This window comes from Onychostoma macrolepis, chromosome 04 (genome assembly GCF_012432095.1).
Source record: "Onychostoma macrolepis isolate SWU-2019 chromosome 04, ASM1243209v1, whole genome shotgun sequence".
In the NCBI taxonomy this organism is placed as follows: Eukaryota; Metazoa; Chordata; class Actinopteri; order Cypriniformes; family Cyprinidae; genus Onychostoma; species Onychostoma macrolepis.
The window spans coordinates 29,784,105-29,890,852 of NC_081158.1; the positions used below are offsets into that span (position 1 = coordinate 29,784,105).

Here is a 106,748-nt window from a genome sequence, read left to right on the forward strand (position 1 = left end):
AATCCTCACTCATTGTCTCCTTTCATCTGCTGAGCGGAGGAAGGGGAGAGAGGATGTGTTTAACAGTTCCGAGAAATGATGGCCTCACTCATATTCCCAAATGTCTTTAGGAGTTCAGGTTATGAGAATGCTGAACAATCCTGCAGCATCTGGCAAGTCAAACGGACAGATGATCTGTAAAAATGACATTATGATTATTAATTAACAAAAACAGTCCTATTTCACTTATGAGAGGAGACAAATATATTTCCCATTAGGTGTATAAATAGCTGCTCTTGTGAAGTTTGATTAGGATTTCTTATTAAATGATTCAACATGATTCAGTTTGATTCGAATGGACTATTTTGGGTTTGTAATTATTTTCTAACTAAAATATGTAAAGAATTATACTTTGGACAAAACATCAGGAAAGCAAGGAATACACACAGTAAAAAATAGATATTGTTACCTTGAAGATTAATTTCTATTTGAAAAACAGAATAAAATAACCTTATATATATACTGTATATATATATATATATATATATATATATATATAATTTCACAACCCAAATAAATGTTAACTTTGAGCTAACTTGCATTTTCTGAAGTACTTTCTTCACAAACACAAACACACAGAGGAATGGCAGGAGTTTTCATCTGCACAACCCAGTTCTTCCGATAATGAAACTTTGCAGGCATCGTGCAGCTGAAATAAATGTTAAAAACATCCTGAATATTTCTCTTATTCCATATGAAAGAGACCCCGCAGAGTCATATCACACGTGTGATGTTAGAGCGTCTGCATCCTCTCTTTTAAGGAGACAGTAGCTTTGATTTCACTGGTTAGCTGTAGGCTTTCTAAAGCAACCAAAATGACTCACTGTGAGCTAATATTGAACTTTGCAGGACCGCTGCTACACAAAACATTATCACATCGGCATATCAGCATGCTGACAATGCAGAGCGTATAGATCTTAGACGGTTCAATCTCACTCCAACCCAAGCAAACATCATCCAGTCCTCTCATAAACATTAACCTCAGCTGATCCCTCTACAAAACATACCAGACTGACGTTTGTCCACTTTCAACACAGTCTGAGTCTGTTATCAAAGTCTTTGAGCTGCAGATGTGATCAAACAGCAGGAACTGAGAGGCTGGAGGCTGATAGCAGGAGCTGATGATGGACGCTGACTGTGAAGTTAAGAACCACAGAAATAGACTAAAAAAATGGCAATGTTATGGTTTTGGTCACTTGATAAGGGCTGGGAGCATTTCTATGTTAGATCACATTCTGTTGCATAAAGGCAACATCAGTTTGATTTTAAGAAAAGTTAAGAAAATAATAAACGGAACATTCTTAGAACATTCTAGCAAGGTTCTCTCAAAGTTATGAACACATTCTTCCAGTAATGTTAATAAAATATTCATTCAAAGTTATCTTGTTCTAAGAATGTTTGCACAAAAAACATTATTTATACATCATTCATGGATTTTTCTTTTTTCTTTTCTGAAACAGTTTAGTTGGACATTGTTATAACATGTTTTAGAATGTTCAGAGAACATTCAAAAGTAATGTTCCAACAATGTTTGCAGGGTTTCTGAAGGTCTTAAAGTCTTAATTTGCCCTTCTACAATCAATACCTTAAATCAGCGCAATCGTCCTCAGTATTTTTGTCTGATTTTTGATTTTTTTGAAGCCCATTGGCAGATATTTATTCTTTTTTAATCCTGAACTCACTTTATGAGTTTTATTCATTCAACTCATTTAACGTTTACCCAAGAATAAACATTTTAAAAATGTTTTAAAAAGGATGTTTTGAACATTTAGAGAGCATACAGAGTTTGCACAAAGAAAGCCTGTTGAGCATCTTTTGACATAAAGTGAACGTCATTGGTGAGTTAAGATGCTTTCATCCTAATTGAACTGTAAGATATTGTGTTTGAGCTATTGTTGATTTGAGAGAATCAAGACCAGGTAGGTTTGTTTGTGCACTCATGTGGGTCAAACAAAGAGCCAGAGATGCCATCTAATGGCTCAGGTTTTTATTTCTGTGTCTTAATAGCCTGGTGTGTGTATGTAAGTGCACATAATGCTCTGTTGTCTGTTATGTGTGCCACTATTATGGGAAAGTTTCTTCATTTGTACCCCCAGCATCTGCTGAAATGTCCTTCAGCATGATTCAAACAAAAAGATGAAGATTTTCGTGGCTTAGCAAACTATAACATTAGCATGACTCATAATTTCCCACTGTTAGGTTGGATAGAGAGCAGGTCACATGTTGCAGAGCACACTGACACTGGCTCTCGAGGCGATGCAGTTAGAAGTCACTTTTAAGAGGATAATGACAGGGAAACTCTGCTGCTCCCTGCGGCAGCATGGGGGGAAAACAATGTGTGCTGTCCTCCGGGGAAATCTCAGCATCTATTTTAAGATGTTTCGGATGTCGGCGTGTAAAATGAAAGTGGGTTTCTGCATGGTCAGGTCTGCAGAAGAACCTAAAGTGCAGCATTAAGGGTTTGACTGGATCTGGTGATGGTGAGCGGAGAGTGAAACTTCTTTATCTTCTTTGCATTTCTTCTTTTCTGTATGCTTGCTTCCTAATCTAGTTGTCTAATAAACATGGCATTGTATATTATGACTATTGTTGGCTCTTTGACAAAGAGAATAAAGGCGTCTGCTAAATGCATAAAATTAAATTTAACAATAATTTAGCTTTTCACATAATTCCATGTTGAAGTCCAGTTGTAACATCAAAACAAGAAAAATATCTTGGGCAAGAAAACTTATCTTGTTATGCCTTTGAATTGGCAGATATTTTACTTATTTTAAGCAAAAACGGACAAAATTGTGATTTTTTTTTTTTTTCTTTTCAGAAAACAAGACAAAAATATTAAGAAAGTCTTTTTTTTTGCAGTGTATTTTGAAAACATTGATGTCTTCAATTTAAATTTACCTTCATAAAACCTGCATAAATTCAAAAAAAGAAAATTAAGGAAAACTCAATATATCATAAATCACTGAGATGAATAGAAATAGAAATACACTAACCAGCAATTAAATGTATCAAGGGGTCAGATTTTTTTCAACTAAATGTTAGCTGTATATCGCTTTTATTTCATTATATAGACTGATCTAGTTGCTATTGTCAACAATAGGTAAAACATGTATGCATCCACATGTCATTTTGTCAGATATCTGATGAAGTTCCTGTTTACAACAACAAACAGTGCGAGCGAGCCCTGATACTTGATTCTCAAACAAATGACTCTTTTGAACCGGTTCTTTTTAAAATAGTTAGTCAAAGTGACTCAGGTAGCAGTTTGAATCAAATTTGCTGAGTCAGTACAGAGCTGTTAATGAGTGTGTGTATACAGCATATATAGCCTATTGAACATTATTTATCGTAGCAAGGTCCAGTTGTAACTGTGAATCAATTGTAAGAGAAACTGCAAAGGTGAGTGTTTTTTATTTTTATTTTTTCAATATTCTTAACATATAGTGAAGTTTATGTGGCATGCATATGGTAGTTTAAATGTTGCATTTATTTGTTGCAATTTTTTTCCCTCTCTCTCTGCTGGAAAAGCAAGTTTACTCAGGCAAGGCATATGTGTGTGTGTGTGTGTGTGTGTGTGCGTAATGTCTGCTAAGCCGGCAGACAACCTGTACTTTTTGAATATCGAGTAACTTGGCAAGCAAGCTGCAATTTCACTGTCGCCTCCTTGACACAGCTAATGTCTAACATGTTGGCCAGACACACACACAGATGCCAGGGGTCGTACGCGGTCACGCATGGCTGGATGGTTTTCACATGCTCTCTTTCCAGTCTGTTTTGAGTCCGTAACAGCAGGCATCGCCTGAAGCGCTGAGCTGGTGGGAGACCGGCAATGTCCAGCCCCACTGACCGCTAATGAAAGACCACATACACTGGATCCAAACCAAACAAACGACGGAAAACAGTGTTCAAAAGCTAAATAGGGGTCAGAGAGATACTGAGATCCTTATCAAGCCATAAAAGACAAATCATGATCATTCAGGATTTATTTAAGGAAAAAGGAAAGAAAAAGAAAGGAAAGAAAAACAATCATTCATTCCCCATTGCTTTACAGCATGGAATATAAACTCTGATATGTGCAGATGATTGTCAAAGGCATTGGATATACAAGCCCCATATCAACAGAAGATCACGTCACAGTAAAGTTAGTATTTGTATGCCACTCCCAAAATATGATCATCATTGTCACATGCATATGAGTATATAATTCACATTTCACTGGGCAACTTTTATTTCGGACAGGTTGTGTCAGAGATGCAGAGATCACAAGGCCTGCATTATCAGAGTTGCTTTTTTTTTTTTTTAAATATATATTCATATAGATATAGACATATTTCTTCATACACATAGTTACATGGTGAGGACTTTTGAAAATACGCAAACAATCGGTTGAATCGGAAAGCGCATTTAACATGCTCGCAGTTCTTTATAAAACCATTCAATGCGGTTGCAAGGTTTTTTCTTTCTTAATTTGCGAAGAAGTCGACATTCAAGGGACAAGTTTAAAACTGCACAGTCACTGGGTAGCACAGACACTTGTCAGTCACAGCTTTTTCATCGTAAGAGGCAAAAGTGACGCCTGAGTTGGTAAAAAAAAAAAAAAAAAGAAAATATCAGGAAACGATTCGTCCGGAGAAGGTGCATCACAACCGATCATCGTTAAATATTCACCATGTTGCGTGTGTGAAGTTTGTACAATAGAAACGTGATTTTTCTCGGAACGTACGACATTGAGCGAGAGACATATACATCTGTGTGTATTACAGTCAAGTGTGGCCGATAACTGCAGAGAAAGGCAGTGTTTAGAGAACGAGATGAGACACGCAACGGACACACTAACATCTCCTCAGGGACAACATGATAGACACGTCACAATCACAGTCTATTTACAAAGCCTTTGGACACACGGAGTGATTTGCTCTGGACGCAGACAGACCACAGTGATGCTGTAATCGAAGTGAACGGAAACATCGCTCCTCTCTGACCTTCACTGCACTCACTGATTGATCAGGGTGTGTTTGTGTGTGAGCCATGGCACGAGTGTGTGCATGTATTTACTGAATTTCATTACTGTAGTAAGTTAAAATGAGTTCATAGGTTTAATTGTTAGATTTCAAATACATTTATGTTTGGCTTGCAGTGGCAGTAACCATATATAGGTTTATTTATCTTCGTTCTAAACACCCCCATATCCTAATGAGGGTTTAAAAAATTCAAAACCAGCATATCGGACAGATTTCCTGCATTTTACATCCATAAATACACACAGAAGAAAGTGACACTTACAAACACAGAGTACATGAACACTGAAGCCAAAAATGTAATGCCCTCTTACCACAGAAAAACATTTCTAGTCGTCCCTCAAGCAAAAATGACAATTATAGTAATGCACTTACCATGAAAGTCTACAGGGGCAAGAAACGGCAATGAAATAAATGTTAACACTGTAATTTTATTATTTTTTTTCAAGATTACTGGAATATTACAAAAAAGAGAAAATTATAATTTCACACTTTCTACTTTTTAAAATTTTTAATTCAATGCCATTTCTTTACAATTTATTGTGAAATTTACTAGCAATTGTTTGTACATCAAATGTTTTTCATGCAGTTTTCAAAGAATGAGACTAGTTGGGAAAAATTGCTTACTAACCTTCAATTTCAAAAAAAAAAATATGGTAAATTTCATACAATATGCACAAAGGTACTGTTTACATGACAAAACTTGTTTATGTAGATAAAATCAAACTACAAGTCTAGGACAGTCGTCCCACTGTTATCTAGGTGATTAACTAGCTCAAATAACATATTTGTACAGAAAAATTAATAGAGGTGCTTTAAGAAAACCCTCTAGTGCTATTAAATCCTTTATGCCTTTCTGTACGGTTGACTTTTATTCTTACAAACTAAGTGACAAATTGAAATGATTTCCTGTGGTAATCAACATTATGTCACAGATACTATCAAAAGAGCTGAACATTCATTTAAACAACGGTTACTTATCAAACACCTCATGCTTACAGCATAAACGGCTCTGAATGAAACAGAAATGTGCAGTATGGTTCACTCTTTCGTGACATACAAAATCAAAACGTCGCCCCAGTTTCGTGAAAAGCTTTGCAGTGCATCTCTGTTGTGAGATTACAAACTCCTCTCGAGTGTGAAAATGAAGACAAAATGGTGCATGCATGACCTGACTGAAAAATAAACCCATTAGCTCAAACCCCTCACGGTGAAGCGCCCGCCCACACCGAAACAAACATTCAGGATGAAACTAATGGGAAATGCATGAAGATATTCGATGGCACTTTGGAAAATGTCACACACTCCTAAATCTTGTCCATAGACAAGGTTCCCTCCTGTGATATTAACAAACCATAAAGGGCAAAGAAGACATCAGTCACTTTAAAAAACCGACAGGACATAATAAGCAGAGCCGTTCGGGGACAGAAGACCGGTCACCCATCAATAAGGAAGTGTAAAAACCTTAACTTAGCCCTTAAACCAATGCTAGAAATTCAGACACTTTGAATCGTACTGGAAAGATGTTTACAGTCACTGAAAGTTATGCTGCGTTCGCGTTGAGTCAGAATTACGCAATGATGATGACTTTACTGCAAAATACTTAAAAGCCACATTAAATAGCCACTTTTTTTGCAAAATCAGGAAGAGCGAAGAAAGCACACCATGATATGCTGGCTATAATAAAATGACATATCAAATAGAAATATTTAGCTATATATATACAAAACTGCCTTTAAAGTGACGTTTCTATGCCACTAGCATCACAAAATGTTGCAGAAATAGTAACAGGTTTCGTAAAAACTCCTCCGTCTGCCATTGGTCGAATAAAACGGTCAGTCCCACCCTTGACTTGTTTCCAACATGTAATAGAGTGCAATAGTGGTCGCCCACTTTGTCAGCAGCCTTGGATCCGGAAGTATTTTTTCCATTCGTTTTCCTCGTTTAAGAGTTACAAGCCATTAACCAAACCAACCAGAGATGAGGTGACTCACAACATCATAAACAATGATTTGAAGCAAAAAGTATTTGAAAATGGAGAAAAATCTCTCTAATGAGGGAAAGAACTACGATCCCATGAAGCACTGCAAACAACAATCAAAAAAAAAAAAAGATCAAATAAATATAAAACTATTAATTTAAAGATGTGTATGATTGTGTGTGTGTGTGTGTGTATATATATATATATATAAAATAAATATTTAAGTAGTTTGAAATTGTAGGGAGATTACATCAGTCATTAGCATTAGTGGTTCATGGGAGTGTAGTTCTTTTTCAGAATCATGGGCAATGTAGTTTTTCACTAGGACTCCCAATGTTAAAAATTATTATGTTGAAATAATGCTATTGGACGTAAAAAAAATCATATACCATCGATAAACAACCTCGTAGCTCACAGTAGGTGATTAAAGGCTTATAAGTTATGGTTAAAAATCAAATCTTCAATGTAGAAAACTGATGGGATTTACTTCCAGAACCTGACTTTTGCTCTCTATCTGGAGTTTGTAATCATGGTAGGCTAATTCCGAAATGGCGTGAACGTAGCATAACATATCAGTTTTCCCGCATGGTCAAATTGTCATACAATCGTTGTGAGAGTTAAACAGCTGTCCATCATCCTAATTGACATTTTTGACATTATTCCAGCTGGATGAGACAATCTCAAACCATGGAGGCGTTACTAAAGATACCATCACTATGTTGCCCAGTGCAGCTGCGGAATTCCCTGAGAACTCGTACACTGGGCGTAGAAAGACGCTGCCATGGCTTTTTGGGAAATTTGTGTTGTGTATTAACAGTTATACTATATTCAAAAATTAACACTGACTGTCTGTGTGTATTTAAAGTCATGTTTGAAGCAGAGAGTAACAGGATCAAGCTGTTTTTCTCTCTGCTTTAAAAAAAAAAGAAACAAAAAAGTCCAGTAAAATAAGATAACAATCAAACATATTGCATGTTTTAACAGATATCTTGAACTTCCCGATGATAAAACCCGACAGCGAGGTCGCAAATCGGTAATCTCCCATCTCGTAAAACGTTAGCAATTGCGCTACCTGTTCTCGCGTATAAATGTGCAAACAGAAGTCTCGACTCGAAAAATGTCGCAAAACAGTCTAATGTGATTATTAAAAGCACTTCTGCAGGTCAGTGTGACACATCAGTGGAAAACCCCAAAAGATCAAAATGGTAGCTAACGAGAAATACAATAAATCGTGAGTAGATAGAGAAAGTAAACAGGGAAAAGAGGGAAGAGCTAGACATGTTACGATATAGTAAGAAGAATCATTTGACATTGGCGCCGTCCTCCTATAAGGGTGGACACGATCATGCACACGCTTTCGCACCTAAACCTCTGCGCTCTTCGTTTGGTTTTTTTTTCATGGCTGGCGAGGTTCGTAGCACATTCATAGCAAAGACATCACAGTTCTGTCCAGCCGCACAAATTCACTTCTCAAAATGGAAGCCTTCTGCTGTAAATCTCCGTCTCCTGCCGCTGCATGCATTGCACCCTCTAGTGGCCTGGAGGTTAAATGGCAGGAGTGCGTTAGGCGCGCGCAGTGTTGTGAGCCTCTCGGTGGTTGCTATGGCGATGGGTCAGTCCTCTGCCTTATTGGACGGCAGGGCGGGGAGTGGGCTGAGGGGCGGGGCTCACAGGGCAGTGGCCTCCCAGCTCTCTCCCCGCAGAACCTGGCGTCACTTGGTCCCAGTTAGCACTGTGCTCACCGACGCAACTGAGGGAGGGAGTGGCCTGCAGGGCTCTGCCCCTGAGGCAGAGGAGGAAGCAGCTGATGCCAGGGAACAGGAAGTGTGGGGAGGGGCAGTACCTACAAATGCAAATTCATCGGTTAGTGCATTTATGCATTTAAGTTAGAACTAGGGTTAGGCGACTATAGCAGAAAATATATCTAATTTAATAGTTATTCTACATCTGAATATTTATTATATTTGGTTTTAAATGGCTTAAAAATTGTTTTATTTTTTGAAAAGTTAGAAGAGGCATCATTTTGACAGTCATTGATAAAGTGCGATAAGGTAAATATGTTAAAACTTAGTTTTAAAAACATGGGTGTTTTACCACAACATTGAAAAGCCTTACAGCTATAAATATTTTTTTCCACATTTTGTGCAACATTTCTCCTTTTTAGTAAATCATACCATGCAACATGCAACATTTTTTGACAGGGTCAATGTAGTTAACTAAACTAAAAATAATACTATTCAAAACATTTTTGTTAAATAAAATGAAACTGAAATAAAATCAAATGTAAACTTCAACAAAACTTAAAATTTGCCTTTGCAAATTGAAGCACTAAAATAACGGAAATAAATAAATAACTAAACTGAAATAATAATAACAATTAATATATATTAATAATATAATATAATATAAATAAAACCTAATACTAGTAAAACAAAAACTGATAAAAAATACTAAAGCGCATATCAAAGGACTAAAAATTAATTTATTACAATTAAAATGCAACAAAATATAAAAATTAAAATCTCATTCTAAACATAAATTTTTTTTACTAATCTCAAAATAATACTAAACACTGGATGTGAACAAGTGATTAAAATGATTCACTGAAACAGGCATATGAAATGAACTCAAATGCAAAAATGAAACAAACAGCCCAATTTTTTGCCATTATACACACAGCACTCTTATACGTCCAATTCTTGATTGAGCGGGTCTAAATCTGGCCTATTGTTTAAGGAAATTTTAAATAAAATAATTTTTATTGAAATAATAAATTAGATTTTTAAAAGTGCATTAAGATGATTGCAATATTCATGTTGATTAATATGATTTATGACTAATACTTACAGTCTTTGCGTGGTATAGAGGTGGTTCCTGTGGCCATATCGTTAATGAGAACGGCATTTGCGTTGGGAGCAGGTTTGTGGTTTTGGGTAAGAGCCGCAGTGGAGTTTGGTGTGGTGTTCGGCGGTAGGTTTGGAGTCTGGTTGGCGTTCAGTATGCGGTTTTGGTTGGCGTTGTTTGATTGGTCCATGCTGCTCCCCATGCTACTTCCCAACTGCAGTCTTCTCATGTGGCGAACCACGGCCGTGGCGTTGAAGGCTTGCTGATATGTGGAGAGACGAGAGTTCATGGTCAAAAAGACAGCAAAAGGAGGCCAAAAACATACAGTACTCTAAGCTTCACAAGCTCGATTTTGTGTTTCAAAAGGTTACTGGCCTTATTCATAATGTCAATTCTACTTACTCTCCATTTGCTTTTTGCAAAGTTTTTGCGCATTTGTCGACTGACGGACTCATGGATGTTCTTGCAGAGCGCAGTGTCTCCTGCGATCCTGAAAAGCAAAACGACAAAGTCAAAACTTTGCACCCTTGTTCACCTCTTCACTTCGTCCTCTCCTCTCATCGCTCCTCTCCTCTTAAGAAGCACTTTGATTTACTCCAAAGTGTGTAAATTCCCTATGGTTTTCGATCCTTCTGCTCTGTTCTCCAGTTTTTCAGACTCCAGTGTTTGGTAAAGGCTTGTTAAAGGTGCCTGTAGAGGATGTGCTAATTACCGATTAGCGCTTTGGAATACATAATGTGAGATTAGGCGCAGTGTCTTAATTGGCTAGCGTTTATTCAGTAGCTTTCCTCCTGCCCTTGAGAGAGATCTTGCTGCATGATAATAGAGAGACCGAATTCAGCCTGATACTCAGAACATACACGCAATCCCCGGCTGACGCAGACGGCATCTCAATCTAATACCAATGAAACGCTGCACTAATAACAAGAAATAAAGCTCTGTAAGAAATAAAATGCTGTTTATGAGGTCACAGTTTAATTGTTCTGGTACAGATTAAGTGTCTTGGAGGACCCGAAAGACAGTCCAAGAAAATAAAAGTAAATCATAAAGAACAATGATCTGCAGAGACCTACTTGTTGCTGTCACAAAAGGATCTTTATTAACTTTATCATTTAAACAACATCACCTACAGCTCAACTAACGTACTATATTATTTGTAAGAACTGTTTATTATTATTGTCATCAATTTCAAATTTCATTTAATTTAAAATTACAATTGCAACTGTAACATTGCTATTATTATTATTATTATTAACAACAAAATTAACAAAAAAATACTGATTTATTATTTAAATATTACTTTTTACATTGTTGCTGTACAATAAAATGAAATTTCAACTATATTATTTAAATAATAATAATAAATTACTATCATTTTACTTAAATGATAGTTTCACTTTGAATTAAATATTATTATTACTACTATTAAAACATTATTTAAAATATATTTATTTATTATTAAAAAATATTAATAATAATAATAACAATAATAATAATTTATTGTTATTAATCAGGACAGTACAGACTTACCAGGGATGTCGAAGGGCCTGGTCACATGTGTATCGCTTTGTTGGGTCCTTTTCCATCAAACAACTGATGAAGTCTTTTGCTGCACATTAAATATAAAAAAATATAAAAGTTAAACATTACAAAATACAAAACATGAATGTTCTGTAGCTTAGAACCATTAAACTACATTGACATTTCAAGGCATCATATTTGCGTTCTACACTGTGAACCTACACTATGCCACATTTATCCTGTTGGTGAGATAAAACAGAGTTTGGGTTTATCAGTGGAAAGACTGACAACAAAATTTGGATTCATTCACAGTTCCCTTATTTGTAGGTTGGAAGGATTTCATAGAGCTAATGCCCGTGGTGTTTACTGAATGCCAGAGACGGCGCTCAGAGTTTCCTGTAAAAAAATTTTCCTCTCTTACTGGCAGCATGTGCAGTTACTGATAGATGAGTAAGTGAGTGTGTTATAGATTTAAACACCTATAAACCAGACTAATTGCACAATGTGCTTCTTTTCTACACTTCCCAGAGTGAATATACCTGAATCGGATATATCATCCCAGTACGGTGCATCAAACTCATAGTCCGCTTTCAGGATCTGCTCAAAGAGTTTGGAGTCATTCTCGTCATAAAAAGGAGGGTAACCACACAGTCTGTAAGAAAACATAAGTTTATTTTGCCATTTCCATACTTACAGCTCATTCATAGTGTGGAAGTATGTAAGCAAGTATGTGTGGTGGAATTGAACCCACAGCCTTATATATGTAATATCAGTAGTTCTTATATGCTACTTATATTTAAATGGACAGTTCACCTCAAAAATGGATATTTTGTTATTATTTACTCACTCCCATGACTATTTTCCTCTGTTTATGAAGAATGTGCTTGTTGCTTTTCTCCATACAGTGAAATGGGATCCACTTTGTCAAGCTCACAAATGTCAAAAATGAAAGCTTTATAAAAGTTGCCCACATGACTTGTACAAAAACACTAGTAATATAACATAATAATCATAAGGACTACTTTTATATACTTATTTTGTCATATTGCAGATTAGTCCTGAAAAAATAATGCCAGATTTTCATTTCTGAGTGAATGATCCCTTTAGATTATCACTGTAATCCTCTAAAAACACGTCAGCTCACACCTTGATTCAACAGTAAATGTTATGCTTCGTAAATAAACCCCATGGGCTGGAAATCTGAAAAGAAAGACAGCTGATTAAACCTGATCAACGTAAATCAAATTTCCTCAACACATCTCTTGGAATGTTTTTCTCCTCCCATCATCAAAGCCATTAAAATACCTTTCCTCATGGGGAACAGAGGCAGTGGGGGAGAAAGGGATGGTAATTTTCTGCCTGATTTCGACCCCATTAGCTTTGTGTTTTTCCCTCTTCTCGTTGGGTTAGCTAATCAGACGCTAAGAGAATTAGCTACGGTTTCGGCCGGTTGTCACTGCAATAATCACACCTGAGAGGAGGCCAACCATCCATGAGATCTGACTCCAAGCTCTAGCGGACAGCTGGCTCCGAGGAAGAGGTGGGCAGAGGCCCTTGTCGGTAAACACACACCAGAGTTGTTTTAGTATTATTTATATACTTTGATGCTTATTAATATTCTGAATTTGCTTTTATTTTTATATTTCATTTCATAGTATTTTTATGTGGTTTTGTCAACTTTCATTTAATTTTCAAAATATTTAGCTTTAATTGTTTCAGTTTTAGTCATTTTAGAACTTCAAAGTTGCCAGATAATTAAACTTAATTTTATGTTTAAGATCTTTAAGTTTTTAGTGTATTTCTGCTTTGCATCAATTAATGAAGTTCTTAACAGTCAATTCAAAGTTTTGGGTTTAGTTAACAAAAACAACGCTGACAGCTGATGTACAAACTTGGCTTTAGTCAATAAAATCAAAATTTACTTTCACACACATTTTTGGTCTTACTGTGAACAACTAATAAGATTCATTACACTAAAAGTGATCCAATCAGTTCCTAATGGATAAAGTCCGGCCTTATATTTTTCTTCTTGTTTAAAGAATAGTTCCTGAAAAATTTTATGAAAACAGCTATTAAAAACATCACAATAATCCATAACATGACTCCAGTCAATCAATTAATGTCATATGATGCGAAAGGCTGTTTGTAAGAAAGAAATTATCATTAAGGCATTTTAACTTTTAACCGTCACTTCCATAATGCTTCTTTCTGTTAAAAAGTCCATTCCCTGTTCTCCTCTCACATTAAAATCCACTGATATATTTGTTTAGAACTGTTATAGCTGTTTTCGTTTGTAAATGGTGCTTGATCTGTGCATATTTCTCTCCTGACTCAGACGAGATCAGGAGAAAGAACATTTGTATTTTAGCCAAAAGTAACAGTTTGAAGTTAAAATGTCTTAATGAGGGGATTTATTTCTTACAAACATGCAGCTTTTCACTTCACAAGATGTTATTTGATGGCCTGGAGTGGTGTGGATTACTTATGGATTTATTATTGTGATGTTTTTATCAGCTGTTCTTTCTGACGGCACCCATTCACTGCAGAGGAGCCATTAGTGAGCAAGTGATGTGATGCTAAATTTCTCCAAATCTGTTTCCATGAACAAAAAACAAACAAAAAAACTCAACTACATCTTGGATGGCCTGAGAGAGAGTAAATTTTCAGTAAATTTTCATTTTTGGGTGAACAATTTTTCTGAAGTCACATATAATACTTTATGGGAGTTAAAAATGCATTCTAAATTTCATAATTAAGTAAGTTAACGTTAACCTCTGCAAAAGTAAACACTGTAAACAAATTCAAGCATAAATATGTGAATATTTGGGATCAGGACAGCTGTGAGTGGGAGTGATGGGAAGCGCTATCTGAACGACAGCTTCAGCAGTTTGTTGACAGACAGTGTGAGTGTTTGTGTTGGCGCAGGAGTCGCCTCATTGCAGCCGGGATCGAAAGACCAAAACAAAAGACAATTGACTCAGATGTACACGGAGAACTGCAGCAGACTAAGATATGAGAAGGTGATGAGGCACTTGTTTTTATGTTGGTTTGTCTCCACTCAGTGAAATGCTAATTCACAGACAGAGAAGCACAGATGGCCACAGCACATGTGAAATGTACAGCTTTTATGACACACTCTCAGTCTCCTTATAAACATTCCCACACTAAGAAATAGAAGAAAACATACAGAGGGAGAAAAAGAAGGTGAAATCAAAATATCACAGTGGTATCTCAACGATTAGTTTTTTGGGACAATGTACTTTTAGTGTGAGGAATATTCAATTTATAGGCTATTTAACAGTTATGGTTACAATAATTTTGCTGGCAAAATTATATTAAGAAATGTCATAATATGACATTTCTTAAGACTCTTTAAGTTAGAGCCAGTAAGTTTGATTCTTCTTCCTGAATCAGTTTAAACTGTCTGTTCCAAATGAATCGATACAAAATTTTGATTCCGGGAGCGAGTCATTACTCAAAAATGTTCATGAGTCCACATGGTATTTTTTTTAATATAATAAAATGTTTTCTAAAAAAAGAATATATAATTTGGATACCATGTTTTTTAGATATTAAAGTGTATGTACTATAATATGGGCATATATATAGAAAATATGGAGAAAAATATGAGAAAATCCTGTTGTTTATCAATTGTTATATTGTTTCAAATAAATCAAAATATTTGTTGGTCATTTAGTGAAAAACTACAGAAAAGATAACTATTTTAATATAAGACCCTATATTAGGGTTATATTTTCAAAAAGAATCAACCTTTTTTTTGCCAAATCACCCTGCCCTGTAAGTAAAAAAACTTGTTATAAAGGAATTCATATCAGTACCATGGCATTAGCATCTCATACCATCATCATGTACCATGGTAACACCGCAGTGTTTATTGGTAAGAAAGCGTTCCCATCTGCTGAGGAACCAGAGAAAGTCCAGAAATCTTCCATTGATCAACATCTCAAATATTTGTGAGACACAAACTCTCTCTTTTCTGTTTTAATGACTCACTCAAACTGCACCATAACAATAAGCCCATATAAGGAGTCTGAGTAAAGTGGGGCACAACATCTGTAGCTCATCTGGAGAGATAGGTCATTTACTCAGTGGTCCAGTGACATTATGCAAACGTTTTCTTCTCCTGAAAGTTTCATTCAAACCTTAGCTTAGAAGGATTCCTCAGCTTATAAATGAAAGGATGAGTGTGGCATTGTGGGTACTCACAGGATGTAGGCAATGACCCCGATAGACCAGCAGTCCACAGCTTTACTGTACGGCTTCTGAGCGAGAACTTCTGGAGCTGAGAGGAGAGAAAGAATCAGATCAGATCACTCACTCAGACAAATCATATCACTCCTGTCTGCAACTGAGTTTCTGTCTTTTAAGACAGTCTTGCAACTATATCAAATTAATGACTTGAACATGTTTTTGTTAGTATATATATGAGTGCAGGTGTCTGGGAAAGCACAGACAACCATAGAAATCATGAAGGGCACTCAATTTACCATCTTTTTGAGACACACACCTTCACGCACACTCACATACTCATAATCCTGTTATTCTCCACAGGAGGTTGAGGCTCCTGGGTCCTTCTAAATTTATTCTATTATTCTCCATTTTCTGCCTCTAGACATTTTCTTCCTCCCTTCAGGAAACAAGCTTTCACTCACGACACAAAAGCTTTGGTTCTGTGGTTTTGGGCTTCAACTTATCCTCGAGTCGCCTATTGCTTGTGCGTGCCGGACTAGACTGTTGCTCATGAAAGCTGCGTTTCGAAAAGCCCTTGAAATGAAACAGGCACATTTCCATCAGAAATGATCGAAACTCTGTGACCTTTAAACAACAGCTCTTAAAAACACACAGGAAGCAGTGATGAGAAAGACACTTTTAACCTGTAGCTTGCTAGTCTACAAGCGATGCATAATTCATAAAGTACTTCAACTAAAACGAAGCTACTCTTTGAAAAAATGAGCTACATTGAAGCTATTTACCAGGGCAATATATTCGAAAAAAAGAAAAAACATCTGAAACAAAGTACAAGAATCTCAATTAGGGTTGTGTTACGTATTAAATATTTATAGTACATTTACTGTTATTTAGCTGGTATTTGATTCATTTCTGTGAATCAGTTCAAAATGTTTCACTGAATCAAAACTCTGATTCAGTCCACTGTGTGACTTAATATAATGTACTAGTCAAATATATCTGCTGTATAGCAGCTATATCTGATACTGTACCACTGAAAGGATGAACTCCCAATTAGGATGACTACAATAAACAAACACATAATGATAAAATAATGTACCAACTTGATAAAACAAACAAAACTGTGAAAACCTATTGATGGACAGAAATATTAAATATTTATCAATATTAATATCTCACAATTCTGACCCAAAAAAATATAAGGTAATTGCCTTTTTTTCTCGCAATTGTGAGTTCATGTCTCAAAATTCTGTCTTTTCTTAGATCTGCAAGTTTATATTTCACAATTCTGCCTTTATATTCTGAAGTCTGAATTGATAGAAAAAATTGTGAGAATTGTGAGATTAAAAATCTATTATTTTTTTGTTGTTGTTGTTGTTATTAATTTTATCCCGTGGCTATTATATTTCTTCCTATGAGGAAAAACTGTGACTGATCTGCTACTCATTACAAAATGTTGTTTGTAACGGTGAAAGTTACAGCTCAGTTTTAGTCCTGCTAATTAGAAAGTATCATGGCTACAAGCACACAAACACATGCATACCGCATTAGGTCATATGGGCGTCTTTTACAGTTTAATTGAGTATATTCAAACAAAACCTGCTTCAGTTCATCTCCCTATGAAAACTAAATAGTTCATTCCTGTCTCAGGACTGCAGGAATGGAAGTTTTCCAAGACAGGCTATTTTGAGGCTATGATCAATATAATCCCATCATCACATCTGAAGTGTCTACTAAAGAGATGTGTGTGCATGAGAGAGAGACGGTGAAGCAAAAATAGGGAGAAAGATGAGGAACGAAAGGATAGAAAAAGATGACAGCGGTTGATCCTTAAATTTGATTTGGAGAGCTTGGTGTGAGATTGTTACCATTTAAAGACAAAAAGAGGGCATTCCAGACGTACACACTCATACAAACACACACTGAATGCATGCCTGCGTACTGCTCTCATTGAGCTCGTGTTTCCATTGAGGAGAAAGCTCTCGCACAGCAGCGTCTGACCCCGGTCCAGGATGCAACTGGTTGAAGACTCGTTTTATTGCCGCCACAGTGCCGTTTAAACACAGTTACCATGGAAACTTGGCCACAAAGACTGCCTTAAACACACATGCATGAAGAGGCATGTAGGGAACTCAACACTACTGAGACTCAAACCCTGGTGACTTTATTCTGGTTTAGTTACGCTGTGTGATGGACCTACAAGAGGAGATATTTCGACCATATGACTCTTACATGATCTTATTCATTTTAATTTTACAGTTACTACACTTATAAGTTAAATAAATGAGTTTCTGCCATTTCTTAAGCTTGTTTAATGGTTTCATTTCTTAACATTACTATTATTATTGCATTAACAATGAACAATTCTTTTATGGCATTTATTAATCTTGGTTGTCCATTTTACAGAATTTCTTCAGTGTTTCACTAAATTAACACAGTTAATGTATTATGAACAAACATTAGTTTAACCCAGATTAACAAATCCTGTAAAATAGTTAACTAATGTTAACAAACTCCTTATTGTAAAATGTTACCGATATACTGTTATTATTATTATACTATATGTTATGTTTTTGTACATTTACCATGGTAATACTTGATATATGGATAGTCCTTTCATTCAGTCCTTTTGCATTAATTAAAATTCCATGGTATTACCATCTGATACCACCTATTGTTATTTTAGTATTAAGTATATTTTAGTATATTAATAAGAATAATATTTATTAATATTTTGCATTAGCTTTGACTTTGTTTTCATTTTTAGTGTTTGTTGTTTAGTAGTTAGTAATAATTAGTAGTTTAATGTTTTTGTCATTGTTTTCCATTAGTTTTTTTTATTTGTGTTCTATTAGGCTTTTTTTTATTTCAATTTTAGTTTTAGTAGTTTTAGTATTTAAACTTATTTAGTTTTTCATCAAATATTTATTTAATATGAATATTAATTATACTTTATTTTAATATAATATTTATATTTTTTCATTTCAATATTTATATTTTATTTTAGCTTCAATTTCAATGAACAAAAGCAATTTTAATAAGCAAAATTCCTGACCACATAATATGAAAGTTACTTTTCTAATTAAAAATTTTCTAAACTGAAATATTGCATCCAGCTGTGTGTTTATTTCGCATGCAGCATCACATACAGCCATGTTGGCTCAGAGTGTTGCGGTTGCTCTAATGACAGGGGAAAAGCAGGCAACTCTGGGGCAGTTCTGTCAGTATGAGATAAGAATAAGCTTCAAGTGCAGATATAGGCTGCACAATTGAGCCGACATATGCATCCCATGCAATCACTCTTCAATAGCTAAAATATACACATTTGTAAATACAGTATATGAACATGCACATCTACAATAGACAAAATCATACATCTCAATCTCTCTTTCATATCTAAACTCTTACCCACGTATCCTGGCGTTCCGCAGGCTGTGGACATGACATCACCTGTCCCCTCCATCTTAGACAAACCGAAATCACTAATCATGATCTTTGAGCCATCTTGAGGGTTGAAATAGAGCAGATTCTCTGGCTGAAGAGAGAAAACGCACTCATATTGAAATCAAACATATCAAACCAGAGCAGAACTGTGAATGTGGGTGTGTTTCGCTCACTTTTAGATCTCTGTGTACGATGCCCATACTGTGGAGGTAGTTCACAGCATCTAGTACTTGTCTGATAAGCGTACTGGCGTCTTTCTCCGTGTAGAAACCTTTCTCCACGATCCGGTCGAACAACTCGCCTCCAGACACACTGCAAATAGACAGAAAGTGAGAGAGAGACCACAACAAAGAGCAGAGAGACCACTAAAAAACAAATTCCGTATTAATATATAAATTTAAATGTTTAGTTACAAATCAAAATACTAGCAGAAATGTGTGTCCTAATATACAGCACAATTACAGGGCTGTAATTGATGTGAACTCCCCTGTAGGGGGTGCTGCATGTCGACTCAGATCAGACAAGCCACCACAGTGCAACTGATCTGAAAACAGGGGGGAAAAAGACTATGTCGTCCCTGTAAGTGCAGAGACCATGCCATCACACAAAGGAGCCTCGGCAAAGAACTCAATGACGTTTGGCCTCTTGATCTCCTAAGCCTGCATTAGCCAGTCATTTTTATGTAAATTCAAACTCTACTACATGCAATTAGGCAAATATGAGCTCAAAGCTGGGGAGTGCAGACATATGCAGCTTTTCAGAGCACATTAATGCTCATTAAAGTCAGAGGCTGGACTTGGTGTGGTCTGAGCAGGGGTTGTTTTCAAACTACTAAGACTATAGCGCCCCCTTTTGGATGGAGATGCAATCGCTTTCGTTCGTAGTCTTTATAATGATTCTCAAAAAATGGATGCATTGCCCATTGATGCATGTTCACACGCGAAATATGCATTAAATAACTCTTAAGAGTTTTGTGCAGCCTAATTTATCTTTTGTTTTGATCTATGTAGGCCACAGTTGAAGCAAACATTTATGTGCAAAATTGCCCATGAAAAGCAATTTCTGTTGAAAATCAAGTTGATCTACCCATAAGAAATGGATCCTTAAGGTAGCAAATGCACATTTGCACCTTTTCAAGTTTATACTGGATGAAGCAGCAGTTTTGTAAAACATTTTGAATACATTCTTAAAAATAAAAGTTCTTTATTGGCATTGATGGTTATATAAAGAACTTCCCATTGGACAAAAAGGTTCTTTATAATGACAAAAGGTTCTTCAGACTATTACAAATTTTTCCCTACTGGAACCTTTATTTTTTAAGAGTGTATGTAGGATCATTTCTTCTTTTTACAAAGTACTACTGCTGCCAATCTTACAATTTACAATATATACTCCTCCAACGCACACTGCTTATTTCATTTCCAAGCCTTATTGACTCCTGCCAGTGTAAGTTATGATTATATGGACCTTTGCAGGGAAGGAAACCATAGAGACCTTTTGGACATTAATTGAACACTCCTTCTCTACGTCCACATGGTGCACTATTTCAGTTGTAGTCAATGGATTTACAGTGCTCTCTGTTGCAGTGTGCAGACGCCCTTAGTCCGTCCCTTTCTCTCTGTCCTCATCTAGTCCTCATTTTTCTCGTTCCACTGCCATAAATCGTGTCATACTGCAGTAGTGCCTGAGGATCTAACATGCATGAAGAAAACAGTCCATATCTGATTGAATCACACTTGCACACACACTTGCGTGAAGAGTGAATTATGAAGAGTTTCTAAACGGCATCTGTGAGATCATACAGAAAGCAGATTGGTACTGTTTAAATATTCATCTCAACACCATATGCCAAAATGTTCTTCATGTTTCTCTCAGTAACACACACACACACACACACACACACACACACGGCACAACCTATTAACAGGGAAAAGAGGGGCAGGCTCCCGGCCAACTATCAAATTAACACTCAGGAATTCAAATTCTAATGCGGTTTCCAGGGGCGAAATGAGGACGGAAAATAAATGTTTGTTTCCTCTAATCTGCCTAACTTCCCTCTCGTCTCCGCATCATCAGCATTTAAAGTTGAAATGAAATCAGAATTGACCCCGTTTATGCTGTTGTCTTCGTAATCTCTCATGAAAATGTAATAACAGGCTCCATCCCTGAACCGAATTTCCTTTCGGCTGACGTCAGCAACCCCTCCCCTGCAACCACCTGTCATAGAAACCACTTTACACGATCATGTCAATTCCCAATGGATAAAGTACTGTTGTCCACGCACTCACTTTTCCCATCTACATATATGGACACAATCATTTGAGTTTTTGAATATACAACCCACAGGGAAGCAACATCATAAATGACCTCTATGTAAAGATTATTCCAGAATCAATACAAGTTACCGTAAGTTAATCTACATCTTAATGTTGATCAGCACAAGAAAATTATTTGGATATATGCCTCTTTTACTCAATAAAAAAAATCTATTATTAACCATTTCTGTGTCAAGTTATATCTAATTTAACTGTTACCATGACAATGTAACACCTAAAATGACTATAAAATAATTAAATAATGTTTTTACAGCTCAAATAGTTTCAACAACAATTAATTTATAACTTGGAAATATACTACTTTTCAAAAAAAGCTTATGTTCACCATGGCTTCATTTATTTAATCAGAAATACATTAAAAACAGTATTAATGCCAAATATTATTGTTATTATAATTTCAAATAACTGTTTTCTAATTGTATTTATTTTAAAATGTAATTTATTCCTGGGACACAGAACTGAATTTTCAGCATCATTACGCCAGTCTTCAGTGTTACATGATCCTTTAAAAATCATTCTAATATGCTGATTTGCTGCTCAAAAACCATTTCTGATTACTGTCAATGCTGAAAAAAGTTTTGCTTTAGTGCAGTTTTTGTGGAAACTGGTACTTTTTGGATTAAAATAAATCTCACAAGAGATCTTTTGCAACATTATACGTCTTTACTGACACTTTTGATGCATCCTTGGTGAATGAAAGTAATAATTTAAAAAAATCACATTATAGAAAACTGTCAATGCCATTTCACTGGCTAACACACATTGCTAATAACAAAATTTAACATGCTCTGAAAATACACACACTGCTCTGATGCAGTAAATCGTCTTTCAGGCCATATTTATTTAATAGCGAGAGAGGGCTTATTTTTCTCTTTAAATGCATATGATACACACACTACATGCTCCCCTTACATTAAGGTGTGTGTGTGTGTATGATTGCAGTGCTGGACAGACATGCACATTCTGCTACCCATCACCGATGTTACGCAACGCTTCTACGTCAGCATACAGCAGTGCTCAGCCAACTCACCAGACTGCCACCCTCTCTCTTCCTCTCTGTCCAGATCGACATTCTTCATCTTCCAGTTCGCCGTGATCTGGGTCGTGGCCCACCGTGCCATCCTTTTTTCTTATTGCTTTACAGATTAATTTTTGTGCATTCATGTGTCAGAACATTAAGCTCATCGAAACAGAGCTGAAGTCAAGGACGGTACAGAAGTCACTTTAATACTTGAGCAAGAGGTCAGACTGTCAACTGCTGTTTAATCAAAGAGTAAAAACACAAAATACAGCGTTTTTAAGCGCAGAAATGTCTGAGGATTACATAAAGATGAGCAACAGAACTGTTCTTATATGTCTGTCAAGGTTTCTTGTGGAAATTTAGTTTTACATGATCACTTTCCGCCCTCTCTCTGACCCTTAGAATCAAACAGGCCTTTTTCGTTGCTGTACTTTTAAGACTTCAATATGTAAATGACCTCTGTTATGATGGGCTAACCTCTTCGCATGTGAAATGAGCTAGCGACGCCCCCGCTGGGTTGCTGAATACTGATAAGGAGATGACGATGTGGGCGGTAATATGTTAAAGTCATAGTTCACTCAATTCTGAAATAGCTGAAAATCATGGACCACAGACACCATCAAAAGTGACAGTAAAGACATTTATGATATTTCAAAAGAGTTCTGTTCCAAATAAATGAAATATGTATTCATCAAAGAATCCTGAAAAAATAGTATCATGGTTTCCACAACATCTTACCAACCCCAAATGTTTGTACATACACAAGCAAATAACTGGGAATTTGTTTGTTAAAATGTCCACAGAATGAACAGGAAGACATGAGCGCAATGCATTGTGGGTAACTGTGTAAGCGTCGAACATACTCACAGCTGCATTATTAGATAGAGGTGATTGGAGCTTTCATAGATGTCCTCCAGCGCCACTATGTTCTCATGCTTAATTCTGCAAAACAAAATGCATAAAGCTCATTTAAATGCACAATTTTAATATCAGATATGTATTCATATCAGACACATATAACAATGTTTATCTTTTCATCTGAATGTAAACATGGCATAAAAATTGTGTTTTTGTGAATATTTATGTATACTGTATTCAGTACTGTATACTGTATACTGTAAAAGTTAAAATTGATGAATTGCAAAAAAAAAAAGCACATTCAAATATAAAAATTCATTAATTATTATTATAAAAGGAAGACAATTTTGTGTAAAACTGATAAAATTGGCAAAAATACATCTAACTTATATATGTACGTATATATTACAAAACTTTGTGAAGGCAGGATCAGCTGTAATTGCAACTTTAAGAATATTAACGTCTATTTTTTGTGCATATGTTTGCTGCAATCTGGCTTGCATTGCCTCGGGGTTTGTTTGGGAAGTTAATTTAAGGGAGTGGAACATTCTGGATCTTCTCATAAGCATATGAATACTTCAGTGGTGCACATTTCCATAAGCCCATAAAATGTACAATAAACACTGCCATGTTTTATGCTATGAACTTGCATGCACTAGCATGTACGCTTTTATCACTGAAATTAACATTCACTACACACATATTTGTACATGTATTTCAATTTAATTTACATTTGTATGTATATACAGTATATTGTCATATGCCAAAACAAATGACTAAATGGCTTTTGAAGATTCTAAAGCATTTAGATGCACAGCTAGTCTAATTGTTGTCATCTAATGGATGCTGTTAGGGTGCCTGCTTTAAAAAGTGGCTTTTTCATCTCTGTCATATCAACTGGCAATATTTTTTTGTTTTGTTTTTCTTCTCCTCTCCTTCCCTGCAGTTAACATCTCTCTCTCCTCTCGCCATGGTAACACAGTCACGGCGGCTGTGTGTATACACATTAGCGTTGCATTTTAAGTGAATTCTGATCAGCGAGTCCAACTGGCACATGATAACAGGCCAGGCAATGACGCAAGTGAGTGGACAATAACAAGACGCACGCGCGCACACAAGCTCATAATGGACATCGACAAGTACAGAAAATACATTTGTTTTTTTCTCCCCCCCCCCCCACCTCAGTTTCCTATAATTAACTCTCTTTGTTCATCCATATGTTCAGAAAGGTTGATCCCTACAGGTAAGGGGCAATCATCTCAAAAACGGTCCTTTCATTGGTGCTCACCGCTGTCTGAGCCCAGATAAAACAGAAAAAGGTTTCGGTTCACAGAAATGCACAATAAAAGACTGCAGTAAAACGCCTCCAAGCAGTCAGCAGGCATTTGATTTTTGTCAGAAATGCTCCTTGTATTGTAGTTTAATATATAAAAGGGTTACTGAGGTATGGATAAATCTGAGAGCAAGTGATTCATTTAGTGGTTTCGTCGAGTGGTTTCATATCGATTCACGATTCAATGAACTGGGAGTCACCTCTGAAGCAGCATATTAAAACGTTAGCTTTGGAAGCAAATGAATAAACAAAGAAAAGCTCTGCTTTTTCTTCTTAAACAAAACCTGTAGGTTGATTCGCCCTTTGACGTATTGATTTTTCAAAACTGATTATGGAAAACCCGTCTGCTGGAGGATTACAAAGCTATTCACTGGCTTAATATCCCTCTTTCATGCGTTCGCTGCTTCTTCCCTCTGTCTGTTTCTCTCTCTCTTTCTCCTTCAGCAGTGAGTGGGCAGAAGCTGTAGCACGACTCATTCGCTGCCTCTGAAACCATCTTCTCTTTTGATTCAAGAGGAAAAAGCACTAAGGAATAGGGGTGAAAGCAGAACGAGGAACAAAAAAAAAACACTCTCTTTTTCCATTATTTCACAAAAAACATTGCTGAGTGCCAATAAAAAGAAATCATTTAACAATAAAAAGGTAGAATGACTAGCTATTTACTGCTGAAAGCTGCGTCTGGCTTTCTTTTGTGCCAGGTGCTTTTAAGTAATAAGTGATTCACTTCAGCATTCACATTATCTGATGTGAAGTGAGATTCGTTCTCATTAAAGAAAATACACAAATGAGATCCATTCTTAAAGGCAAAGTTCACCCAAAAATGAAAATTCTGTCATCATTTACTCGCCCTCCACTTGTCATTTTTGGACAAACTATACTTTTAATGTCTCAATTGCTTCTCCAAGACAGAAATGAGATTAAATGGAGAGCAAATAGAGGTTTACATATGAAGATGTACTGTATATATACTATCAGTGCTACTCAAGTGGGTCAAAACGCACTCTAAAATTCAGCTAATTGCAATTAATGTAATTTTTTAAAACAATTTTCAATTAACATGCAATTAAGTGTCTGAAAACATTACATTGAGTTAGCAAATAAATATATTCTAAAGTATATTATTTAATATTAAATAATAAAAATCTTAATAAAAGAATGCTAAAGTGTACTTTTTCACAATGTTATATACTTTGTTATACAATGTCAGAAATTGTATGAAAATGATCTCTTTTGTTAAAAATTTTAGGAGAAACTTCTGAGACGAAGCTAATATTTAAAGAAAACAAGTAATAACAGCTATCTCTTCCATGTAAATCTTATTTTTTGTCCTGACCAATGACAAGTGATGCTGTGCTGGCTAGCCCCTCCCACCTTGAAATCGCATTCATCCATAATCCTAATATTTCTTGACTAAGACTATTGCCTTATGCAGCATTTTCACTTCTAGTGCGGACTAAAACATTTACGACTGGAAACTTCACATCATGCCTGATTAGAACTCAATTATGTCTCATGAGCTATGAAAGAGGAGCCTTTGAGCAATAAAATTTCCCTCTGGGTTAGCGAGTCCCATGTCTGGATAAATTATATTGATTTAAGTATTTAAACATAACATTAGTCTGTCGGGCAGCATGACTCTGAGGCATGCTGGGAGTGTACGTTAGCGATTCTCTGCGGGTATTGCGAAGATTAAACTCTAACCTATGAGGGCATCTCATTATCTCATTTGTAGATGTGAAGGAAATATCTTTAACATATGCAGGCAAGACAAACAGACAATGAAGAAACGAACACGCTCTCGTTCGTTGGCTCGTGTGTGTGCTCGCTCTATCTAATTACAGGCCTATGGCATCACCCAGGAGATGGCAGTCAAACTGTCAATCATTTGGTTACTATGATATGAGATGAGGGAGACCAAGACTTGAAGGACAAAACTGTGTGTCCGATCTCCAGGGTACGATCGCTGTGACAACAGAAGCCCATGTCAAAATCAGAGGCAGCCTTTCCTGATGAGTCTCAGGGGAAACGCCCGTCACACACCATATGTCACCAAACACCGAACACACCTGCTTTCATTTGCACCGACGGTGGGAAAATACCTGAGAAATGTGTTAAGCTTGTTGCTTGTATGTGAGAGGTTGGTTTGCTTTGCTTTCTTTGAGCTAGAGAGGGCAAATTAACAGTTGTGAAGTGATAAAATTAAGAAATAAAGAGAATATTATACGCAGAGACATCTAACGCTCGGACATACTCTCTAATGTATTTGTAATATGTACTTTTAATCGGCCATGCACTAATTTAGCTTATATCAAAATGTTCTTTTGGATTGCATTTTAAAAAAAGCATGTCAAGATAAAGTGAAGTGACTTTAACATAACATTAAAAACTATAAAATCATATTTACAAAAATAATTGGACTTTAGTTTTTAATTTATGTAAATATAACCAATTTAAATATCTGCACAAAGGTAAAGCTGATATTGTGTCCATTCCAAGTCAGCGAAGAACACTTCATGAATATCAATTAGGACGAGGGACTGAAAAGTGTAAAACTGCCTGGCAATGTCAACGCTAGCTCATTAATATTCATGAGCTCACTGATTCCCAAAAATGACATCACAACCAGAGCTGCTTAACATTTTTGTGGAAATACTTTGTGATACATTTTTTATGATTTCTGCATAGAAATATTATAATTGTATTTACTGTCACTTATGATCAATTTAATGCATCCTAGCTTTTTTAAATTTGTAATTTAAAAAAACATGCTGACGACAAACCTTTGAAAGGCAGTGTGTGATTGGACTAAAATTGGTTGAAATTATAATTTTTTTTTTTTTTTTTTTACGTAATATTGGATTTATTCCAAAAATTATATCAAAATATTAATAAATTTAATGCATCCTTGCTGAATAAAAGTACTAATTTCTTAAAAAAAAAAAAAATCTTACAGACCCCAAACCCTTGAAAGGCAGTGTGTGATTGCACTGAAATCGGTTGAAATTACAAAATCTATTTATTCCAAAAATATCTACTCTACTCATGTTTATCGTTGTGCAGACTATCTTTTAATACTAATAGGAAGCAAACAGTATATACTGTGCGTTCAGTATGCAGTAAGCACGCACTTATTTTCCATTCCAAATACAGTCAAAGCCTCTGTCCACACTCACGGACACGGTTCGCACGTGTGCGGCTTCATGGAGAGAGAACATCTGTGGGAGCTTCCCTGCAGTAATTGGACGAGGGCACCGGAGTTACCAAGGTAACCGGAGGTCAAACCTCAGGCAAACAAGCTCCTATCAACTGGCAAACTGAGAGAATGAGTGTGGAAGAGAAGGGTGATGCTGTTGCCATGGGTACAGGTGTGGTACGGGAAATGGAACTCACTTGCGTAGAACGGCAATCTCATTCTCGATGCTGCTCTCCTTCCCCTTCAGCGCTTTTTTAGGGATGCACTTCACAGCGAACATCTTTCCCGTGGACCTCTCCTCTGCCAGGACCACCTCTGAGAATGCACCCCTTTAAAAGAGAGAGAGCAAAGAGGATTTATGGCTTCATTTATGATAGAAGAGCTGGGAAATACTGACAGTGTTAGTTGGATGCTACTGGTTAATGCATGCAGCAGAATGGAAGCAATTGATACAGTCAAAAAATGAAATATTAGTATTAACGTGGTCCAAAAAACAAGACAACACTATGGTAATCTTTTAAATATCATGTAATATTATGTACTATACTGTGTTTTAGAATATGAGGTTACTATCCAAAACTTTAACAGTAATTTTATACAAATTTAGACAAATGCAGAATTTATTTTTACTGTTTTTAGTATTTTCATTGGTCCGAGACTTCTGGACCGCAGTGTTTTCATAATGAAGTCAAGTCACCTTAATTTATTTAGCGTTTCACACAATACAGATCTGAATTACAGGTGTTTCAAATCAGCATTACAGCATTAAACAGGAAAACGTGAAACAAATTCAAGTTCTGCTGTAAAGCAGCACTAAAAAAAAACTATAGTGTCATTATTTTATAAGTCAGTTCAGTGTTGGTTCAGTTCAATAACTGTGTAAAATTAATCAATTATGAAACAAGTTCAATTTAGCTATAAGCATCTCTCTAGAAGACAATAATGTCATTATTCTGCCTGAGTCATTTCAGTGTTGATTCAGTTCATTTTAATAATGTGTTAATGTTGTAAAATTAATTAATTATGAAATACATTCAATTCAGCTATTCTGATTCCTTCCTAATTGACATTTTGCAACATCAGCATGTTATAACTGAATTGAATCAACAATGAACAGACTCGCTGAGTGTTGCAAAATTGTGAAACAAATTCGATTCAGTGATAAACATCTGTACAGAAGACAACATTATCGCTATTCAGTGAGTCAGTTCAATGTTGATTCAGTGTTAATTTGTTCAAAACTGACAAATTATGCAACATTGACATGACAACTGGATTCAGCTGTAAGTAGCTCTACAGAAGACAGTAGTGTCGTTATTAAGCTTGAGTCAGTTTTATGTTGATTCAGTTCAATTCAGTAATTCAATTCCGTTCAATTCAGTAACAATGTTACAAAATTAGTTTATGAAAGAAATTTGATTTGGCTATAAAGCAGCTCTATAGAAGACAATAGCATAGTTATTCAGCTCAGTTCAAGTCAGTTAAATTTTTGTTCTTATGCAATAGTGTCACTGCAGTCAAAACAATAATATTGCTGAATATTAAGTGTCTTTTAAACCCCAACTAAGCAAGCCAAAAGAGATGCTGGCAAGGATCCCAAACAAAGGATCCTAATTTTTCTCTAAAAATTTGAGAAAAAAAACCTTGGGAGAAACCAGGCTCAGTAGGAAGGCCGGTTCCCTATCTGTCGGTCACTACGAGTTATGTCGTGACGACATAGGGGATTTACTTGAGAGCCCCAATCATCTCTGACTTAAGAGAAAACGCCAATAAATATTGGCTAGTGGATTTTGCATACCTGCGCCACTCCCCGTGCACACGGGTATAAATAGGCGGCAGGTGCATCCACTCATTAGATTTTTGCTTCGGAGCCGAGTGGATGAACGTGTTGATCTCCACAAAGAGCCATTCATCATCTGTCTGGAAGCTGTTCTGGTTGGCGTTATGATGCGAACAGCGGTGTCCCTGTCTGCAGTGATTCCCCTGGGCACTTCAACTAAAAGAGCAGATTTCCTAAAAGAGCAAATCATGGTCGGTTCGCGTCTTTTTAAAGACGCCGTTCCGGCCGTGTCCTCTTGGTTGCAGTCGTTTCCTATCCTCCGTCCACGGCCACGATCGTTGTCTTCAGTGTCTGGGCATCCAGCGCGCTGAAGCTGTGTTCATGGATGGTTTATGCGTTCGCTCTGAGCGTGTAACCATGGCAGCGCTGCGATCGCGCCTCTCTCTCCTCACGGGGATGGGAGGGGCTCCCTCTGTCACTACCCGTGCTGGCTTCTCTGCCACAAGCACAGAACCATCAGCTAGTGCTCTGGGCGATCTGAGGGTTACAGTGAGAGCCTTTCCGCCGGGCCAGTCCCCACGGACCTCTCACTCCTCCCGCAGCAGCTGTTCTGTGCGGCTCCCCGGTGATTCTGCTGTGCCGTCTCACGGCGTGCCCAGCGTTTCATTCGGTGCGCCGATAGAGGATCAGATGTCGATCGCAGCATCGGACCCAGAGTTGACGGCTGTGCTTTCCCGGGCCGCCGCGAGCATCGGGCTGGAGGCGTGCACACCTCCTAGTCCTGAACCTTCGCGGCAAGATGATTGGTTCCTCGGCACGGGCCCCTGCCCCGGTTCCTTTCTTCCCGGAAGTGCATGAGGAGCTGATGAAGTCGTGGATGGCCCCTTTTTACAGCCAGAAGCGGCTCGTCTGCCTCCCCCATCCTCGCTACCCTCGATGGCGGGGCAGCTAGGGGGTACGTTGACATTTCCCAGGGGGAGAGTGCGTTTGCGGTGCACTTGTGCCCGCAAAACGCCGCCACTTGGAGGAATCGTCTCGTCTCCCGTCCAAAGCCTGTAGGCTGACGGCCGCTCGTGGCCAAAGCTTACAGTGCTGCGGGCCAAGCTGCCTCTGCCCTCCATGCCATGGCTATCCTGCGCGTACACCAGCCAAGGCATTAAAATGCACGAGGGTAGTACCAACCCGAGGTTGATGCAGGAACTGCGCTCGGTGACTGACTGTGCCCTATGGGCGATGGCCGAGGGCCATCTATGGCTCAGCCTTGTTGAGAAGAGCGATGTCGACAGTGCGCTGCTCGCCGCTCTCGTCTCCCAGGCTGGACTGTTCGGCGACACTGTCGAGGACTGTGCCCAGCAGTTCTCGGCAGTACAGAAGCAGACTGAGGCCAATTGGGTAACAGGTAAGTAACACATCTTGCCCCGGCGTGATGCACCGCTCAGCCGCAGGGCAAGCCCCAGTCTGCTTGTCGCCGTGGGCGCCCTCCCGCATCCTCCAGAGCTGCTCCGCCCCGTGTTGAATCGTCCCATATGCCGGTGCGTCGAGCCTCTCGCAGGAGTGCGGCGCCCCCCGTGTCCCAGTCGGCCCCTAATCGCCCAGATAGGCGACAAAGCGGCCTTGACACGGGCAACCCAGTGATGTGGGAAGCTGCTCTTTCTCAGGAGATGGCAGGGACAGCACCGCTCCTTCCCCCGGAGGAGGGCCGGGTGGAAAATCTCTGGTTCTGTTCCCACATTGTCAAAAGAAAGAGCAATTTCCTTTTCCTCCGGGTTCACAGGGACCCAGTGCTTCAGCACTCAGCCAGTTGGGGCTTCGGGTCAACTGGGAAAAGAGCAAGCTCTCCCCTGTGCAGAGAATCTCTTTTCTCGGTGTGGAGTTAGACTCAGTGAGTATGACGGCGCGCCTCTCGGAGGACCGCACCCAGTCAGTGCTGAACTGCCTGAGTTCCTTCAGAGGCAGGACTGTGGTTCCGCTGAAACAGTTTCAGAGGCTCCTGGGGCATATGGCATCCGCAGCCGCAGTCACGCCGCTCGGGTTGCTTCATATGAGACCACTTCAGCACTGGTTGCACTCCCAAGTCACAAGGTGGGCATGGCGTCGCGGTACACTTTGTGTGAACATCACACAGTGTCGCCACTCATTCAGCCCTTCGGACCTTGCCTTTCTACGGGCCGGGGTGCCTCCAGTATGGGTTGGGGCGCTACATGCAACGGGCAGGCAGCCTCGGGGCCCTGGACAGGGCCTCGGCTGTTTTGACACATCAACTGCCTAGAGTTGTTGGCAGTGCATCTGGCCTTGCGGCAGTTCCGGCCACTGCTGCTCGGCAAGCACGTGTTGTTGGTCCGTACGGACAACACTGCGACTGTCTCGTACATCAACCGGTTGGGAGGTGTACGATCACGTCGCATGTCACAGCTCGCCCGCTATCTCCTCCTCTGGAGTCAGACGCAGCTCAAGTCGCTGTGTGCTGTCCATATTCCGGGGGAGCTCAATCGTGCAGCCGACACGCTCTCACGACAGCTCACGTTCCCCGGAGAATGGCGACTCCATCCCGAGATGATCCGGCTGATCTGTAGTCGATTCGGGGAAGCTCAGGTAGACCTGTTTGCTTCCTGCAAGTCCTCCCACTGCCAACTGTATTACTCCCTGACCGAGGCCCCCCTCGGCACGGATGCACTGGCACACAGGTGGCCTCGGGCTCCACGCAAGTATGCATTTCCCCCAGTGAGCCTGCTTGCACAGACACTCTGCAAGGTCAGGGAAGACGAGGAGCAGGTCCTGCTGGTTCCTGGTTTCCTGAACTCATACTCCTTGCGACAGCTCTTCCCTGGCGCATTCCTCTGAGGAAGGACCTCCTTTCACCCGCGGACAGACGCGGCAGACTTGAGCGGTCTCCCACGGACTGTGGTAGAGACCATCACTCAGGCTAGAGCTCCTTCAACAAGGCAAGCCTATGCACTGAAGTGGAGTCTGTTCGTGAACTGGTGTTCTTCTCGCCGAGAAGACCCCCGAAGATGCACGATTGGAGTAGTGCTTTCTTTCCTGCAAGAAAAGGGTGACAGCGTAGGCTGTCACCCTCCACCTTGAAGGTGTATGTGGCTGCTATTGCGGCCCATCACGATGCAGTGGACGGCCAGTCCCTGGGAAAGTACGATCTCGTCGTGAGGTTCCTGAGGGGTGCCAGGAGGTTGAATCCTCCTAGGCCACCCCTGATGCCCCCCTGGGATCTCTCTATTGTCCTGGCTGGGCTTCAGAGGGGTCCCTTTGAGCCGCTGGACTCAGTTGAGCTTAAGTTCCTGTCTGCTAAGACAGCGCTCCTGACCACTTCCATCAAGAGGGTCAGGGATCTCCAAGCATTTTCGGTGAGCGAAGAGTGCCTTGTGTTCGGGCCGGTCTACTCTCACGTTGTCCTGAGACCACGGCCTGGATACGTGCCTAAGGTTCCCACCACGCCCTTCCGCGATCAGGTGGTAAACCTGCAAGCACTGCCCTTGGAGGAGGCAGATCCAGCCTTGGCGTTGCTGTGTCCCGTAAGAGCATTGCGCATATACGTGGACCGCACCCAGAGCTTTAGAAGCTCTGAGCAGCTCTTTGTCTGCCACGGAGGTCAGCAGAAAGGGAAGGCTGTCTCCAAGCAGAGGTTGGCCCACTGGATAGTGGATGCCATCGCCTTGGTGTACCAATCCCAAGGCAAGCTGTGCCCCCTAGGGGTGAGGGCTCACTCCACACGTAGTGTTGTCTCCTCCTATGCGTTGGCGCACGGCGCCTCTCTGCCAGACATCTGTAGAGCTGCGGGCTGGGCGACACCGAACACCTTCGCGAGATTCTACAATCTCCGCATCGAGCCAGTTTCTTCCCGTGTGTTGGGTAACAGGTAAGTGGCGGGAAGAGCTGGCCGGTGTCACGCTTGCTGCGCCATTCCCCCTCACTCGGGGATACGAGCGCCGTTTTCCTCCTCCAGTTCAGTTCCCCGGACGGCGAACCCTGGTGGAGTTCCTCCAGCACCCCCGGCAGTCAGACTGGGCGGAGCAGTCTGACGCCAGGCCCAGTACTTGTGTTAGCTCGCCCGGGTCTCCGGTCAGCCCCTGTACTGGGCTAGGTGTCCGTATGGCTTGATTCCCTTCGGGTAATCCCATATGTGTATTCTACCACGGTAAGGTTTCCCTCACGGTAAACCCATGTCTTCCCTTTGACAGAGCCCTCTGTCAGGCCCTGCGGGCAGCTCTCCTCCCTACCCCTAGGTAGGATCTGCCCCAGGGTCCAGCCGTATGTAGTACTGCCCCAGGCCTGGGTCAGTCCATATCAGTGTCTCCACATGTTACCTCCCTTCGGGCAGGATGTGGCCTCCGTAGCGCCCTTCTCTGGAAGGCTCGCTTCCCCGTCGTTACTGCCAAGCTGTAACAACAAATAGGAAAGACTTGAAGCTATCTTTCATTGAAGGTCGAAATCCCTTCCGACTTCTGTGGGGAAAGGAACAGCGGCTTGGCTATCTCCAGCAGCGATGTACTCAGTGGTCCCTGCGGGCACCAAGGTTAGCGAATTTGCAATGGGGCGTTGGGAAGGTTGCGACCTTTCGCATGGCATTTGTCTCTCACGCGCTCGCTTGTCAGCATCTGCATGCCACAAGGTTGTGACGGGGTTCAGGTTGTGGCGCTTTCTATAGGACCCCTATGTCGTCACGACATAACTCGTAGTGACCGACAGATAGGGAACGTCTTGGTTACATACGTAACCCTCGTTCCCTGATGGAGGGAACGGAGACGTTATGTCCCCATGCCACAATCTCGAACCATCGCTGGTTGCCAGGGACTCGTTCTCGGCTCCTCAGCGTAAAACCTAATGAGTGGATGCACCTGCCGCCTATTTATACCCGTGTGCACGGGGAGTGGCGCAGGTATGCAAAATCCACTAGCCAATATTCATTGGCGTTTTCTCTTAAGTCAGAGATGATTGGGGCTCCCAGGTAAATCCCCTATGTCGTCACGACATAACGTCTCCGTTCCCTCCATCAGAGAACGAGGGTTACGTACGTAACCGAGACGTTCTCCTCTGGCCTAAGTGAACAAACATGATTTATAACTCCAGGCTGCATAGTGAAACTGTGTTTGTTGATTAAATCCTAACATTTAACATTTCCAAGTATATGTGCATGAGTGTGCATTTGAAGAGTTCATTTGCAAAAACAGATAACTCCGTTTTTAACAATTCTCAGAAATCATGTTTTTTCATTGTGCATTCCAATTAATCTCAATCAAACTGCAGTTGGGTTATTTTGACTAGGTTAAGAAATAACTAAAAAAAAACAGCTAACACAATAAAACATGATAGCATAATAAATATGTTTTTTGAAAATTAAAAAAAAAACCCAGAGTTATCTGTTTTTGCAAATAAACTCTTCATTTATTCATACATCATGTATATTTCAGATGATGGCATGTTTAATGTGCTGCACATGCTGTCATTTAGCAGGAGATGAATTAAGGCTACAGAACACACTCACTAACACAAATGAAAGTGGCTCACTGTCCAGTCAGTCTCTAAAGCACTGAGTGTGATTAAGTAGTTTACAGGCATCAGCATCTACACACGGGTGCTAAAAGCCTTCTGTTGTCCTCTCTGCTCTCATACACTATTCAACAGTGACTCCACAAACACACATATTTACGAACTAGATTTGCATTTCCCGAAGGAAACACCAGTGCTTGCAAGGCATAAGCAGAGTGGTGTTAAAGTTTTCTGTAAGTTCGGTAAAGTTATTGCCAGTGCCCTTGAGCAAGGAACTTAACCTCAGGTTACTCCAGGAGGCCTAAACCTGGAACAAGTGTACTGAATAATGATTACTTGCATAATCATTGCATATTTTTTATTTCAACTGAAGTTCAACAGAAATTTATTACTACTTAATATTAATATTGCAATGCGACAAAAGTAACAACAGATCTTTTTTTCTGCATTATCATAAGAGTGAAACGGATTACTGTAAAATAAAAATATGTAGTGTTAAAAATTTTCAAAGATGTAGTCTTTCTGCATCCATTTCTTTACAATTTTTTAACTTTTTTAGCATATTTTAATTAATTTAGTATAATACTGCCTTTTATTAATTAATTATGAAATTTACTAGCCATTTCTGTGTATTTTCAGAGCGATAAATTGAGCACAATAAAATCAATAACATGTATTTAGAAAATAGGTGAGTGAATTTTCATTTCATGCAGACTAACAGTTTCATGAAATCTGACATGATGATCATATTTGAAATGCTTGAATCAATTTAATAACAAGAAGTGCAAGAGCTGCATTGCAAGCACTGTAACGAGTCAGTCAAATCAATTTACTCAGCGACCATCTAACATATTTTAGCTATTTTCTAGGTAATGAACATATAAATAAAGCTCTATATTTGAATGAGGAAAAATCTTGAAACTGTTTGTCAAGAATGTTCTTCAATAACATTTCAATTCCGCATTAAAATCTGACAACAATAAGATCATAAATGTAGCTTCTTTAGCTCAAATCTCACTAAAACTGTATTTATCAGGCTGGTGCAGGACAGTTTTGTCTGCAGGGGAAATATTACAACATGGCCACAGTTCAAAAACCCAAACCTGTTTGCACCTGATCATTATATAAAAAAATTCAAGTTAACAACGTGATCTGCCTTTTTAACATAAAGGTGGGACTGACCGCTGTGATTTCTCCCATTCATTAATCTACGAGCGGTCAATCTTCTTCCCTTATACAGTCTCTGATAGAGCTCACATGTCTCACACACCTGGAGCTTTAATACTGTGCTTATTGAGAATGAGATCAGTATAAGGTCACTGACCTTTACTTTTTCATTTAAACTAAAACATGTCCATCAGATCTCAGAGTTCAGCTGAATTAAGTAATGATCCGCAGTGTGTGTGTGTGTGTGTGTGTGTAGAGGGGTGGCCTGAGATTTGAGAACACCCATTTGCTGATGAGGTCCCTGAGAAAATCTCCATCTCATCTGCCATCTGCCAGCACACGTAAAAGCTTTTAAAACACTGAACAAAGAATTAGGGAATATTTGCTTAGGCAATCTCACTCTGTTGCTATGCTGCTGCTGCTGCTGCTGCTGTATACACCAAACACACTCTTCAGCATGACTGGACATGTGGCCACAGAGGCTTCCTGTTACCAAGTCACACATATGTAAATGTATATGTGTGTGTATGTATGTGTGTGTGTGTGTGTGTGTGTGTGTGTGTACAATGAGGGAAAAATGATTTGATCCCCTGCTGATTTTGTACGTTTGCCCACTGACAAAGAAATGATCAGTCTATAATTTTAATGGTAGGTTTATTTGAACAGTGAGAGACAGAATAACAACAAAAAATGCATTTTGCATTTCAAAAAAGTTATGAATTGATTTGCATTTTAATGAGTGAAATACGTATTGGATTCCCTATCAATCAGCAAGATTTCTGGCTCCCAGGTGTCTTTTATACAGGTAAGGAGCTGAGTTTAGGAGCACTCGGGAGTGCTCCTAATCTCAGCTTGTTACCTGTATAAAAGACAACCTGTTCACAGAAGCAATCAATCAATCAGATTCCAAACTCTCCACCATGGCCAAGACCAAAGAGCTGTCCAAGGATGTCAGGGACAAGATTGTAGACCTACACAAGGCTGGAATGGGCTACAAGACCATCGCCAAGCAGCTTGGTGAGAAGGTGATAACAGTCGGTGCGATTATTCGCAAATGGAAGAAACACAAAATAACTGTCAATCTCCCTCGGACTGGGGCTCCATGCAAGATCTCACCTCGTGGATTTTCAATGATCATGAGAACGGTGAGGAATCAGCCCAGAACTACACGGGACGATCTTGTCAATGACCATAGTCACCCAGAAAACAATTGGTAACACACTACGCCGTGAAGGACTGAAATCCTGCAGCGCCCGCAGGGTCCCCCTGCTCAAGAAAGCACATGTACAGGCCGTCTGAAGTTTTCCAATGATTCAGAGGACAACTGGGTGAAAGTGTTGTGGTCAGATGAGACCAAAATCCAGCTCTTTGGCATCAACTCAACTCGCTGTGTCTGGAGGAGGACGAATGCTGCCTATGACCCCAAGAACACCATCCCCACCGTCAAACATGGAGGTGGAAACATTATGCTTTGGGGGTGTTTTTCTGCTAAGGGGACAGGACAACTGCACCGCATCAAAGGGGCGATGGACGGGGCCATGTACCGTCAGGGCCAGGGCATTGAAGCCAGCCAGGGCATTGAAAATGGGTCGTGGATGGGTATTCCAGCATGACAATGACCCAAAACACACAGCCAAGGCAACACAGGAGTGGCTCAAGAAGCAGCTCATTAAGGTCCTAGAGTGGCCTAGCCAGTATCCAGACCTTAGTCCCATAGAAAATCTGTGGAGGGAGCTGAAGGTTCGAGTTGCCAAACGTCAGCCTCGAAATCTTAATGACTTTGAGAGGATCTGCAAAGAGGAGTGGGACAAAATCCCTCCTGAGATGTGTGCAAACCTGGTGGCCAACTACAAGAAACGTCTGAACTCTGTGATTGCCAACAAGGGTTTTCCCACCAAGTACTAAGGCATGTTTTGCGAAGGGGTCAAATACTTATTTCACTCACTTATTTATAACTTTTTTGAAATGCATTTTTCTGGATTTTTTGTTGTTGTTGTTATTCTGTCTCTCACTGTTCAAATAAAACTACCATTAAAATTATAGACTGATCATTTCTTTGTCAGTGGGCTAACGTACAAAATCAGCAGGGGATCAAATAATGTTTTTCCCACTGTACAGTTATATTTAAAATAATACAATATTACCAATATTTATAGAATTTTATAATATTTTTAAAATATAGAATAGAATTATAAATTTTATTTCTATAAAATATTACAAAATTAGAATATTAATATTATAAATTCTCTCTTTCCCTCTTTCTATATATGTAAAATGATTTTTTGAAATTGTAAAAAAAAAAAAAAAAGAAATTTCATGTTTCATTTATTTGCTGTTTCTTTGTTATTGTTTGTAAAATTTACTAGCAATTTCTGAGTGAAAAGTTTCTACACCATTTTTTCAGTATAAATGCATACACACATGTATTTGCCTTTAATTAATGACTTAAAATTAACAAATTAGTCATTGTGCTTTTTATTCATTTATATCATTGAATTGATGATTCCGTTTAGTTACATTTAAAAAGAATGAAATTTGGGGGAGAAATGGCTGCCGCTTCTTAACTCTGTATTTTTAATTCTCTATTTACTTGCTACTTTAGTTAGTGAGTTTTTCCAGTTCAGGGGAAATCCTCTTTTAAATACTTAAATTTTTAGTTTTACTGTTGTTGGATTCTCAACTTTTATGCATTGCTATCTGGGTTGTGCTTCTACTCTTGTGGACTGGGATCGGACAACACTCTTTGTTCTGCCCTGTGTATTCTGGTGTGCCTGTAATTTCTGCCTTTTAATTTTGAGATGAAATATGACCCAGGTGTGATTTTGTGAGGTTGACGTACTTAGCGTTTTTCTTTTTCGCTTCTATATGAATGTGTGTGTTTGAAGAAAGAATACTCTAATATAGGATTAAATATACAGAAACGAGTATAGAATTAGTCTTTGCAACTGCCATCCACAACACACACACACACACACACACACTCTGCAGAATTAATCCCTGATTAAGTCTGTCATATTTTCTCAGCTCTGTTCAATGCAACATGAACATGAATCATAAGACATATTCAGGCTGGACTGCTAACAAGCATGCAATGCCGGAGTCAAAATCAACTCCTCTAAGCTCCTCAGCAACCATCACTGCCTTTCGCACAGCAAGGAAAGAGGTAGAACAAAGCAAAAGAGAGCAAATGATGAGGAGGACAGCATACTGTGATTGTACTGTTAATAAAACAGGTGAAATAAATGGCTGTACATTTGACGAGTTCTGGGTGGTTGCTAGGGTGCTGGTAGGCTGTTCCAGATGGTTGCTATGCAGTCAAAAAGCACCCACCTCCAAGACCTTGATGTTTAGGTCTCAAGATATGATTCAGGTCAGGCCTAGTTTGATTCTGAAAGGTGGGGGTCCTGATAAACCAATATGGCCAATTTTGTGAGATCACCAGTATTGAATTGTGCCTGATTAACACAAGAATTTCACCTAGAGTCAGTTCCTAAATGAATAACCTTAATAATGAATAATGCACACCTTTCAGTGAATTTTGAGTAAATTATAGTGTAAATTTAGTATTTATATTTATACACTTATGTATTTGAATTTAGCATTTTATTTGGTGTCATATAAATCACACTTTTTACTGTAAAATGGTGTTACTTTAGTATTTTAGCAAAGATACTTTGAATTAGTTTTTCTGATATTTTATTATCAAAACTCATCTGTTTAGCTGTGCATTTGTTGAATGAGCACTGTGCTACGTCCGAACTGATTGCACTATGTATAATCATTTTCTATTCTTAAATGTTTTAAATTCTTTTTAAATCAATTTTTAAATCACTTTGTTTTTTTTTTGTTGTGATTATTATTATTTTTAATTCCTTATTTTTATTTTTAATGACTATTTCACTTCCTTTTATGTAAAGCACTTTGAATTACCACTGTGTATGAAATGTGCTATATAAATAAACTTGCCTTGCCTTATATTATTACATTATATTTTTTTGTTTTATGTATTTATTTTTTTGTGCCTTGATATTGAATAATGCACATCTCCAAGAGAATTTTGATTACATATAGGATAAAACACATTTAAATTAAGCAGTTTTGTGTATATTGTATTTGCTGTCATAAAACATGTATTTTATATTGTTATCTTTTATTAATATTTTGAATTATTTTTTTTCTATTTTCCATTTTAATATTATTTAAAGTTTTAGTAATTTCGTTGTGTTTTTGTCATATTCATTAGTTTATTTTGTCTATTTACTTTTTATACATTTTTATTTCAGTTTTAGTTATTTTTGTACAAAAGTTAAACTACATCAAAATATATTTTTAAACATTTAATTTTAGTTTAAATTTAACAAAGTAATAAATTATTTTGTATGGTTTTAGTGTTAGTTTTGGTATAACCATATAATATGTAATATTATATATATATATATATATATATATATATATATATATATATAAAATATACATACACACTGTATATATATAGCCCTCCTGTAAACCACTTTGTTCTCAAATTATTAGCATCAACCACCAATTATGAGTTTATTCAATTCCTAACACAGCCGTAATAGTGATGCAGTGCCTTTGCAAAGCACCATAAATGAAACAGTCATGAAAATGACACATCTCAAATTTGATGAAAATGAAAAATGGAAATAGAGATGGAGATGGAGACAGGAAGCCAGGGAGGAAGAGAGGTGTGAGACGACAGGGAGCATGGCACGTAGCAGGACAGCAAATCATGATGAATGAACAGTGAAGAGAAAATGTGAATGAAGCCGCCAAGACGCATCGCCACTGCAGCCTAACACACACTCACCCACACGTCCACACACACGCACGCACTCACTTCATAATGACATTCATTTCAGGCCACAGGTGAGAGAGCGACACGAGGTAGATTTATATGATATGTGAGAGCCTCTACCTGTCAGATATAATCAAGCGTGTGTGTTTTTTAGTGCCTGTGCGCATGGCAGGCGTGTTGCGACAGGCTCGCCGAATCGTAATCAAACTAGATATAGCCAAACCAGCAAGACCACGAGCAAACACACAGACATACAAAACACCGGGCATATCATTTCTGTATCCACAAGTGCAGCTGCAGATGGAAACCCCAGCTGCGTCTGTGATGTAACTTCTATGCGAGAGAGAGAGGGCAGCAAACAAGCGAGAAGAAAAATGAGTTTGTGTGTTTGTAAATGTGCTTCAATTTGTGCTTCTAAAACGAGGGCAGCGGCCCGGCTTGTGCTGAATGACTGGAATTTTGTCAGCAAGGCTCCGCTGCCTCTGTGATTTGTGCGGAATTAATGCTATGGAGTTTCCTGGTGCTATTTGCGTATGTATGTGTGAGTTAGGCCGCTGCTGAGGAAACTGTATGTCAATATGCATCGACAAGTGCTCATACGGGAGGGAACGGAGCCGCTGTGATTGTCAGTCAATGACTCATGAGTACGCAAACGTCGCACATCCTCGCTGGAAGGGTTTCTGCGCTGCTGCGTTCTCCTCTAGGGAACAGTTGACAAATTATACACACAACATCCACTTATTACTGCCTAAACTGGAGAGAGAAATAGACAGACAATGAGAGCTGATTTAAAGAGGACAGGATTGAGTTACGATTAACACGGCCTCAGTGAATGTTAATTACACTATGCATCAAAAAAAAAAAAATCATGTTAAAACATCAAGCTCAAGTGAAAAGCTCAGCTGAGAGATATGTAATTGAAAAAGGGAACCATCTGTATGGGTTTTCATTGAAATGATATGGAGCAAAGTCCCAAATGTTCCCAAATGATATTGGTCCTCCTCCGAATCTACAAAAGGTTTGGGGTCAGCAAGTTTTTTGGAAATTAGAAATTCATAATTTTATTCAGCAGGGATGCATTAAATCGAACAAGAGTGAAAATAAAGCCATTTATAATCATTTCTATTTCAAATAAGTGTTGTTCTTTTTAACTTTCTATTTATCAAAGATAAAGAGGAAAAAAAAAACCTTAACAAAAACATTAAGCAGCACAACTCTTTTCAACATTAAAAGCACCAAATTATCATATTAGAATGATTTCTGAAGGATTGTGAGATGCTGAAGACTGGAGTAAAGATGCTGAAAACTCAGCTTTGCTATCAAAGGAATAAATTACATTTATTTTAAATAGATTTAAATTGTAATATTTCACAATATTACTGTTTAACAGAATGTTTTCAGATACTATTTATTGAATTAGTACATTTAGTGAATGTCATCCAAATATAAATTCATATTATTTTATATTGTTATTTTTTATTTTAGTCCAACTTTGTTTTAAAATGTCTTAATGCCTTGGTAGTCCAACTACATTATGAGATTTAAAAAAATGTTTGATATTACTTCCGATTCAGTCATTACACTCATCATGTCAAATTGGGTGTTTTGCATTGTGGGCAGGGCCGTACGCAGGTTTTTGTAAATACCATGGTCCCAAAATGGAGATAGGTAGGGGGGTAGGGGGGTTGGGGGGCATGCTCCCCCAAGAAAATTTAGATTTTCCTGACCTACATGTGTGCATTTTAAGATGTTTTAAGGCTCATAAATTGGATAATAATATAGGTTTAAAACCAAGTCAGTGGGCAGTAGTAGCATAAATTATTTTTCAAGATTTATCAACAGATTCTTAAGCATGAAAATCAGATTAAATGTTGCAATTTAATTAGTTTGTTTGTTTATGAATTTAATAAACTCAGTTATAATTATCCTGGTAGGCTTCAGTAAAATCAGGTGTCTAAAATGATTAAACATGAATATTATTTAAAAAAAATAATAATTATTCACACTGATAAAAATTAGTCTTTTCCAATAAATTTAAACTGATTTTTACATTTTATGGGCATTTTTACCTTTATATAGAGCTTTTTTTTTTTCTTCTAAAAGTGTCCATTATCTTTTGAGTCAAATTCTTACATTTAATCAGTTTAGAATAAGAATAAGACATTTGGACTGATACCAAGCAAATGAAATCAACACAAGAGTCATCTGAAGTGGCATTTAGATGTATTTACACACTGTTTAATGCAGGACATAAATGCATTTAACCTGCAATTACAAATGCATAAATAATGTTATGATATATTGATATTTGAAATTATTTATGACTTCCGAGAAAGTCGAAATGTGAAATTAAAACCGCCAGTAGGTGGTAGCAAGTCATGTTAATAAGTGAGTCATTGCGATTGAACCGAATGATTTAAACGGTTGATTCATTCAGGAACGAAACACCGTCATGTTGCTCAGAGATGCAAAACAGTGCTGTGGCTGTGTTTGGAATGAATTTTTTGGGGGGCGAAATAGAGCAAAAACAGGCAATATGGTGTCTAAAACGTAAGTCTCTTAATTAACTTATTGTTTATTGAGCTGTTGTAAAAAAATCTATATCACATTTGTAATCACTGTAATTTTTGGAGAAAAATGGCACTCTTATTATGAAATTGATTAACTATATGAAGTGGTATAAATATACATTTTCTGCCCCCATATCTTGAATTTGTGATCATTCTAAATGCATTTTAATAGACTGAATCATGCAGTAAAAGAACACACTCTAAATGTGCATGCGCACTAGTGTAGACTTCAGGTAATGTACGCGTGTACTCTAGGGGTGTTTTGAATGGTTTTTGCAAAATACTCGATAATGTCAAAATCGCACATTGTTAAAACAACAATTAAGGTATTATCTTACCCCTACCGCTGAGGCATCTCAGATGAGATGATCTGTTATCTTGGCTTTTTATCCTTGCAGCACCAAAGCATAATTAATATAAGGTAATTTTACAACTTCTGTTATTGGAAAAATACTGAGGTCTGGACCTCGGGGACCTCAATGGTGGGTACGGCCCTGATTGTGGGATACAATATTCTACCCAGTGTGGTTTGTACACTGCACTTATTTTTTTCTTCAAATGTAGTAGGACATATATATTGCATGCATACAGAAAATGTACATACTGTACCATGCACAGTGTGTACTAACAGTGTTAGTATACTATACTGCACACAGTTGACTTTATAAAAACACAAAGAATTGAATATTAGACTAATTACAATAAACAAGACATGAATAAACTAAACATAAATGAAAAATTAATTAATTAAAAAAAAAAAAGCTTCTTCAAAAGGACCCAATGTGGAAACGTGCTAACAAGTGTCATTTTCAGTAGTATAATCATTATATGCAGTAAAATCTCGATTTAAGATACAGGTGAATGATGACTTCCTCTTTACAGCAAAATATTTCCATTTCAGCACGTTTCCAGTCACTCATTAACCTGATGTCAATAAATGTTGCAACGAATGGTGAATTTGGTTATTCATGCATCGTAAACGCTTCCCTTTGTCTGACCCTTCAGTCCAAATCCGTTTTGTTACAGCACTCTTAAGAAGGGTACATGGAGAGAGTGATGATGTAATCAACTAGCAACTACTCAAGTGAACATAAAAAGCCTTCGAAATGAGAAACCGAGGGCATAAAAACAGTCCTCATTCTCCAAGGACTACATTATTTTGCAAATTCAAAAACTGATTTGTAAATCACCATTGGACATACAAAGGCTCGTTTCAATTATTTGCTGCTTTAAGTATTCGTAAGCGTTTTTCCACAGCGAATCGCCATTCCGTTTGATGTTAAAGGAATCACTCCCACTGCCAAAAGGAAATTAAAGCAAGGGCAGAAATCCAGTGCAATTGATTGCCTAAGCCTCGATCTCTTGTTTAGAGCTGTCCGATTTCCCATTAAAACAGAGGCCCAAACACACAACTTTGAATTAAGCAGAGGTTGTTTGTGCACAGCATTCTGTGAGTGTGTTAAAGCCACTTCTATACACTGCGTCCATAAAACCAACAGCTGCATATTGCCCTGAAAATACTGCTGAACGTGATTACAGTATGCATCTCTCTCCCCGAGTGTGTGTACGTGTCAAACTATAAGCCCAAGGGTTGGTTTGGAAGTGGTTCCAAAGTCTCACACAACCAGACAGAAAGATAATGCTCCGCTTCTCATGTTAAAAATAAGTTACGTTTGTACTTGATTAGCTGAACTTGCTGAGATAATCTCAGCACAGCTCCAAACCACTTCCTCTTTTCTATTTGACCCCCACTCAGATTAACAGATCAGCAGCTGAACCTGACAGAAACAATTTACTTGAAGTTTTTCTCATTAAGTAGACAGAATAGAGGAGGAAATGGGAAAGCCAATGTGTATTATACGCTACGACTGTACAATATATTTGTAAGCACTTTTTTTTAAATGATTGCTATAGCCTAATTTGGCCAATATGTGATGCAGATAATATCAGAGATCCTTTTCATTAAAAAAAACAGAAAAGTGTTTTTCTTTTTCATTGTCATACTAGTAATAAAATGTAATGTCATCAACAATTAAAAAAAATTCTTTACCTAGAATATTCTAGGATAGATTTGAAACAGAATTTTTGCATACTTCATATTGCATAATGTGCAGTATACACTATACTGGCTAATATTTGTTAAAAAAAATATATATATACAATGATAAACATTTCAAATTGCCACATGTCCTCTTGAAATACATTTAATTCAAAATTGTCTTTTCCTATCATATAACAAAAGTGATAAACTGTCATTTATCTTTTCCATCAACAATTTTACTAACATACATTTTACATAAAAAATATAAAACTCAAATCTCCATCCTAGAATTTCCTAAAGTTTAATTTCCCAGTGTAAATGATTGACTGAAACATTTTATTTTCATTTATTATGATTTTAATTGAAAAATTATGGAAAAGATAAATGATAGTTTATTACTTTGAATGGCAAAATCATGTTATACAACTATTTTTTTTTTTTTTTTTACAATAGACATAACAATATATAACTCTGCTCATCAAATTGAACAAATTGGCATCAAAACAATTTGCAAATCATTTGTATGATCAATTCAATCAATTGTTTGTTTTATGGAGAATATAATTTGTTGCATTGTGTATTGTGTGTGTGTGTGTGTGTATATATATATATATATATATGTGTGTGTGTGTGTGTGTGTGTGTATGTATATGTATGAAGCGTAAATGCCTTCAAATCACATTGCGTCTGCACAATAAGGAGCTGCACGCTGCACAGTTGACACAGGAATTGTCACTTGCACAATAGAGGCAGTGTTGCATCGTTACTAAAGTTTATAAATTGATTTTCTTGTTAATTCTTGCCAGTGTTGAACCATTCAGCACTCGCGCGCTCTCCTGGAGACTGTTTGCTCGAAGCGCACACACATAACGCCAGGGTCGCATTATTATACTCCGTTTGCAGTGCGTATGTGGTGTGTATTTTTTCCGCGCTCATGTTAACAGATAAGAGCGTTAACGGATCAGAACACTGCACGCGGTTGCGGTCCGGCAGTGCGTTCCAGGAGCGGTGCGTCTGCAGCAGTGCAGCGATCGTTTCCGCACAGAGTCTATCTTTGCTGTACTGCATGCGCTGAATTGAAGTGACACTGCATTGTTTGCGGTAAATATGAACATGGATTGACACGAAAATATAGTAATTACACTATAAATGCATATAATTAAAGTCTACTGTGTTTCAAAGTAGGGTTGTTCCGATTCCGATACTAGTATTGGAAATTCCACCGATACCACAAAAAATTCTGGCATCGGTATCGGCGAGTACTTAAACCCATGTACCGATCTGATACCATTTTTTTAAACAAGACCGTTATGCGCTAGCTCTGCTTAAGGCTGCAAATCGGAAATCAATTCTTCTTCTTCGAAGAAATACAAACATGTTAGCACATTGCCAGTAAGTTAAATCACTCGCATATGCGACTAAATCTTCACCCTGGGCGACTAAATGATGTCTAATATTAGCCACTGGCTAATAAATGATCAGACTTTACTGGGAGGCTATGTATAAGTTTAGCACAGATATATTGTCACTCGCTGTTTCTCTCTCCGTCAAGCAATATATTTTTCAGCTCATCTGAATGAATGCGCAGCGCACCTGTATTTGACGTACTGTAAGCTCTAGTGTGAAGCGCACGACTCGCCGTCGCTTTGCTTTTTTCCTCACACGCAGAGAGAGAGAGAGAGAGAGAGAGAGTGAGTCTTACATGTAGCACGTCAATTCCGAATGGTATGTAAACGATATTCTTTGTTGTATTTTCCTGTCAAAATAACGGAGTTCCTTTAGAATTCTTCAGCTCAACTGCCTGGTTCTCTGGTAGTGGGCGGAACTAATGCGCAAACGACAATCTCATTGGCTGGCGCTCACCTTTTATCGTCCCTGTTTTGATTTCAGCAAATCAGTTCGAGCCAATGCAGACAACGTGATTAATATTCATGAATCCAGCAGCTCGTTAATCCTTAGTGCGTTTTATATTGTTCTTAGTAGAAATCATAGTATGATTATTATCTTATCAGTATTATTGATAGTTTTCCCCCATTTTTATAGAAACACTGAATGACCAAAAAAGCACCACCAGCAGTCCTAAATTCAGTTAAAATGACTAATATGCATTCATACATGGTTACCAAGTTTTAATTCTAATTGCTAAAATTCTATCATTAAATAATACTTGATTTATCATAATATATTTATAATGCTTGACTGACAGATGTTAAGAGTGTACTTTTAGATATTTAAAAAGATGTGCCATTTTCCAAACATTATACATTATATTTTTTGTTTACTCGCCAGACTATCTATCTATCTATCTATCATGAAGCACACCATAAAATAATTGTATCAATTCATACAGGGTTAGTAGTACACACAGCTGTATAACCAGACACACACCCGGGTATCGGATCAGTACTCGGTATCGGCCGATACCCTGAGCCTAGGTATCGGAATCGGTATCGGGAAGGGAAAAAGGGTATCGGAACATCTCTATTTCAAAGTCGACACATATGGCTTTTTGGCTAGGTTTAAAGGAAAAGAGCACTTATATATATATATATATATATATATATATATATATATATATATATATATACATATATAAAAGGCAATAATAGCTGGCACTCGTGGAGGTATGGAAAGCAAAGTTCTTTATGAACCACAGGATTGTTTGTAATAAAGATTTAAATGCAAAATAAAACGCAGTAGAGCTGACTGTTTAAAGGGTTAGTTCGCCCATTTAAGACATGAAGTCGTATGCAATCCTTACCAGCACTATAGTGCATACACACTGACCCACCCTTTAGTCACCTCCCTGGTCAGAGTTCTGGCCGCTGGAAGTTTTCAAGATAGTACTCGGTTAGTTTCAGGGCCTCAAAACTGTGCGTTTTACGTGAAAAATTATTTGCGTTTCAAAGCTTGATTAATTTACATCACAAAAACACGCCTGACAAAATTCATACCTCAGTTTTAATCGGCACTATTTTCTTTCCATTTCTATCAATCCGGCGCTGCTGTCAACGTCAACAGTGCGCACGCGTTCAGATCAGCTGTTCCATAGTGTTTACACAATCGAATGACAACGACATAAAAAGTAGAAAATGAACAATGGTGCGAACTTGTAAATTCCCAGGCTGTGACCACAAGAATGTGCCGGGATCACCGTTCAGATTCCATCGTTTTCCAGTTTCGGATATAGCTACGAGACAGCTTTGGCTGGTTGCCATCGGCTACTCTGCGGGAGCTAAAATATCGAGAATCAAGGATTTCCGTGTGTGCAGTGCTCACTTCAGCGAAGACGATTACATCCCCAACCAAGCAGGAAAAAGAAAAAAAATGATTTTAAAGAGTTTTGCTGTACCAGTACCACGGGTAAGCTCTATTTACTAACTTTATGATCCAATGTCCAAACTGTACGGTAAACAAGCTGATGTTTAGACTCCAGTGGAAATCACGTATACTCCAGTTCATAAAGGTATCCCTTTGGCGTTGTGCTAAAATTACTTTCATCATCATCTGTTCTGTCTGACATTGTGCTAAAATTGGTTTCGTCATCAGAAGTTTCGTAGTCAGACATGTTGTCAGTGAGTCGCGCTATCAACAGCTGATCTGAACGTGCGCACTGTTGACGTTGACAGCAGCGCGGATTGATAGAAATGGAAAGAAAATAGTGCCGATTAAAACGGAGGTATGAATTTTGTCAGGCGTGTTTTTTGTGATGTAAATTATTCAAGCTTTGAAACGCAAATACTTTTTTCACGTAAAAACGCACAGTTTTGAGGCCCCGGAAACTAACCGGGAGTACTATCTTGAAAAACTTCCAGCGGCCAGAACTCTGACCAGGGAGGTGACTAAAGGGTGGGTCAGTGTGTATGCACTATAGTGCTGGTAAGGATTGCATACAACTTCATGTCTTAAATGGGCGAACTAACCCTTTAAGCCAGTCAAGTTAATTTAGAATGTTTATGATTAACATAAGAAAAATAGTTTAAATGTTTTGCCACTTTCTTGAGCAACTTAATATATAAATCTAGAAGTAAATGCAAAAGTAAAAAGCATTGAATAATGTGTTGCTTATATTTATTGCATTTAAAGTTCTATAAAGGTTGTATTACTGTTAAAAAAAAAAATCAGGCTTGTGCTGTGTGTAAGCTTTTCTGCAACAACTGCACGATTGTAAAAACAAAAATGCAATGGATGATCAAACATTTAGGTGAGATAAACGTATATTTTTGAAAAAAGTCTAAAAAAAAATGCCCCCCTCCACTCCTCAAATTAAAAAATCCTCTCTCACAAGAGTCACCTAAGAGGGGAATTCCCCCCATTTTCAAAACTGAAATTCAGGCACTGAATAAATGTCTAAAAATCCTGATTGGAGTGTCACTATAAATAATTCTACATGATAAAAAGATGGCTTTAAAAAGATCGGTATCTGTGATCGGTATCGGCAGATACCGCGTTCTGTGATCGGTGATCCTGATCGGAGCACCCCTAATATACACACACACACACACACATACATATATTTATGTACAATATAGTTTTATTCTCTTTTGTACGTAGTGTAGTACTGTAGTAAACATTTCAGCCTCTGTATGTATTGCTACAAGTGTGCAATTACAGTCCAGGTTGGAATATGTAGTAAAAATTATTACACACAATGTGTGGTGCCGAATTCTCACACTAGATGCCAAACAGACAAATGAACCCAGGGAAGATCTAATTTAAAACAACACAACCTGCAGGAAAACACTGTGTTTTGAGGGTACAGAAGCTACATCTTGAGACCTGAGACCATTTAAGTTATCTAACCCAACAATTCATCAACCAAAACCTGAAACTAACATGAACACATTAGGACAAACAGAACCCATAATTTCTCTTCTATATGTAGCGGGTTACTTTGTAGTATACATTTTAGCCACTCTATGTATTACTGCAATAATGCATTTTCACAAACATCCACTAAGTAGTGTATACTATACTACTATAAACTAAAAATAAATACTAAAAAGTATCAGTGTCTTAGTCTGCAGTGACAAGGTGATTATGGGGTTAATTTTCCAGACAGAAGATCATGTGAATTAGTGAATTAGTGAATGGGTTCGTGCACATTCGATTTCCCCCAGGAATGCATGCACTTCCTGTATAGAAAATGAGATATTGTAGCTGCGCCTGGGATCGCATAATCACATGACAGGTAGTAAATATTGGATATAGTTTAATCAGAGTCCCTCTGTGCAGAGGTTATGCTGACGCAGGAGCTGTGAAGATTTAGAGTCAATGATCATGTGAATGTGTACAAGCACACATACACACGCTAGAAGATTAGATGAACGTTTACATCAGCTCAAAGACACACATGCACACCCATCATAAATTCAATAGTGCTGTTGCCACGGCAGCAATTACAGCCTAGGTTAGAATATGTAGTTGAACTATTATACTGTGTGGTGTTGAATTCTCACACTAGATGCCAAATAAACAAATAAACCCAGGGAAGATCAAATTTAAAACAACATAACTTGCAGGAAAACGCTGTGTTTGAGGGTGTAGAAACTATGTCTGGAGACGATTTAAAGGAAAAGTTCACCCAAAAATGAAAATTACCTAGATGAGTTAGTTTCTTCATAGGAACAGATTTATAGAAATTTAGAATTACATCACTGGATCACCAATGGATGCTCTGCAGTGAATGGGTGCCGAAAGAACGAGAGTCCAAACAGCTGATGAAAAAAATGACAATATTCCACAAGTATTCCACATGACTACAGTCCATCAGTTAATGTCTTGAAGCAAAACATTTGTAAGAAACAAATCCATCATTAAGTATTTTAACCAAAATATGAGTCCATAATAATGGTTCCTCTAGTAAAAACGGTAAAGAACTGTTTTTGCTTGTAAACAGTGCCTGAATGTTTCTCTCCTGCTTCAGACAACATGACTTTCACTGGATAAAACAATATTATAGATAGAGGACTCTTATTTTAAGCAACAGTTTGAAGTTAAAAATGTTTTAATGATGGATTTCTTTCTTACAAACATGCAGCATTTTGCTTCAAAAGATGTTATTTGATCCACTGGATTACTTTTTATCAGCTCTTTGGACTCTCATTCTGACGACGGCACACATTCACTGCAGAGGATCCATTGGTGAGCAAGTGATACAATGCTAAATTTAAATCTGTTCCAATGAAGAAACAAACTCTTCTATATCTTGGATAGCCTGAGGGCGAGTAAATTTTCAGCAAAGTTTAATTATTGGGTGAACTGTTCCTTTAAATTGTCTAACCCAACAATTCATCAACTGAACCCTGAAACTAACACACACACACACAAAGGCACACTGAACCCATAATTTATTAACTTCCGACAATTAATCGTTGCAATTGGTTTCTTTGCCTGCAGCGATCAATAGTCTGCACTGCAAAAATAAATGATCTGTTGGAAGCGTCAACAGCTTCGATGCATGTGTGCAACATTTCAACCACTGATCCGTTCACATCTAGACATTCGTGAACATGTATCTGTAGTTGACATTAATTAGTTGTTCTGATATCTACAGAAAAATGTTTTTGGAATGTTTTGAAAACATTTATTAAAAACACATTTGGAATGTTCGGATCAGATCAAAGCACCCTGCACGCTTGTTGCTAGGAAACCTTGCAGCTGTAACAGTGAGATGCTTTATTGATCTAACTGTCCGAAATAATGTATCACCCTTCCTTTAGTAATGGCAGTGGATTTGACATCCATCTGTTCATAGCTAAAGAGAACGAGCCATAAAGTGTTTAACGAGAAAGCCTTTCTGCATACTGTATTTCATGCTCCCCGAGAAACTATAGCATATCATTTCTAGATTTAATCACAGTGAGTGCATTGAAATATGAGACTGGAGCTCTGATCCCAAACCTAGTGCACTGCCATGCTGCTAACGGCTTACATAAGAAGCTGCTTTCTTAAGCAGCATCCTAAAACTGTGGTAAGCATCTAAAGGATTTATTTCTACTCAGTCTAACCCTTAAGAATGACTTTTGCTGGTGTAACCTAATTTGTCAGATTGATTTAGACAGATTATCTACTAGTCTGACTTCAATAAAACCAGTTTTACGGTTGTTACCACATCAAACCGAGCTGAAACATGCACTCTACTTAGACAGCAACTCCACACCACACAATAATAATAACGATATTCAAACATTACGAGTGACACAATCACAGTTGATTCCAAAAGTTTGACGTTAGCATGTCGCTTAGCTACTGTATATATGCACTATACGAAGAAAATTGAAAATGCATAGCATACATGTAAATGTTGAACAACAACAGTCAATTCTGAAATTTGATTGGACTATTTTCACTATTTTGGAAATAAATATATCATTTAAAAGTTAAGATTTTTTAAATGTTTCTGAATGTCACTTTTGCATTTTGCAGGTTGCATTTATTTGATTAAAAAACAGTAATATAGTAAAATATTATTACATTTTTAAAATATGACGCTGTTTCGGTGATATAAGAAATATTTCTTATAATTATTATCAATCTTAAACAGCTGCTGCTTAATATTTTTGTGGAAACTGATACATTTTTTCAGAATAAGTTCAAAAGAATAACATTCATTTGAAATAGAAATCTTTCATAACATTATGCATAATGGCTGCACGATTAATCAGAATAAAACTGAAACTGCGATGTGACTTTACTTAAATGCATATGCACAACACTGTTCTTTTACAAAGTAAATGTTTGATGTTTTGACTTGAAAATAAAGAATTTAAGAGACAAATATTAGTATTGTAATTTTACAATTGTACAGTGTATATATATTTTTCTTAACTCAAGTCTGTTATTAAAAGTTTCTAAATTTTGGACAAATTGTGCAGCCCTATACAGACAAGCACAGCAACCCTGGATTAACTGTATTGTGAATTGTGAATATATATATATATATATAGCAAAATTTCTCTCAATTCATCAGCCATCTTGGTGCACTATACAGTACATTCTGGGATTACCTTCTCTCCAAAGGAAATATCTGATATTTTATGTTTAATGTACAGTCAAATGGAGCAAGATGAGGCCAATGAGATTTCACTGTGGGCGGAGATGCCCAGTCCAATAAAAAACCTATTGCTTGTTCCTTGTTGCTGATTAAGATAAAATCTGAGATTTACAATGGAAACATAGCTTTTATCTCTTTATCTTGTTACGCCGTGGGAAAACAAGGTATCTTAAAGATATTTTAACGTCTGAAGCAGACTTCACTTCAGGAGTGCACCTATGATGCCTTAAAAGTGCTGTCTAGGTAGGTAGCCCTCTAGGTGTGAGAAATTAGTTTGTGTGTGCGCATGTATATCAATCAGCCCCACGCTTCAAATAAGTTGCGCACACTAACAGTGAAAAAAGTTTATAATGGTGTGTGATTCATACTGACACTCATCTACGGCCGTTGGCACAAATACAAGTGAGTGGGTGCGATTGATGAGGTGTGATCAGAGATGTGTGTGTGTGTGTTTGTGTCTGCGTCTCCCTAAGGTCGTGACTCATATGACGACCAGTGGGTTGCAGAAGCCTGTAATTTCAGTAAAAAGCCCTGAGTCATAGAGCTACACACACACACACACACACACACAGCTAGATGAAAGTTTGGAGGGTTGTTCCATAAATCACTGAAATTTCAGCAAACACAATCGCACTCTATGCCCACCTGTTAATTGAAGTTTTTTGTAATGTAAGAGAGGATCATGGGTAATTACTGAAGCCAAGGTGTCACACTCCCTTAACTACATCCATTTGCAGTTACCATGGTTACGAAAGTGATGATCAGCCTATTGACAGCAAGTCTACAGAAGAGACAGATGTGAAACAGACAGATCTGTGAGGGCCAGGAAGACGAGAGGACACTCGGGGCACATGAGGGATGAGGGATGGAGCTAGAGCTGCACAAAATAGCACAAGAACATTCACGGTAAAAGAACATTCGCTCTGGCATTGCTTTCGCACTCTCTCTGAGATATTATCCAGGGCAGGCCCAAAGGACCATGGGTAATTACACGTCTTATTATCTTCTCATTCTGACTGCACGCTCCCTCCAATTCATCATTGCAAAATCCCACTTTTCTCTTTCCTACTGCCTCTTGTTCATTCTCTAAAATTAACTTATTTTAAATGACTGTCTGTTCTTACTCTATGCAGTACTAACAGAACTATGGAAAATGGAAGATAGTGTGTACAAACTGTATTAAATGACTAGAAAAAAAACTTACAGGGATCCTTCCTAGAATAGTTCTGTATCATGGTACACTGATTTTATAATACCACAGTAGTTTGTGATTTAACACAGATTTACATTAGGGCTGCACGATATATCGCATGCGATATTTAATGCGCATCTTGTCAGTAAAGCCAGTTCTGTAACCGCTGATTACAGAACCGGCTTTACTGACAAGATGCGCATTAAATATCGCATGCGATATATCGTGCGGCCCTAATTTACATGCGTCACTACCATTTTCATACAATGCAGAAAGGTGCTAGGGATTCTGTGAAAAATTTGATAGAGAAAGAAGAAATTTATTTTTAGGGCTCACCAAGTGTTACAAAAATAATACACATAATAAATACAAAATAAATTAAAATAAAATTAACCAAAAAGTATTTTTGATAAATAAATAAATAAATAAATAATAACAAATTTTAAAACTGTATTTTACAATAAAATAAAATATCATATTTAAGCATGAATGTGTGTAATATATATAATGTTTATACTATAAAATATAATTTAGATTTATTCAAATATTTATAAATACTATTTTTTATAGTATTTATATATTATAATAAAATAAACATATTATATATTATTATATAAAGCACTTTATTTACGAATGGGTTCATATTTAGTGGTCCTTGCCTTCAAAAAGCTTGAAAAATGACAATGACAATGAGAAATGAGCCATGGACAATGAGAAATTCCATGGTAATTAAAAAAAAAAAAAAAAAGGTTGATTGATGAAAAAATGTGCTATTGCTTCTCTAAATTATCAAATGTACAATTTTCGCTTGAAAATTCAAATTGACTTACAATGAAGGAAGGGCCGGAGCTATAACTAGAGACCAAAATGTTCAGAATAATTTAAAAAAACACCCTAGCAACCACCCAAACCACTCTCAACACCTTAGCAACCACCCACATGCAAGCAAGTGGCAAAATATCAAACCATGCTTGTCTTTGCTGTTTACCCAAGTCCGAAGGCTAAAAGCCCACGCCAGTGAAACCATTTCTTTTAATTTTCTTTTAGCTGTAAAGTGAAAGATGACTCAATGTGACCCGTGTGCTGTGCCACAAACATGTGTGATGAATTAAAAGGGCCAGTTTTGGGTCGCCGCATTTGATGAAGCAACACTAATACACTCATCTGCAGAAACCCAGCACCCTGTGCCCTCAAAACACACAAATCTCTCATAGAATAACACAGCTGAGATCTCACCCTCTTCCTAAAAGCCCCTATTATCAAACATCTGTTATCAAAACCTCTTGCTCCAAAATAAAAATGCGATTTTTCATTGAGCAACATTTATTCGGTGGATTGTATGTGTGTGCGTGTTTATTTGTGTGTTTCTGCACTGTGAATGGAGTAACAGCGCACACCGGTACAAACCACAGGAAGCCTGCATATTCTCTCTGTAGCTGCACCTGCAAACAGCAAGAGAGAGACAGGCAGTGCATGCAAGGGCACTGTGGGGGAACACAGATGAAGCTCCATGGTAACTCTATTAAGATATGTGATCAAATCACATCACAGGCAGAGTCGGATCTGAGCGTTCCTACCGCTTTGAGCCGGAGACACGCACAAGCCGCCCAATCTAGCCTCCTGTTTCTGCCGCTAACGAACTAGAGAGGATACAGCTATCGCAACCTCTTACCTGATTCTCTTTCTATCCTTTTTTCACAAGATAAATTTGCTTTGTCTGCGTCAAGGGAGCAGACAATCCCTTAAGCACATAAAACTCTAGACACACACACACACACACACACACATTATCCTGTTCTGTTCTATTGTCCCCACTGATCTGATAATACTGATCTGATACCCAACTAGGAAATACAGGGGAGGAGGTGATGCACATCAGGAATCACACACACTTGCACACACACATGGGCCTCCTAAGCTGAACCCAATGCTGTCGTCTCATAGGGCAGAAAATCAGTGAGCGTGCAACACAAACTCACAGATTCAGTACTGTCTGTCTGGTTCAAAAAAAAAGTGTCATTTACTCACCTTCATGTAGTTACAAACCTGTATGAATTTCTGTTGAACACAAAAGAAGATATTTTGAAGAATGTGAGTAACCATTGACTTGCATAGCATTTTTTCTCCTATTAAGGAAGTCAATGGCTACTGGCACTGTTTGGTACTGTACCTTACAAACATTCTTTAAAATATCTTCTTTTGTGTTTAGCCAAAAAGAGAAACTCCTACAGGTTTGAAACAACTTGAGGATGAGTAAATGATGACAGAATTTCAATTTTGTGGGTGAATGATCCCTTTAAGATTATATTGACCAATCTCCTTTAAGGTCCAAAAAGGACAAAAAAGCTGAACTGAACTATTAATATTAAGTCTTCAGAAGCCAAAATTTTCACATTAAACTGGATGTAAAAAGATGCACTGCACCAGATTTCCAATCAATGACACCAAACACCATTAGTTTCTGTGTGTATCATAAAGAAACGCGCGTGTCATGAACACGCAGAAGCATAAATTAGTCTTAAATTCTGGATACAAAGCTATCAAATGGTTTCAAATTATTTTTTCAATACACTGGTTACCAAATGCATTTGTTGTATAGAAAAGAGCAGCATGAACTTTTTTCAAAGCATCTCCTTTTCCTTTTGTATTCCACAGATTTGGAACAAATGTGAGTAAATCATTTTGGGTGAACCGTCCCTTTAAGCTGAAACATACAAAACATCATCCTTTTTCTTTTCCTCTGACACACACACACACAAACACATGCAAAGAGGAGTCAAAGAAAGGCCAGACATGTGTTAACAGCAGCAATAAAGCATCCGAAGAGCATGCACAGGATTATACTAGCAAGTATTATCAAAGCTTTGTCAGTAAATTAGGAACTCATTTAAATAATCATACATATTCAGAGATTTGTAAGCGCAGGATTTGAGTGAGTGAACTTTGGCTGGCTTCTGTTTCCTCTTAATAAAAACAACCTGCTTCAACTAACAGAACATTTTTGAGGTGAATATAACCTTGAAAATATATTTTATACAATTATATATAAATTACATAAGTGTATAAATTATATATAAAAATCATATAATTTTTTATAATTTTTGGATTATATATTTTTTATATATAATAGCCTATATGCAACCTCATTACATTTAAGTTACAGTGAAGAAAATCATTTTTAGGTTCAAATCAGGTAGAAATAACTAACAACTGTGCAGTCGATCACTACTGATCGTTTAAACACACATGCACTGATTGGTCCATTGACGTACACACTTGATTTACAGAAACTACTCCACACGAGAGTTTGCTCATCAAAGGAGGGGCTGCGCTTGAACGTTCTGTTCCATAAACTACAACAAAGAGCTTTCAATTAAACAGACATGATGAGCACTCTTGTACAACAACCGCACGCCATTATGCAAGTACCTCAATTAAAGATAGCGTTACGGGAAAGGGGGCTAAACTTGTACAGTAACAGCCACAAACATAAAAAAGTGTTTGCAGGCGTCATCCCCCAGTGGGATGACCCCTGCAGGCTGTGCTATGAAGGAGAACAGTTGCTCTGCAGATCAGAAAGAACCACAGAGTACACAGGTCTGCTCACACAAAGACAATAATGCTAACTACAAAGTCCACACCATAACTAAAACAAAAATGAAACAGGCAAACCATATCTTTAAAGGCACTTACAAAACATTTTTTTCCAGCTGATCAACACTAAAAACAATGACAGCCAATCAGAATCCATGCAGCTTTAAAGAGCGTTTCACTTATAATAAACAATGTAATGTGCGTTAGTTTGGACGCTACTATAGTTATCAGAATTTGATGTTAGCATGTTGCTATGCTAATGATTCAATACTCTGTTAAGCATAAACACACAGTGAGTGCACATAATTATTGGATAAAATAATCAGTTATTACCTGGATGTTTAGATTTATAATCAGCATTTTTGGATTGCATTCTGTGCAAAGGATTCAATCAATGCTGCTTTAGAATTTGACCAAAACGGGGTATCTTTTAAGGCAGCATAATGTTGCCGTCTATTTTTTGGTTCAACTTTCATGCCTATGACTCCTTATTATGCAGCTCACTAGATTTTGGGACTGAGTTTATGCATGTACAGTATGAATGAAAGAGCGATGCCTAAATGTATCTCGAGTTATCCTCTTCATGTCTCATATTCCATGGCACGGGAGAGAGATAGCTTTATCTGATGAACGTGAGCAATAGAGACAAAGAAGGAAATCAGTCAGTGTAATAGCCTGTCCGGGTGCACGTACACCCCTTTATGAGAGAGAGAGAGAGAGCGAACCAGTCCGAGATACCCTAGAGAAATCAAACAGGGAGCATGCTGGGATACTGTGGAGATGGATCAAACATGTTATTGTCGACTGTTTGAGCCAAGCAACTGCAATGCCCAAATTCTCTATGTTTATTAATCAGTCTTAATATTGTTCAAATTTGGATTAAGGATTAAACCAACCACCTATAGGCAAGTAATAAACTTTGGCTTCTAATCGCACAGAAAGCATGCTGGGATACCGTGAGGATGGCTCAACCTTGTTTTTGTCAGTGTTTTGAGCTGAGCAGCTGCAATGCCAATGCACAAATTTTCTCTAAATCATTATATATTAATCACACTTAATATTGTTAACATTTTGGATTCCTGATTAAAGCAACTGTCTATAGGCAAGTGTTAAACTTTGGCTTTTAACTCATGCCGCACAGACAGAATTGGTATCATAGCTGAGATTGCAAGAGAGTGAGTGTAAGAGAGTGAGTGTAAGAGAGTGGTGAAAGAGCGCTTTATATTTGACCTCGCTGCAGTCCAAGACCAACATTAAGACCAGCACATCTCAAGGACAACAACCTGCTGTGGATCCGGCTGCACAAATGGGACACACAAGACACTTACATTAAAAGTCACTTTATTTAGATCCCTTCTGAGGGGACAACCTGTAATGGAACTTTTTCAAAGTAGGTCTCTCATGAAACATGGCCAGAGAGAGAAAGAAAGAGAATGGGAGGGAGAAAGATGTGATGTGGAAAGAGAAGCTTAATGAAAAAGAAACCTTCGAAAGGACTGAGGCAAACTCCAGAGATGGACTGGGTGTTGCTAGAACATTTTTCAGAAGACAAACAAAACAAACATTCACATACAAAATCAGTTTCAAACGAGTCTTTCGCTGACATTTGCTATTCCTAGCTGGAGATTTCATACTCGCTAACTTAAGAACTTTCTAACTCTTTTATTAATTATTAACTGTCTACTATAATTATTAGACTATTATTCATCAGTTCTGTGAACATGAACCTCCAGTTAGAAATTATTCTAGAGTGTTTCCTTCTAAAATACTGAGGACATTCATATGTAGTAGCTCTAAAAAGTATTTGGACACTTAAGTCACATTTAAAAATGTGCAAACTGTCATTGCGTTAAATAACAACACAATATCAAACCAAGTGAGTTCTTTTGATGAAAAAGAGCAAACAGTAGTAAGCATACTTTCCATGCACAATATTTCTCAAAATGTTTGTTAGTTTTCCAATTATAAAACAATAGATTAACTATTCAAAGTTAAAGGAGACATCGGATGCAAAATGCACTTTTACATGATGTTTGCATATACTGTAAATACACAACCACCCTACAATGATAAAAATCTATTCACTCCTCTTTTTTTAATTCCCAAAAACCTAAAGTCTCAATTATCAAGCCGTTTTGATTTTCTGAGCAGTATGACGACATACTGAGCTGTTTTTGACAAGGTAAAAAGGATATTGTTTTACACGACCATTGAGGAATTTTAACCAAAGTATTTTGCAGACATTACATGAACACCCTAAAGAATCATATTTACCAGTGTAAATTTTTATATTTAATATATTACCTTGTTTTTAATAAATACCTAAATATCTTTTTAAAAAGACACATTCACATGAGAAGCAGATTGCGCAAAATATTATGCATATTTGTCTAGCTTCATTGGAAAGCTTTCCAACTATTTTTAACCATTTACCATGAAATGGCACCCACAACCTATAATAGGGCAATAGTTTTTATTGATTTTATTGATTGAGAATGGATTGATCGTGTAAATTCATCATTGCATACCAGAATGGAGTCATATATTTTGATGAAACATTATGAGGACAAGTAAAAAATCTTGATTCAAAACAAAGCTGTTGATTACGAGTAGGATTGTTTGCAGTTTTGGTTAGTTTATGCAAGGAGCTACAACATGATTTAGTGGTGGCAAGTTCTACAGTGTGTAGACCAACTGGCATTTAACACTGAGGTAATGACTGAGTTTTCAGATATCTGGGGTCGGTCTCCCCCTGAGGCCATGCTAACATCCCTCTCGCTCAGCAGGTCAGCTTGTGTTCTGACTGAATTGGGTGATGACCGCTGCTGCAGCTTGCATGCTCATCGTATAAGAGAATGTTCAGAGATGGGTAGTAACCCACATTTACTCTGGGTTAATGTCTCTTCCATCTAGGGCATAAACCATGCCCCATTCGTGAATGAATCACTCTTTTGAGTCGATTCTGTTCAAGGCCTTGTACAAACAAGCCTGCAAATCGGTCTGAATTGGTTCCCAAATCACTTTGAGTGATTTGTTCAGTTCCCTGCATGTTATGAATCGTCTGAAGCCTGAATCGTTTCTCATTCGTGCCGGAAAATTTAACAACACGGAGAACATAAAGACCTAATGTTAGAGTCAATTGATACTAAATCTGCAAATTCTACTGTTGGCATGCGATGAGTATCATTAGTTGAACACTGTGTGTGCCATCTGTGAGCGATTCCACGTGTATGCATTCGATTTATTCATTTAAGTAATAGCCCACTTTGTAGTGGTAAGCTAGATCGACTGTCCACATTAAATATGTAAAGTGAAATGAATGAAAAGTGTCAATCGCGGCATTTCATTTCACTTTACAAATTTCATTGCTTTTGAGTGCGTGTTGCGATGTTGAGCATGAACCAATCACACACGTTTCTGTTGAGCTTATGCAATATCCAGTCAGAGGTGTTTTGATTCGTCACGCAGAGAACTCCGGAGTTGTTCAGTGTGCACGCTAATTGACTGAATTCTGATGAATATACATTCGCAAATTCTCTCATCAGCATGAACAACAAACTGCAGAAAAGAGATTGATTGTAGACCGTTTCAATAATTATGATGAGAGATTTTGTGAAAAATGAATAACTCACAATTTTACACAAGTCATGGAGCACTTCTGTTTTTCTTTACATTTATTCCCAGTTGAACCGTTTTGTTTTCTACTGAAATTACAATATCTGAAGTCTTGATTGTTGATGTAAGAAAAAGGATTGGTAACAGTCTATAGTGCTGTGATTGAATCAAATTTGACATAAAAAAAATTAAAAAAAACAACAGATACCTCGGGTGTGCATTATTTTTCTAATAATTCAACGGACCGAAGTCAATTATTCCGCTTATACTACGTTGCCACACCTCAAGACATCGATCAGATGATATATTTCAAGGCATTCGTCCGGTATTTCTACTTAAATCGCTATTGTGAGTAGGATTATTTCTTCCGCATCTCATCCAACGCCTAACGGAGCCTAAGCTAACGGAGGCTTGAGCCGTTAATAACAGATTAATGCAGTTAATACAGATTACCTCTGTGCGTCTCTCAATAGTGTTCGGCAGCAATGTCTCTAGTTATAGTGAAATTTAGTTCCTTTTGTTCACGAACAGCGCCGTTGTTGTTACCTCGCTTGTGAGAAATCATGTAGTTTTTAAGTTGTTTACTGATAAAATCGTCAGAGTAGCGCGATGTATGTATGTTAGTGTGTGTGCAAACTATAACTGTTATGTATGTGCGGTCTGAGGGGAGAGAGCAGTAGAGATAGAGTATGTGCTTTCCGTACATAATAAAGTGTAATTTTGTGGCAAAACAATTTACATGATCTGTCGTTTTTATCATATTGTTTACTATATTTATTTGTTTAGCCAGTGTTGTTGTGGGTCTTGGTTATTTTGCTGTTGTAAGATCTTTGAAATAACAGAAATCATTTGGCGAAGTGATATGGTCATGTAATGCGGTCAAGAGCTGCCTGGAACTATGTTCGCCGTGCGTTTCCCTGAAAATAATTGCACACCTTAGAACGTTCGTCAGCCAATCAGATTCAAGCATTCAACAGCCCCGTAGTATAAAAAAAAATACATATACATACATACATATATATATATATATATATGAAGGGTTCATTTGCAAAAACCAATAACTCATGGGGATAGAAATCATGGGGGTTTTCATTGCGCATTCCAAGTAATAGCAATCAAACTGCAGTTGGGTTGTTTTGATTAAGTAATAATAACTTAAACAAATACAGGCAATTTATAAAAATAAAGTTCATTGAAAGTATGTTTTTTTTTTTTACATATTAAAAGTTTGTTTTATAGCAACAGACGTTTTTTGGCAAAAGCAGATAACTCCTCAGATGACAATGTGGATGCCTGACAAACGTTGTTGTTGTGATCATAGACTGTATGGATGTGATTACACGCAATACACGGAGCTTTTCCCTCACCATTGTAACGCGCTGCTTTTGCAAGGTTCCGTGAAAACGTTTCAGCTTTTATTTTCCTTTATACCCTGAAGAAGATATCACAGGTTCAAGTTCGTCGAAATTATCCATCCTCGATCACTTTTAGTGAGCTTTGACAAAACTCCTCTCAGCTAGCACATCTTTTCAAAGTGAAAGTAGCCTTGTCACCTGACCTGAACACAGCGCGCTGATTCGCTAAAATGGACTTATCGGCTTCTGTTCAAAAACAACAAGGGCGCTTGTCGGCTTCTGCAATAAAACGTGAACTCGTGATGCCTTGAAAGTGGACAATAACGGCTTTTTTGACAAAACATGTTAATAGAGTTCAGATCACGATATATGTGGAGAATAATGCACAGCAATCAGCTTACTTTTTTCGAAAGTGGCATTTATCGGTTTTTGCAAATGAACTCTTCATATATATATATATTTATTATATAAAGTAACTAGTAACTTGCTACTAGAGTAGATTTTTCATGGGATACTTTTTTACTCTTACTCAATTAACTATTAGGATTGTTACTTTTACTCTTACTTGAGTAATTAATTATAAAAGTACTTGTACTTTTACTCGAGTACAGTTTTTGGCTACTCTACCCACCTCTGGGAAAGTTTACAAAATGTTGCAAAGCGCTGCTAAACTCCAGCTACATTTCCTTGTGGGAAGGTATTGGGGTTGACGAACACAGTGGAGAAAATGAGAACTATGGCAACCGACGACCTCTGCACCTGCCACTAAACCATCCCTGGCACTCAAGCTCACACATTAGTGTACCACAAAATTCGCATAAATCAATGAAGTTTCTAATGTTCATAAATGGTTTTACGGCATAAATTTTGCTTGACTTTTCACTAAGTAGTCAGATGCATTACTAGACCCATCAACCAATTTTAGCTTCACTTCATACACGTTTGTCATCTCTAAGTTGTCTCTAATGCCACGTTAACTAGTGAATACACATTATTCAGTTCAAAATTTATATTTGCTTTTGTATAATGTTGAACTGTGGATTTAAACGGCTTTGTAATGGTGAAGCTGCTTTGCTAAAGATGACATTGCTGCAAAGTTACTGTGATGATAAAGAGGAGGCCTGTCACATGTTCTGCCATGTTCTCTGGGTTTCCACGTGGATCAGGCCACGCTCACAGTGGGGATCCTGCGCTGGAGAGAGTCTCTGCTGGGCTAGAGTCTTATCAAAGAGCAGGGAGAACTAAGATCAGATATGACAGAACAAAAAAGAGGGAAAGTGACAGCAGCTGAGAAGGCTGGGAACACATCATTTAACCTTTTTTAGCATTTCAAACAGCTGATTGTAATTTTTAGCATTTTATTTTTAATTTTGACAAAATAGTTTAGAATTGTAATAGTTTTTCTACATAAATTTAAAACAAAACAATGAAAACTAAAATCAAATGTTTAATGCTAAAGTGTGTTTAGGCATCATAACAATTAAAAAGCACATTATAAAAAAATATTTACAAATTTAACATTTTTTCAGTTGTCAAACAATCAGTGTTATTTTAATATCACTGATATACTATTATAGTTTTTATTGACATTTTAAATGTTTTTTCTTTTTTGTTAAAGTTTTGGTAATTTTGTTGTTGTTTTTTCTTTTTATTAGGTTTAGTTGTTTTTTTTTATATGTCTATAGTTTTTTATTATTCACTTTTTTTTATTTCAGAGTAGGTTTTAGTTATTTTAGTAGGCTACTTCATCACAATTACATAAAACATGTTTTAACATTAAATGATTAGTTCTTGTTCATAATATCAACTTAGTACCTTTTAAACATTGTTTGGTTTCCTGGTGGACACCTGACTCCCGTAAACTTGCTATTTTCACAAGTACTGTCCTGTGTTTTGCACAATAGACCATCAGTAAGCAAACTATGAGTGGTCTGTGAGGCTGAGACTACTCTAATCCCCCTTTTCTACTGCAATCTCTTGTAAGGATGCATTCAGAATCAGCGTGGGGCTTAGTTAAAGGCCAAGCAGATAATGAACAGGCTGTTCCAAAACAGTCTTTTTTATTTAGCCTAGTTCACTTCCAGTGCCCTTTCCAATATACTTCACACTAAGCTTCACCACTATCCTCCACGAAGACGGTCTGTTCCCCCGCAAGCAGTTCCAAATTATGACTTTATCCAATAGCTCCAATCTCGTTGTAGGCCAGTCCTGGCTTAGCAGAGATAGCGATCGAGGAAACAACTTGATGCTTGTGAAAGAACTTAAGGTTGACGTTGATACAGATTAATGTGGCTAACGTAATAGACTTAAACTGCTGCACTATTTGTCAGCAGGACTCACAGTGAATGCCAAAGCCCTGAGCCGCTAGTCTAAATAAAGAGCTATATTCAGACCGGATGGAAAACCTGGTCACTACTTATAAACTTACTATTTATATATTAAGTTGATCCTAAAATAATGGGCAGTGCTTGTTTCCGAGCTTTATGCTTATGAGTGTGTTAGAGCACGGAGAATGTGACGAGCGGAAGATTGTAGATAATCGCAGTAATGAACTCTAAAAGCTAATGTAGGGAAAGGAATCTTCATTCTGTCCCTCTATTTTTGGCATCAAGTATTCTAAAAGAGATACATCGAAATAGGAGGGGCCTCACAATACAAGAACTGATTCACAAGCATGGAAGCAACACTAACAACTATGCACTGTACACACACGTGCAAACCTTACAGGGCCGCCCACATGCAAATAACACAAAAATACACCTTTCACACTTCTGTACTGAATGCAGTCATTTATAATTTGGTAAAATGCACTTTTACACAAAAAAAATCTGTCATTTGGAAATCTATTTGATTTAGCTAAATGATAAGCTCTGGATAATCAGTGGAACAAATTGCATTAGAGGACAGGTCAAAAAATGGGACATAAAACATGTCTGTGGCTCTGTTTAGAATGCCATGTTGCTTACTGAATACTGCATACTGTGTAGTATATACTATATACTAGCGACTATTTAAAAAATAGTATGTGAAACAGTGTGCTGTATGTAACAAATATTATAAACACACTATAACGTGACCTCATTTTGCACTTTTAATTCAGCAAGTATAATCCAGTTATATTAATTTTATATAACAATGTCATTTAAAAAATTGCGAAAAATGAGATGGAATGTCAAGTCCAATGCACTGCATTTTCGGATACAGTCTCTCATGTATCATGCATGATTAGGAAAATGTGGACATTCTTTGCATACCGCACACCGCAGAAACAGTCAAAACATAGGATATCGCCTAATTCCTACTTTGCATAATGATAAACCCTACTAATAGAATATAAATAAGAAATCTGCTGCTACAGTATTTTAAACTGCAATCAAATTAGCCAGCCGTGCTGCTTCTTATGTCTTTTTCACTTGTCCATGATTGACCTCAATCAGGACAGTCCCAAGGAGGAAAACAACTTAACATTATTTTTGGTTGGTGATGGTGCACTAGTGTGACATTCATTTAGCCTGCCATTACAGCTTTACTCTCTTAAATACTCTAATTTGTCCCTGTAGAAGACAATAATTGCACTAGTGGAAACTATGTGCAGATGACTGCATCTTCATGGGTTAAAAAACTGTTGAAAACCACCCTGAATGCATCATGTTTCTAAAAGAAGTGCGACGATTTTGCATAAACAAAAACAATAGCATAAATGAATGTAACGCAGTACTTCTCAATTTGAAAAACAAGCATTTCCACCAACGGCCACACAGCACACATTCAATCCAACATTAGTGAGCCATGCTGAAATATAGGTCTTCATGAAGGCATCAAGTGAAACCCTTGCAGAGATGTAATACAAACCCACTAATCACAGGCATATTATACCTACTACACAACAAGCAGGGCATAATTAATGACTCACATATGTTTAAAGGGGCTGCAAAGTGTCAATAAAAACATTGCCAGGGAAATGCTTCCCTGCCTAATGGACTTGAAAGGTGTGTCAGTGAGTCTAATCCTACTTGAAATGAGCGGTGTGAAGCGCTGTGTGTGTGGGCAGGTGCTATATTCATTGTGGGCAGAAAATTTCAGAGCGGGGATGTCCCAAAAATGAGTACGGCGCTCATATAAAGGTCATTCAAGTTACTAAGTAATCCTAAATGTCTGTTATAGTTAGGGGTGGGCGATATGGCAAAAATATAATATCACGATATTTTTAAGGAAAATCACGATTCACGATTTTATCACGATTCTTTGTCATGTTGGTTTTACTATTTTGCAATTTGTCTGAGCATTACAGCCAAACTAATTTCCCTATTATAAAGACAAAACCTTTCAAGATAACAAAAATATTAAAAAAGAATGGCGGATATTTAGGCCAAAGTGGGCGAAGATAAAAATCTTTGTCATTATTTTATCTTTGTTATTAAAAAATGAGAACAAAGATACACATTACAAACACACATACTATACAAATAAAACAGTGTTTTATTTTCAGGTACAATAGGTGTATTTAGCAGGAGCATTCAATAAATTGAATCAACAAATATAAAAATAAAACACTATATAGATTGATTCCTATTAAATCAACTGTATTAACGTTTTTCAGTCAAGAGTAGTGAGTGATTTTTCTCTTTGTGTTTTGGTGTTTTATTAACATTGAAGGAATATTTAACCCCAAAATAAAAAGTGTTTTATATTTATACCATCATTTACTCACTCAAAAGTTTCTTTAATCCTGAATTAGTTTCTTCTGCTAAACATAAATGCTATTTTGAGGAACGTGGAAAACCAAACAGTTGCTGGTCCCCAGTGACTTATTCCATAGTATTTTTTTTTTCCTTCTATCAAAAGTCAATGTGGACCAGATACTATTTGGTTACCCACATTCTTCAAAATATCTTATTTTGTGTTCAGCACAAGAAAGAAATTAATACAGGTTTGGGACAACATGCGAGTTAGTAAATAATGACATAAATTAAATTTTAAGGTGAACTATCCCTTTAATGACAGTCGGCAGCATGTCCAATACTGCCCCTTTAAGACATGCACGCATCTAATATACAGAGGCACGCATCCGTTTCTCTCAGCTGTTTACTTACTCATTTTAGACATAAGCAATGGAGTCTATACATAAACCTTGTGTGTTTTGACAGTATTAGTGCACAAGATAACTTTAGCGGCTTTAGCACGCGCGCTTCGGGTGTACGGGCTCAGAAAAAGCGCACGTCAGACCGACGTGTGAATAAAACATTTAACCGGCAAGGCTTTAAAGCAGATCCGAATAATGTACAGTATATTGAGAAGGAGGAATAAGAACTGCAGCTGATATAATGTGCGCTGTTTATATCAGCGCACATTATATGTGCGCTGTAGCCTATATAGCACGATACTACGATATTTCTTCAAAAGCAGATCGTGGAGACATTTTTATCGTCCACGATCAAAAATCGTCATATCGCACACCCCTAGAGTCAGTATTTTAATTGCCAGAGTTAATCTTAAATGTTAAGAGAGAATCACAAACGGTTTGGTTTCCAACATTCTTCAAAATATCATCTTTTGTGTTCAACAGCAGAAAGAAACTCATATAGGTTTGGAAAAATTGAGTAAATGAGAATTTCTGGACAGAAAATGACAGAAAAACAGGAATCACAATGCAGCCTATTGTGATTTATTAAAATTCAAAAGTCTATGACCTGCGTTGCAGATTTATTGCATGCAGTTTCAGAGCAGATAACAATCAATGAATCATTGACTCATGTAAGCCAACAGATAGCATGATCCACTTGTGAATTATAACAATGTTTACTTTATGGTGTTTAATTTGTAATTTGTTGTAGAAGGGTCTAAGAGTGTTTTATATCTCCCTCAACTTTTTGAATGAGCAGTTGACAATAAAGAATGGACATTTTAAAATAAGAGTCCTGTATCTCGACTTCTTTATAATTAAAAGTCCCAAAATATGCTTTTTTTTTCTTCCCCTGCTTATTTTTCCTATTTTGGTTACACAATAAACTGATATGGTTGAAGCAGGAATATGTAAAAAATCTAGTGTAGTTTTTGTATACTATTAAATTAAATTTGACACATTTTCATTGCATCCCTAAAGTTTTGTAATGTGCTCCTGTGTTACTTGGGGAAAAAAGTAAGCATCAAGCCCTGGATCCTCAAAGTGACATATTTGTAGTACAGTTGCATTATAAGTACATCAAATGCAAAAAAGACAAGTTGAAGTCTATAAAAGCACATAAGACTGTTTGTGGGTGGCGTGTTGTTGTGCCCGTGTTGTCAGCAGCAGATGGGATTTGGGCATAATCTCATTCAGAATCTGCCCGCTCTTGTTAAGTGAACAAGCTTTGCTGATAAACATTGGTGACACGAGTACAGACGGTCGTCCCCTTGGCTGAAAGCGATGGCAGGAACCAGACCGTACACTCGGATGAACAGAAGAGCGAGTGAGCGAGCCAAAGACAGCAGAGCTTGAGGAGAGACGGAAGGGAGCGGATAATCTCCAGACGGGTTTCCTCCACCGTGAATCCCGTTTGCTTTGATCAGTGCAGATTAATCCGACACCAATGACCTCAAAGCCAAACAACTTATAGAGTTACTGTGAAACTTCCTGCAAACGGGCCTGTCAACATGTATTGCATGAGACAACTTTCATGAAGATCTTACAAGACCCAATCATGTAATTTCTCTGTTAATACCTGACGGATACTCGTGCCGCACACGTTGATGGGACATAACAGACGGTTGTGTGAGCTGCACACATGGGGGGGATCTATTAGAGTGGTCACAAGATGTTTGCATCAGAGGAAACTTGCAAAACTCTGCGTGTTTTTATTCTCTAAAACAGATTGTGCCACAGGGGCCTGTTTATGAGAGAAGGCGGTTTTAAAGGGATTTCTTGCAAAGCTGTCAACCTCTTCAGACCCGAAACTTTTCTAAACAGTGTTTAACACCGAAAAAATGACACACTTCACCTTTAAGCAATATGTGATATTTTCCCCTTTTTGAACGCAGACAGCGTTGAAGCTAAAGATTACACCCGGACAGCTGACTCAGGATCTCAGGCTTACCACATCACTGAACAGCCGTTGGGAACACTTTCACAGACATGAAGACACACTCTCTCGCAATAACAAAACCTTTTTCTTTCTCTGTATTTTTTTCTTGTATCCAGTATAGGTATCGCAACATCTTTGAAATAATGTAATACTTTTACGTTGTTACAAAATAAATCTATTTAAGCAAGTGCTGTCATTTTGAACTTTCCATTTAAGTATCCTAAAAAAAAAGTATTAAAAATATTAAGCAGCAACAACATTGATAATAACAGGAAATGTTTTTGTGCACTTAATCACAGTGGCGTGCACAGACCTCCGGAGGGGCAGGGGCAAGGGCAAAATTGGGGGGGGGGGGGGGATTGGGTTTGGTCCCCCTCAGCTATAGGGGTGGGCGATGTTTGAGCAGTACAGCCAAACTAATTTCCCTACTATAAAGACAAAGCCTTTCAAGGTAACAAAATATTAAAAAGTATGGCGGATATTTAGGCCAAAGTGGGTGAAGATAAAAATCGTTGTCATTGTTTTATCTTTGTTATTAAAAAATGAGAGCAAAGATACACATTACAAATACACATAATATACAAATAAAATAAACAGTGTTCTATTTTCAGGTACAATAGGTGTATTTAGCAGGAGCATTCAAGAAATTGAATGAACAAATATAAAAATAAAACACTATATAGATTGATTCCTATTAAAGCAACTGTATTAAAGTTTTTCAGTCAAGAGTAGTGAGTGATTTTTCTCTTTGTGTTTGGTGTTTTATTAACATTGAAGGAATAATTAACCCCAAAATTAAAATAGGCTAGTGTTTGATTTTTATACCTTCATTTACTCACTTAAAAGTTGGTTTAAACCTGAACTATTTTATTTCTGCTGAAAATAAATGCTATTTTGAAGAATGTGTAGAACAGTTGCTGGTCTACAGTGACTTCCATAGTATTTTTTTCCCTTCTGTTAAAGTCAATGTGAACCAGCAACTGTTTGGTTAGCCACATTCTTCAAAATATCTTCTTTTGTGTTCAGCACAAGAAATAAATTATTACAGGTTTGGGACAACATGTGAGAGTAAATAATGACAGAAATTAAATTTTAGGGTGAACTATCCCTTTAATTACAGTCGGCAGCATGTTTAGTACTGTCCCTTTAAGACCTGCACGCATCTAATATAAGCACGCATGCGTTTCTCTCGGATGTTTACTTTCATTTTAGACATAACCAACTGAGTCTATACATAAACATTGTGTGTTTTGACAGTATTAGCACAAAACATAACTTAGTTCAGTAATCAGGCACTGTTTGACGGGCTTTTTAGAGCACGCGCTTTGGGTGTATGTGCTCAGAAAAGGTGCTCGTCAGAACAGCACACGAATGAAACGTTTAACCAGATGCAAATAATGTACTTTTGTGACTGCGAATAAGTGCAGTGTCCCGTGAGAGTAACTCTACCGCTGAGTTAACACTGATCTGAATGTATGTGGTGTTGTACAGTATATAGAGACGGCGGCGCCAGAACTGCAGCTGATAGAATGCGCGCTGAAGTACCATACTACGATATTTCTTCAAAAAAGCAGATCGTGGAGACATTTTTATAGTTCACCATAAAAAATCGTCATATCGAACACCCCTACCCTCGGCAGAAATCGCATACCGGGAGCACCGGACCGCAAAGGGCACTTTACCGTCAGACCTCAAAGGGGCAGGGGCTTTAACTAAAAAAGGCAGCTTATGATGTAATTATTTCTAAATATGTTTCTTATATTGCAATTTAAACCAAGCATTAGACATAGAAAATCACCAAAGAAAATAGTTCTTGCATTTGGCCCTCGACTTCATTTCATGAAATGAAACAGCTGTAATAATTTGAAATACTAGCAGAGACCAACAAAAAAATTAGATGTCGGAAAAAGCCCTTGCTATATTTTGAAGCAACTGATATATAACAACAACCATGATAAACCAAGGAGAGAATTAGTGATGCATTTAAATTGTTTGTTTGTTTCACTAGCTAACATGACAGTAGTTTTGGTTATTAAATACAATTTACATAGACAAAAATGATTTAGTAGACCTTTAAGTGACTTTCCACTCAACAACTCAGGCTTTCCTCATCTGCAACCCAGCACAACGAGTATCTGTGACAAAGATTTTATAATAGAATCTCATTTTGAACTCTAGCTTGCCCTGCAAAAGTCACTTTAATAGAGTACAGTGAGGAGGGATGGAGAAACAGAGGGATATACGAGAGAGAGAGAGAGAGAGGGACAGAGAGACATTCTTAAATAGAGGACAAAGCCAGGAGCACAGGCCTGAAAATGGAGCAGGCAATTAAGGGCTTCATGGCCTCAATGTTTCCTCTCTCTTTTTTTTTATCTCTCCCCTGCCTTTCCTTTCTCTCCTCTGGAGTCACCTCACCTGGTGCAGGACGTGTGTGTTTTAGGTTGTGGCTTTGAGAGTTTTCTAACAGTAGCATGCTGTACCTGGCACACACACACACCTGTTGAGTGATCACATGACCTCCTGTGGCCTCTGGGTGCTTCATATACTGAATAATTCAGTTCAGGGAACAACACTGGGGGTGTTCACACACAGAGATGAAACACAACACTGAATTCTCATGTCCCTGAGCTACTAGGCAGAGTGGACAAGTTCTACATATTCATACTGTGGGAGTGTTATTATTGTCATTATTAATGGTCCTTGTTAAGGCAAGCATCACTATTACTAATGCTCCAAGGATTATGGATTTGAACAAATTCTTAATTTCTAAGTATTAAACTTAAGTGCCTAATATGTTACAGACATGAATGACTTAAAAACTAAAACAGTACTTATATAACACTTAGTTAGAAGGTGGCGCAAAACAGCACAAATTATTTTCATGCTTTTTAAATTGTTTAATAAATTATATATAATAAATCTATTTAAAATCTAAAAGTTCATATAGTTCATATTAAAAATCTAGTATCAAATCTACTTTATAAATTCATAAATATTGAGAGTTTCCAGTTTACATATGCACTTAACTTTTGCATGTGTAACATTTTTAATGTTTTTAAAAGAAGTCTCTTATGTTCACCAAGGCAACATTTATTTGACTAAAAATACAGTAAAAATTGGAATACTTTGAAATGTTATTACAATTTAACTTGTAATTATTACAATTTAATTTATAATTGCAATTTAAAAATAACAGTTCTCTGTTTTAATATATTTTAAAATGTATTAGGCAAATCTAAATTATTAGTGGCCAAAATAACTCTTACTGACTCCAAACTTTAAAGATATTTTCTATATTTATTCTAGAATTTTTATATTTTTTCTATCTTTTAGTTTAGAAACTTATTTTATAAATATTTCAAATGACTTAATATATTAAGTTAATATTGAAAACTCTTAAATATTAACATAATTAACAATAATATTAAAATATTATATTAATTTAAATAATATTAAATTCATATTAAAATATTACTATATTACTATACTCTTTATTATTTGGTGTTAATTTTACTGTATACCATCACAAAATGCGGATAATGTATAATAAAAATTATTTAACAGAACGCTTACTGAACTTACTGAGCAACATACAACAAGCCACCTCCATCTCAACAGTTAGTGTTAGGAGTTAGTGTCTTTGGTTTTTTACATCTGATGAAGAGGTTGCACAAGGTCTAAAAGTAGAATCTGAGAGATGAGAAAATGATCTAGCAGTTGAGTACACAAATACAGAGCGCAAAAGCTAGAAAAAGCAAGTGAAGTCAGTCCTGTTTGGTCATTCAGGGCCAAACAAGCTGGAACTGAATGATTCATGTGACTCCAAGTGTGAGATGGTGGGGAGAGGATATGAAATAGCCCAGGTCTAGGAGCGGAAACCGGTTCGTCTCTGAAAACACACGGTTTTAGAAAGCTGCCCCTGCAGAGCCCAACTGTTGAATTTGACACATCCATCAAGAATATGGGCAGAAATACCCTCCGCTCTGCCGGAACCGCCAACACAGCTGTCGTTCTTCTGAATAGAGCGAACGAACAGGGTTATAATGCTGCGGCTTTTCTTCGCCATTTTAGACCGAATCAATAATCAATGTTTCCAAAGGAAATAATAACACTAAACTGTGAATACAGTAAAGATCAGGCATGCTGTGTACTGGTTTATAATGGCCAGTTGGATGTCTGTAGGTGGATAAATAAAATCTGCGTGTGCCATGAGCGTGGGAGGAAAGAACCGTACGATGCCAGCAGCGTTTTTTATAAGGGGAAAATGAAGATTGGTGAGACCCTCTTAATGGTGTGCTTGAACGGGCCAGTCGGAGTTGCCATGACTCCTGTCTCTTGGGTTGCTATGACGGCAGCGTCTTCACATCGAGCCCAGATCCACCTAATCATAAGTTTAATAGATGTGTCCTCACAGACACGAAGCTATTCCATTACCAAACACTCCTCCAACTGAACGAACATGCTCAGAGCTCATCACTTCTTGATGCTTTAAAATAGTTTGAATGTGACTCTACACCCTTACCTCATTTAATATATGTGGATATGCATATGCAAATTTGGCCCCAATTCCACTCAATTTCACCAGCCTGCACTACCTGCTCCACTTTTACTCAGTTAACTTAAAGGGATAGTTTGGTTTTAATTTTTCTAAACTAGTTTTAATGATTAAATTCAATTTTATTCACCAAAACTATGTCTAGTTAACTGAAATCATGACGCTACCATGTTAAACAGCAATTTACTAAAAGTTTCTCATAAGTTACATTTTTAAGGCCCTATAAAATGTTTTATTAGTTTTATTTTTAACGAATTCTGTTTTTTTCCATACATTTTTCTGGATTCGATTTTAATAGTTTCATTAAATATTAATAATTAAAACATCTCTAATTAATTAATTTTATTTTTAAAAATCATTTATTATTATTATTATTATTTTTCCAGAAATACTTTGTTGCGTATTTACATTTTTCTGTTAAATTCTGGTAAATATTATTTTAAAAATGTTTTAATAATCATTTGTATTATTAGTAGTAGTACTATCATTGTATTAAGTAATATTTCTGTCACGGTTTCTTCAAGTTAAACTGAACTTTTATTTTGATGGGTTGCTGTGAAGACATTTATGATGATTTATTAAGACATTTATGAGGACTTTTTCTCAAAAGAAACTGTAAAATGCTCATGAAGTGACTAAAAGTGGTAGAGTGATATTTCTTCATTGATTTGTTTATTTTTTTATAATTTGATTAAATAAAAATAATAATGCATGAAAATATTAATAATAAAAAGAGCAATTTGTTCTGCCTGTTTTTAATGAAATAATGCACATACAGTTTCATGGCCAGTAAAAAAAAATAGTTATGGCCAATAAATTTCCTTAAATCAGCAGCCATTGGCAGGTATAAGACTGACCGTTAGTCTAACCGGGATTTGTCACAGCACTTATATATTGTTGCTCTTTTGATGATTTGATTGCTTCTATTGTCCTCATTTGTAAGTCGCTTTGGTTAAAAGCGTCTGCTAAATGCTTAAATGCAAATGTGTTGCAAAATTTCAGTTTTAGGCCCTGTGTGTAAAGTATCACCATGATCATTAAGTAAACCTCTCAGACATGCATTATGAAATTTGGACCCAATCTATTCAAGGCCTGTCTTCCTCTAGTGCAATAATCCGACCTGGTTAATCCGACTCTCCCCTGGTTAGCACACAGAGATTAAATTACTTCAGTCAAAGCGACCGGGCGACCCACCGCAGCACGTATAAACACTGTGCAGGCCTGTGAGGATGTACAACAAAAACATTGCATTGGTGCACTGTGTACTATACTGTATGTTACAGCAGATGACACATAGGTTCATCTTTATAGGTCCAGAATGCATTTAATAAACTAACAACCTGAGAGCAAATCACTTGTGTGGTAAATGAAAACATGCATGCATATTGATGCAAGTGGCTGCAGACTGCAAAGCAGTACCACCGTTTGTCATCAAACACACGTGCATGACCACAACCACTGCAAAAGCACTGTATGCGGGGTAACGGAAACTGCCATGTCCCTTCATGCATTAAACAAAAACCTAAGCATGAAATAACTCCACCCAAAACACCTTCTGGGCATCAAAAATACTGTGTTTGTGGTGCATTTTGACTTCCTGCTCTTAGAAATAGTGTGAATACTGAATAATAATGAAACCACCATCAGAACATTATTGCTCCTCTCGTGTAGATACAACAAAACCTTTATGCTTGGCAAGAAGATCTGTTAGAAAATCCAGTTTAAGGTGGCTGGTTGGTCCAAAACCAGTTTGACTGCCTCAAACTGGCATTTGTTATTGATCTAAGATGGTCAACCAGCAAGTGATCATATTGGACCATTTTAAGATGGATTTTCCAGCAGGGTTTTAGTTATTGTTTATAATTGATTGTTTACTAGTTCTTTGTTTACCAACAAAATAAGGAGGAAACTAATCTATTTGGATTACAAAGGAGCATTTACAGCATTAGAACCCACAATTTACTACGGTAACACTGTAAAATGTTTATAATTATTATAATACAACATCTTTGTTTCAGTTTAACTTGTCTCAATATTTTTGTTATTTATACTCAAATGTATGGGCTTCAAATAAATTATCTTTATTCATAATTCAATTCATGTTTTTGTGTGTGTGTGTGTGTGTGTGTGTGTGTTGTTGTTGTTTTACTTCGAGTTTACTTAAAAAGGCAGTACTGTTATTGTATTGTTATTAGCCACTGCTGCCATCAAAATAAACAAACAAGAAGAGACAGAAATATAATGAAGCTGTTTGAAAGTAATCACAAACTATGTCTGATTTTACAGAAGTCTTTGCTCAAACCAATAGTCTATCATAAACCAGTCTAAGACGATTTAGGCTATTGGTTTTAAATGGTTTTTAATTGGCCAAACTGGTGTTCAACTGAGGGAAACCAGCCAATAAGTCCCCAACACCTCTGTAAAACCAGACCAACCCAGGAGACCAGCGTATCCATTTAAGATGGTTATTTCAGTAGCGGTAATTAACTGCAGTAACAGTTAAGGTGAAACTATGGTAAATTCTCGTCAGTGTTTTAGGTTACAGCCGCGTGTCAAAGCCAAAACAAAAGTTACTCACGTCCCAAGCACCTCCTTGAAGTCAAACATCTCCTTGATATCATCGACCTGCTTCTTCCACGAGCAATCCCCGCCGGCCTCTCCGTTCTCCCGAGCCATAGCGGGAAAAAAAAAACCGTGGAGGACCGTAGATGGAGAAGTGTGCGCTGGAGATCCCCGGAGATTTTCCCCGCTTTCCCACGCTGCACTTCCTGCTCTCTGCTTCTTCCCTCGCCTTCCCCTGGTTGTACCGTTACCGAATAACCCCGGTGAGGATCTCCCGCGTGCGCTAGTATCCCTCAAGCAGCTTAAACGGTTTTACGTAAATAGTTCGAAGAGGCGCGTGCGTGCGTGTCACCCTTTGCGGAGTCTTAACGGCACCGGTGCGGGTTTATTCCGCCCCGCGCGGCTGCTGAACGTTGATCCCGCGCGGACTGATGCGCTGCATCCGTTGTTATGGCAATGAGGAGAGAGAGTGAGTGAATGAGGAGGAGGAAGATGCTCTGCTCCTCACCGCGCGACCTGACAAAGAGCAAATGCATGAGAAATATGGCAAGCTGTTTTAACATTCAACACGCATCTTTTTTTTTTTACGTGCACTTACTAGTATTTTTAATGAATAAATTTAACATAATTACCAGCTTCGCTACCAGCCACTATATCGTCCTACATATAATGTACTATAACAAAGTTTAAAATCTTTGAGTTTATATAGAAAGAAAAATTTATATAGCCTAGTACAGTGATGTAATCATATTATAATGCAACTGCAACTTGAGTTTTCCGATCATTATATGTTATCAGACTGTGCAGATAACTCTCTTACCTCTTAATAGTGTGTTTCTTGAATAAAGGATACCAATTGCTACTGGTACCTATTTCAGTTATACTAGTACTGATTCTTTAAAGGGATAGTTCACCCAAAAATGAAAATTCTGTCATTAATTACTCACCCTCATGTCGTTCCAAACCCGTAAGACCTTTTTTCCATCTTCGGAACATACAATTAAGATATTTTTGATGAAATCCGAGAGCTCTCTGACCCTGCATAGGCAACTATGCAACTGAAATGTTCCCAGGCTCGGAAACATAGTAAGGACATCGATAAAATCGGTAAAATGTGTCGGCGCCGATAGCCTTGTGCCAGTGTTTCGGGTGTTCGAATCCCAACTCGAGGACCTTTCCCGATCCCTCCCCCCTCTCTCTCTCTCTCTCTCCCCCACTTCACTTCCTGTCATGTCTGATCTGTCCTATCACAATAAAGGCAAAAACGCCAAAAATAAATCTTTAAAAAAAAAAAATCAAATCTCTTAGTTATCAGTATTCTGTAAGTGACTACTTGGGGGGCGGGAAAAAGTGTATTATGGAAAGAGCCAAAAAATAAAATTGACTTTGTTAAATTTAGTTAAATAGAGACCAGTCACTATTGAAATAAGTACTAGTATCTAAGTAGTTAATGAAACTGAAAAATATAGTATTGGAGTGTAAAATGTAAAAATATATTATAGTAACAACAAATAAATGTTAAAATGGCTTGCCATAGGAGTGAGTAGAGGAGAGGAGGAGGAGAGACCGTGTGGCTGTGTGGATTGTTCGCATTGCACCAAAAGCATGCTCAGGTCCAACTGAAAAAGACATGCATCTGTTCAGATCAATTATTTTTAATAAAGTCTGAACTCTCAGGGTACCCTGTAGGAAATGAAACAGTGGCCATTTCAATATAGATGCATTATTGGACACGGAAGAAGATGATATTAATCATTGTTAATAGTAAGTGCATTTTAAAGCAACAAAGTCAGTCAAAATAGTTTAGGCAAAATCAAGGTAAAACAACACTTTGGCTACATCTGGTGGTACCTATTAGCAGGCTAATGATGATAGTAGTGCACAAACCAGCTTTAGAGTTCTAAACGTGTCTGTGTTTATTGATAAAGTGCACTTAAAATAAATGTATTGCTATTAACCAACACATCAAAACTCAAATAATACAAATTAACATAATTGTACAGTCAAAATAACAACATTTACCTTGAGGTCAGCATGTGACTTGAAGATAAAGATGGTTACAATCTTTACAATTTCCCCCCCAAAATCAGGCCCATTCACCTAATGACCCTTAAATGTCTACATCCCACATAAAATAGCAACATTTAAGGGTTAAAAAGCATGTTTGAGAGCAGGTTTTAATAGTAGGGCCGAAGCTTGCTTGACACATGCCTGATGTGGATGTCAGATTGGCTGCAGGCCATTCACATATATCAATACAGTCAGCAGCGAGGACAAAGTAAGTGTGTGTGTGTGTGTGTGTCTGTGTGTGTGTATCAGTCAGCTCTGCTGTAGTCTACCGCTCATGAGTATTCCAGCTGCAAACCACTGCAGTTTCTCAGCTCTGGAAAATCTGTCCCTCCCTTTACATTCTGTCTCTCTCATGTCCTCTTTCTCTCTTTACCAGCTCTTGAGTCAGCAAATCTAAGCAGTTTGATCCGACAGTCAGGCACCACTAACCCCGCCTGCTTGTTTTTTTTCCCCCCAAGAAGATATTTCTACTCTGATTCCTGAGTCCACTTGTGCATTTGTGTTGTCAGTCATTAAGAAAAATTCCCAAAGAAATGCAACCCAGCAACCATGGAGAAAAAACAAAGTGCTAATGAAGACACCTTGATGTGCAGGGCTCACTGGTAGCTGTTCATTTGTTGCTAGTTGAATTCAAATGAACATCTTGTTTGTCCTATTACATTAATTTGAGTGCAAATACACCAAAGTGAGAGAACTTTTGGGGAGAAAGAATATTCGGTAACAATATTTACAACATGGTTTAATTGGTTAATTTTAGTAAATGCATTAAGAATCACACAAGTAACAACAATGAACATGTTTCAAACATGTTAACGTAATATATTTTCCCCTTACTATGTAAAGTGCTTCGAGTGCCTAGAAAAGCGCTATATAAATGTAACAAGTTATTATAATTATTATTATATATAATTATGCTACTGTTTATTGTAAAATTCATGTTAGTTCATGATTGATTTACTAATGTTAATTTATACAACTTTAAGTGTTAAAAATGTATTAGTATGTGTAATTTAACATTAATCAACAGCTATATATTGTATCAACTAACATGAATGTACAGAACCTTATTGTAAAGTGTTAAAAAATATTGTGTATTCCTGTATTTAAATCAAGACTGTAATTAACAGGGTTCCCAAATCTTTTGACCAATTCATTTTTAATCATTTGTGATTACCAGATAAGGATTTTAAAAATGATTTTATACAGGTGCCAATTAGCAATTTCTTGAGATTAAAGTATTTTAAAGCTGAGCAAAGAATTAGAAATGGGTGATATATGCCCTATACAGATTTATATGCTGTTTTAAGATTTTATTAAATTCCATTCGTTTTGAATGCCTAGGAATTAAAGTAAAATTTATTTTCCAATTAGATTGCTCCTGTACACAAAGTTTAGTATTTGGCGCCCCCACGTGGATGCTGAAAAAGCGGTTGAAAACTAAATTTAGTTTGGTGTTATTATGGAGATACTAAATTATAAGATGGTATAATTTACACAGAAAAAAAAAAAATTAAAACTTTATTACTTCATAACAGTTTTAAATCTGTTGCACTTTGAATTTACGTGTATGAGCACTACTCCAGATAGAAAGTATAAAAATGTCTTCTGCAACACAGAAGCTTGTATATTATCTGAGCATTTGACAGGGGCTTTATTGGTAAGTACACATCCCATTCTATACAGCAAGGAGAGCTTTCTACAAAGTTTGGTACCTCAATTTAATTTTAACCCTGAAGTAGCCAATCAACATTTTCCAATTTACTTGAAAAATACAGGCAGGTCTATTCAAGCAGGATTGGAAGTAAACTCCGGGAGGCAGTAGCAAACTACTAAGGTTCCTCCCCTTCTTCATCAGACTCCTCCTCTTCCTGCTGACCCTTCTTCTGCAATTACAGAGAATGGAAAGAAATAAGTTTAAAATCAGAAAAACTGGCCACAGTGAAAAATTCTTCAAAAAAGATTTAGAGAATTGTAGCATCAAATCACTTGCTCACCAATGGATGCTCTGTAGTGAATGGGTGCCATCAGAATGAGAGTCCAAACAGCTGATAAAAACATCACAATAATCCACACGACTCCAGTCCATCAGTTAACATCTTGTGAAGTGAAAACTTGTGGATTATTGTGATGTTTTTATCAGCTGTTTGGACTCTCATGCTGACGGCACCCATTCACTGCAGAGGATCCATTGGTGAGCAAGTGATGTGACGCTACATTTCTCATACATCTGTTCCAGTGAAAAACACTCTTCTACATCCTGGAAGGTCTGACTGGTGAGTACATTTTTGGATGAACTATTCCTTTAAGCGATTCACTTGGGTTACTAAATACAGAACTACAGTATGTGTGAAAATATTCATAGTTTACATTTTAAAACAGGGCTGACAACTGCATTCTGCTTTTTCTACAGAGGTCCTTGTCTCTGTTGTTTTCATCCCTATCTCACTCACCAGCTTAAGAAAATCAATGAGCTTATAGGCATCTTCCCCTGTGGTCAGGTCCAGGAAGTCTCGTGGGATTCTGTAGGACAGACATGGGCTGGGCTGCACAGTGACTTCACTGGTGGTGTAACGGAATGCAGGTCCGTCCTAATAAAATACAAGATGCGTGGCGTTAATACAGCAGCACATTTGTCTAAAATGCAGGCAGTGCAATGCGTATGAAAAGGGTTTGAAGAAAAATGTGTATCATTTACAAAGTATGAACTACCTGCAGTGTCGTGTCTTCTTGCGTTTGACTGGCTGTGAGATTTTTGCCAGATGTTAGCTCCTCCCACGTGAAAAGCAAAGAGTCTGTTACTTCACCAAACGGGTTGAAGTCAATCAACCACACACGCCCCTTTAGAAAGACAAACTTTCAATTATCTTCATACTTATTAAAGATTCAACTCAAACCTGTTTACAACAACAGGCTTGCATTGGAGATACATGTGCATTGCTATACAGTAAGTAAATGACACATTTAAATGTGAAATTTGCATTCATAAAAACTTACTGAGCAATCTCTGTACAAGTCCAGGACGACTAAAAAAAATAAAGAAAGAACATTATTAACGCACATATGTAACTTTTTAAAAACAAGACTTTTTTTGATACACATTGATACACTTACAGTCCTCATCTGGGAACTGGTATTGGATGTGATCTCCAAAGAATTCCAGTATAGAGGAGGAGATGCTGGCCTCTTGTTTGGCGACATGCTGGTAATGCTGTGTGTAATCTCTCTGACTGATCGCTAAAAAACAGACTTGATCTCAGTATGTAGAAATTGTTTGAAATGTTATACTTCCATGGCATTACACACATAATACAATACATTAATTTATTCACAAATCAGGTTAACAAATGCACAATTTTCATACCAATTACTTTGTTTTCTTTCACAAAACAGCGGAATTCCGCTCCTGGAATGAGCTCGCTCCATTTTCTCAACACCAACTGCACAAAGTAAGTCCCACAGAGTAACAACATATTATGCAGTAATATTTATTTATTTGGGAGATATTTAAGGGTTGTTCATCAGGTCTCATTATGACATAATAATATAATATACACACTATTGTTCAAAAGTTTGGGGTCAGTAAGATTTGTTTCATTTTATTTTATTTTTTTTAAAGAAGTCTTTACTCTTTTACATTTATTTGAAAAAATACAGCAAACCTGTAATATTGTGAAATATTATTACAGTTTTAAATAACCCTTTTCAATTTATATACGTTTTAAAATGCAATTTGTTCCTGTGATGCAAATCAGTTATTACTTCAGTATTCAGCGTCACATGATCATTCAGAAATCATTCTAATATGCTTATTTGCTGCTCAAGAAAAAAATCTTATTATCAATGTTAAACAATTTTTCTGCTTAAAATTTTTTGTGGAAATTGTAATAAATTTTTTCAGGATTCTCTGATTAACTGAAAGTCCAAAAGAACAGCACTTGTTTGGTAATACAGTCATGGACAAAAATATCGGCACCCTTGGTAAATATGATCAAAGAAGGCAGTTAAAATTAATCTGAATTGTTAATCCTTTTGATCATTTATTTAAAAAAAATCACAAAAATCTAACCTTTCATTGGATAATAAGAATTTAAAATGGGGGGAAATATCATTATGAAATAAATATTTTTCTCTAACACACATTGGCCACAATTAATGGCACCCTTTTATTCAATACTTTTTGAAACCTCCATTTGCCAGTTTAACAGCTCTACATTTTCTCCTATAATGCCTGATGAGGTTAGAGAACACCTGCCAAGAGATCAGAGACCATTCCTTCATCCAGAATCTCTCCAGACCCTTTAGATTCACAGCTCCATGATGGTGCTTCTTCTCTTCAGTTCATCTCTCTCATTTTTACAGGGTGCAGATCAGAGGACTGGAATGGCCAGCAGAAGCTTGGTTTTGTGCTCAGTGACCCATTTTTGTGTTGTTTTTGAGGTTTGTGTTTAGATTATTGTACGGTTGGAAGATCCAAACATGGCCCATTATAAGATTTCTAACAGAGTCAGTCACTTATTGATTTTTTATCTGTTGGTATTTGATAGAATCCATGATGCCATGTGTCTAAACAAGATGTCCAGGACCTCCAGCAGAAATATAGGCCCACAACATCAAAAATACAGCAGTATATTTCATTGTACACATGGGGTACTTTTTATCCCTGTGTTCACCAAACCCATCTTGAGTGCTTGCTGCTAAAAAGCTCATTTTTTAGTTTCATCTGACCATAGAAGTAAGTCCCATTTGAAGTTCCAGTCGTGTCTGATAACTGAATATGCTGGAGTTTGTTTTTGGATGAGCGAGGAGAATTTTTCTTGAAACCCTCCCAAACAACATGTGGTGATGTAGGTGCTGTTTGACAATTTTTTTTAGTTTTCTGACCCCGAGACTCAACTATTTTCGGCAATTCTCCAGCTGTGATCACCGGAGAGTCTTTAGCCACTCAAACTCTCCTTCTCACCGTGCATTAGGACGATATAGACACACGTCCTCTTCCAGGCAGTTTCATAACATTTTATGTTGATTGGAAATTCTTAATTATTGCCCTGATGGTGGAAATGGGAATTTTCACTGCTCTAGCTCTTTTCTTAAAGCCACTTCACTAATTTGTGAAGCTCAATTATCTTTTGCTTCACATCAGAAATATATTCTTTGGTTTTTCTCATTGTGATGGATGATTAAGGGAATTTGGGCTTTGTTTTCCCTCCTATTTATATTTCTGTGAAACAGGAAGCCATAGCTGGATAATTTCATGTTCATAATCACCCTGGAGTGCTCAAAATTGTGAATATGAAAGGGAATATACTTCAGAGATATTTTACTCATAAGAATTTCTAGGGGTGCCAATAATTGTGTCCAATGTGTATTTGAGAAAAACATTTATTTCATAATGATATTTCCCCCCATTTTAAATTCTTATTATCCAATGAAAGGTTAGATTTTTGAATTTTTTAAATAAAAGATCAAAAGGATTAACAATGCAGATTAATTTTCACAGCCTTCTTTGATCATATTTACCAAGGGTGCCGATATTTTTGGCCATGACTGTATACCATATTGTTTTATATTACAGTTATATTATCTTGAGTATGTATGAGTATGTTTAGCTGTTTTATTGTGATTCTGTACCTCATAGTTTATGGTTGGGTCTGGAGAATCATCACTACAATGGAGGAATCTGCCAAAGGAGGTACACAATTATTACTTCAACTTGAATTTCTTGAGAAGAAAACCCCCATCGCATAGGGCATGATGGGAACTGAGAATATCAGCATTCGTGCGGGATACTTACGGCTGTGTGAGGTCATGCGTGATGAAATCTGAACTTTTGAAAAGGAGGAAGATGTCGCTTAGACTCTGACACTGTAAGGAACTGTTCAGAGCAATCCAGTTAGCATCCTGAGAGGAACACAGAAAGATGAAGGATATTGTGAGTATTATATATATATTAATGTGAATGAAATGTGATCGTAAGTAAAATCTTCTCACCCGAGGGGCACTCCAGTTCAGTTTTGGGAAGACGCACCCACCTAGAACGTTTATTGCCTCTTGCACCTTTATGTTGAACTCCGGGAATTCTGGGGCCTGAAGAAGATTCACACAATTTAGTACCTGTACAAGTGTAAGACATCAGCTGTGCTTTGATTGGCTGAGAGGAAAGAGACACACCGTAACTGCTGTTGTAGTTTCATCATCAGTCCACTGGAAACCAAAAGCGTGAGATCAGGAAAATAGTTGAGTTGTTTAAGATATATCTCAATGTATTTCACACAGCCACACACATACCTGAACGTCCTCCTCATCCGAGTCACTGTTATTGATCTGTGTTTGCGAATTGTTGTTCTCACTATAAACAGAGACAATCAGATATTTATTCAATAACCAGGTAACAACAGAAATAATTATAATTTATTCAATACCAAATCTCACCTGCCAGAAACCACAAGTGTCCCGTCATCTAATAAATAATCGATTACATTTTGAGGTATAGGTAGAATCAAGCTGGTAAAAGAGAAAATAACCACACTTAATTACAACAGCACTGACATAACTATATTAACAGCACAGATAACTAATTAATCTCAAAATCAAATATTTTAATCTCATAGTGCTTAATTTTCCTATATATAATGTGCTATAACAAAGCTTACAATCCTTGAGTTTATATAGTAAGAAAAAATATAAATAGTACAGCAATGTAATCATATTTAATCTTATAGTGCATCATTTTCCTATATCGTCCTATATATAATGTACTATAACGAAGCTTAAAATCTTTGAGTTTGTATATTAAGAAAAATGTACATGGTACAGTGATGTAATCATATTAAAGCCATTGCTAACGCACGATTTTGTGGACTTCCTGAGTTTCCCCGATCATTATATATTATCAGACTGTGCAGATAACTCTCTTACCTCTTAATAGTGTGTTTCTTGAATAAAGGATACCAAACAGAAAACTGACAGTTTACAACCTGTTCTTTCTTCATGCTGCCTAAAACTTACACTGGTAATCTGCGCAACCTCAAAAACATTCCGGCATAACGAAAGTACCAATAACTACAGTTCCGGTTTACAACCGTGCTTTGTTTTGAAACGAAGCTGTATTTTAATACTTCAAGGGAAGTCTGGGTTCAATTATATTAGTTTTTATTGAATATTTGTGGTCAGGTTGACAATATAACGTATACAACGATAACCCGGAGGAACTATTTTAGCGGCACACAAGTAGGCAGATACTTACTGAACATGTGACTATTTGGATGAAAACTAACTAAACTGGATAGATCACTTGTGACTTTTTTTGACATTTGATTTCTCAGGTACGTTCTCCGCTGATTGAAACGACTTGGAATGATCTCCCGTTACTTTTTATGTATTAACTAAACTGAAACAGACTGTGGTCATTATAGAAACATCATGCGCCCTGTAACGTAATTTCTGTTGTACGTGCAGAATTACTGTAGCTGTTCCAGAGCTTAAACATCACTGATCGCCAGCACAACATGAGCTCTCCGAAGAAAGCGACTAGTGAACCTCATGTCATCAAAGAGGAGGTAAGAATCTGTCTTAAAGTGATAGTCCACAAATACTGTCATCCTTTGCTCACCCTCAGGTTGTTCCAAACCTGTGAGTTTCTTGCTATAGTGCATTATTCCATGAAGTGAATGATGCCTGAGACTGTCAAACTGCCATTGCATTGCTTGTTTTTCACAGAGAAAAATAAAATCATATGCAAAAGGCACAACATGAAGGTTAATTTTTTTGTGCAAACTGTCCCTTTGAAATAATGTAATTCTCATGTGTTGTGCTTAAAGTACAAATTTATGTAGTGTAAACTTATGAATAATGTGTTTTTAGCTGATAGCGAGTGGAAAATGGGTGAAGCTTGAGAAGACCACGTATGTGGATCCATCTGGAAGCACCAGGTATTGATCTGTGAATGATGTGTGACCTTTGACTTCTGAACTGAGTGGACATGATACCACTGATTGGAATGATCTTGTTTATTCTTGCTTTCTGCCAGTCAACCTAAAACATTGTTTGTGTGATTATTTATTAAAATCTTCAGGAAGTGATCTGTATGCATATTTTTGTGAAATTTTGTCTCCTTAGAACATGGGAAACGGCAAAGAGAACGACCCGAGTCGCCAACAGTGCAGCTGATGGTGTCTACAGTCTCATGCACTCTTATTTAAATCAATTTGTATGCTTTAATGCTCTAAAATTATTCATATGTTTGGATTTATCTGAAGGTGTAGCAATGATAGCCCTTCTGAAGAGGACTCTACATAAAGACTGTGTTGTAATGGTGAAGCAGTTTCGTCCACCCATGGGATGCAACACACTGGAGTTTCCTGCAGGTCTGATGATGATATAAAATATAACATATAATAGCACAGCCATGCATCTTGAAAAAAAAAATCTGCCGATTTGCAAAAATATTACGTAATTTTATGATGCGGAGTTTAAAAAAAAATCAATAAAAACCTTTTTTTTTTCACCAAATAAGAATGATTTTTAAATAAGAACTTTTTTTTAAATTATATATCAGCTTTAATGCACTTATAAAAATAAAAGAAGTGAAGAAGTCATAATTATTTAAAGTGTATAATTTAACTTGCAATCTGCAAAGGACTGGAAAAGTGGAAATCAGGATTAGGCATAAAATAATGTCTTCAGAATAATTCATACATGATAATCAACAGAGAATTAAAGAAACTGTAATCTGGCTCAGAGGAAGATGGGAATCATATCTCTGTACCAGTTTTTCTGGTGATTAAGGGATAATGTGAAACTTCTAAATATAAATGGTTGTCAAAAGTAAAAATGCTACAAAATGCATCATATTTTGTGAGAAAGTGTGATGAGCTTAAGCAAAACAGACACTTTTTGAATCGGTTACCCCACAATTTGTAAGAAACAATTAGCAAATATGATGCATGGTCGTGTAGTTGTTGATCATTCTCTGTGCATGAATATTTCAGGTCTGATTGATGACAATGAAACTGTTGAAACTGCTGCTTTGAGAGAACTAAAGGAGGAAACTGGTTACAAAGGGGAGGTAGTGGGCGTCACTCCAGGTACAGCTGCTGTAATGTGTGTGGATGCCTGACAAAATGTATATGTGACCCTGGACCACAAAACCAGTCTTAAGTGAGAAATTGAGATTTGTACATCATCTGAAAGCTGAATATTGATGTATGGTTTGTTAGGATATCGGACGATATTTGGCCGAGATACAACTATTTGAAAATCTGGAATCGTGAGGATGCAAACAAATCAAAATATTGAGAAAATCACCTTTAAAGTTGTCCAAATTAAGTTCTTAGCAAAGCATATTACTAATCAAAAATTAAGTTTTGATATATTTACAGTAAGAAATTTACAAAATATCTTCATGGAACATGATCTTTACTTAATATCCTAATGATTTTTGGCATAAAAGAAAAATGGATAATTTTGACCCATACAATGTATTTTTGGCTATTGCTACAAATATACCCCAGCGACTTGAGACTGGTTTTGTGGTCCAGGGTCACATATAAATGAAAATATTTTAATGTCTCATTCCCATGTCTTTTAGTCACATGTTTAGACCCGGGCTTGTCTAACTGCACCACACAGATGGTGATGGTACATATCAATGGAGATGACAGTGAAAATATAAACCCCACTCAGCAGCTGGGTAAGTGAAGAAGCATCAAGAAGCACTTTATTATTATTTTATCACAGAATAATTTATACATCCATGTTGTGTTTTAAATGAATGCTAAGCAAAACTTTCCTTTTCTTTTTTTTTCCCATTGTGCATGTCTAGGTGATGGAGGTATGTATATTTTTACATAAAGTCACCATTGTACTTTTTTCCCCCTAAAGGTATTTTAATGTTTGTCTTTTAGAATTTGTGGAGGTTATTCTTCTACCTCTGGATGAATTTCAGCAAAAAATTGATGGTGGGTGATCTTTTTGATCTAAATTTTTTTAGTATGATTTTTATTCAAAATGTTAGGTTTTGCTTTGATGTTATAAACTGTCATTGTTCCTCTTTGTTATATATATAGAGCTGCTGCAGAAAGAGAAAATAGTGGTGGACTCCAAGGTGTATATTTATGCTATGGGAATGTCGCAGGCCTTCTTTAAACCCAGAGAGTTGCCTGTGCTGAAGCAGTGAGGTGCACAAATCTGTCACCTGGAGTACACTAAAGACAGACTGTCGTGAGCTCAGCAAAGTGATGAAATCTACCAATACTTGACCATGGCCTTAGTGTTTTATAACAGTTGCCTGAACATTCCTAATAAACTAACAGTACTTAATTTAGAGGTACTCAGTGTTTGCACAGTTTTACAATTCATTATTAATTATATGAATATATAGGAACTCACCAAACTAAAAGTGTAGGTCTATTCTGTGAATTTTTTTGAGTATGTCCTATCTGCTGTTGGCCTGTAATAACAAAAGAAATCCATAAAAATATAATAAAACTATATTTATAGGTTATACAGTAAGTGTCACAAAAAGACTCTCTCTATAGGAAAGGTATTTTGTTTTATGATCAGAACTTGGAATAAATCTTGTAAAACTGACTCAAAAGGGGATTTTTGATGTACTGTATCCATCTATGACATATGGTCAGTAGATTATTACATTTGATATCGGGCATCCAATTGTCTACAGGACTGCAATATGCAGGTAATTCCAAAACTTTACAGTTTATGCTGGAGGATGCATATGCAATGCTGTGTACCTGGATAACTGTATTAATTTTTTATCTAATAAATTTGACAGTTTAAATTTCTGCATTTGTTTGTGGTTCTAACTTTTTGTTCCTATAGATCTGTATATGTGCACATGTTTAATAAGAGTGTAATCCAAATAAATTGCCAAACACAACTCTAGATTTCTTTCTTGAGTTTATTGGTCGCATGCACATCTTACAACTCGGTGCTTGTATATTTCTAAACATTTATAATTTACATTTAATGTAATGAATAAAGAAATCAATACAGTTATGTAAACAATTAATTATAAATATTTCATGTATTTATTTTTATGTTTACTTCATAGTAACTAATAATTTGATTCAAAATTTCACTTTTATAAGTCTATCAAAGCAAAAAGTAACCTTTGAATCTTATATCAAGAACACACCTCCGGAACAAACAATATTTTTGACTGGAACCAAATTAAGCGTGGATTAAAATGTTTTTGCGATAGACCAGATCTGAAAATGTAATAAAGAGTGAAAGATTTTTTGTTGTTTTGTTTTTAACAAAAGCTTTACGCAATTTTTTTGTTAATTTTTATTTTTTTTATTTTTTTTGTACAACTGTATAAACTAGCCCTGCGTCCCAATGTGCACACTATCCACCCTATGTGCCCTAAATAGTATTGAAATTTATATCACATAGAATTTAGTATGGATAGTATGCACACTGGGACGCAGGCTAGCTTTTTCTTAAATATTACTATTTTGTTTTGGACAGGCACGAAGTTCGCCTGAAAAAGTGACGTAGTTCTGGGGTCCTGAATATGAAACATTTTTCGCGCCAACATTGAAACAACAGGCTGTACGTCTGATCCAGCGCAGAGATATTTAATCGCTTTCGTTTAAAAACAAAGCGAATAAAAGCGATCGGAATCAAAATGACAGGTAAGCTCAGCAGCATATCAGTACAAATTCTAGGCTAGTTAATTACTCTGTTGAGTAAAACATAGTTAAGTTAGTTGAGAAATGTAAGTTCCTCTAATTCCTGGTGAAGCAAGACGTTTAAATCTCTGTTACCTAACGTTAACTGTTAGCAAAATATAATGTCTGATTTTGCCGTATCACTAAATGGTTCATAATGTATATCATGATATAATAAGTTTAATTTATTGTTAAGTTTGTCTAGTGCAAGTTCTTTTGTATGCTGTTGTTGCTTATTTGCCATACAGTTTTAACTATATTATTATTCTGTACTTTATCTGATCGTATATTTTAAATGTTGTGCATGTGTAGTACTAAGTGTATAGCATAGTTATACTGATATATTTAATCAATGTCTATTGTACTGTTCTATATATGGTGTATTATATGTGATCCTTACTAAATGTTATATGTTGTAAATTTGCTGAAAGTGAAGTTTATTATATTATACTATAATAGTATATATCTATATATATGAGCATGTAAATGTAGATTTTGTAATATTTAGTGATTCTGTACTATGTAATTCGGTTAAATGAATCTGCGTTCATGTATCTGACATCAGAGGAGGAGAATCTGGACATGTTGCTGTCTTTATTTGCGGAGAGCGAGAGCCAGGAACAGGAGACGCCCGCCGCTGGAGAGGGCAGTGGCGATCTAGACGACCTCTTCGATGAGGATGATGATGGTGATCCCTATATTGAGCCGGAAGAGGAAGAAGACGTGACACCTGGGAAATCCAGCTCAGCTGAAGGGGACAGTGACTTGAATAAGTCAAAGGATGATATAGAGGGTAAAGCTCTGTAGTTATTCTAGGCTACATGTGCATATGTATGCATAGGTGTAAGCAGCCAAGTTATGCTTGTGTTGTTGTGTGCTGATCATGAGTGTGTTTGTCTTCCAGCTGAGCTGAAATTAATGCAGCAGAAGATGCAAAAACTACAGCAGCAGCTGGAGGCCTCACAGAAAACCACAAAGCCTGAAAACAAACCCTCCGTCCAGAGACAGACTAGCACTAAAACCTTAACAACACCACCTTCGAAAACTCCCCCACCAACACGGCGGGACAGCGATGGCTCGCCTCCATCAGATGTCACAGCAAAGCTGAAAAACAAGCAGAGGACGGCCCGCCAACCCAAAGCAGGTGCATGCTGGAGTGATTCTTTTTGCTTTCAAAAATAGAAATGTTTCAAATACATGAAAATCATTTGAACTTTTAATAAAACTTTTTTTTTTTGTAAACAAGGTGTCTCAGAGAAGCAGACTCCTATTGGCCGGAGTATGAGCAACTGCAAGTCTCAGCCAATAAGAGAGAGTGCAATAGTAAACAGCACTTTAAAGTCACCGCCGCCTCTCAAGACTCCTCCCACCGTGCGTCAGGCCACGCCTCGTTCATCTGTCAGTCAAGCGGTTGCTGTGGAGAAGTTCTCAGGCCTTAGACTTAGGTCAGTGGGCTTGTTGAAATGAATAATATTCCTCTAATTGATTTAATTATATGGAAAATAAATAATTTAAGTTTTGAAGTTATTCTAATATGCTGATTTGGTGCTCAAGAAACATTTCTCATAATATTATTAGCGATATTGAAAACTGTTTTTGCTGCTTAATACTTTTGTGGGAACTGTGATACGCTACCATTCTAAAGTTTGGGGTAAATAAAAAATAAAAATGACAACTTTATTTTCCAAACATGCATTAAATTGATCAAAAGTGACTTTAAAGATATTATTCACGTTTGCATAAAAATAAGTTTTAAATGTTAAATAGCAAGTACTGTACTTAATACTTAAGCACCAATAATAATTGATCAGCAAATCAGCATATTAGAATGATTTCTGAAGGATCATATGACACTGAAGGCACTAAAATTGCACAATATTACTGTTTTTACTGTATTTTTCATCAAATAAATGCAGGCATCGTGAGCATGAGACTTTTCAAAAACATTTAAAAAAAATCATAATTATTCCAGACATTTGACCAGTAGTGTAAATATATATTTGAGATTTATTTCTCTTACTATTTTAAAAAAAACAAAAACAGAATGTGTTATATTTTCCTGTAGGAATCCACGTTTGTCTTCCATAGACATTGAGCAAAAAATGGCCAGCCGCAAACTGATCAAGCTCTCTCAGTTACCTGATCGACTGGCCAGGGACAATTTAGAGGACAGTGACTGGGTCACTTTTGCAGTGGTGATAAATAAAATCACCCCACAGAGCAAAAACAATGTAAGGGACCATCATATCTGAGATCTCATATTCTGTATATTAAATATTGTATATTCGCCTACATGCTTGTTCTTTTTTGTAGGGCAAAACCTTCAGCATCTGGAAGCTGAATGATCTTCATAATCTGGAAGTGAATGTGTCTCTCTTCCTGTTTGGGTCTGTTCACACAGATCTGTGGAAGACTGACACTGGGACAGTGATTGGCGTCCTCAATCCCAACCCAATGAAGAACAAGGATGGTTCCAATGAGGTTTGTCTCATAAAACCTCTCAATGTCAAATGTTTTATCTTTAAAAACAATAAGACTATTTGCATCCTTACTAACTGATTGACTGGAACTAAAATAATTTAATGTTACAATAATGTTAACTTGATTTATTTTTTTAAGCATTACGTCAAAATTGACCCTTTTTACTTTTGTTAAATTCCTGATCTAATTGTGAACCATTCAACTGTGCAACTTATTCCACAGAAAACATTTTACCTGAATTGTTCATTAAAATATAATCACTTTTTCTACCTCTCAGACATCTTTCCTTTTCGGTTTATGTTAGCAAGTCTTATTTAATGTACAACAATCATTTCTTTATACTGTAATATAAAGCAAGAATACCACTGTAGTTATCACAAATGACTAAAAATAATATTTGATATTTAAAATAAAGCTGAAATAAAATATAAATATTAAATATACTTTTTTTTTAATAAATAAAAAGTTCTAAAACGACTGCAATTAAAATAAATTCAATAAAGCTAAATATTAATATCCTTAAAAAGTAATTTAAATTGAAAAAAAGCACATGACAAAATTACTAAATTTAAATTAAAAATATAAAAATAAAATGTAATTCCAAGTGTTAATAAATACAATTATAAAATATAAATACTAAAGTAACAGTATATAAATACTAAAAATAATATTGTACATAACCCCTTTTTAAATCCAAATGAAAGTAAAACAGGTTGAGAACAACATTGCATGTTCATGTTAATGACAGTAATGTGGTATATGTTTGTTTTCTCCAGCTCTGCCTGACAGTGGATCACCCACAGAAGGTCCTTATAGTGGGAGAAGCCATGGACTTCGGCACTTGCAAGGCTAAAAAGAAGAACGGAGACTCTTGCACTCAGCTAGTCAACTTGGTGAGTCTCCAAACATCATGCTTTAAGGTCATTGCACACCAAGTCCGAAATTTTCGCGTACGTTTTTTCGTATTCATCATCCTTTCCTATCAAATGCATGCTATAGATGCGAAAACGCGGAAAATCGAACCTGATCCGAATTTTTTTTTGACGGAAGTTTCGGAGGCAGTGTGAAAACGTGATTGACATAACATGAGGTCTTATTTATTTTTTAACGTGTGGAAATTTCAGACGAAAATTTTGTACTCGGTGTGCAATGACCTTTACTGCAGTAATTCACAATCACCCAATTCATTATTACTGTTTGCTTTAACAGTATGAATGCCAGTACTGCCAGTATCACGTTAAAGCCCAGTACAAGAAAATGAGCTCGAAGAGATCTGAGCTTCAGTCCAGCTTCACAGGCTCCGCCCCTGGCAAAGGAAGGGGGCGGGGCAGTTTGAGGGAGCGCCTGTGCCAATCTGATTTCCACTATGCGGGCATGTCCTCGCTCGCTTGTGCACCCTCAATGTGAGTTCACTCACTGCCTCTTTTTATGACCGTCACCTCCCTTTAAATCCACCCAAACCCTAAAATTATTGCATGAATCTTTTATTTCGACAGGTCTGCCCCACAGCCAAAAAAACAACCCACAATACAGTCTGTTTTGGCTTCCATCCCAACTAAGAAACTTGGTAAACTTGTTTGTTTTTTTTGTTGTTTTTTTTCAAATTGCTGGCGTTCATGTTGTCTAATCAAGTCTTCATGTAGTTCTGAATTCAGGTGAGGTGTTGGGCTGTTCAGATGACTTCAAAGGCCTGATGACCATGCCGACGCCTGGATCGCTTAATATTAAGAAACACTTAGGACAAGCCAAGAATACAGGTAATTAAAGGGATAATTTATTAGGGCTGGGTGATATCTCATGCGATATGCATGCGCATCTCGTCAGTAAAGCCGGTTCCTTGATTAGCGGTAAATCTCCATCACCTGTTTTCAAACAGGTGAAAACAGGTGATGGAGATTTACTGCTAATCAAGAAACCGGCTTTACTGATGAGATGCGCATGCGATATATCGCCCAGCCCTATAATTTACTCACTTATGTTGTTCCAAACCTGTGAGATAACTTCAAATCTCATTTACGCTTGTGCATATTCAAACTATAGTCCATCACACTAGATTTGACATCAAACACTGTTGGTTTTCATGCTTTTTATGTAATTTTATGCATTTAATGTAATGTAAATTTGAGCGCTACTGATTGCACTTCTATTAACTGTGATTGTTCTCTGATGCTGCAGTATTGTTTTGGGCCAGCAGATGTCTGCCGAATGCCACCCCACAATTGTCATGCAAAGAAATAAACCAAAAGCAAGCGCATTTATGTCACTGGAATATAAGCAGGGTTTCTTTGGGTCTTAAAGTTATACAAATTAAGGCAAAAAGGTACTAAATCAGAGCAGAAAATCTTGCACTTGTGAAGTCGTCATGGCATAAAAAAATAGATATGTATGAAAACCTTGTTTTAAGAAAGTTGATTTTTCAGAAAACAAAGCAAGACGACGACTTTTGTCATTTTGCTTCTCAAAAATTTGTATTTTAATTTACATATCTTTAGACATTTCCACTGGAAAACATGGCAATACTTTTCTGCATGAACTCTCCCTTGAAATGTACCTTCACAAAACCTACAGAAACCCTGTGTATGGCCTCAGTGCATACTAATAACCATGCAAATTTAATCTCAAACTTGCCTTTATTTAATTTAGCTGTTGCAGGATCTTCAGTTCAGTCTATATCTGCATCTGACCTTCTCAAGCAGCAGAAAGAACAACACCAGCAGAGAATGTTGGCTCGAAAGAAGAGGCGGAAGAGATTCAGAAGAGGTGAGAGGCATTTGTTCTAGTTAATGGTGCTTTAACTACTGATTGTATTTGTTTTGCATTACATTTGGAAGCTGATACATTGTTTAGTATTTTATTGAGTTTTTGGGGTGATTTATAGGCTCTCACTTCTGTAAACTGCAAATCCTCTGTGCTTATGATCAAGACCTTTAACCTGTCCCTATAGTATATGTATAAATATGAGCTCTTCTCTACCCAGGGTGCTCCAGAGTAGTACTCCCTCCCAGCCGAAAGTAAGCAGGGGTGCCTTGCTCTCCCCGAAAGCTGCCTCGGAGGTTCCGAAGGGGTCGCCTGGCCTCACGTCCCGTCTCTCAGGCCCTACTGTGCCCACACTGGGCCGTGGCTTTTCAGAAGGAGAGGACATCCTCCTTGATCTGACTCCACCTTCATCAAAGGGCCTCTCAGCCGCAAAGGTACTGTTTTGGGAAAGTGTTCCATCATTTGTTAAAGAAGATTTTCAATTCTGGAACATTTTGTTATAGTGTATTTTTTTTTTTTTTTTTTTCTAACTGGAAATTTATGAAAACTGAAAATGTTATTAATAAAGAGTAAAAACATTTGATTAACTTCAAACTATTTACTAAATTAAAAACAACTTAAATTATATAGTTTTAAATTCATCTTATATTAATAGTTATCTTTTGTAAAATTATGAATAATATATATATATATATAATTAAAAAAAATAATATAAACTATAAACTAAATATTTTTACATTTCTTATTTTGTATCAAAAATTTCAATAAGAATAAACTGTTGCAATGCATCTTTTAATTTTCTCTTAAATACAATAGCTATCACTAGAGTTGTTAGTTTTTTTTTTTTTTATATACTTAATTATAATTTTCCACGGACCCCCAGCAATACCTTGCAGCCCCCTCAGGGTCCCTAGTTTGAAAACCCTCAATCTAATTGATGCTTTCAGGAAGAATTCTAGCACAAACATTAAATTTGTTCATAATATTGTTTATTTATAAAATTGTTTATAATATTGTTTATTGCTTAGATGGCGGCAGTGAGGAAACTCCAAGGTAAAGGCTCAGTCATCGTTAAAGACGACCCGAATGCTGTTAAACGCAAGCGAGCCAACAGCGATCACATTGCAGATCGAGTGGAGCGCAATCTCTCCACACCTAAAGGTACAGACATATCCGTTTTATGATTGACTGTTTGCTTGCATGTTTTTCTCTGTGACGCTTATTCTGCTAAAAACCCATCTGCAGTATCAGATGAAAATTCAACTGGTGAGGAGGAGGAGCCAGCTCAGAAAAAGAGGCGGGAACAGCTAGAGTACATCCAATCGGAGGGTTTCAGCGCATCCTCAACGCCAAGTCCTCAAACTCCTGGATGATGGGAGAGGTGTGTATTTTGGCTGAACATCAGTGCATGTGTATTTTGATATGAATGTCAGTGCTTTTATATATAATGATGTCACAGTGGGTGGGCGGAGCTTGTGGTTGTTTTGAAAGCGTTCGGCGTGATCTGTCCAGATGGCTTTATTTGATTTGGATTCTGTAGTGTTTCTTTTGCCACATGCGATATGAAATGATGGAAGTCATGTCCCATTGGAGTGTTCTTGCATGTTTGACAAAATATCTTGTGTCTAGATTGAGGAGCGGGCCATGGAGGAGTATTTTGAGCCGCTGGTGCAAAAAGAGAAGATGGAGGAGAAGATGAAGGGCATTAGGGAGATGAAGTGTCGAGCAGTCACCTGCAAAACCGTAAGTCAACAAATTTGCAACTAAAGAGACTCAGCATCTGTGCTTTATGCTGAGTAATCCAAAACAGGGGTCAGAAAAAGCACTGGGTGCATTTTGACTTTCAAGTGGTCAACTTGAAAATCCCAACAGGGTATGTCTCATTCAGGTCCTCATGAAAATAGAACAATTTCTCCTGCGTCATTAGTAGCTAATCAGTATTTATTCACAGCAAGTCATAACGATGAACCAATTTTGAACACAATTTGTGACATAATACCTCAATTAATGTTCTTCAAGAGGAACGAAAGGCAAACAAACCTCTCGAAGATGCTAATTAGACAATTATGTGGTTTCAGACTGATTACACCTGTAAATCACGGCCTGTTTATGCGGTTTAGTTCATGTGCCCCTCTCGCCCGCAGTGTAAATATACCCACTTTAAACCAGCGGAGCGCTGTGTGGAAGAGAAACACGACTACCACTGGCACGACGCCGTCAAACGCTTCTTCAAATGCCCCTGCGGTCAGAGAAAGATCTGCCTGGCACGGATGCCACATGGAGCCTGCAGGTGAGGGGACGCAGCAGTACCTTTATTTCTACGTTACTTTTTATAAAAGATGTTTGATAACATACTGACATTTTAATACTTAACTGTTAGATTAATATTTGTTATTGCATGTTGTAATAAAAATGTCACTTTCCATTTTAGCCATTGTGGCCTTTTTAAGTGGGAGAGAGATGGCATGTTAAAGGTACAGTGTCAATTTAATTTTTACTGTTTTCTTGTTTTACTTATTTTTAGTTATTTTATTGTGGCTTCTTGATTCTGATTGCTTGACAAGTTACGACTGAATTAAATGTTCTAAAACTCCACAACTATGCTTCATTATTTTAGTGTTAAGTGCTGTTATAGTACTTAATTATTTTGAGTTGGCCTTATTTTTATTTATTTATTTTTTTGTGCTTTTGTCAGTTGTATTAAATATCTTTTAGTTTATTTTTATTTCAGTTATAGCTGGTGTAGTTTTATTTCCGTCTTTTTAGCAGAATTGGTTTATCATTTAACTATTTTCTTGTTTATCCCTGTAAAGCTCCTTTGAAACAATCTTTATTATATAAAGTGCTGTATAAATAAAGGTGACTTAACTTGAGTTATTATTTTTTTTAATTTTAATTTTTTGTACATTCTGTCATCAGTTATTCTATAATTTATTACTGTATTTGGAACATATTTATTACAATTTAGATTGTCTTTTAATGGCATAATCATACAAGTGTTTTGACCTGTCTCTCATTTTCACAGGAGAAAAAGGGACCCAGAATAGGAGGGGAGCTACTGTTGCCACGCGGAGAGGAACAGCCCAAATTCCTCAACAGTTTAAAGTAGAGTCAGCTGTCCAGTGTGTGGCCTGAGCCCAGTCTCACTCAGAAGAGGACTCTTCTATGTCTTCATAATCATTACATTTGTGTTGGTCAGTGTAAAATCAGATTTTAGTTACTTAATGTTTGTCTGTTGTCTATATATATGTTGTTTTAAGATAAACTATCAAGCCTTTTTAAATGTAAATATTCTTATGTACTGTTATTATTTTAGTTGTGAACTTTTATATCAACCATGTCAAGCACACCTGAATTAAACAATACTGAGGGAACCTGCCATGTTTTATAGACTTTCTGTGAATGTTCTCATATTGATTTGACTGGAGGGACTGGCACAAGTGCTAAATCTTGTCCGTCTCCCAGCACGCAGTGATATTTGAAACTTTATTACCCCTGTGTGCTCTTCTTTAAGCAGTAGGAGTGGCAGGAAGTCGTTCTCCTGTCAGTCAGGTGCATGTGAGATTCGGTTAGCGGCACTGTGGCTCAGGAAGGTCGATAAATCTTTCTTTCTCCCTCATTTTCCCATCTGTCTAAGCTCTCAGCACAGGAATGTCACTCCGCTGCCAGCAAATACTGCCTTGGAATTATTATCCCGTCTGTAGGCGCACAAACCTGGGTTTTTTTACTGTATATACACCGTATTTATGAGTTTACAAGATGTTGCAATATATGCAAAAGTCGGGTCTTTTGCTTTTTTTTTCTTTTATTGGCTTTCTCTTTTCCCTTTTTTATAATTCTGGTGGGTACGTTTTATATCGAATCCTCACTAATATGGAAAATCAAAGACGCTTTAGGCATACAAGTGTGCAGATTGAAAGTTATTAAAAAGGGAGGTCAGATGACAGCTGAATGTAATTACTGAAGAAGGAAATAAAGAGTTGCTCTTGGAAAACATCTTAAAATCATAAACAAACCATGAATGTTTTGATAAAGGGTCCAATAATAGAGTAAATATAAGCAATTGGAACAGGGTGAAAGTCACATTCCAAACACACAAACCCTTTTATTATACATGTATTAAAAACTTTAAATCTATGTGCTTAAATGTTTTGAATAATTATATTATGTCATGAAAGTATCCCTCAAACGACGGTTATCCACTTTTCTGAGGCATTGCATGTGCTCATATGTGCTCAGACATACTGGCGGTGGTGAGGGTATCGTGGGTATTGCCCATCATAGTGGAACTCTCTCCACTGCTCATTCTTCTCTCTGGTCCTCTCGTACTGTTCTGTTGATACAAAGACAGACAGCAGCTGGCAGTGGATTATTTTCTCAAATATTTTTGTATTTTACATGACAAAAGGTAACCATTTTTTAAAGGAACAGCTCACTCAAAATTGACAAAATGCTGAAAATTCACTCTTTCAGGCCATTCAATATGTAAATGAATTTCTTTATCTGAACAGATTTGGAAAAATTTAGCATTACATCACTTGCTCACCAATGGATCCTCTGCAGTGAATGGGTGCCGTCAGAATGAGTTTCTAAACAGCTGATAAAACAATTACAATAATCCACACAACTCCGGTCCGACAATTAACATCTTGTGTGTGTTTGTAAGAAACAAATCCTTCATTAAGCCTTAAGTTTTTAACTTCAAACTGTTGCTTCTGGCTGAAATATGAGTCCATAAGATTACTTTGTCCAATGAAAAAGCCATCTTGTCTAGATCAGGAGAGAAATATGCACAGCTAAAGCAGTCCAAAACATTTCTAAACAAATATGTTGGTGGATTTTGATGTGAGAGAACAACAAGGGATGGAATTTTTCACTGAAGAACACATTATTAAAACCAGTTAAAAAGCCTGTTAAAAATGGATTGTTTCTTACAAATTGGCAGCTTTTGGTTTCACAAGACATTAACTGATGGACTGTAAGTGGATTTGTATTGTGATTGTTTTTATTTATTTTTTTTATCAGCTGTTTGGACTCTCATTCTGACGGCACCCATTCACTGCAGAGGATCCATATGTGTGCAAGTGATGTAATGCTAAATTTCTCCTAATCTGTTTCGGTGAAGAAACAAACTCATCTACATCTTGGATGGCCCGAGGGAGAGCAAATTTTCAGTTTTGGGTGAACTTCTTTTTACGTCTAAAATAAATGTAGACTTGTTGCTTCCAATTATGATTATTATCAAAAAGGAATTCTGTGCTCAATTCTAATTTTCAAATTTAAATTCAAACTACTGCACCATATTTTGTTTACCTCCAAATCAGTTAAGCAATTGTCACCAATCTAGTGTACTGGATCATAATGCTGTCTAAGAGGCTCAGAGGCACTGCTGTCATCAGCCTTTTATTAGTCCAGCAGTCCTGTCTGTGAACTCTATCCTGTTGAGGCTTTGAGCAGCATGTTTCTCTTTTCTGGAAGCCAAGATAATCAAACAGGCGAATCGGTCTCACCATCGCGCTCCTCCTCTAAATAGTTCTCGTATTCGTTGGTTTGTTCCTCTAAGTGCTCTCTCCTTCGCTCGTTTGCAGCAATCTTCATCTTCTGCTCCGCTAAAAGTTAGTGAAAAACAGCATAGAATTTAGCATAAATCTCCAATCCTCACCAATGTTGTATTTATTTGATCAAAAATACTGAATACTGAAATTAAAAATGTTTTCTATTTTAAATTGTAATTTATTCCTGTGACGCAAAGCTGAATTTTCAGCATCATTACTCCAGTCTTTAGTGTCACATGATCCTTCAGAAATCATTCTAATATGCTGATCTGCTGCTTAAGAGACATTTCTTATTATTATCAGTGTTAAACAGTTGTGCTGCTTAATATTTTTGTGCAAACCGTGAAACCATTTTTTTTCAAGATCCTTTGAATCTCAATAGAGTTTAGAAATCTGATCTCAAAACGAACAAATATCAGGTGCAATTGCTTTGGGATTTCATGAAACCATTATATATGAGCAGTTAAGCATCTACTATCCTTGCAATCCTGCACATTTTCGGTTGCTCTCATCTCTAGAGACGTCCTCAAAAGCTCCAGACTGTACAACATAAACAGGTTTAAGGGTGACACACACTCCTGTAAACCAGCTGGCAGCAGCTCACAGATATTAGCAAATTGGGTGCCAAAAATAATCTAGGTTTAGCACTCTCTTTCTTTCTCTGTCGTGAGGGAGGTTAGTTTAGCTCAAGTCTGCACATTCCAGTCTCGAGCCCCAACTGCTTTAACTCCAACCTGCAGTTTCTGCTCCTGCACCATCACACACACACACTGCTGACAATTTAAAATACACTTCAGTAAAACTTTTCCATGCTTTCATTACTGCAATCGTAGGCTGGCAGGGTAAAGGACAGCCTGATGCAGTGTCCATATGTATGTATGTATGTATGTGTGTGTGTGTGTGTGTGTGTGTGTGTAGGAGAGAGAACACTGCTCCATATTGTCCTGTTGGACCTTCTAGCCCAATGTTTTTGACTCCGAGCCTCTCACTGTACAAGATAATATTCAAACATGTTTCCTCTGGATTTTTTACTTGGTGAATAAATTCAAATAGTTGTTCATGAGTAATTTTGTGACTCCAGACAAAAAATTAAAAAAGGTAATTGTGACTTTATCTCACAATTCTGACATTTTTGTCAAAATCTCATAATTGGGATATAAACTCAGAACTGCGAGATGTAAACTCAGAATAAGATAATGTTTTTTTCTTAATTCTGAGGAAGAAAGAGATGTAAACTCAGAATTCTGAGGGGGAAAAATGTAAAAATTGTGATATATAAACTCACTATTGTGAGAATTTAGAATTGTGAGAAAAGGTCATAACCTTTTTAAAAGTTTTATTCCATGGCAGAAAAAAAAATTGAGATGTAAACACTAAATTGAGAAGAAAAGTCAAAACTCTGAGGTATAAACACAGAATTGCCATGAAAAGAATCAGAATTCTGAATTTGTATTTATTAATTTTGACCTTTTTCTCTTAGAATTGAGAGGAAAAAAAGTAATAGATATAAACTTAGTTACCTTTTTTAATTTTTGGCCCATGGGAGAAATAAGCTTCCATAACGAAGTATATAACTAACTTTAACAAACTATATACTTAAAAAAAAAAAAAAAAGTTGAGTGGGCTTAAGAAACATAATGTAGGTTTACATGATGTACATCTAGCATTTTTTAATTTATTAAATAGTAGTTGTTTTTTTCAGCTGAAGTCTGGTCAAATTTGCATATTGTGTTAGGGTCGAATTCCTAATGGCTTTTGCATATTTACAGTAAGTAGGCCTGGGTAAGGAGTGGGGGGGGGGGCTATAAAGACTGTAAATTGTTCATTTTGGTAATAAATATTGCTTTTACAGTTCTGTTTTTTTTTTATTATTATTGAAATCACCGTCATACAATGAAAAAATGGTGTAGAAACAAATTTCACTCAGAAATTGCAGTAGACGGACTGAAATAGTATTTTTTTGTAAAATGTATTCAAATCTTTGTAACTTCAAAATCTAGTGTCCCTTCTAGTTAATTTGCAAACACACTTCTAATATCTGAGAGAATGACGTTAAAGAAGGCTGTTAACTCATTTCTTCACATCTGTATCCTATTGCGGCGTGCATTAGCATAAATTAAATGTGAATACAATTTAATGGGAGATTATTTAAAGTCGACTTTAAGCTCTTTAATTGTTAAACTACATATTAGGAATGTAATTGTTTCTTTGTTTTGATTAAACCTACAAAGATAATGAGAAAAGCAGAACTGAGATGGAAAAAAGGAGAGTTTTATTGTACTCACCATAGTACTCTTCATAAGTTCTTGGGGATCTGCGACCGCGGCGTTTGAAGAAGTTTGAGGCATCAGATGCTGGCATGAAAACTCGTTTGGATGCTCCTGCTAAAGCAATGGAGTAAGAGAAGAGAGTGTGTGGGAGTTGGATTTGGTGTGTGTGTGTGTGTGTGGAACTCACCTTGAGCTTTTCTGTCTTTTACATCTTTAACAGCTGCACTCTCAACCCCGGCCAACACTAAAGAGAAAGAGTTTTCTTTTCAGTTTTTCTGTCAGGTCTTTTAAGAATCACTTTTTAAGATCATAACTTCTAACTCTGTGTGTGTGTGTGTGTGTGTGTGTGTGTGTGTGTGTGTGTACAGGTTTCTATATCCTGGTGGGGACTTAAACCTGAATACACACAGACTCATGGAGACTTGTGTAACGGTGGGGACCTAAATTGAGGTCTCCATGGGTACAAAAGCTTATAAATCATACAGAATGAGTTTTTTTGAGAAAGTAAAAATGCACAAAGTTTCCTGTAAGGGGTAGGTTTAGGTGTAGGCGATAGAAAATACGGTTTGTACAGTATAAAAACCATTACACCTATGGAGAAGTACCTACAAGGATAGTTGACCAGACTGTGTGTGTGTGTGTGTGTGTGTGTGTGAGAGAAATGTGGTTCATAGTTATTCTTTGTATAAAGCACATGAAATGAAAGACATGGTAGCATAATTGTACCTACCTACTGTATAGTACATTTTGGACATGTGTCCTAAAATACCATGGTATATGAGTGTGGTAATCATCTAGTACCCTGGTATCTTAAATCACACAATACTCTTTTAAATGGTAAGTAAGATTGTGCAGAAACTTTTTGAAGCAGACTTTTTATTTTAATCTATATTTACAGCATAAAATTCATAAAAAAAAAACATCTAAATGAGTCGTCATGATCTTCTACTGTTGTTTTTTTTTTAAATTCATTTAATGGGGGGGGAAATGTCTCCCCAAAGTATTGATTGGCAATAGTTACTCACCAATTAGAATGAGGACGGTGGGCAGCAGTGCGAGCAGGACAGTATGAGTCCCAGCCATCCTTCAGAAGATGAGTGTGTCTTGTGCAGGTACCAGAACCACAGCAGAAAGTCCTGAGACCTGAGAGAGAGAAAGTGTGTGTGTGAGAGAGAGAGAGAGAAAAAGAAGAGGCAAGGCAAAGGAAAGGAGGGGGAGCTGGAATTTCACTGGCCCAGGGGAACGCAGGAGGGGCGAGAGAGGAAGACACGGACCCCAGCGCACACCCACTGATCAGACCGTCCGTCTGTGTGCGCACCAGCTTCTATCATCGCTCAATGTTACTGTCCAACCTTTTCGATCTGGCAGGTTTACAGATTAGCATCAGGTTTCCATTCCAATGAAACAAATGAACAGCAGATCAAGTGTGTGATGGATTTCTCAAGCAGCTACTCATCAGGATTAATTAAATATCAGCACTTTCACCTGTCAGCAAAATAATACCCTGAGCTTTCCCGGGGGTCCATGACTATCTGTCTATCTTTCAGAACACAAAAGTTTATAGATATAGCATTGTACAGAGATGATATTTGCAGATTATTAGATAAATAGACAGACACATAGATGTATATCTCTCTGTCTGTCTGTGGAATCAATGGAGACTTTGCTATCTCATGAGGCTGAGGTGCAGAGGGGCCATCAGATTTAAAGAAAAGTTGCTCCTTTTTGTAAAATTGTACTTAATTGATGTACTTTCATACTACACATCTGCATACCTTAAGAACATACTTTAACAACGACTGAGAGGCCCACCTGGAGCCAGGCTTGGATATTTATATTATACTACGCAAGAATGATCAGTTAGTCTCCAGCTAGTCTGTATCTAACGTGAAACGGACAGAAACAGAGAGAATTAGAGTAACAACTAGCAGACAGAATGTCAGGAAATGAGAAACCGACATGCTGAGAGTGAAGTTAAAAGCTATATGTCACTCCTTAGATTGAGAAACAGAGACAGGAGCCAATGTTTATCAAAGTATATCAATGTCTATGAGAAAAACCTGCATGTGATTTGCCCTTTCTGGGTTGGTTTGGCTATAGGGAGTGCATGTGCATTTATGAGGTGTTTTTCCACGCTGTGTAAATGGATTCCTGGATGTTTGGATACCATCCAGGTATTTTCTTCGGTTCCAAGTCTCCATAAGGCAAACACCCCAGGAAACAGTAGCGACCCCAGTCATTCTCCATAACACACACACACAC

At 37.1% G+C, this 106,748-nt stretch overlaps 5 protein-coding genes across 6 annotated transcripts; 2 read left to right on the forward strand and 3 right to left on the reverse strand.

Moving 5' to 3' along the window:
- Positions 1–4,007: 4,007 nt before the first annotated feature.
- Positions 4,008–78,182, reverse strand: camk1da (calcium/calmodulin-dependent protein kinase 1Da). Its single transcript, XM_058772491.1, has 11 exons — positions 77,680–78,182; positions 27,995–28,126; positions 23,281–23,355; positions 19,230–19,368; positions 19,021–19,147; positions 15,631–15,706; positions 11,943–12,055; positions 11,413–11,491; positions 10,285–10,372; positions 9,886–10,144; positions 4,008–8,881 (listed from the first exon to the last, which is right to left on the reverse strand). Exons 1-11 carry the CDS (start codon positions 77,775–77,777, stop codon positions 8,751–8,753), a joined length of 1,317 nt encoding a protein of 438 aa, XP_058628474.1. The 5' UTR covers positions 77,778–78,182; the 3' UTR covers positions 4,008–8,750.
- Positions 78,183–81,358: 3,176 nt separating this feature from the next.
- On the reverse strand, positions 81,359–86,818 carry cdc123 (cell division cycle 123 homolog (S. cerevisiae)). Its single transcript, XM_058774178.1, has 13 exons — positions 86,649–86,818; positions 86,163–86,234; positions 86,019–86,079; positions 85,902–85,934; positions 85,722–85,817; positions 85,525–85,631; positions 85,362–85,410; positions 83,095–83,170; positions 82,845–82,967; positions 82,728–82,756; positions 82,443–82,571; positions 82,184–82,321; positions 81,359–81,616 (listed from the first exon to the last, which is right to left on the reverse strand). Exons 1-13 carry the CDS (start codon positions 86,720–86,722, stop codon positions 81,563–81,565), a joined length of 1,041 nt encoding a protein of 346 aa, XP_058630161.1. The 5' UTR covers positions 86,723–86,818; the 3' UTR covers positions 81,359–81,562.
- Positions 86,819–86,912: 94 nt separating this feature from the next.
- On the forward strand, positions 86,913–90,536 carry nudt5 (nudix (nucleoside diphosphate linked moiety X)-type motif 5). The gene is made up of 10 exons (XM_058774179.1): positions 86,913–87,055; positions 87,189–87,289; positions 87,594–87,661; positions 87,849–87,901; positions 87,989–88,096; positions 88,721–88,816; positions 89,320–89,421; positions 89,554–89,562; positions 89,636–89,689; positions 89,798–90,536. Exons 2-10 carry the CDS (start codon positions 87,239–87,241, stop codon positions 89,905–89,907), a joined length of 651 nt encoding a protein of 216 aa, XP_058630162.1. The 5' UTR covers positions 86,913–87,055; positions 87,189–87,238; the 3' UTR covers positions 89,908–90,536.
- A 695-nt stretch (positions 90,537–91,231) lies between these two features.
- mcm10 (minichromosome maintenance 10 replication initiation factor) lies at positions 91,232–100,609 on the forward strand. The gene is given in 20 exon segments (XM_058772096.1): positions 91,232–91,387; positions 91,989–92,216; positions 92,328–92,567; positions 92,670–92,868; positions 93,489–93,654; positions 93,737–93,904; positions 94,681–94,797; positions 95,114–95,307; positions 95,401–95,471; positions 95,548–95,661; positions 96,548–96,643; positions 96,646–96,664; positions 96,882–97,095; positions 97,690–97,822; positions 97,907–97,987; positions 97,990–98,042; positions 98,291–98,404; positions 98,806–98,951; positions 99,093–99,135; positions 99,687–100,609. Coding segments are annotated over 20 exon segments (2,487 nt in total). The 5' UTR covers positions 91,232–91,380; the 3' UTR covers positions 99,771–100,609.
- Positions 100,610–100,746: 137 nt separating this feature from the next.
- ucmaa (upper zone of growth plate and cartilage matrix associated a) lies at positions 100,747–105,652 on the reverse strand. Of its 2 annotated transcripts, none has more exons than XM_058772098.1 (5): positions 105,512–105,652; positions 104,674–104,730; positions 104,502–104,597; positions 102,172–102,270; positions 100,747–100,994 (listed from the first exon to the last, which is right to left on the reverse strand). In XM_058772098.1, exons 1-5 carry the CDS (start codon positions 105,567–105,569, stop codon positions 100,897–100,899), a joined length of 408 nt encoding a protein of 135 aa, XP_058628081.1. In that variant the 5' UTR covers positions 105,570–105,652; the 3' UTR covers positions 100,747–100,896. The 2 variants fall into 2 exon arrangements, with proteins under 2 accessions (XP_058628081.1, XP_058628080.1); XM_058772097.1 differs by having other exon boundaries at positions 104,502–104,600.
- Positions 105,653–106,748: the final 1,096 nt, after the last annotated feature.

Coding starts and splice junctions, on each gene's coding strand:
- camk1da (XM_058772491.1), bottom strand. CDS start 77,777: ATGGCTCGGGAGAACGGAGAGGCCGGCGGGGATTGCTCGTGGAAGAAG. Junction 12,056..15,630: donor GGGGTCATTGCCTACATCCT/GTGAGTACCCAC, acceptor GTTTTCTTACAG/ACTGTGTGGTTACCCTCCTT. Junction 10,373..11,412: donor CAGGCCCTTCGACATCCCTG/GTAAGTCTGTAC, acceptor TTTGCTTTTCAG/GATCGCAGGAGACACTGCGC.
- cdc123 (XM_058774178.1), bottom strand. CDS start 86,722: ATGAAGAAAGAACAGGTTGTAAACTGTCAGTTTTCTGTTTGGTATCCT. Junction 85,411..85,524: donor ACGCATGACCTCACACAGCC/GTAAGTATCCCG, acceptor CTCCTTTGGCAG/ATTCCTCCATTGTAGTGATG. Junction 82,322..82,442: donor AAGAAGACACGACACTGCAG/GTAGTTCATACT, acceptor GTATTTTATTAG/GACGGACCTGCATTCCGTTA.
- nudt5 (XM_058774179.1), top strand. CDS start 87,239: ATGAGCTCTCCGAAGAAAGCGACTAGTGAACCTCATGTCATCAAAGAG. Junction 87,902..87,988: donor CGCCAACAGTGCAGCTGATG/GTGTCTACAGTC, acceptor ATTTATCTGAAG/GTGTAGCAATGATAGCCCTT. Junction 89,690..89,797: donor ATTTCAGCAAAAAATTGATG/GTGGGTGATCTT, acceptor TTATATATATAG/AGCTGCTGCAGAAAGAGAAA.
- ucmaa (XM_058772097.1), bottom strand. CDS start 105,569: ATGGCTGGGACTCATACTGTCCTGCTCGCACTGCTGCCCACCGTCCTC. Junction 104,601..104,673: donor AAAAGACAGAAAAGCTCAAG/GTGAGTTCCACA, acceptor CCATTGCTTTAG/CAGGAGCATCCAAACGAGTT. Junction 100,995..102,171: donor TTTAGAGGAGGAGCGCGATG/GTGAGACCGATT, acceptor TTGTATCAACAG/AACAGTACGAGAGGACCAGA.